General features: G+C 41.8%; 2 protein-coding genes across 3 annotated transcripts; one reads left to right on the forward strand and one right to left on the reverse strand.

Moving 5' to 3' along the window:
* Positions 1 to 26,311: 26,311 nt before the first annotated feature.
* Positions 26,312 to 99,878, reverse strand: PTPN11 (protein tyrosine phosphatase non-receptor type 11). 2 transcript variants are annotated; one of them, XM_036752763.1, is made up of 16 exons: positions 99,666 to 99,878; positions 75,165 to 75,287; positions 71,229 to 71,423; positions 69,154 to 69,346; positions 67,753 to 67,869; positions 66,970 to 67,083; positions 54,223 to 54,319; positions 53,043 to 53,122; positions 52,748 to 52,906; positions 45,370 to 45,501; positions 42,949 to 43,103; positions 41,993 to 42,060; positions 41,423 to 41,574; positions 36,914 to 37,026; positions 33,948 to 34,049; positions 26,312 to 31,740 (listed from the first exon to the last, which is right to left on the reverse strand). In XM_036752763.1, exons 1-15 carry the CDS (start codon positions 99,677 to 99,679, stop codon positions 33,980 to 33,982), a joined length of 1,782 nt encoding a protein of 593 aa, XP_036608658.1. In that variant the 5' UTR covers positions 99,680 to 99,878; the 3' UTR covers positions 26,312 to 31,740; positions 33,948 to 33,979. The 2 variants fall into 2 exon arrangements, with proteins under 2 accessions (XP_036608658.1, XP_036608652.1); XM_036752757.1 differs by lacking the exon at positions 33,948 to 34,049 and having other exon boundaries at positions 99,666 to 99,813.
* Positions 99,879 to 115,431: 15,553 nt separating this feature from the next.
* Positions 115,432 to 118,327, forward strand: RPL6 (ribosomal protein L6). Its single transcript, XM_036742207.1, has 5 exons — positions 115,432 to 115,767; positions 116,284 to 116,427; positions 116,557 to 116,605; positions 117,636 to 117,820; positions 118,133 to 118,327. Exons 1-5 carry the CDS (start codon positions 115,447 to 115,449, stop codon positions 118,283 to 118,285), a joined length of 852 nt encoding a protein of 283 aa, XP_036598102.1. The 5' UTR covers positions 115,432 to 115,446; the 3' UTR covers positions 118,286 to 118,327.
* Positions 118,328 to 144,179: the final 25,852 nt, after the last annotated feature.

Raw genomic sequence — 144,179 nt, forward strand, 5'->3', positions numbered from 1 at the left:
GGAAAGAGCCCAGAGGAGGGAGAATTTATACTTGAACAATTTAAATCTCTGTATATCTTCCTCACTTAAAATATGCAAACACCTGAGCTTTGCACCCTGACAAAAAATATTGAAATGAAGCCCTTGGATGATGCAACTGCATCTCAAGGACATTTGGGAAGCTGGTAAGGATGGCATTTCTACTGCGCATGTTGGGGGTTGTCTTGCCCAATTATGAATCTGTCTAATTAACTGAGAATTATGGTCCACATTAGGAGATTCTAATGCATGGAGGAGTATTTTGTTTAGAGGGTTTTTTGTGAACAAATGAAAGGGGGAAAGGAAGTGGTGAAAAAGAGGGAGAGACAGTATGGGAGGGTGGAAAGAGACCTGAAGGTGGAGGTTTAGGATGTGAGTCCAAATCCCAACCCCGCTATTTACCACCTGTGTAACACTGGACAAATGGCTTCTCTGGCCTCAGTTTCTTCATTTGTAAAATAAAAGGATTGGACTAGATGTTCTTTAAGGTACCCTTCCAGGTCTAGTCTCTTATGATGTTGGCTATTATCATGACTCAGTCAACAAGCACCTATGTGCCAGGCCCAGGGCTACAAAGACAAGAAGTGAGACTGTCCCTGCCCTCAAGGATCTTACATTCTAAAGAAAGAAGAAAGGCAGATAATAATTAATAATAATAACAATAATACAGCTGCATCTCTATAGTGCTTACTATGTGTCAGGCACATAAAGTGCTAAGTACTTTATAATCATCTTATTTCAGGTGCAGTGAGTAGAGCACCAGCCCTGAAGTCAGGAGGATCTGAGTTCAAATCCAACCTCAGACACCTGACACACTTACTTGCTGTGTGACCTTGGGCAAGTCACTTAACCCCAATTGCCCTGCCTTCCCCCTCCAAAAAAAAAATACAAAATAAAAAAATAAAATAATCACCTCATTTCATCCTCCCACATCAACCCTGGGAGGTGGGTGCTGTTATAACTCCCATTTTACAGATGGGGATATTGAGGCACAGAAAGACACGAAGGATTCGGGGTACAAAGTAAGACATAGATAAATAGCTAGGTATGCATCCTGTGTGTTTATATATGTCTATGAGTATATATGTATGTATATATATAAAATACACACATGCATGTATGTATGTGTGTCTATATATGTCTATGAGGATATATATGTACACCCATGGATATATAGATATGTATGGCTATATATGTGCTTATGAATGTATATAATATATACATAAATGTGTATGTTTGTGGATATATAACAATATTATTTGCATACATGTGTGTGCGTATGTGGGGGGGGGCCGTGTATAACTATCATTGAGACAGACATAATTTGGAAATATTTGGGTGTGGTCAAAGTGAGAATTTGTTTCACTTGACTATGCATATTTGTTACAAGGTTTTGTTTTCTTTTATTTTTCAGTAGAAGGACAGTGGAAGGTAATAAATAGATTTTTTGTTAACTGGAAAAATATCGAATTTTTTAAAATGCTAAGCACGCCTGTAAATGCTTTCATTCACTTGGCCTCTCTTGTGACCAAGGACAGGAATTTGGGGGTCAGCTTTCTGGGGCTTTTAGTCTATGCACTTAAAAAAGAGCAAAGCTAACAAGTGACACACACACACACACACACACACACACACACACACATACACTCTTTGGGTTCCTGATCTTAGACTAATTAGCATAATGTTCTGAGTGCCCACTATCAAGTGAGCCAGTCACAGATGTGGTATGTATATTGGGAGGTCGTGACACATAATGGGTTAATGAACCTAGCTCCTGGAGATCTGAGGCTCAAATGCTCAGGCTGCTACTTACAAGCTGATGTAGGTAAATCACAAACTGTCAGCTAAAATGGTCTTATTCCTTCTATGAAATTAAGTAAGGCCATTTCTTTGGGCCTCCTTCTCTTCATAGGTGTTTGGAACTCCTAATGGAGGGACTCACTACCAATATTAATCAGCACCTGCCAATTGACTTCGAGTCTTAGAGAAGTTGCTTTGGGTGACTGAGAGATTTGCTCAGAAAGACAAAGCCAGTATAAGTCCCAGGTGGAACTCGAACCCGGATCCTGCTGACTCAGAAGCCAGTTCGCTATCCACTATCCCACACTGCCTCTTCATTTCTTAACTGTCCAAACAAACAAAATAAAAGCATTGAACTAAATTATCTCTAAAGTCCCTTCAAACTTTACAAATAATTATGTTAATAATAGCTAGCATTTATATAGAACTTTGAGGTTTTCAAAGCACTTTACATATATGATCTCATTTGATTCTCACAATAACCCTGGGAGGTAGGTGCTATTATGATGCCCACTTTATAGGTGAGGAAACTGAGGCAAACCAAGGTTAAGAGACTTGTCCAAGGTCACGCAGCTGATAAGTGTCTCAGGTTGGATTCAAACTCAGGTCTTCCTGAATACTCTACCTACCGCACCTCCTAGCTGCCCTGGTTCATCTTGCTGGTTCAGATTTGGTTCTTATCTTCCTTCAAACTTCTCTGTTTCTGTTGAATCTTTCTAGTCCCACTGGTTCACAACTTGCAGTCATCCCTGCCTCTTCCACTACCCCCATACCCAAGTGGTTGTCAAGTTGTGTAGGTTCTATTCCCACACATCTCTTGAACCTATTTCCTTCTCTCCACTCACAGAATCTACTCTAGCTCAGGTCCTGTTATATCTCACATGGACTACTGCAGTGTCCTCCTAATACATCTCCTAGCTCCAATGCGTCTTCCACACAGGTGTCTAACATATATTCCTAAAACACAAATCTGATGGAACCTCCCCTCACTCAAAAATCTTCACTGGCTCTCTATTGCCTCTAAGATAAAATGCAAAACCATCATCCTGGCATTTAAGCCCCTGCACGGGCTGACTTTGACCTAACTTTCCATCTTACTTCATATGATATATTTCCCTTCACACACTCACTACTCCAGTCAGATGGGCCTGATTGCAGTTCCCTGAACTGAGATTGCAGCTCCCACCTCCCTGACTTCTACCCAGACCATCTCCATGCACGAGGTATGCATTCCTTCCTTACTTCTGCCTTCTAGTAATTTTAGCTTCCTTCAAAGCTTGGGTCAGGGGTCATCTCCTGCCTTCCCTAATCTCCTCTTATTAGTATGTTCTATCCCTCCTCTCTCTCCTCCTCCTCCTCCTCCTCCTCCTCCTCCTCCTCCACCTCCTCCTCCTCCTCCTCCTCCTCCTCCTCCTCCTCCTCCTCCTCCTCCTCCTCCTCCTCCTCCTCCTCCTCCTCCACCTCCTCCTCCTCCTCCTCCTCCTCCTCCTCCTCCTCCTCCTCCTCCTCCTCCTCCTCCTCCTCCTCTTCTTCTTCTTCTTCTTCTTCTTCTTCTTCTTCTTCTTCTTCTTCTTCTTCTTCTTCTTCTTCTTCTTCTTCTTGTCTCCCTCTCTCTTCCTCTTTCTCTTCCTTTCCTCTCCTCCTTTGTCCCTCTCCTTCTGTCCCTTTCTCTTTCTCTATCCTCTCTGTCTCTGCCCATTTCTCTCTTTTTCTTCTCTTTCTCTGTCTCTATCTCTTTTTCTCTCTGTCTCTCTGTCTCTGTTTCTGTTTGTCTCTGTCTGTCTGTAGCTCTGTGTCTCTCTCTCTGTCTCTTTCTGTCTCTCTGTCTCTCTGTCTCTCTCTCTGTCTCTCTCTCTCTCTCTCCCTCTCTCTCTCTCTCTCTCTCTCTCTCTCTCTCTCTCTCTCTCTCCCTCCCTCTCTCTCTCTCTCTCTCTCTCTCTCTCTCTCTCTCTCTCTCCTTCCCTCCCTCTCCCATCTTCCTTTCCACCCTCACACCAGAGGTACTAGTCTCCCTGAACACACCCTACACCCTGCCAGATATAATAGGTGCTTAATAAATGCTTATTCAATTGAATTGGAATCGAATCATGCAATTATACAACATAACTAATTCTTGAAAATACTCCTTCTGTGAAAGATGTCTTTCCTTCATCTTCTGGGTCACCATGCTCATGCTAATTATACCATCCTGAAAATCTTCACAGAAATTCATGTCCCCATTCTCCTTCCAGCTCCTGATTGAGGTCAAATATTTGGGAGGTGAAAGGCATGTCCCAAACCCATTATTTACCTCACTTCTTCATACCAAAGGTTGGCTTTCTAGGGAACATACTTTATTTAGTGCCCTGCCTCCCTCTTCCTTTTTGGAATCATCCTACAATTACCGTCTTTCCTGGGCTATTATTAATAACCTCTTAGCTTTCTATCTGTCCTCCTTCTAATCCCTTCTGTGCACAGCTATCACCATTTCATTCCCTTGCTCAAAAATCATCGACAATACCTACTATTTACAAGATAAAGTCATCCACAGTCTCTTGCCTACCATTCATGATCCTCTGAGTTCTGGCCCCAACCTACCTTTCATCTCCCAGCTTGAGACATAGAAGTCATTCGCTCCATTATTTACTAGCTAAGCGATCTTGGGCAAATTTGAGCCTCAGTTTCCTCATCTGTAAAATGGGGGTGCTAATTCTACTACCTACTTTGCAAAGATGGTGTGAGCTTTAAGTGTCATGTGAATGAAAGTTACCATTTCTCACTCTTCCCCTGAACGAACCCTCCCTCCACTCTAGCCAGGCTGGTCTCCTCCCTGGTCCTCAAACATGCCTTGTTTCCTTTCTACCACTACATCTTTGTGTGTTTTATCCCATTTTTCCCGTTCATTTTATCACAGTCTGCTCCTGATTCTCTGGACTTTTTCTACTATCCCACAGTAACCTCCTCACCTCTGTGGCCCCTTCCTCTGATGGGCTGGTTCCTAGCAGAACTGCCATTTTAAGGAAAGCACTCAGCCCAGGCGTGTCTTTATTCCCTTCCGTCTTCCCTAGTCATTCCCTGGACTTCCTCCTCCAAGCTCGTACCTGGGTGCCTCTGTCCCCTCACCTGATGGTGCTATCTTCTTCCCCCATTAGAATGTAAACTCAGAGAGGGCAGGGACTTTCTTTCCATGTTGTATGTGTTTCCCCAGCATTTAGTACAGCACCTGGAACACATTAGGCACTTAATAAATGCTTGTTGACTTGTAGATTTGACACTGTTCCTCTCTAACCCACCCCAACCTCATCTACCCTCTCTCTTCTTTGGTCTGCTTAACAATTCCACTGATACTTCAAGGTCTGGCTCAAATCCAATTCAAGGGAAGATCTGATATCTCTCTTTAAGCATCTAATGGACTGTCTTCTGGAAGAGGGATTAACCTTGTTCTGCCCAGGCCAGGAAGACAGAACCTGGAGCAATGGGTAGAAGTCGTAGAAAGGCAATTGCATCTTGATATAAGAGGAAATTTCCCAAGAGTTGTTGGTGTTGTTCAGTGGTGCCCAATTCTTTGTGACCCTGTGCACCACAGCGTCCATGGGGTTTTCTTGGCAGAGACACTGGAGTGGTTTGCCATTTCCTTCTCTGGCTCACTTTACAGATGAGGAAACTGAGGCAAACAAAAGTTAAGTGACTTGCCCAGGGTCACACAGCTAGTATCTGAGGCCCAGCACTCTGTGCACTATGGTGCCACCTAACTGCTTCCTTCCTAACACTAGAGCTGTTTAAAAGTAGAATGGGCCTTTACAGGAGATGTCACTAAGAAGAGGTTGTTTGACTGCTTGTCAAGCATGTGACAGTGGGGTTGGACTAGATGGTTCTTAAGCTCCCTTCTGGATCTGAAATGCTGGTTCTTTGCGGGGGGGGGAGGGGGGAGGGAAGGTAGGGCAACTGGGGTTAAGTGACTTGCCCAAGGTCATACAGATAGCAAGTATGTCAAGTGTCTGAGGCTAGATTTGAACTCAGGTCCTCCTGACGCCAGGGCCGGTGTTCTACTCACTACACCACCTAGCAGCCCCTGAAGTGCTGGTTCTGATTGACCCCTTCTGCAATACCTTCCTCTGATCACTGCAGGAAAGGCTTTTCCCTTTCTTAGACTCCTAGAGTATTCACCATATTTAGGGGTAACATTTCTATCCTACAGCAACAACAGTAACCAGCACTGATACAGAACTCTGGGTTTTTGAAACAGTTTACATGTTATCTCGTTGGAGCTTCACAATAACCCTGTGAATCATTATCTCCATTTTGCAAATAGGGAAACTGAGGCAGGAAAAGCTCAAGTGACTTATCCAAGGCTACACTACTAACGAGCATCTGAGGCAGGATTCAAGCTCTTCCTGACTCCAGACCCAGCATTCTATCTACTAAGTCATGCTGCTGCATCTAAATAGCACTGGATTCCATTCATTTGCTCAATAACCATTTATTAGCCCCTACTCTTCTGTGCTTTGGGCACCGAGGTGGCCCACTGGATAGAGCAGTGAGCTGGGAATCAGAAAGACTCATCCTCATGAGTTCAAATCCAGCCTCAAACACTTCCTAACTGTGTGACCCTGGGCAAGTCCCTTCACCCTGTTGGCCTCAGTTTCCTCATCTGTAAAATGAGCCGGAGAAGGAAATGGCAAATCACGCCATCATCTTTGCCAAGAAAACCCCAAATGGGGTCATGAAGAATCAGAAAAGACTGCAAAAATGACTTAACTTGTTTGGTATTGATAATGCAAAGGGTTTGGGGGTTTGTTTGTTTGATAACTCTATCTCTGCCCTTAAGGAGCTTACATTCTACCTTGGACCTTTGGGAACAGGGAAAGAAATATAACATGGGCATAGATAGATGGCTAGGTGGCTCAGTGGATAGAGCTCTGGGCCTGGAGTCAGGAAGAAGTGAGTTCAAATCCGGCCTCGGACACTTACTATGTGACCCTGGGCACATCACTTGATCTCTGTTTGCATCAGTTTCCTTAACTGTAAAATGGGGATAATAACAGCGCCTGTACTTGTAAAGTGCCGAGCATACAGTAGGTGCTATATAAGTGCTTATTCCTTCCCTGAAGATGAGGCATGATGGGGCAAAAGAGTGATTCAGGCAAAGTGATTATGCAGATCCATTATCTTTTTCATTTATATAAATGCCGCATCTCCCCAACTAGACTTCAAGCCCCCCAAACCCAGTCCCCCAAGCTAGAATCAAGGGGCAGCAACTGTGCATTATAAAGATTCTTACATGGGCTTTGCACATAATCAACAAGCATCTATTAAGTACCTACTATTGCTCCAGGCACATCGAAGCTAGGGCTTGGGAATACTCTTTGAACTCAGAAACTCAGGTTTCTAAAACGTATAGGTAAGGAATGACAGGTATTTAATAGCAGGTTTTTAATCACTATTTCCTGATGGATTGTTGAAGGCAGAGGCTCACTAACAGCCGGCCATACCCTCCAGGACTTAACCCTTCAAGCTCTGGAAAGCCCTCCCTCAGTCCTCAGTGTCCTGATTAATGGAAGTGACCACTGTAGCTAGATGACCCGTCACTTCACTCCCCGGCCCCTGAGGAGCACAGCCTTTTTTTTCTTTTTTTCTGTTTTTCATGTTTATTTGTTTTTCCATTTTAATTTCTGTAGCTTCAACACCTAACCCAGTGTTTTTGCCCATAAATTCTGTCTGAATTGGATTGAATCTGGTCTAAGGGAAAACGATTTTAAATGCCAGGTTTTCCAGACTTTTCCCAGTTGGTAAAAAGCCAAAGAACACAGATTTTCATAGATGGCCCCCTGCAATATTCCATTAACAGCTGCCCAGAAAGAAACACATTCAAGAAGATTAAATAACTCTCTGCTCTCTTCTGAACAGCAGGAGGAAGAGGGGCCAGTCCCCAAAGGATCTCAACATCTAAAAATATTATCACAAAAGGTACCCGTTCTCTCTTTGAGAGTTTACTCCCTAGAAAATGGTGACAGTGACCTTAAATCAATCCATCAGCAGGCATGCCCCTTTGCTCTCCCACCATCTCCTTCATCTTCCTCCCACCGGGTCTTTGGACCCCTCTCCTGGACCAATGTGATAGCTTTTCTGGTGGGACCTGAGCCACCATAACACTGCCTTCAATATGCCACAGGGAGAAGTCCTCCATGACACTTCCTCACTGTTTTCCTCCATTAGAATGTAAACCTCTTGAGGACAAAGATTGTCTTGTTTGTTTGTATTTGTACGCCAAGGGCCTACCTAGCACAAAGTCTGGCCCATTGTGAGTGCTTAGGGCACCTGGTGTCAAAGTAGATAGAGTACTGGGTCTGAAATCAGGAAGACCTCAGTTCAAATCAGGCCTCAGATACTTACTAGCTAGGTGACCCTAGGCAAGTCACTTAACCCTGTTTACCTCAGTTTCTTCATCTCTAAAATGAGCTGGAGAAGAAAATGGTAAAACCACCAGGGTAACTTTGCCAAGAAAACCCCAAATGGGGATGTGAAAAGTCAAATGAAGACTGATTTAGTGTCCTTCCTCCCAAAACTATCTTGTATACACTTAACAGCTATATAGAGATAGAAATGCTTGTGTATACGTTGTCTCTCTCGTTAGAATGTGAGCTCCTACAAGGTAGAGATGGCTTTACTTTTGTCTTTGTATCACCAAATCTTAGCGCAGTACCTGGCACATAGTAGGTGTTTAATAAACACTTGTTTACTGATTATTTGACTTCATCTTGTTAAATTTAGCCCATTTTCCTAGCCTGTCAAGATCTTTTTGAATCTCTGCTCTGCCCTCCGGTGTGTTAATTAATCACAGGGGCCTACTGTGGCCTTAGCCAAAGGAATTAATGGGTTTTCTGCACATCACAGTCACTGCACGTCCACCCAGAGACGATTCTAGGGTATTTACAATGCATCAAAGTCAGCCCATAAGCAGACACATCTGCCTTCCTTCCTTCCTTCGTCATCCCAGTCCTTTAGTCTTGCAAAGTAGGACGTGTGTGTCTGTGTGTATTCTCAGCGGTCTGGGGTACCAAAGGAATCATAATAACCCCAGCACCTGGCACCTGATTGATTGATAGGATCATGAAGTTAGTGCCAGAAAGAACCTTAGAGGTCATCTAGTGACTTACCCAGGTTCACACAGCTGGTCTATATCACAACTGGCACTGGAGCCCATGTCTCTAGACTCTGAGACCAGGATACAGTCTTTTTTTTTTTTTCCGGAGGGGGAAAGGCAGGGCAATTAGGGTTAAGTGACTTGCCCAAGGTCACACAGCTAATAAGTGTGTCGAGTGTCTGAGGCCACATTTGAACCCAGGTCCTCCTGACTCTACTCACTGTACCACCTAGACGCCCCAGGATACTTTCACCTGCATGCCCTATTATACCATACAGCCTCTAGGCAAAGGGAGACCGTGATTCATAGAATCACGGCAGTCACATTCTCTAGAGCTTGTGGCAAAGGAAGGTTGAAGGTTACAAGAAGGGCATTGTGGTCTACCGTTTGGAGTAGGGTAGTCAGTCTGTGGTATGGGTATTACTGAGGGTTTCCTGAAATAGACATTCTCCAGTTCCCTACCACAGGTATTTCCTCCTTTTCTTTATATCTTTTCCTTCCCATTTTCTTTTCCTCTCTCCTGTTATAAGATCATTGATCTAGAGTAAGACTTCTTAACCCAAGGTCTATGAATTATTTAATATTTTGATAGCTGTATTTTTATTATCATTATTTTATAATATAATATTTTATAACTATAATATTATAATACCCCATAAATATATTTTATTATATTCTTAATCATAATATATTATAATTGTGTTGTTACATATGCTAGAATTATGACATGTTATATTATTTTGTAATATATGAACTTAATGTTTATTTGCTAATAATTATATTTATTTTTCATTATTTATTATAATTGGTTTTCCTCATAATCCTATATATTGCTTTGCTTTACAATCTCATATATTTTATATAATGCATTTTAAAACATTCTGAAAAGAGATCCCCAGGGCTCTGCCAGACTCTGCGAAAGGCAACAATGACGCAAGAGAAGGTTCGCAAACTTTAGTCCAGAGCTAGAAGGATGTAAGAGGATGATCTGGTTCAACTTTCTCATTTGACAGATAAAGAAACTGGATAATGATCAAACCTGTCCAAGGTCATATAGGCAGAAAGGCTGGGGGGCAGCAGGGGGCGGGGGAGAGGCGTGGAGCCAAGATGGCGGCATGAAAGTGTTCGAAGAAGGATTTGAACACAAGCGCTCTAGCTACAGAGCCAGGGCTTTCTCCACCAAGATGCCTCCCAGTCTTTTCTTAGCAGGATTTTCCAGAAGCACCAATGTCAGCCCAACCAGTGAAATTCAGAGCTAAAAAAGATGCTGATCCTTGGACTCAATCATAATTTTCTATGTTCTGTTTCCTCATCTGTAAAATAAGGACGTTGAACTAGATCAGGGGCGGGGAACCTGCAGCCTGGAGGCCACATGTGGCCACAGGTTCCCCACCCCTGACAATGGTCTCTGAGGTCCCCGTCACCTCTAGATCTATGACCCTATTGCCCTATATAGCAAGCAAATAGGAATGAACTTTTTATTATTGAGCCCAGCAGGAGAGCTGGGTTCAAATCTCGCCTCTGTCACTTACTAGAGTGACTTTGGGCAAATTACTTAACCTCTGTGAATCTCAGCTACCTTACCTGTAAAATTAAAGGGTTGGACTAGATGGCCATGAGCTTAAGAGCCCATAAGCTCATTTAGCCCTGATCTAACCAGATGGGCTAAAATGGGTTGACTCTGTTCCAGTTCTCAGGATTTTGAGCGCCAGAGTGGTAGGTTGGAAAGAGAACTGATCTCGGAGTCAGGAGCTCTGGGTTTCAGCCCAAGACCTGCCCTTTGCTCATTGTGTGACTATTAGGAAGTCTTCCATGTCTCTGAGTCTCTTTTGCCTTATACGTAAAGCAGGGAGAAAAATATCTCTATTAGTTTCCTCCCATTTTATTATTAGGAAAGTGTATTTAAATGTGAACAATAGTGAGCCAAAATCTATCAAATGGGATCGATTTTTAATGCCTCGGTGCCTTACTTTAATATTTCAAGACTATGATTTTATTGGTGGGGGCTAATCCCTCCATCCACACAAGTCCCAACCTCTCTGCAATTTGTTGACAGTTTTTCAAGAGTTTCTGTGACCCAAAATATTCAAAGCAGAATTTTCTTTGGTGGGGAGGGAGAGAGAGAGAGAGAGAGAGACAGAGAGACAGAGAGAGAGAGAGAGAGTAGATGCTCATTGATTATAAAATGGCTAGGTAAATCATGGTACATGAATGTAACAGAACACAAAGAAATTATGAATAGGAAAAATCCAAAGAATCATGGGAAGACTTCTATGAACTAATGCAGATCAAAGTAAACAGAACCACACACTGGGATTGCTACATTAGAAACAGAAATAACTCAAAGCTAAAACTGAATACTCTGTAATTATGAGCAAATCTGTGCCTGAAGAAGAGTTGAGGAAATATACCTCCCTCTCTTTATTGCAGAGGTGGGGACCAATGGGTGTGGAATATTGCATAGACTGTCAGATAAGACTGATGAGTTGGTAAGGTTAATTGAATTTCTGCTGTTTTTCTTTTTTCAATCTTTGTTACTAAAGCGTTAGGGGAAGATTTGTTCTCCTACCCCAGGTTAATTGATGTCATTATAAATTACACACTGTTGTACATTGATGAATTATGAAAACTTCCTCTCTTATTGAGACAGAAATGGCAGTGGGGTTAACGTGCTGAAAACTCACCACACCTCTGGAGGCCTTTTAAACAACTAAGCCCTAAAGACAACTAGCAGTTCCAGGGTCCAAGAGTTGGATAAATGGAGGCAGGAGCAAGTGGTCAGGGAAAAATCTAGCTCTTCACCTTTTTTTAAGGGAGGAAGTAAAGTCCCCTCTACACTCCCCCCAAGTGGTATTAAGCTGGTTTTTCCCCAATGCTGGCTGTTGTCTTCAATATCTCTAATTCTTGAACTTTTGAATTGGTGCCCATGTCCCTGACTTAACTATTTAAAGCCCCAGGGGCATGGCCAAATTTAAGCCCACCCAATCACTTTGCCCCTTCTAACTCAGAGAGACCTCTGAGGTCCCTTCCAGCTCCAGAGCTAAGAAGCCATGAGCCCATTGCATCCTTATACAGCAATTTGCCCCTTCTGACTCAGAGAGACCTCTGAGGTCCCTTCCAGCTCCAGAGCTAAGAAGCCATGAGCCCATTGCATCCTTATACAGCAATCTTGTGAGGCAGAAACGAGAACACAGCTCCATAACCTAACAGACAAGTGGTTGTCCCTGCAATAGGTATGATTACTGCTAGTGGCTTCTCCCCAGGAAGTAACTATATGTAGATTTTTTTATTTAATTTTCTGTGTCACACACACACACACACACACACACACACACATACGTTTTGTAATCTAAGTCTCTCTTCTACTTGGCTGTCAAATTGATTTTCCTAAAGTACAGGTCTTTCCTGGAGAGGAAGACATTTCATTTTTATCTTCGTATTTCTAGTGCCTGGCGCAGAGCAGCTGTTTAATCAATTGACAAACATTTATTAAGCACCTACTATGTGCCAGGTGCTATGCCAGGCATGGAAGATACAAGTAACCAAGAAAATGGGGTGAAGTGGAGGGAAGGGAAAGGGGGTAGACTTGATGCTCTCTAAGATTCCAGTTCTAAATTCTCTGAGCCCTTGGAAGTTTGGAGCCAGAGTGAATTCAGCTGGCAGCCTGAAGCAGCCATGTCCGAGACAATTCGCACGATCAATAAATCAAAAACAACTCTGCCTGGTGTGCGCCTGTGCATACTTATGACCAGAAACAAGGAAGCTACAGCTATTCTACTGTTTCAGTTGGTTTCAACCCTTAAGCCTCCTATAACTCCAAAGGAGAAGAAGACACATCCCTGCCCCCTGAAGGCAGTGGAAAGAAGGCTGGCTTTGGGTCAGGTCTGTGACTTGCTAGCTGTGTGACCTTCAGTGAATCATTGAAATCTTTCTGGGTTTCAGTTTTATTATATGTAAATTGCAAGGAGGGACTGGTTTGTTTTTTGGATTTTTTGTTGTTTTGGGTTTTTGCCTTTCTTTGTATCCACAGTGTTTAGCCCAGTGCCTGGCAATAGTAGGTGCCTAATAAATGTTTGTTAACCGACTGATTAACCTAAGATTGTTACTTCAGTGAAAGGAATAACCCAGTATACCTAATCATTCCAGTAGAACATATCTTACAGATTTGTGATGTTCAAAGGGAAGTAAGGGAGGGATGGAGGAGGGAGGGAAGGAAGGAAGGAAGGAATGAAGGAAAGAAGAAAGGAAGGGAGGAAGGAAGGAAGGGAGGGAGGAAGGAGGGAAGGAAGGAAGGAAGGAAGGAGAGGAAGGAAGGAAGGAAGGAAGGAAGGAAGGAAGGAAGGAAGGAAGGAAGGAAGGAAGGAAGGAGGAAGGAAGGAAGGAAGGAAGATCAAGTGTTCTGTAAACCTGAAAGCACTCTTTATAAGTCAGGCAATAGTAGTAGTAGTAGTGATGCGGGGAGTCTGGACCCTTAAAGGAAAAGCCCTTGAACTTTCCCACAAATTTCAGGAACCTAGTCCCTGGCAACCCCATCTGGACCACCCCAGCCCACCTGGATTATTTAATTAGCTTACTTGACACTCTTTAGTCCTATCCAGGCCCCTTCTTCTGTAACCTCCAGACCACCCCAGGCTACTTGCCACTTCTTGATCCCATCCAGATTTTCTCACAGTCTTTCTATATAAAAGTACCGATTGTATCCTCATCAAATGCACAGATTCTTAAACTTTGGTCCACTTGTGGCATCACAAAGAGCACAGATTCACTAGGAATCTGGCCCGCTTCTATTGGTATTAAAATAAACTTGCTACTTGGACTGAAAGAAGGCTTGAGTGATTGAATTCTTTTGAGGCAGACCCACACCCTGTACTTTTGTATTTCAGGGTTCCTTGCACCCCTAGACCACAATAGTAGTAGTAGTAGTAGTAGTAGTAGTAGTAGTAGTAGTAGTAGTAGTAGTAGTAGTAGTAGTGGTATGTACTGCCTAGAGTAGGATGGTAGGTGGCTAAGAGGCTCTTCCTTCTCAGTGAATACCCTCAGGGAAGAAAAGCAAGAGAGATATCCAACCCCTCTCTCCCTCAAAAGGATCATAAATTATTTTCTTCTGAAGCTAATGAAGACAATTATTTTAAAGTTCTTTACTCCCTTGAAATATAAGCAAATAAGCTGGATTGTGCCAAAATGTTGTTTGATTTTTAAAAAATGCGTTATTATTCATTCAAACATTTATTAAACATTATGTGCAATGCACCCTGCTATCCCTTTAATTTCTCAATTTAAATGTGTTATGAATGCAGCCTAAGTACAAATCCAATCCATTGTATGCATTGCTTTTTTCCTCAGGATCTAAAAATGAAAATCATATGGTCAGGAAGGATGTTAGCCAAATTTCAAACGTGGAAAAGGTATGAAAAATGCTAAACCAATGCACTGAAGGATACAGCTTCATTTTTATTAGGATGAAGCTCAAAGGTTCGAAGGGTTTTTTCCCCCTCAAGCCTTTTGTTTGAGAAATTCAAACTTACTATTTAGTCATTTAAAGAAGCCATGCATCCAGCCACTCTTTTGAATGTGGAAATTGATTTAAATCTGGGAGACAAATAATGATGGCAATACAAAAACTCAACTCATGCATTCATGAAGGAGAAGCAATGTAACTGTAAAAGCCATTTTATCATCTTTGGTTTTTCCTTTCGTGTGTGTGTGTGTGTGTGTGTGTGTGTGTGTGTGTGTGTGTGTGTGTCTCCTTCTCCTACCTAGCTATCTATCCTTAGAATATAAAATAAAAATAATAGTGAGCATTTATAGAGGACTTTAAGGTTAGAAAAGCGCTGTACACGTGTCATCTCGTCTGATCCTCACAGCAATGCTGGGAGGTAACTGCTATTGCTATGTTTATTTGTTTTACAGTTGAAGAAACTTGAGCCCAAGGGATGTTAAGTGACTTACTGAGGGTCACATTTCTAGTAAATATCTAAGGGGAGATTTGAACTCAGGTCTTCCTGACTCCAAATCCTGCCCTCTTACTCATCGTGCCACCTAATTTCAAAAGGAAGGAAGGAAGGAAGGAAGGAAGGAAGGAAGGAAGGAAGGAAGGAAGGAAGGAAGGAAGGAAGGAAGGAAAGGAAGGAAGGAGAGAGGGAAGGAGAGAGGGAAGGAAGGAAGGAGAGCCTATCTTATGTCAAAGGCAAACCTGTTCTTTAAAGTTTGTTAATATTTCTGCCCATTCATATTGATAGCATAAAAAAAATCCAATTATGGTCAACAAATAGAATATCTGACTCTAGCTTGTATGTGTTTCATTTCTGGCAACAGTATGAGCGAAAATGGGCCATGGCTGGCAATTCATACAAAAAAAAAATAAGATTATTGCAAATGGTCAGGACCTTCTTGGCTGGGGACTCTGGAGCTAAATGAAAGAAAATCATTGATTTATATTTTATAAATTCTGAAAGTAAGATAAAAGCCTGAATCCTGTTTTTCTTCTAAGCAAAAGGTAAGCTTAGAAATTTCTGGCAGGCTAAGGGAAAGTCAGGCTACCATAGAGGCCTCTACAACCTCCCTGTTGTCTTACTCCATCCATACTTAAGTAGATTCCTCTATAGGGTGAAGCTAATGGCAGCAACTAGAGGAAAAAGTCATACCAAGGGAAGGAGAAAGGGTGTGGTTAGAAAAGAGAGACTCTAATCACACAAGGGTGGGGGCCATTAGAGAGGGAGTAGCTAGTGTTCCTCTTTGACCAAATACCCCCACACTGCAGACACCTCTACATGTGAACATAATAACGTAAGAAACAACCAATGTGTACGATTCAGAAAAGCATTTGAAGGCTTCCCTGTACCAGCGCAAAGTGGAACACAGCTAGGCCTTGATTAGTGTGATTAAAGTGATTAGAGCCTAGGCTCTAATTGGAATGAAGTGACTACATGTATTCAAATTAGCACTATTCAAAGTTATAATTATGTAAAACATGGTAATTGGTTCCAGTCTAATGTAAATATGCAGTACAAATTTGAATAAATCTACCACTCCTGGGATTCATTATTTGCATTAATTGAGGACCTAGTTGTAAGTGAAGCAAGAAAGCAAAATAGACGGTGACTACAACAAAGTAAATGGAAAGGACAAGAAAACAAAACTAGACAATGTGTAATTATAATGGCCAAGCAAGGTGAGAAAATGCAATTCCCTCCTTTCACAGAAGGGGCTAGGTAGGCTGCTTAGTGGTGCAGTGGATAGAGTGCTGGACTGGGAATCAGGAAGACTTCATCTTCCTGAGTTTGAATCTGGCCTCAAATACTTCCTAGCTATGTGACCCCTGGGCAAGTCACTTAACCCTGTTTGCCTCAGTTTCCTCATCTGTAAAATGAACTGGAGAAGGAAATGGCAAGCCACTTCAGTGTCTCTGCCAAGAAAACCCCCAAATGGGCTCAAAGAGAGTTGGACAGGACTAAACAGCAACACCCTTTCATAGAAGAGGGCGGAGATTTATGGGTATGGAATATTGCATATGCAAATATCAACTGTTTTGTTTTTTAAACATCTTTGTTACAAAGCAAGTCTTGCTGGAAAGAAGAGGGAAAGGGAGAGATAAACTCTAAAATGAATACAATGTAAAAGCAAAGACATCAAAAAACATTTTTAAAATTTCATTAAAAGCTGCAAAGCCAGGAAAGGTCTAGCATACGTATTGAGAGATATAATGGAAGCTGTACTTTAATTTAAAATACCCTGTCTTAAAAAAGTTCTAGATTGGAGAACCCATCTAACACAGTCCCCCAGAAGCTAATTCTCCTTTATTGTAAAGGGCAACATATTTGCAGAGAGGAGGGATTTGATTGGTGAAAAAAAAAAAGATGTAGATTTATTCAGTTTGTTCTTAGAGGGCAACAAGAAAAGCAACGTGTGAAAGTTACAAAAAAGCCAACTCTCAGCTTGATACCAAGAAAATCTTTCTAACACTGAGGGCAATCCTAAAGCAAAATGGGCTACCTTGAGAGATGAAGCACTCTCCCTCATCAGAAGGCTTCAAGAAGATACTGGATAATCATGAATTATCAAGAACGTTGGGGGCCATCTCCAGTCATCCTGATCTATATCAGGCCACTGGACCCAGATGGCTCTGGAGGAGAAAGCGAGGCTGGTGACTTTGCACAGCCTTGCCTCACTTCAATCTAATTCACTTGCATTTAGGCTTCGGTTTTGTCATGGCATCACCTCCCTGATGTCATGGTCCTCTTTGAGAATGAAGGACAAACAACAATAATCAAGAACGTTATAGTGGGGCTTCTTTTCATGTACAGTTTCGCCTACATGGCCACTAAAGTCTCTTTTATTTTTCAAATCCTGTGATTCTGTGCCTGGGAAGTCAGTATTTACCAAACAGCTGCTTGCATTTAGATATGATTTCTAGAAAACTACAGCTAAGAAAATATCTTTAGCCCTGTCTTGACTCAATTCTCCCATAATGAAATTAAGACACAGCACTCCTTTCTCCTTCCTCTATGATTTTGCCCAAGTTGTCTCCCATATCTCAAAAATAATCTTTCCTTACCACTCCCCTCTTGGGATCCATGGTTTTCTTCAAGAATCAGCTGAACCACCAACTTCTATTTGAGGCCTTTTGTAGAACCTCTTCCCCTCCTCCCACCCCAACTCTGGCTCCCAAGGCTACCTTGGATCTGTTCCATATATATCCATATGTGTACCTGTCATCTCCTCAGTTAGAATGTAAGTTCTTTGGGGGTAAGGACTATTCTGTCTTTTATCTTTTGTATCCCAGTAGTTAGCGCAGTACCTAACACATAGCAAGCGTCTGGAGATCAAATGAGATAACCTACGTATAACGCTTTGCAAACCTTAAAGTGTTACATAAATTCTGGCTATTATTGTTGTTGATGATAATTAAAATGATTAATTGATTTAATAAATTCAACCAATTGCTTAAGGTAGCTTCCTACAGGGGAAAGAACACGGCATCTAGAATCAGAGGACCTGGATTTGAATCCAGGCTCTGGAATTGACTGTGTGACCTTGGTCAAGTCATCATTCATCTCCCTGGGTCTCAGTTACCGCATCTGTAAAATGAGGGGGTGTGTTGGTAAGCAAAATGGGCTCCTTAGCACTTAGTTCAACAAGTGCCCTTGAAGAGTTTGGCTTTCGTTTGCTTTGAGTAATTCAGTGTATTTCATTGAGTCTTACTAAGTGCTAAGCTCCAGGCCCAAACTCCTATTAGGTGTAAAACCTATGTAGGTGTGATTGGCAACTAAAGTGGGGCCCAAGGTGGGGCTAACTCCAGGGAGGGCCTAGTTTACATGTCTGGGACAGCAGAGGCTTTTAGACCACGTGGGTTTAAGTCACCTCTTTGTGACGATTCTAGGTCATGTGGGTGAGTCGCATGTGTGACTCACCCCTGACCCTGAAAAAGATATAAAACCAGGGGTTGGCTTTCTCTTCTTTGGAGCTCTTACCCACAGCAGTGGTGGCACGCATGACTGTGGGCCAGCCCTTGTTCTGAGCTCCCGGGCTGAACCTAGATGTTGGTAACTATGAATTGTATTGGGTCTGTCTGTTGATGTTTATAATTTGTTTGTATTTTGCTCTGAAGTTCAGTGTGCTGGCTTTTTCCCCTGAACTAAGTGAATGATATTTGTGTGCTGAATTAAAGTAAGCTTGCCAACCCCTTCACCTTGCTTTCCTTAGTTAAGCAGATCAAAAGAACCTGTGCTGTTGGCAGCTTTCTGGGTGCTGGCTGTGGGTGGATCTTCCACCCCCACAGAAGCTGCTAGCCGGATTATTGAAACAGGGGGTTGGACTTGATGGTCTATGAGATCTCTAATTCTCTAATTGAAAAAAAAATACTGCATTAAAACTAACCCTTCTTGAATAGGGACTCCATCAGGCTTAATTGGCAGAATTATTTTAAATAAGCTATAGAAATTCTGATTGTTTCAAAATCATCCCTGGGTCTTGCCTTATTTACAGATACCTTTTACCTTGTTAGCCTTCAGGTGTCTAAATAGTCTTACTTCAAGTGCTGGTTTGTTTTTTGAATCTCTCAGAACAACTTCTGATTGGTAAACCATGTCAATGTCTGACTTCCTATTCATTTCGGTTAAATATGGGCAAATAAAGAGTCCCCTGCAAAGAGCAGAACCGGGGAAAGAATTTATTAACGTCCTAGCTCCCTTTTATTAGTCTTGGTTTTTTTCCTAATAAGAAAAATGAACTGATGTGACAATGGACATGTAATAGAATCTAATGACAGTTAAATGGGAGAACTCAAATTTTTTCTATTTTCAAGTTTATTAGGTTTTAATTCTTTTCTAAGCACTCAGCCAGTGATGATTTATTAAGTGATTAACATGTGAAAAAATCTGTGTTAAGAGCAGGGGATCCAAATAAAAGCAAAAATCATTCCTGCCCTCCAGGAGCTTGAGGAGCTATCATTAGCATTTCTAGAACTATACCAAACAATGGTGGGGAGAGTGACCATCCTTGCTTTCCTCCTGTATTTACTGGGAAAACTTCTCATGTATCTTCATTGCATATAACCTTGCTTTTGGTTTTGTTTATGACATTAAAAAAAAGGTCTCTATATATTTGATAAGGCTTCTAGTATAAGTGGATGCTGCATTTTGTCGAAGGCTTTTTCTGCGTCTATTGAGATAATCATGTGGTTTGAGATGTTTTTGTTTTTTATTATGTTGTTTTCCTAATGTTGAGTCATCATTATATCACTTATTCCACTATTTAACCCTTTCTGTGTTACGAACCCCTTTGGCAGATTGGGGAAGCCTTTAGACCACTTCTCAGAAAAATGTTTTTAAATAATTGAAGGAAATGGTAAATTTCAGTTAAAGGTTAGAGAAAATAAAGATGTAATCTGAAATCGATCCATAGACCTTTCAGGTCAAGAACCTCTGCTCTATATCTCTCAGTCACTGATCTTATTCAGCTCCCATGGCCACAATTAACTTTATGCTGATGATTCCTAGTTCCATGTCAGACAGTTAGGTGACACAGTGGATAGACTACTGAATTTAAATCATAAAGTCCTAAGTTTAAATCTAGTCTGAGTTTTACTAGGGGTATGATCCTGGGCAAGTCACTTACCCCAACTGCCTCAGTTTCCTTATCTGTAAAATGAGCTGGTGAAGAAAATGGCAAACCACTCCAGTATCTCTACCAAAACCTCAAATGGGGTCACAAAGAATCAGACACGACTGAAAAGTGACTGAACAAAAAGAACTAAAGCAGGATGATATAAATGACAGATCATAGATATAGGCGTAGAAATACTTGCATTATAGTGTTGTTTCCAGGCCGGAGAGATTTCCAATCTCTCCAGTGAGAATGTGAATTTCTCAAGAGCCAGGACCTTTCTTTGTATGTTCAGCATTTACCTGGCACATAGTGTTCAATGCTCGGTGACCAAGTGAGCGCTTGAGCTGAACTTCAAAGGAGTCCACGGATCTCAGATGCGCAGATGGTGAGGGCAAGCATTCAAGGTATGAGAAAACGCTAATGTAAAGTCACAAAAATGGAAGGAGTCTTATGGGTGAAGAACAGCAAGCAGGATGGTATAGCAGAATGCACGCATGGAGTATAGTAACTTATAAGAATTCTGGGAAGATAAGAAGGGGACGAGGCCAAAGAGAGTATTTCTTTTTGGAGGCAATTGGGGTTAAGTGACTTGCCCAGGGTCACACAGCTAGTAAACGTCTGAGGCCAAATTTGAACTCAGGTCCTCCTGACTCTAGGGCCAATTCCCTGTGCATTGTGGTACCACCTAGCTGCTCCATAAGAAAGTATTTTATCTTTGATCCTGAAGGTAAATAGGGAGTCATAATTATCTGAGTACAAGGGTGACCCGGTCAGACCTATGCTTTAGGAAAATCACTCTGGCAGCTGAGTGAAGGATAGATGGAGTGGGGAGAGACTTGAAACAGGGAGACCAACCAGCAGATTACTGTAATCGTCCAAGAGTGAGGTGATGAGAGCATGCATCAGCATTGTGGCTGTCTAAATGCAGACAATCGAGTCTGCATGAAAGATGTAAAGAATGAAATTACAAGATTTGGCAACTGAGCGGATATGTGGGGTGAGCAAGAGTGAGGAGTTGAGCATGACACTAGCGTTGCAAATCTGAGTACCTGAGGGGATAGGGCTGTCCTCAACAGTAACAGAGAAGTTCAGAAGTGGCAGGGGGTTTGGGAAGAAAGATAGTTATACTATGGACATACTGAGTTTGCAGTGCCTATGGGACATTTAGTTGCAAATGTCCAATAGGCATTTGGTAATGCAAGGCTGGAGTTCAGCAGGGCTAGATATATAGATCTGGCAGTCATCTGCCCAGAGATGATTAGACGCAATGAAGGCTAATAAGATAACCGAGTATAGATAGAAGAGAAGACTCAAAGCAGAGCCATTTAGAGTTAGTGGGTGTGACGTGCATAAAGATCCAGCAAAGGTGACTGAGGAGTGGTCAAAGAGGTAAGAGGAGAATTAAAAAGATATAAAAGCCCAGAGAAGAGAAAGTATTTGGAAGTGTATTTAGGAAAATCAGTCTCAAATACAGCAGAGTGGTCAGAGGATGGATGAGGACTGAGAAAAGAACCATAAATTTAGCAATTAGGAGATCATGGATAATCAGATTTCAATTTTCATATAGGTAGGAATTTATCTAAACTTCGCTTTTTTTTTAACTAACAAAATTTCAGTTTTCATGTGGGTAGTGAAGATTTATCTAAACTTTGGGTTGGTTTTTTTTTTTATTCTCCTACTTGCATGCACAGTTTTCTGTATACAGTAAGTACTTAATAAGAAGCCTGATAGAGTGGAAGGAGAACTAAATCTAAAGTCAGAGAATCTGGGTTTAAATTTTAGCTCAGTCACTTACCTATGTAACCTTGGACAAGTCACTTGATCTCTCTAGGGGCCTGTTTCCTGCTCTAAAGTGAAGGGCATGATGCCTAAAGACTCTTCCTGCTCATCATTCCACAAATGATCTTAACTGTTTGTTGAATTGGAGAAACATGAGGTGTGAGATTCCTGGAACAATTTTGATTTGTTTTCATGTATTTCCTTGTGGACATAAAAGTATGGTATTATTACAGAAATTTCTCTTCCACAATTTAAAGAACAGTACATTGTTTTACCTATGATACAGACAGACTGGCACAAAGAATGACAGGGAAAATTCCCAAATCTCCAATACAGATGACGCCTCCTCTGAAAACCATGTAGCAACAGCATGGTTTAATATGGGGATCGTGAGTTTCACAGGTTTCCAGAAAACCCAAGAAAAAGAATCAGTGGCAGTTGAAGCAAAGAAAGGAGAGAAGAAAAGCCCCCAAACACAGAACAGCAACACCTCCAAATGAAACAGCCAAGTTTATGTCCTCGAAAGTCTTCCATGGGCACCTTGCCTGTTCTCCTTTGCAGAGCTTAAAATCTCAAAGCTGTAACCCCAGAGGGCAAATCCAAAGGCAAAATAAAGGAGCAATCCTGCCCATGACAAAAATTCATGGAAACTCAGAATTGGAAGAGACAGAGCATTTCCCTTGCCCTAAATTATATCCCCAAGCCAGATTTCTTCCTCCACCAAGCCTCAGTGCAGATAACTCCCCCCCTAACTTTTTACCTTTGTTTCATATATGGTCTTCCCCCATTAGAATGTATGCTCCTTGAAGGCAAGTAATGATTATCTTTTTATTTGTGTTCATATTCCCAGCCCCTAGCATGGTGGCTGGCACAAAGCGAGCGCTTAATAAATGTTTGTTGACCAACTGACTTAATCATATCCATTCAGTGGAACCAAAAACGTACCTAGTAGAATAAGCTCCCTGAAGGCAGGGACTATTCATTTTGGCTTTGTATTTTGTGTTCCAAGGGGCAGTAAAGTCAACAAGCATTTATTAGGCACCTAGTATATGCCAGGAATTAGTACAGTGCTGGTGATACAAGAAAGGTCTTCAACAATCAAAATTCACCTGGAAGAACAAAAGGTCCAGAGCATTAAGGGAATTAATGAAAAGAAATGCTAGGGAAGGTAGCCTAGCCATACCAGATATTAAACTGTACTATAAAGCAGCAGTCATCAAAACTACTTGGTACTGGCTAAGAAAGAGAGTGGTGGATCAGTGGAATAGATTAGGTACACAAGACGTAGTAGTCAACAACTATAGCAATCTACTCTTTGATAAACCCAGAGTCCAGCTTCTGGGTTAAGAATTCACTATTTCACAAAAACTTCTGGGAAAACTGGAAAATAGTATGGCAGAAACTAGGTATAAACCAGTATCTTACACCATATACGAAAATAAAGTCAAAATGGGTTCATGATTTAGGAATAAAGGCTGATACTATAAGCAATTCGGGAGAGCAAGGAATAGTTTACCTGTCAGATTTATGGGAAAGGGAAGAATTCATGACCCAGCAAGAGATAGAGAGCATTCCAAAATGCAAAATCATAATTTTGATTGTTAAACTGAAAAGTTCTTGTACAAACAAAGCCAATGCAACAAAGATTTGGAGGGAAGCAGAAAATTGGGAGTCTTTACAACCAGTGTCTGTCAGTGTCAGGCCTCATATCTAAAATACACAGGGAACTGAGTCAAATTATAGGAATACAAGTCATTCTCCAATTGAGAAATGGTCAAAGGATATGAACAGGCAGTTTTCAGAGGAAGAAATTAAAGATATCTCTAGTCATATGAAATTACTAGGTACCACATCTCTCCTGTCAGATTAGCTAATATGAAAAAACAGGAAAATCATAAATGCTGGAGAGGATGTGGGAGAATTGGAACACTACCGTATTGTTGGTGGAGCTGTGAACTGAACCAACCATTGTGGAGAGCAATTTGGAACTATGCCCAAAGGGCTATAAAACTGTGCATACCCTTTGACCCAGCAATACTACTTCTAGGGTTGTATCCCAAAGAGATCATACAAGGGGTAAAAGGACTTGTATGTACAAAAATATTTATCGCAGCTTTTTGTGGTGGCAAAGAATTGGAAATTAAGGGAATGCCCATCAATTGGGGAACGGCTAAACAAATTGTGGTATATTAATGTAATAGAATACTATTGTGCTATAAGAAATGAGGAGCAGATGGACTTCATAAGAACCTGGAGTAACTTATATGATCTGATGGTGAGTGAAGGGAGCAGAACCAGGACAACATTGTACACAACTACAGATATATTGCTTCTGTGATGACTAACTTTGATAGACTTGGCTCTTCTCAATAATGCAAGGTTCTAAGACAACTCCAAAAGACTCATGATGGAAAAGGCTATTCACATTCAGAGAAAGAGTTACAGAGTCTGAATGCAGACTGAAGCAAACTATTTGCTCTCTCTTTTTTTAAATTTGATTTGATTTGATTTTTGATTTTGTTTCATCTTTCTCATGGTTCATCTCATTGGTTACAATTCTTCTTTACAACTTGATTATTCGGAAAATAAGTTTAATGTGAAAGTATATGTAGAACCTATCAGATCACACGCTGTCTTGGGGGAGAAAATTTGGAACTCAAAAAAAATTGACTTAAAAAAAGAAAGAAAAAAGTGAATAGAGCATTGCAAAGGATTTTGTGTAGCCAGATAAATTTGCGTTGATATTCCTGGCATGTCACAGGAGGCTATAAGAGTAAATGATGCTAGGTTCCAGAAAAAAAAAAGGTCTTCCTCCCCCAGAGGAGGAACTTGTAGTTTTGGGAGGAAACAAAATGCAGACAACAATGTACAAACAAGAGACATACTGGGCAGGATAAACTGAAGATAATCAGCAGGGGGAAGGGGTTAGCGTTAAGGAAAACCTGGCATGGATTCTTATAGAAGGTGCGATTTTAGCTGAGACTTGAAGCCAGGAAGGCTTGGAATAGAACGAGGACAGAGAGCATTCCAGGCATGGTAGACAGCCGGTGAAAATGCCCATCAGAGGGAGGTGCAGCGTCCTGTGTGAGACACAGCAAAGAGGTGAATGTCGCTGGATCGTAAGGACGTGGTGGGGTGGAGGTTGGGGTGGAGGTGTAAGAAAACAGAAAAGGTAGGAAGAGGACAGGTTATGAAGGGAGGACAGATGGCTTTAAGAAAGCTGGGTGAGAGTTACGAAGCATTAAGCTACTGGTAAGCAGTGGGCACCCATTGGCTGAGACCACGGCAAAGAGAAAAAGACAAAGAATTGGCAAATAAGCGGTGTAAAGGAGATCTAGCTCATCCTTTGTATTTGGATGGTGGGTTTTTTTCTCCCCTTCGCTCTTTTTGGTAATACATGTCTTATTTATATTTCAAATAATTGATTTTTACATTATATTATCGTTCTTGTAGAGCTGTAGTCCCTTTCCCCACCCACAGCAGAAACACAAGGTACATAAGAGCAGGTGCCATTTTCTCATTTTCCTTCTATCTCCACCAAGTTTTGCGCACTGGGGAGTTGGGTGGAGGGGCGAGTGGAGGAGGGAGTGTGTGGATTTCAAGGGATGGAGATCTGTGACTTCATTTGTGTAGGAAGTTCCCTGTGAGGAAATTTCCTTCACCAATACCTGCCCTGCAAATTATATCAGAGTTGCCTTGAACATGTTATTTAATAAGTGCATGTTAGATTGAATTTATATCAAAACCATTCAATGTGCGCTCTCCCCCCCCTCCCCCTCCCTTTTGCTCCCTCCACCCCTCTCTCTCTGAGGTCCTTAGTTTTCCATAGCCAAACAACGGTGCTTACCTAGCTCCCTCTAAAACAGGCATCCCTAAGTACTGAACGGTACCCACTGGAGGTAAAAGTGAAATCCAGAAGAACAGAATAACATCTGTGGAAGATGCCCTAAGGCCACAGCTTATAAACTGATGCCTCCTCTAAGTCTTAACACGAAATTTACTGAAAGCAAGAAAGCATTCCTCATGGAGTCACCACGTTCTTATAAACCCTTAATGCCCACTCTCCCTCACCCCAATATATTTACTGGGCCCACCTATTCACTCATTTTGCTCTCTTGTAGAAGCCACCAAACCAGAAGTCTTCCAAACCTAGATGTTACTCCTTGTGGACTCCCAAAAGTTGGGCATACAGCAGCTACCAAACAACTTATTTATTGTTCATTTCAATGGACCTTCTGATTCACAGCATCCACAGGTCAGCCCTTTTTGAAGCTGACCTGAGAAAATAATTAATATTTTGTTTATACATGTGTACATGTCTCCACCAATAAGCTCTTGGAGGGCAGGAACTGTTTCATATCTGCCTTGATATCACCAGCTCTTAGCACACTACCCAGGCCACAGCATTCACTTTATAAATGCTTGTTGATGGGTCTTCCCATAGGGCCTTCAGAATTTTTAATGAAATAAACAAAAACACCAGAATATAAGAAAATGATTTTATTCCTAATTTTCAGTTCTGATACAGTTTACAAATACGCTTTTACTCTGATAATTCAGCCTTGCTGCTAGCAAAGCCTCTGAACTAACACCCATAAATACAGGTCAGGAGGCGAATAACATCCACTATTGTTTCTATACATAAACTATTCTTTTAATGTCGTTTTTTTTGACAATTGCAAATCGACTACATAATATAGGTGGGCAAAAAGGCAATAAATGAGTCTTTTGAAACACTAAATGTATAATAAACACAGCGCATATTATCAACATTTACATGATTCACATCAAATTGATGACATCCTAAAACGTATTCCTTTTAAAGGATAGATTTTCAATAAAATATTACATTTCATTTAATACTCTGGTACAATACTTCATACACTGCAGGAAAATTAAAAGTAGGCCTAGTCATCAGCTTAATAAAGGATCCCTTCTCATTAGCCTTTAGTAATAAAAAGAATCACAATTATGTCATAAATAAACAGGCAAAATTAATAATTACAAGTTTTGAGGTTGAGCGTGGAAACATTTTTCAAATTAGTTTTGAGTAATAAAAAGTTATGAAAAACACTGAAACGAGCTCCTAGATAGATTTGCAATCTGCCCCAAACAAAAAAAAAAGGAGCAACATTTTAGTGAAGATACAATAACAATAAACTATATTTCTAAACTAATATTCAAGAGGGAAAATTAAAAGTTCTGTCCAAATTAATGGCTAGCAGTCCTAATAAGATAACCATAAATCAGCGTGACCATTTGCTATAAAACATTTTTTTTAATTTTTCTATTTTTTTTCTTACAATGCACAGTCAACGAAAACTGTACCAGGTTTGTACTGGTAAAAAATATATACTATATATAGATATATGTGTGTTGTGCCTCAGGAGTTACACTCTTCAGTTTTCTCGTGGTGTAAATCATCTATAACCAAATGCATCTAACTCAATTCCTTTCCCCATTCCACTGAACTGGAAATAATCCATGATGTCAAATCATTTTTAAAAACACCTACTAGAATAGTATCTCAAGATACAATGGGAGTCGATAAATAAGGTGAACTTAAATGGAGCCTCTGAACAATTCATTCCAGAAACATGAATTTACCCTTCATCAGTGGAATCCCCTCCTCCCTGGACACACTGTTTCTAGCAATTGACTGGCTATTTTTATTCCATCAGAGAATGGTGGAATGGATGTGGGGAAAAGGTGAGCCCATTAAGCACCACCATCTTAAACATCTGCATTAGCTCTGGACATGCACCCTCTCCCCCCTGGTGCTGCCCAAATTTGAGAAAGTCAGAAAGGACTCAGTGTGGACTTCCTGTACACAGAGGATGAAGGGGATGCGGCAGGGTCTCCTAGTGCCTGCTTTGTTAACAGAGGAGCAAATATTGCCCCATTACAGAAGAGCACCCATTGGGGAACCACACTTTTAAAAAATAACTAGATTACTGACTTCACAGTGCCTCAGAAAAGTTCACAGTACAATACTCTTGTCACCGTACATCTGTCTTTGTGCAAATGCACCACCAGACCTGACATGTGCCACCACCTCCCCAGCAAAGAGTTTGGCTTTTTTTTTTGTAGTGGGGAAGGCTGGTGGAGAATGCATGTGCTTGACTGGATACTCTGCCCTTTGTTTTCAGTATACAAGGGTCTCCCCAAACAATTCACACCTCTCTGTATACAGATTTTTGTTTTGTTTTTTCAAATGATTGGTTTAACTCCTCCAATAGCAAAAACTGAATGGCACTTTGCTATTTAACTACCACAAAATCTGAAAAAAGGGTCCCCAAAGTGGAAAACTGGCTGTTAGTGACAATGTTGTCAATTTTATGCATGGACTACGCATGAGTACTCTGAGCTCAGATGTGCAGATAATGAAGATATGTAGTAATGAGCACACGCTGGTATATTTGCAAGAAATGGAAATTCACCTTAATTATGGACTCTCACAACGAATTTGACAACCTCCTCTACTTGTACCAAAGCACATCTCCAGCCTGTACTAGGACCTGGCATGGAGACAGTAAAGATAATCCCTCCCTCTCTCTCTCTCTACTCCCTCTCCTAATCAACCACATGAAAGAGTCCATTCCTTTCAACTTGAGCAATCACCATGGTTTTCAGCAGGGCCACACACTAGATAGAAGCTTCTAATTTTCCCCTAAAAGAGCTATTAACTCTAAAATCTTGAATTCATTTGTTTCTTTTGTTTTTAATTTCAATATCACATTTCAGACAAATTCTCTAGCTCAAAACACAGAATCCTAGTTTCACAACTTAAAAAGGGCCAGTTCACTTTTGCATGATATGTAAATGACATGATACTCAGAATTAGGACTACAGGTGGGGTGAGGCAGGCAGTTGGCCAGGGTGCAATAAGCAAACATGGATACCTCAACTAAAAACAGGTTTTAATAAATGTGCACACACACATTTTTGTGCCAAAAAATTCTACTGTTTACAGCATGGAGCTCCTTGCAGGCAGATGCTATCTCTCTCTCTCCCTCTCTTTTTTTTCTTGGCACCCCCCAGGAGCCTAGCAAAGTGCCTTGGTGCTCACTAACAAACTAAATGTTAGTTCAATTGAACAACTCATACCATATGTGACTTGAACAATGTGAAGTCTTGAAGCCTTCAATGGACTCACAGAGAACAATTTCCAAATGCAGAAGGTTACAATTTCCAAACCTTGCTGAAGGCATTCCAATATTTTGTCAACTCTGGTAACAAAATTCATTTGTTGGATACAGAATGAATGTGACTTCAAACATGATTCAAGGTCATCTGATCCATCAATCAATGACTGCTTTTGCCCCCAGGTTCTGTTGCTTCCTCATAACCCACCTTTTCTAAGGTACTAATTCTGCGAGCTCCACTTGCCAATCAGTCATTGTTCAAGCCCTACACTGTACCCTATTCAATGTCACACAAGCTCATGTGAAATTTGGTAATGTGTGAGCAAGTTCTGGTGATGCTTCATAGCTACAAACTGTGGACTACCAATCTTTGAAGGGTTAAAGCTATAGGTCACCAGGGGCATGAGCATGACCAGGCTACAGCACTTTAGCAACAAAGAACCAGAGCATCAGAGAGACCAAAGATCAGAAAAGGGAGGGGCACAGTCATGGAGCAAGAGTGAAAGATGACTGAGTGTGAGATCGCCATGCCCCATTGGCACCCACACAGTGTCCAGGGATCTAGAGGCAGACCCTGAGGGCACTGGGTAGACCCTTTGGGGAAGAGTCACAGGACAGCACGGACAAGGACTGAACAAAATAAGAAGGTGTGAATGGGCTGCCACTGGCATCACTGCCAAGAGTGTCCGCCCACCTTGAGGAGATCCCAGTTCCATTGAGTTATCCAGTGCTCAATAATCATTCAGTGATCTGGCAGAACTAAGACACAGTTTGACAATCCCATGATACTATACTGACTCAGGAAAATAAGAAAAGGTTTCATTAAACCAATGTCCCACAAAGGACTTCACAAAGCCAAGTGAAAGAAGTTACCTCACCATCAAGTTACAGGACAAGTTGGGTTCAGAGAGTGCAAATACTACTGATTCTACCCTACAGGCATTGACATTAATGCAACAAATACATTTGTACAATCAAACCATTGTACAAATATAAGGATATATGCTGGTGAAAGTCTGTCCCAAAGTCAAGAGTCCAAAGTACTACAATAAAGTAGAGGCAAACAAAAGCGTTTTCAAAGTGATCGTGCAATAAAAAGATGCACTTATTTCAATTCACACAAATGCAGGCTTTATGCAGCCCCCTTGGACAAAGAGCCTGAATTCTCTCTCATCTCAGGCCCAGCTGCACTTATCCTATGTGCATCCTACAGACAGCCCAAAGTCTCATTTGCCTACCAAAGGTCAGGGCATTCTCTCTTCTGCATGTGAAAATGACCAAACAGGTCTTCCCAAATGACTTCAGGGAAAACCAACACTCTACCCCAGCTCTACTGGAAAGAAGCTTCCCACTATTGGTGATTTGGGCCTGATCTAGTCACTGAATCGGCTCCACTCTGCCTCTGAGCCCCGGAAGGCTCAAAGCACAGAAACAAAAGACAGCCATAGGGCAAGGAACCTGAGTAGTTACAGGGGATCAAAAGGGAAGTCACTAGAGGAGCTTATTTGCTTTACAAATATGACCAAAAATATTTCAGCTGAAATAAACAATGAAGAATGGTGGAACACACATAGCAAAGAGGGATGTGGCTCTGGAAGGCACTTAAGGTAAAAGAAGGTTGGTGAAAATCCATTCAATGAAACAGAAAGGAGCTATTGCTGGCAATCCTGTCCCCCCGTCCTGGCACTGACCCCTTCTTGCCTTGCTTCAGCCAACCCTCGGTGTTCACAAAGATGGACTTGAGGGGCCTGGCTCAGATCATGTATCCTTCCACTGGATTCTGAAGTACAGATCACCTAGAGAAGTGTAAGGCCTTACTGAAAACCACAGGAGCTCTGAGCATGGGGAAAGGGTCACACATATCAGCTCACAGATGGTGCAGCAGGGTGGTTGGGGTTGAGCAATCACAAAGAATCACCAGAAGCTCACTAAAAGGTCTTCTGCCTCCAACTGTCAAGTCGCTAGATGACCGTGAAGGCCACAGGAATCACCTCAGGCTGCCGCCACCTCCTGCCCCTGCTACGAGCTGCTGCTTTTCTGAATGACTACAAATGTTCCCTCCAACACTGGTCATCAGTGTTCTCTCGAGCATAAAGACAGTGACTGGTTCAAAGAAAACCTTGTGCATGTTCTCCCAACAAAAACTCAACAATTAGGCTGAGGAGTAAGTCAACCATCTGCTAACAAAAGAAGATATCTCCTCTCCAAAAACCATTGTCACCTTCCACTTTGAAGTAGCCAATTGGAAAGGAAATACTTGACTCTGTAAGCTTCAGGCATTAGGACATGATTCTATCCCCTATCAGTTATAATAGATAATAATAAAAAATTGTTCCCATTTACACTGGATGTTGTTTTGACAGATTTTCCCAAATCATTGCTCCTTCAAAAAGTGCCCTTTCATGCCTCACAAAGAGAAAGAGAATAAATCTGCTCCAATTTTAAAAAGAAAAACGCTGATAACTTGAATTTTAATCACCATCATCTGCAAAATGTGGAAATGAAAATTTAATAGCTTCCTCAATTTAAAACAAAATTCTATAAAATATAACATTGTCTACATTGTAGAGATGATTTCTTCTTATTTAAAAAACAAGCAATTGTAAATCAGGCATTGTTGAGAGAGAAAATCATGATCTTTATATGGTTTTGCACTTTGCTTATTAGCGGAAGTTAAACAGTCAGAATGCAAACCTTCCAAATTCATTCTTCACATGAAAGTCATTGCATCTTTCTTGACCTTTTGGGGGTGGAGAGGAATAGTCATATCTGGAAAGAGAAAAAAGAAAGCAAGAAATTATTTAGGAATACATATCTAAAAGGTTAATAAAAATGAAAACATTTTAAAATCAGTGTGAAACTAATAATGTAGAATTCTATATTGAAAAAACAAGCTCATGGCAGACCATAACCTTCTATTTGATACTGAGAAATACTTTTGTCTCTAATCTGAAGAGTTAAACTTTCTGAAAAGGTGTTAGAGCCAATAGCAGGGTAGAATACTTTAAAATTATGTAGGATCACTGACTTAGAACTGAAAGGGAACTTAGACAATGATCATTTGATCTAATTCCTTTGTTTTACAGAGGTGATAGTGATCTCTAAAAAAGTACAGGGGTGATCTGATCCAAGCCTTGTTGTATTCAGTGGCCCTACTACTGGCACAAAAGTGGGAGCCAACACTAACGGGTTCCAAAAATATCTTAACACATCAGAATGTTGGCTGAAATCTTTCTTATTTAGCAAGATGGCGAACTTCTCTAACACAATAGATTCTGATAGGGATAAATGTATAGTCCTACTATACTCAGTGACACAGGTACCACTGAGGGAGATAGCACTTTGGTTAAATGCCAGTTCAGTAACAGTGTGATGTAGCAGTGAAAGAATCGACTACAATTTCAGGCTACATCAACAGTGACCACCTCAAGAAAGAGGAGGTGACCATCACCTGGGCCCCATGCCCCCTCACTCCTGGGAATCACACAGTGGAAGATCACTGACAGACTGGGACACACCCACAGGATGGTGAGCAGAAGAATGAAAAGACAAGAAACCATACCACATCAGTCAGCTGAAGAAATTGCCTAGAAATTAGAAGATTTGGGAGCACAAGGGGCTCAAGACATGTTCAAGGATTTGAAATGCTTTCATTTGGAAGGGCTCGTGAGGAGACATACGTCACTTAAAAGAGTTGGGGATGGGAATAGGGGTCAGATAGAATAAGAGAATCTTAGGAAGCTAAGGGGAATTAGGGCCGTGCTGAGAGAGGCACAGGATCCAGGAATAAGGAAGAGCTGATCCTGCTGTCCTATCAGACCTCATCTGGACAACTAAGGTTATTTCTGGCAGCATAGGTCAAGAAGGGAACCGATGAGATGGAGATTGTGCAGAGGAGGCCAACCTCAAGGGGAAGGGCTTTGAGTCCCTGCCAAATGAGGATCAGCTGAAGGGAATGATCAGAGTTGGGAGAAGAGGACACATAATTGATGTCTCCCACGGGGCGGGGGGGGGCCCGCAGTTATCCAGATTGTCACTTGTTTTACTCATTCTCAGAGAGAAAAACAAGAAACAAAAGCTGGAAGTTTTAACAAGCCAATTTAGGCTCAATATCTAGAAAGAACTCCCTACTAACTCTAGCCATCCACAAGTACAATGGGATGCCTTGCAAGGCGGTGGGCTCTTGAGGACATTTGAGAAGAGGCTGGATGACAATGTCAAACACACTCTGCAGGGGACGTTTTTCACAGCTACGGGTTGCATGAAGAAGCCACGGAAAGCAGAGCCATCACTGAGATTTGGTGATTCTCTTTGTTCTGCTTGGTCCCAGAGGACAGAACTACAAGCAGCAGGTGAAAGTCACAGAAAGACAAATTTCAGCTCAACATAAGAACAAGCTTCTTACGTCAGAGAGCTGTCTAGTGGAGGAATGAGCTGCTTCAAGAGACAGTGAGGTCCCCAACATTTGAGGTGCTCAAGTGGAGTATGGATAAACATTTGTTGGAGATGCTGTCAAGATGATTCTCACTAATAAATACCCCGGAATGAGGTCAAGTCTGAGCTTCTGCAGATTTTCCCAGGGTCACCCAACTGCTACGGGGCAGAGCAAGGAAGAAGATCAAGAGTTCTTAACACCTAGGGGGATGTTTCTCTTTACACAAGCTTCATGCAATCAGTACAGGTAGTTTTCTAGGTATCACGGCAACCCCTACTAAGCAATTTAGAAAAGGGCCTGTTTACTCTAAGTATCCCAAAGGAATTAATTCCCAAGAGAGACACTGAGTTGCCTTTAAAGAATGAACTCTGACTTTTGTGAATTGTGAAATGCTTGTCAAACTTAAAACTGGCAGAATGTTACCTTGGGAAGGGATTAGCTTATAAAAGTTTTTAACATAATTTAACATTGGTACATCACAAAACACACACATATTGAACAGTAATCGATTACAGCTATCAAACATTCTGAAGTTAATTACCCAGCTCTGAGCTGAAACCTTGGCAGGTCTTCTCATCTAAAACTCTTCTGCTGCTGCACCAATCCCACATTTTCATATACTCTAGCGCTATCTTCTCTCATTCTGAAAAAGATATTTACAAAAATGCAAACCAGGCAGAAGAAAGGTATCTTGTTAGATTGTCACTAACTGGAATAACAAAAAGTTAGGCTATTTGAAAATGTTACGCTACAACTTTCAGATCTGAAATTGCAAAGTCAGTGCAAGGGAAAGAAGTCACTTGGAATATACTGCCAAAGAGACCTGCATTCTTCCCCCACTGCTCATCAATAAAGAAATCCATTTAACAAACCAGCTCTCTCATTGTGGTAAAAAGAGGCCAAAAGATGATATTTGTGACTCATAAGACCTTTCACATTACTAGGGCACGTATAGACAGAGGGTGGGTATGAGTTGAATATGAAAGGATGATATCAAAAATAAAATTAAGGGGTGAGAGAGGAATGTACTGGGAGAAAGACAAAGGGAAAAGTAGAATGGGGTAAATTATCTCATAAAAGAGGCAAGAAATAGCTTTTAGAGTGGAGAGGTGAGGGGGAGTGAGTGAACCTTACTCTCATCCGAACTGGCTCAAAAAGGGAATAACATACAAATGCGGCTGGGTATAGAAATATATCTTACCCTACAGGAAAGTAGGAGGGCAAGGGGATAAAAAAAAAAGGAGCTTGGGGGTGATAGAAGGGAAGGCAGATTGGGGGAGTGGGTACATCAGAAGCCAAACATTTTTGAGAAGGGACAGAGTGAAAGGAGAAAGACAAGAGAATAAAGGGGTAGGGAGGAATAAGATGGAGAGAAATACAGTTAGCAATAGTAACTGAAAAAAATTCTGAAGCAAGTTTCTCTGACAAAGGCCTCATTTCTCAAACATACAGAGAACTAAGTCAAATTTATAAACTTAAAAAAATAAGAGCCATTGATAAATTACCAAAAGACATGAAGTTTTCAGATGAAATAGTCATATGGTATACACTAACTCACTATTGAGTGGAGAAATGCAAATTAAAACAGTTCTGAGGTACCACCTCCTACCTATTAGATTGGCTAATAGGACAGAAAAAGTAAATGACAAATATTGGAGGAGATGTGGGAAAAATGAGACATTAACGCACTGTTGATGGAATTGTGAACTGATTCAACCAGTCTGTAGAACAATTTGGAACTATGCCCAAAGGGCTATAGAACCATGCACGCCCTTTGACTTAGCAATGCCACTACTGGGTCTGTATCCCAAAAGAGATTAAAAAAAAAAACAAAAAGGAAAAAGACCTATATGTACAAGAATATTTATAGCAGCTCTTTTCTGGGAGAAAAGAATTGGAAATTGGGGAGATGCCCATCAGTTGGGGAATGGCTAAGCAAGCTGCAGCATGTGATTGTGATGGAATACTGTTGTACTAGAAGAAATGATGAGCAGGATGCTCTCAGAAAAACCTGGAAAGACTTGCATGGGCTGATGCAAAGTGCAATGTACATGTATAAGGTAACAGCAGTACTGTAAGATGATCAGCTGTGAAGGACTTAGCTACTCTCAGCAACACAACGATCCAAGACAACTCTGAAGGACTTAGAATGAAAAATGCTGTCCATCCCCAGAGAAAGAATGGATGGTGCCTGAATACAGATTGAAGCAGATTTTTTTTACTACATTTTTCTTGAGGTTTTTTTTTTGTCTATGTTTTCTTTTACAACTGTATATGACTACAGAAAAATGTCATTGGGAAATATCGAACAAAGTAAGTAAAAATACAATAGAACGTTTAAAAAAAAAGAGGCCAAAAAGGAGGAATAGGAAGAGAAGGAAGCAGCAACTGTCTGCTACAGGAAACGCATCTGGTACATGATGTATCACATAATGATTAAATTAGAAGCACACATATGATTACTCACCGTACATGCAGTCTAAACCACTTGTATGGAAAATTAATGACAATTTACACACAGACTACAACAATATAAAACTTAACCACAGCAACAAAATCCAGAAAAAATACAGAAATAAAAGATCAAAGAGGTATACAAAGGCAAACAAGATTTGCTGTTATTTTTGTTAAAGTTAATACATACCCTTAAAAACAAATTATAACTAATGGAGTTTGTGATTTTATAGAGATCAATTTTGTTCTGTGAGTATTTCAATGTTTGTTTTTGTTGAGTTGTCAAGTTTAAAATAAATAAATGAATGAATGAGTGAACAAATAGACAAAAAATGGACAAACACATAGATAAACATATGAATGAATGACTAAACAAACAAATAAACAAATGAATGCATGAGAAGCCAAAAGCAGAAAGGATTTGAAAATGTGAACCAGCAGGAAAGAGCCAAGAGGAGTCTTGTGAAAATTAACCTAGAGAGGCAAATGTTAACCAAAGGGATCAGTAATGTAAGCTTCTTGTAGCTGTTCACAGAACTGATGTGACAAGTGTCTTTAAATTACATTTTGTGGACAAAGTCCCAAAACTCCTATCTATCAGCTAGTAGCAAATATGGAGCATAACTCTATGGTGACAAGCTAAGGGCTCACTTTATTTAACTGGTTCCCCAAAATTTTCTCCTCTCCCCACCAAAAAAGTAAAGGTGAGATGGGGAGTGGGAGGGAAGGATAACCAGCAACCATTAGGCTTGGAACAAAAAGATATAAACCTAATTTGGTACTTTACTAGGCTCAACAAACACGGCTTTGATATATTAATAACCCCCAGGGAAGGCAACAGCCAGCCAGCCAGCCAGCCATCGGTTAAATAAACCAGCTAAGGCTTTGAGAAGTATTAACAAGGCACAAGCTACTAATTTGCTAATTGCTAATGGACATTATTAGCCGGCTGATTAGCCACAGCATATGTCCACGGAAGTCTTGGGCTGCAAAGAGAGCAATTTTGCAGAAGGATTTTCAGAGAAAAACCCCAATTCCCTCCCTTCTACTTACTCTGGACAGGATGGAGTTGGGGTGCAGGGTGGAAGAGGACTCTGATCTCCACTTGTCTGGTCCGCTAGGGAATATTTAATGTTTGTATATTCATGCCCTTTTCTCTTGCTTTTCTGAAAACCAAAGAGCAAAGATAAAACATTTTAAGCTTCAGGAAGGCCTGAAAAAAGACATTTTAATGAAGGAGCCTAAAATCTTGTTCTTTAGGTGGTCAAACAACTGGTGAACATTCAAAAAACACTAAAACGCTGTCAGAACGCAAATGGCCAAGTATTCATCTTTCCAACTACAACATATAACCTGAACAAAGCTTCTTAGGATCAACAGTGCCCTTTCAAGCCCACAGAATTTTAAAGCAAGATGAAATCATGTACAACAACTTCAGCCAGGCTTGAACCAAACCACTTAGCTAAAGGAGGGAAGCATTCCCATAGTCATCATCTCATGGCTCCTCTGCAGTACAGTTTTGTGACCTCCAGGCACACAATCAGAAGAGATTCCATAAAGACTGAACCCCAGCAGAAATGGCTCCACAGTCCCAGTAGACCCAACCTGAGCAGTGCAGAAGGAAGGAAGCCTGGGAAATGGCTCTCTAAAGAAGAAGAGGCAGCAGAGCCACACAGATACCTGACACTGTCCCCTCTACACTGCTCCTTACTCGGTGAGGGGCCCTTTGGACCCCTCAATGCTGCAAAGCTGGTTCTGAAAAATTTCCCAGTAAGCATGCCACTTCAGCTCATACACAAGCTGAGCCACGATGGTAGCAAACTCTAAATGAAATACATTGTACCTCACTCGCCCGAAAATGAAACGCACCTCTAAGAGAGAGATCAGTTAAGAATCCCTCCCCATTTATGCTAATACCATTGAATCAGCACCTCTGACCTCATCAAATATCTAGGTCATCATGCAATGCACCTTTCAAGTTGGAGGCAGTCTCAAAAAAAACATTCACTATCTAGGATTTGAAGAATTTTTGCCCTAATATAAGGTAACCTTTGGCCCAAATAGCACTGACCATCATTTTCATTTTACTGGCAGTAGGTATATAGGTGCCTAAGGGGCATACTATGGACCAGTGTTAGTAAGGAGAGAATCCAAAGGAAGCAAAAGTCACAGGTTAAAACCTTTTGTGGGCCAGGGTTGGGGCTAGACTTCAGTCCTTTCAATGGCCACAGACCAAGCCTGATTAGTTCTAGCTATCTATCTTGCAAATATGTCAGTCACTGGTTATGAGGCACACTCAAGGGAGATATTTTAATGGATTAATATCCAGCACAACCACTCAATTAATAAATGGCTGAAAGACTACACTCTGCGGGTGCCGAATAGTGCCATCTTTGTATACAAAATTTTTCATATTTTTTTGCATATTTTGCATATTTCAACATACGTTCACAACAAACAAAAATATTAAGCTCCTTGCTTATATTTGCTCAAGTCTATTTTGGAGTAACTTGCATGCAAATAATCCAAGAACTTCAGAGTCCATAAATTTTAGCACTGAAATCTCAGCCTGCCTTATATGAAATCTTCTAGAAAAGGTAGAATACATAAAAAACCTACAAAATGAACTCTTCTCATTAATTCTTTCTTAAAGACCAAGAGAATTTTTTTTGCACTACAGTAATTGTAAAAAGAGGGCAATTTTTCGAATTAAGAGGAATATAAGTGGGATAGGAATGACTAAAGTGACTCAAGGAATCCAGAGTTCCAACTGTACGTACAGCTCCCTAGGGCTTTTGTAGCAACCTGACTGAGTACAATCCTGGATGGACCTGATTGATGGGGAGCTGGCTCAGCTCCCCGGGGATTCGGATAGCTAAATGGAGCCCTTCTGCTGCACTGGCTGCCTGAAACACTAAGAAAAATTCCAGATGAAATTTTAAATTTTTCCATAAGAGCTTCAGCAAGGAAGACTGGGAAACAACCTGAAACTGATTCTTCCCTCCACCAGATTTCATTGACAGCAGGATTTCCAAGACTTTTAAAAATCTGTATGAATCCAATTGACTCACCAACTGTTTTGTAGTCAAGACTTCCAGCTGGTTAGGAAAGGGGACAATTGCAAGGCTCTGAAATCATCTGGTAATATAAATGCAGAGATAAAGCGCGCTCTCTCTCCCTCCATATATACATATATGTAATATGTCTGAACATGTGCGTATACACACACACACCCATATATAGATATATAGAGAGACACAGATATAGATAGATATCTTTCCATGTGAGGTAAATCTAGTTCTTTCATCTTTAAATCTTCAAAAGAGAATCACAGTCTAGGTTTTCTCCTGCTTTTCCCCACTCCCTGCCCCCAAGGAAACCACCAACCTGGGTCTCTACATAGTGAGAAAAAAGAAAACGAAAACCACATGTTGAGAAAGTTGTCCAAAATGCTATGTGTCCAAATGTCAAGAAACAAAGAAAAATGATAACTAAGTTATAAGGTGGCTAAAGCAGAGGCTTTGCAATAAGTTCAATTTAACAGAGGATGAAATAACATAGTCCCTGACCTCAAGGAGTTTACACTTTAAAAAAATGTAACTAAATTGATTTTTTTTCTGTGTGGGGAAAAAAAAACATTATCCAATCCAACTTAGCACGTTAAACAGTTAGAAATGTGTCGACCAATTAAAATAAAACTGAGGTCCTAGGAAAGAAGAGCCTCCATATTCATCAGAACAAGAATCTGCACCACTCTGCAGGAGTCTTGGAGTATTTGATGAACAACACCAATTAACAGAAGAGATCTCTAGTCTTATCAACTATACATACCCACCCCTAAACTCAGACTTCCAAGAAAACCCCCGATCTTCCTGGTCGGATTCTCCTCTCCCGCCCCACTCCTCCTCTAACTCCCCTTTATGTGTCCCTTGTCTTTCTCCATTAGAATGTAAATTACATGAGGTCAGGGCAGGTCTTTCTTGAATTTATTTATACCCTCACTGCTTAGCGCAATGTCTAGCACATAATGTCATCATCAAAATCATCATCATTATCAACGAGCATTTATTAAGTACTTACTACATGCCAGCATTTATTAAGTACTTAGTACATGCCGGGCGCGGTGCTAAACACAAGGGATACAAAGGCAAATACGGTCCCTGCCTAGAGGGGGCTCACAGTTTAATGTGGGAGACAATTGCAAACAACTGTGGACAATCAAGACATATACAGAGTAAACAGGAGATACTGAGCATTTTGAAAGTGCCCTCTCTTAAGAGAGACAAAAATATGATCATGAATTCAGAGCTAGACTGGACCTCAGAGGCCACCTAGTCTGACCACATCATTTAGATAAGGAAACTGGCACCCCAGAAAAGTTGGAGGATTTGGCCAGAGGCCCAACAGTTCCTGAATTAAATTTAGCTCCTCTGATCCCAAACCCGGCACAGGGCCCTGCCCATTAGGGCACACTGCCCTCCCAACAACATAAGCACCTCAACTCTCCCAACTTGTGCTGATCTATTCACATAGTTTTAAATACAGATTTAAGGAACCGAGAACTTAAAAAACATAAACCTTAAAAAATCCCTGAGCCAGTCTTTGTTGGCATGTTAACCACACAGTATTTCGTAGTTGCCACATAAGATCTTGGCAAGCACCAGTGAAGACTAAGATCTGTTCCTGACAAACAGGCCCTGCGTTCTGACTAACTGAGCCCTGGCAATGTGGCTGTGACTTTGTTGAACTAGAATTTGTCTCATGCAGTGTGCCCATTACCATTCTAAGGAAAGATTCAGGCTGTGGCCTAGATCTTTGGAAGGCAATCACAGTAATACCGACAAACCACTTTGATGTTTAAACAAGACTTCAGCAGCAGCAAGAGCTATGCTACTAAGGAAAAAAAGGCCATTCTACTTATTTTCCTCATCTCAGCATATTCCTAATTAACTCAGCTTTGTGTTTGATATGAATAGCTTTTAAATGGAGAGACTCCAATTTCAAATTCTTCTTCATTACCCAGATCTTATTAAAACTGAAATTTCACTACTTCCAACTACCCGACAGCACTAAAAATTGGCCACCCCAAAGCCTGGGTATTATCAGAGTGACCAAATTCAGACTAAGAAATAGGAATCAGAGAATGAGACCCAGATGGAAGCTCTGGGGTTACGGTAATGGTCCAAAAGCTTAGGGGTCCTACATTGTAAGCTCACTGCACAATACAAGGAAAACCAGAGCCTTCCTGTCCAGTTATTTCCTTATCATTCCTCCTTCTAGGAGATCAAACGACAAGTTAATTAAAGCTCCTAATGTGTGTGAGGGTCACCCTTGCGCTCCATGAATCTTTCACACCTGCTCCATCGGAGGATCCTCCTATTGGGCACTGGCTCCTTACTCAAAAGGAGGTTAATGTATATAGCCACTGATATGCATGAGGCCTGAAGAAGGGCCTGCAAAGGGCAGAAGGCACCCCAGGCTGGAGCTATCCTCCACTTAAATCACTTCAGATCAGATGAGAAAATGCAGCATGAAGGCTACTTCAAATTTATACAATTGTACCTGCTCCTCCTCGATTCTACGCTGTAGCGTCTCGATATAATGCTGCACGGCCATGTAGATAAATCTGTACTGGGCTTCTGTCTGGACCATCCCTGATCTCTGGGATCTCACCATCTGAATGGTCTTGGGGACATCAATGTCACAATCCACACCTAGAAGAAAACAAACAGAAGCGCTGACCCTGCGTGGTCTTACATACTATACAAGGCCTCTGCACACACACAACTGACACTCAGCTTTGACCTATGTGCAGGAAAGGCTTTCCACTGATATCATTGGTCCCCAGTGATTCGCACAGCCAAGAAACATTCATTTCCATATCCCACAAAACGGCGTGTGCTCGGCCCTTAAAGGTCCCAGTCCAAAAGGACAGCTCTTTGGTTCGATTTCCAGTTGCCAACTCTGCCAACTACATCTGGTACTCTGGCACCAGCTAGAATTGCTCTGGAAAAATACAAGTTTGGTGGTCCCATTTAAATCCATTTCTCCTACTGATGGGGATCACTTGCTCTCTCCTCCCGAAGAATATGAAAACAGCAATTTGAGTTTCTGACCCTGCAGCCAACTTACCTTTTTCTCTGATAATGTCAATAAGGATGTCAATCACAATGAAAGTTCCTGTCCTGCCGATCCCAGCACTATGGGTGAAGAAAACAAAAAGCTGTTCGTTTTTCTTCCAGTCACAACAAAGCCCTTCAAGGGATGAATACAGTTTCCTCTATGTGGATGTGTGTGTGTTGTGTGCACACACACACATGCACACATCGTGTTGGGGAGGTGTTCAAAATAAGAATACTGATAATAGAACAAATGTCGGGGGAGGGGGATCATTTTTGACAAGGCATATTTTAATTAAGTTGTACAAATAACTAAAGTTAAGTGGCCTCCCACATATCTACTTGCCCACTATGCAAATATAATTTACAAAAATAAAGTCTCCTCCTGACACACACAGCTTACCCCAAATGTAGGGCATGATACATTTGTGGGCACCAGTGTGAAGGCATGAGGCATGAGATCACAGCTCCCACCAAAGCCCTGCATGGGAAGTGGTCCATGTCTATTTAAAGCAATCAACAGTAGCGTGGGGGGAAAAAATCTCTTCTTCCCATGTTAAAAGAGATCAGAACCACAACCAAATTAGAGCCTAAAATCCTACACACAAAAAAAAGAAAATCGAACAAGATCATAAACTCCTTCAAGCCAGAGATTGTGTCTTATCGCTTTTTTTATCATTGTGATACCACACCCAGCCCTAGCTCCAGCCCTCTGCTTACAACAGCCATTCAATAAATATTTGCTGATTGAAATTAGTCTTGAGGACTCAGTAAGGAACATATTCACAGGTGACAAACATCCTTTTCTTATACTGTTTATCCAGAATTCCTACAAATGCTCATATTCTCCTCTAAGAGCTGGGAGGTGGGAAATGGGGGAGCAGATAGCATGCATTCCCTTGCTTTGGGAAATTAAGACTCTCTCTACCCAGAACCACACCAAAGCTCTGCCATGATCTGGACGATTACCTGCAATGCACCACCACAGGGCCTGCATCAGGAATGCTCTCCTGCTTGTGATGGACCTCTTCTAAAAAGTCCAGAACACCCCCGGGGTCAGTGGGCACGCCGTGATCGGGCCAGGTTCTAAAATGATACTGCCACACTGTTCTCTCCGTGTTCCCCTGAAGTAGAGCCAAGAAGCAGCAGGAAAGAATTAAATACTCCAAGGGGGAGAACTTCCCTATATCAGGAACAATCAGGGTACTAAATGATCCAAAGAAACTGGCATTTAAAAACAAAGAAATGTCCACAAAAGAGGTGAAGTTACCATTTCAGGGACCTTTTAAGATGTTTTTTTCTGTAGCTGGACTTGGGCCCAGTCCTTTTAAAGTCAATTTCATACAACAGTCATATTTTTTATGGATAAGCTTTGAGCTTACTTGAGTAATTAGTCTTTTAGAATAAGGGAGGGTCCCCCTCCCCCACCCCCTCCCAGGATGTCTTTAAGTAAAAGCCAAATGGGCTCTTGACATAAGACATCGGACTAGGAAATAATGGGTTTGCAAACATTTTGCATACATTCCCTCATTTGATCAGCTCCGGATAGGATCCTCCGACATACCTACAGAAATAACTGATGGAAAACACTCTGCCAGTCTCAAAGCATTATATAAATGTAAGTGCTGAATAAGCTACAGACTCAGTTCCAGCATTCAAAGTCTAGTACAGCCTGGCTCCAAACATCCTGTTCACCCTTACCTCATATCAGCCATTAACACATTCTAAATTACAGCCAAACTGGACCTAAACTAAGGTTTCTTTAGCCCCTCCAGAACGGGAAGCAGTCTCCCCTCCATCTCTGTCTGGTAATCTCTTTCTCTTCCTTCAAGGTCCAAAACATCCACCACCTCCTCCACAAAGTCCACACTACAAATTTTCTCTCTCTTCATATTTCTTATTCAATTCACAAGCATTTATTAAACATCTGTTATGTGTGAGGAACTGTGTTAGGCACTAGAGATACAAAGACAAAACCAAAACAGACCAGGCCCTCAAAGAGCTTGCTTTCTCCTGGGTGGATACAACACATGTGCCCAGCATAAGGAAAGCAAGAAGGAGGAGAAGCACTCTAGTAAAGAGCACTTAGACTGCTTCTTTGGCCTCATTTTACTCTCTATCATGTCACAGGGCATAAATTTAGAGCTGAAAAAGACCTGAGAGGTCATCCAGTCCAGCCCCACATTAAGGAACTGAGGCCTAATGATTTGTGCATTTGTCCTTCCTCCCACCAGACTATCAATTCTTTGACACATCCTCATCTTTGAAGCCCAGGCCTCAAGCACTGTGCCTTGCATATTCTATAGATAAAAAAGAAGGATCTGGAATTTCTGTCAAGGTGGAAAAAACCCATTGTGGACATCCCGTCCACCAGTGAAAAATACAACCCATCGCTGACCTAGAGAGAATCTAGTGAGCTTCTTCCCCAGAGCCACACAAGCATCCAAGGCAGGATGTAGTCCCAGGTCTTCCTTATCTCTAGGCCAGCATTCTACCAGCAACTTCCCAGTGCCTCTGCCTTACACCCAGCAGGTATTTAATAAACGTTGGTTGAGTTCAATTGCGTGTGGTCCAATTTAGGCCAATCAATAGTTCTCATAAAATTCTCTCATCCATGGATAATTCATAGGAACCAGAGGGTCTAGAGCTGGAAGGGACCTTGGAGATGATTTTGTCTAAACTCCTCCTTTTAAGGACTAAAAATTTTAGACTAAGTGACTCTGGCAAGGTCACTGGTTACAAATAACAAAGCTGAGATGTGACTTCAGCTCCTCTGCCTCTGAGTCTAATTCAAATGACTGAGATAAGCCAGGCCTTTGATCTCTTCCCTACATCTTCATGAGGCAGTAATAAGACAGATACCACAAACCACAATGGGGGGCCTCTGAACTTATTTCCTCATTCGCCTGAGTAACTTCACCTCCTATAGAAATGCAATGTGATAACATATATGAAAGCACCAGGTGAGATAAGAACACTGCTAATGCTAATGGAGCAAAAACTACATCTGTCTGTGGTAAATACAATGAGAGACATAAGATAACATCAAGACTGGCAGACTGGGTGCTAACAAAAAACTGAACCTGCATTCTCCAGCTAGCCCATACTGAATTTCCTTCTCACTTCTACCAAAAACAAAGTAAACCGCCTCCCCCAAATGCATTTGTTTCTTCAGTAAGTCAAATCAACATATCTAAATCGCTTCATGGCAGTTTGGTTGTACAGGTCACATAAGGTTTAAATGTAAACCAGAATCATTCCATTTGGATCTGATCCTCCAACAGAAGTAAAGTGTATCAGAAAACCCTTCACTTTACTCCCTGAGTGTCCCATCCACAAATCCACCCATGAACAGCCCCCAAAGACAGTAAAGTATATCCATGTACTTACTTGTCCAACCTTAGAGAGCTTAAGCTCTCTTAGTGTATAGTCATGGGCAGCACTTTCTTTGACGTTCCTAACACGCATAGCCCCATACTCCTTTAGAGCATATTCATCTGGCCAGTATTTGACACATTTACTCTGGAAAGAATCAAAAATGAATTAGTCCCTATAAATTATTAAGTAAAAATCTAAATATTCAGAAAATATATCTTAAAGTCTCACTTAAGGGTTATCTGGCCAAAGCTACTAAGACAAATCAAGACTCAACTTTGGCATCTCAACACTATTAAAAAAAAAACCAGCTTTTCAAAGGGAAGGAAACTCAATTCAATTTAAAAAATGATTAAGAACCTATCATATCTGTGGCATTGAGCTAAACTTTGAAAATACAGATACACCACACTCCCTGCTCTGGGCTTATTTGTTAAAGTGAGAAAATTCATAAACACACAAAGGCCTATAACACAAAGAAGGCCGTGATGGGTATAAGGGAGGGTTCCAGGCAAAGTTAAAAAGAACTATGGGGAAAGAGATAATTTTCAGGTGGGAGTGAGAATTGAAGAAGAAAGGGTCTAGGAAGATTTGAGCCTTGAAGGAAAAGAAGAATTTGAACGGTAACAGATAGAGGTGGGTTTGGGTTTTTGTCGGATTTTTTTTGGGGGGGCGGTTTGTCGGGAGAGGCAGTCCATTCTAGATTAGGGTATATGTTGCTGGAACATTGCATAGGTAGGGAGAGTAACCCTTGAAAATTCATATTTTGGGGGCAAACGTATGCTTCATTTTTCTATGACGGTAGTTGCTCATCCGCATATAACAAGAACATGTTTTCTGTTTATATACAGAAAAGGAAAGAAGTAATACCAGAAGGAAAGACAGACAAGCAGGACAGCAGTTGAAGTTACATGTTGAATTTATTATACACCTTAAAGAAAAAGCAAGCTATAATGAACAGATTCCAGGAGCTAGGTGGCTCAGCAGATAGCACCAGGCCTGGAGTCAGCAAGACTCATCTTCCTGAGTTCAAATCTGGCCTCAGACACTTACTAGCTGCATGACCTTGGTCAAGTCACTTCACCCTGTTTGCCTCAGTTTCTTCATCTGTAAAATGAGCTGGAGAAGGAAATGGCAAACCATACCAGTATCTCTGATAAGAAAATTCCAAATGAGGTCACAAAGAGTTGGACACAACTGAAAATAACTGAACAATACTAAAATAATAGATTTACAGTCCCTGTACAAACTTCTTTTCTTGTGCTACCTTGGAAATGGAAATTGTCATTTTATTGATATCTTAAGTTCAGAATTTTTAAAATATAACTTTTATTTAAAAAATAAAAACAAAAATAGTGCTTCAAAGGTTAAAATGAAAAGAAAAACTTGAGAACATTGAAGGTAATAGCTAAAAAATATGAACACCAGATCTGTTTTATGATTATGGAAACAAATGTATTTTACCTTACAGTGTAGTAACAGAAGATGAGCATGTGGTTACTAAGAAAAAGTGAGCTCTCTCACAGAGTGGAACCAGCTGATGAACCAGGAAAACAGAATGGTAAAGCATAGACTTCAGAGACATGTTAAAGACAGGCTATAACTTGGCCAAAGAGAAGCTGGGGTTTTTTCTCTCTTCTGCTTCCTGCTGCTGAGGAATGAAGAGGATATATTTTGTTCTCTACTGCTACCTGTTGCTGAGAACAGAAAGAGAAGACAGAAGATACTTTCTGCCTCACCACCTGTTACTGTTGAGAGGTAGAGAAGAAATCTTGGAAACAAGCAAAATAGAGAGGCTTTTGCCAATATTAGGACAAAGGTCACTGCCCTCTCCTAAAAGTATCTAACACTGCTTCAGAAGAAGGAATCAACTAAGATGCTGCCGAAGAGCAAGCCCAGATGAGCAGAGGAACAGCCTAGAAGAAGAAAATCAAAGAGATTATATCAGTAAGTCAATATGGCTAGTTGAGATGCCATGACTAGTGAAGAATTAATCCAGCAGAGTTTGCAACAGCTCCGCTTATCAAGAAGCATCTACACAATGTTCATCAGGAATATTTTTTATGGAAAGTTCCTGAGACAGAGAGAAGATAATGAAGTCTACAGAGCTACAAGCTGACTTGGCCACATATTTTCTCTATCCATGTGCTCTATCACCATTAGACTGTAAGCATATACCTACTATCCCCACAGACACAAAGTACGTTGATGAGAGACTGTGACTGATATTTATGGGTGAAATGATATGTAAATGTTATATATTTGCTTTATATTTTCAGTAAATGTCAGTTAAGACTGAAAATTAGTAATTGATTTATTAACAGAAAATACACCGATAGGGGCTCAGGACCTACAGTTTCAGTAGAAATAGTCACCCACCAGGTTTACCCCCAGAGAACTTTAGAATGTTGAATCACAGCAGCAACTTCTTTCTAGAGAATCACCCATCTACCAGCATGGCAGCAGATAAAGAGGAAACAAGCTGCTGAGAGCATAAATGAGGAGGGAAAAGAAGGTACACTGAACAAGTCACATTCATGAAAAGAAGCCGTAGATTAGAACTGGATGTGACAAGATCTACATGCCAAGATCAAGAATTTTAGTTTATTCAGCAGGCAAGAGGAGACACTAAAGCTTTGGGAACAGTGGACTGATGATCAGAGTAATGCATTAGGAAAATTATTGTGTCAGAGGTGTGAAGGATGGTTTGGAGAAAGGACAGAGTGAGACTGGGAAACCAATTAGGAAGTGTAGTCTAGGTGAAAAAAGAAGTGCAAGTCTGAACTGGGGTGCCTGTAGTAATCTAGAAAGAAGATGGATAGAAGAAATACTTTGAACAACGATCTCTGATACAGGTCTCATTTCCAAGATACGTAAGGAACTAATTCAAATTTATAAAAAGATAAACGCCGTTCCCCAATTGATAAGTGGTCAAGGGATATAAATAAGAGGTTCTCAAAAAAGATAGCCAAGCTATCAACAGTCACATTAAAAAATGCTCCGAATAACTAGTAATTTTAAAAATGTGAATTAAAGCAACTCTGAAGTTCTACCTCACACACATCAGACTGACAAAGGTGAACAGAAAGGAAAATGATCACTGCTGGAGAGGCTGTAGGAAGACAGGCACACTAATATACTGTTGGTAGAGCTATATGCAGGTCCAGCCATTCAGGAAAGCAATTTGTAACTATGCCTCAAAAGTCAATAAACTGTGTACAGTCAATCCTCAACATTTCCACGTTTAACTTTCACAACTTCAAGCATTCCCATGATTTTATCAGTAATCTCGTTTTCACTTTTGCATTGGCAATCGTGCGTGTCAGTGGCTATGTGCAAGAGAGGAAAAAAAAGAGGAACAATATAGGCAAATTTATATCCACAAAAAGGAGGAAAGTATTCATAAAAGTGCTCAGGAATCTGCTCCAGAAAGCGATGAAGTAACCTCTCAAGGGCCCGATGAGGGAATTGAAAAAATGAAAAAGCGGCTAAGTTGATGAGTAAATGAAATGATCGTCATCCCCTCCCTCCATCATTCTTCCCACCCCACTCCCACCCTCTTGGCACAATGGAGCAAGCGGTCTGGCCTCCCGGGCTGCCCGTACAGCTGGGCCCCTGCGTCAGAACCAGCTCAGTGATGAGTGGCTGCCCTCGCTAGGCCCAGGGCAGCTAATGCTAGCCAGCTCTGAGCTCAGACTAGGGCACTCACCCCAAGGCATGTCCTTTGCACAGTGAACAGTTGAACCACAGAGCCAAAAGGGAGATTAGAGATGGCAGGGCAGGTTGCCCTTTTTCCTTTTTTACCTCAGAGTTCTTCTTCAGACATCACAGCCCTTGCCTGTCCCTGTCCACTGCCTCTTCTCTCCCCTACATTTTATGACAAAAATATTTATAGCAACTCTTTTTGCAGTAGCAAAGAACTGGAAACAAAGAGGGTGCTCATTAATTTGAGAATGACTGAACAAATTACTGCACATTAATGTAATGGAAGGGAAAAGGCATTTATTAAGCACTTACTATGTGCCAGGCACTGCGCTAAGTACTTTACCAACATTATCTCATTTGATCCTGATGATAACCCTGGGAGGCAGGTGACATTATTATCCCCATTTTTTTTTACAACTGAGGAAACTGAGGCAAAAGTTAAGCACCTTCCTCAGGGTCACACAAATAGTAAGTGTCTAGAGGCTAGATTTGAACTTAGGCCTTCCTGATCCCAGGCCCAGTGCACTGAGCCCCCTAGTTACCCCTAGGGTAATACTATACCTTAAGAATGATGGGGACAGTTTCAGAGAAATCTGGGAAGACCCATAAGAACTCATATAAAGAGAAGTAAGCGGAACCAAGAGAACAATTTATACAATAACAACAATGCTAAGGGGATTGGTTCTGTTACATTTGGATTCAGTCAAAGGGCTGCACTTGAGGACCTACAGGGCCACATGTGGCCTTGAGGCTGCAGGTTCCCCACCCCTGAGCTGGGGAGTCATCAGTATGGATCATAACTGAGGCCTCAGAATTGGACAAAAAGACAGAGAGAGAGAGAGACAGACAGACAGAGAGAGAGAGTGTGTGTGTGTGTGTGTGTGTGTGTGTGTGTGTGTGTCTGTGTGTGTCTGTCTGTGTGTGTGTGTGTGTGTGTGTGTGTGTGTGTCTGTGTCTGTGTGTGTGTGTGTGTGTGTGAGAAAAGATGGTGAATGACGGAATCTTGTAGGATCAACCACAATTGGGGAAAGAATGAGAGAGAGAAAAGGAAAAAAAAAACCTAACAGAAATGATGAGGAAAAGTTGAACTGGGCTGAGAGGAATGGAGGAAGCAGCTTTTTAGCACAGTTTTCCTACACTGAATACCTCCCCGAAGAAGAGAGACAAAAGAATGAGAATAACAATTACCCGGCATTCAAACAAGAGGCCAATGCTCATTTAGGTTTTTAATATGCCAAGAAAACAAAATGGGAGAATCACCCAGCAACAGTGGAGTTTCCTTTCAAACATAACCTGCCTATCGCTTCGTTGGGAAAGAATATAAAATATGGAAGTAGATGGGCTCTCGAATTGTCTAGTGCATTTTCATAGCAGCATACAATTTTGCTCCAGATGCTTCCCATGCCTTGCCTAACCCTAGTGTGAATGTAACTCCTACACTCTATATTTCAAAAAACTAAACAAAACAGGAAGGAACTGCTCCATATCCAAACTTCCCAGCAAATTTAGGGATCCAGCAGCTACTACATATGTCACTACCGAGGAGACCCTTCCCTCAGCTACAGCTGGGAGTCTGAGGTGGCCAAGTTTCCCACAGCTGCTGGCTTCAGGAACAGGCAGATTGAAAAAGATGGCACCAAAAAGATGTTTCTTGCCGGCAACGAGGGGAGTTTTTATGCTAAATAAGGGATGTGCTCCTGATCATTGGCAATCCATTCTGGAAATGGGCTTCCTTTTTGCACTGTTTCTTTTTCCTATAGCACCCCCACTCTGAATCCCAATCCACTTCCCATAACTCTCAGAGCCCAAACTACAGGAGAGGAAATCTGTCTTCTGCATTTATGAGCCACAGAAATTTCCAGTTAAACAACTATCACTGAGAGAACAACAGCTAGTATAGACACCCAAGGAGCTCCATGATTCATGGTTTTTTTTTAATGGCCACAGGGAGATGGAATATGAGCTGAGGGGCTAATGGAAGTCCTGGAAATTGGTGACTTGCTATGGTCTGTTTCTTATGGCTTTTCAGTTCAAACCTCTGCCTTCCCCTTGAGCACAATTCTGATCTGAGCATATTTTTGAAAGACTCGGTACAGTTTTGATGTTCCCAAGTAAACCATTCTCCCACTCCTGATTATATCCAGTGCAGTCACTGGCCAATTAATTCTGGTAGAAGCTTCTGGTCACTCCTGAGAGCAGAGAGCTTTACAGAAGGTGAGAAGACAAAAGCATGACCCTGGAGAGCAGGCTCTGGCAGATTCCCAGATACCACCGGGACCTTTGGTAAGTGAATGCTGAAATTCAGGGTTATGTTTGTTTGCATGCTTTTAAATGAATACAGAAAGGTTCTATTTTCTTTCATTGCAGCACAAAGTTATTTCGAAATAAAACACACACAGCTTGACTTCTCCCCACACACGCTAGGCCAACAAGTGAGTTGGGGAGGATATGGAAAAGAGCTTCCGAAGTGTACAGGTAGCCTAATCCTAAGGCTAAAGAGAAAGAAGGGGAGAGAGAATATGTCTGGGAGCACATCAGCACTGGATGAGGAAGAGCCCCTTGCAGTCCAGCTGCAGCAATATGATACATTTCAGCCGTCTCATCTGCATGGGACAGTTCCTCAGACAGGAGACCAAACTAATTACTCTGAAGCCATCGTAGCTATTTTCCCTTCACAGCAGCACGTCCTTCAAGGACAGGCAGGAACCTGCATTTACACTCAGGCATGAGCCTCGAAAAAGGGCAGAACCCAAGGGAGGGAGCCTCAGGCCTCAGGCTCACCTCTTCAGACCCAGGAAACCCAGAAGAGAGCACGCTCTCAGCTTTATGAAAGCACTTCAAGGTTGGCAATAATCAAATCTGTGTTCCACATAATAAATCCAAGGATAATTAATGACACCGCAGTTCCCTTTGGGAGAAAAATGTTAAATTTTCATTGTACATAAGCCTCATCACAAAGGTCTTTAATGCCAGGCTGTAAGTAGCAAACTTATGTAATGGGCTTTAGAGAAGAAAAAAAAGCAAAGAGAAGAAACCTTTCAGCTCTCTTCTCTCCTAATATAAAAATGATCTGAAGAATGCCAATGACAATCCATGGGCTCCAATGCCCCTGCTGCAAAGATGCAAGCACCATGTGGCTTTTTACCCAGAAACCTCTATCCAAGCAGTGGTTTAATATAGTTTGTATAGACATGACTGCTACAAAACTGCAAATTCAGGTATAAACCAGTGAATTTTTTTTTTGAAAATGAAAAAAAAATTCACCTCAAACACAGTAATGAAGACACAGAAACCTTGATGAATGAAAAGCTTCCAGTTTTTTGTTTGTGTGATCAGTGACTACTAAATGGGACTTGAGTCACCTGACAGAATCAGGTAATCCTCCAAAAATGTCATCCCTCTCCTCAAGAGATCGGTTCCACAAAAGTTCAGGTTTGTTAAAGAAGAGGACTCACTGTTACCATGGTCAATTTAAACCTTCCAAAAGTCTCTAAATATTTCATCACAAAAACAAACAAACAAAAAACCCTGATGCATTGCAAAAACCAATGGAGTAGGAAGCCATAGGCCACAGCCACATGACCAAGTGCACCCTGGGCAATCTCTTGACATCACAGAGGTTGTTGCCCCTGGGCTCCAAGGTCCCAGCTCTCCCATAATCCCATAACCAGCCCATTTCATACTCTACCTTGCCTCTCTCCACTTCTTTCGTGGTCATGACAATAACTCGTGAATTCTCCTGGAATACCATTCTCCAGAAGTCATTCACTGTGTTCTGCAGACAGCCTTGAGTTGCAATATAACTCTTTTTGGGCTTTGAATTGTTGCACTTGGTCTCAAATTCAGGCTAGAAAACAAAAGAAATGTGCCTTAAACAATGATGAGAATTCTACCTGGAGGTCATTTTTCTAGCTGAAAGGAGGAAAAAATACAAACACTGGCAGCCCATAGGCAGGACTGTAGAGTGCAAATGCAGAGCTTACCATGATAATGTTCGCATTAATATAATCCGACACTGGTTCATTTGGATCCCCATCATGTAGGACAACCCTGGTGTGATCAACTAAAGAAAGATACCACAAAGTCGTTAACGCCAACATTAACATTTTTTCAATAACTTACACAAAGAATTCCTGGTTTATCTAGCAGTTAATCCAAAACTCAGCAACATTCTATTTCCCCTAGATAAAAAATTATGCCAAGAGCCCACCCCCAATAAGGGCAATGAAAGTGCACCTGAATCACCCATCAAGCTGCCAAAGGTGCTTTCTTTTAAAAAAATGGGAGCAGTAAATAAAACAGTATCAACCTAGGAGAGAGAAAGCCTGAGAGACTTGAATTGGGTTTTGTAAATCCCAACCAAAAAAATGTTTTAAACCTGACTCTTAGTAAAAATCCAAACTACTAAAGCTTGCCAGGTTTTACTACAGCATCCTACTAGTCTAACTGCCCTTGTCAATAGCAAGAGTGGCCAAACTGAACTAGACTAGTCCTTGGGCTAACAGGCACATAGTCCATCGCTGGGCCTTTCCATCTTGGGAGGACCAGCCAAAGCTTGTGCTCCACTGGCATGGCCCTGAAAAACATCATTTCTATGCCAGGAGGAGGTCCCAGAAGATGGCATCAAAGCATCAGCATCTATCTCTAGACCCCCCAAGGCATCCTCAACAGAGGTGGAAGAAGGCTGGGTAGGCCCTTCTCTGGATTTCAGAAGTACTCTTCTTTCCCCCACAAGGCAATCCTATCCCTACCAGAATTTGTTGTTTTAAAGGGGAAGTTACCCTGGGAATATTCCCAATATCCTCTTCTAAGCAGAGTTCAAAAACTAAAATTTCCTATCTAGCATCAACACAAATGATCTGACATTTGAATCTCAAGCTTCAGCTTTGCTTTTACAGGGTCGAAACTAAACAACTGGTAAGATCCCTCCGACTCTAACATTCTCCAACTCTCTGATCAATGACAGTGTTAGTGACATGAGAGTTCAACAAACAAATGTCTGGTTTCCCACTAGAACTGGCCGTTACAGATGCTGCTGACAATAAAAGAGATTAGGGATTCTACGTTAGTGAGATAAGGACAAAGCCACTATCTCTCCAGCAAAAAAATAAACAAAATTATTGGAAGTGACTACTAAGGGAAATACAGCCTATTGATACTCACAGGGCAAGATGTTCTTATATCTGTTTTTGTTTTTATTTTCTGGCCGCTGACCCTCTTTACGGCTATATAGGAGTTTGCATTCCTGCTGTTGTAAGGTCTGGATAAAAATGAGAGTAACTGGTGTCAGCAATTCAAGAAATATTTCTGAACCACCTGTGCTAGGAAATCTAGGCAATAAAAACAAGCTGAATACAAGTGAGATAAGCAATGGGCACTACTATAGGCTCTTGAGATTTCCTAATTTTTACCCCTCTCTTTTCCTACAGTTCCTAGCCATACAAACCTAACAGAAAACTCAAAGGATATTAGGGGCAGGCAGAGAAGGACAGAAGGTAGGAGATGAATTGCATCAAAAAAAAAATCAGGGAATGAGGATGATCAGGGAAGGATGAACGTGAAAAGAAAGAGAGAGTCAGAGACAAAAAGAGAGAGCACAAACATTTATTAAGCAGTAAATATGCACTGTGCACACAAATATTCCCTGGAGTTCAAAGAAAAGGTGTACACATATGGACAGGGACACACACACACACACACACACACACACATATATATACGGGCGCGCACACGCACGCACGCACCCACACCAAAAAATGCCCCCAGCTAACCCTCCAGCAGCATGACTAGACTATAAACTCTACACAGGCAGCACTTCATGACCTTTGTCATCCACATGATTCCAGATGGTTTCTGATGCTCTGAGTTAGGGAGAATTTATTTCTTGGTTCTTTTTGAGCCTGGTAAGTTCATTGTTAACCTTTTAATGTCTATCTTTAGCAGATGTACACCACCAAGAATAATCAATGAATGCCCACACAGACATTTCCCCATTCCCAGAAAAGAATAACAGCTAACACTTATATAGCACCTACTGCATACCAGGCACTGTGTTAAGCACTTCACAATAACTGTCTCATTATTGTGCTATTATTAGCTGCATTTTCCAGATTAGGAAACTGGGGCAAACAGTTTAAGTGACTTGCCCAGGGTCACCCAACTAGCACGGTGTCTAAGGCTGGATTTGAACTCAGGATGGATTTCCTAACTCCAGGCTGAGGCCTCTCTAGCTGTATACAGAAGACAGCCAGCCATTAGAGGCCAGGGAAACTGTAACACCATCAAAGCCCATATGATAGATGAAACACAGTTCTGAGAAAGGAAACCAGGGGAAGAAAGAAAGGGGACAAGAAAGTGGGTGTGAGGAAGTGGGGCAACTCTGCAACGGGAAAGAGCCTGGAAAGCAGAGAAGAAGACTAGTCAGGAAGGGGGCTAACTCAGAAGGGGGACAGTAAGGTGGGTTAAAGACAGGCCACCAGGCAGGTTTCCATAGATCCAGGACAAAATGTGTCTCCTTGGGTACCATTGGATCCAAGATACAGTAAATAGCAGCAAATTATGAATGGTCAAATCAGCAATGAAAAAGACACAAAAAGGGGGGAAAAAACCCAACAAATTCAGAATATCCAAGTGGTTCATCACCAAGAAATTTCCCCACAGAATTTCTTGAGAAGAGCAAGCTGTACTTCACATAATAATAATTAAATTCCCATTTTATTACTTTGAATTTCAGAGAGCTATAAACCCTCAGTTTGAATTGGTGTTTCAATCTTAGTTTCCAAATGTAATATTCAACCTTGAGAGATATAGCTCATGCCACAAGTCATTTGGCTGGTTAAAACTTGAAAAAGAAAGAGAGTATATCTAATGCATAAGTTTGACAACAAAAAGGTCATTCAAATCCCAAAATGACCCCAGATTAAGGACTGAAGGTCACTGAATGCCTCACAACTGCCCCTCCCGGAAGTCTTGGCTGATTTTCCCAATCAATACTGTCACATTATGGAAAAGATTCTTCCCGGACTGTTGGGGACTCAGAACTCAAAGATGAATTCAAAACTGGATTAGAACATTCATTTCAAATGCCACTAAACAAGCAAAAGTAAAAGCACAAAGGTTTGCCAAAAATAATCAGTTACTTGGCCCAGAACAAAACTTCAGCAGTTAAAAAGGCAAGTTTCACTTCAAGTATTCCCCATAGAATGATGTTAGCATCAGCCCACTGAAGGTACAGCCTAGTCCCAGAAACAGAGACAGTAGCAATACCTGGGCAAAGCTTCCAAGAGCTGGAAAAACAAAGACGAAGGGGAAAAGTAGGAAGAAAAGAAAAGCCTAGAAAAGCCTGGGGCAGCTAAGGGGTACAGCAGATCGAGCACTAGGCCTGGAGTCAGAAAGACCTGAGTTCAGATCTAGTCTCAGACGCTTACTAGCGGTAGGTCCCTGGGCAAGTCACTTAACCTCTGTTTTGCCTCTGTTTCCCATCTGCAAAATGGGGATAATAACAACAAGTACTTCCCATGGTGGTTACGAGGATCAAATGAATAACCATTGTAAAGTGCTTAGCACAGGGCCTGGCACCTAGTGAGCTCTACAGAAATATTAGCTAGCACCATCATCAACATGGTTGTCATGTTCCCTAGTAGACACACTGATAATGATCAAAGAGGTGCCAAGTAACACCTCCTGTTACCTCAGGATGTCAACCTGAAGGACAAAATAGCCTCATAACACCCGCAGAGAACACTAGAACAAAAGACAAGCCAAGTGAGGCCCAGCGCAGGGGCCACTCTATGGCCAGGCATTCAGGCTGCCCCACCACCCTCTTCTCGAATGCAGACTGTGTATTCTAATGAGCCACCATCTGAGACTGTCCTTTACCCCTGAGAGGACGATAGAAAGGACAGGCAGGGGACCCTTTATCATGAGCACAGCGAGGAGCTAATTACTGGATGGCTGGCAGCTGTCTGAGCCTAATAATGAATAATACCGTGGCTCTTTCTCGGCTCCCTTCATCTAAGATCTCAATATACTTGGCAAACATGAATCCATCCTCATCACACCCCGCAGACATGATCTAACATAACACATCTCAGTTTCCATACAGAAAAAGTGAAGCAGAGACAAGGCAGCTTGTCCAGAGTCAAACTGAAGATAAGTGACACTATAAAAATCGAGAATTCCTGACTTTCAAACCAGCCCCGCCCACCCCAACCCCCCAGCAGCAGTACATGCCTTCAGCTCTAGTGCCTCAGGCCACTGAGATGATCCACAGACACCTAAATGGCTCCTGGATTCCTGGCATTAAGAGCATACACACAGACACTGCCCCTCAAGGAGCATTTTAATACTAATTATTTAAACCCTCACTCGGACCAGCAATCTTATAGGACTTCATCCTTTTCCCATTTACAAAAGTTACTAATGACCTGCCAAGTTAAATGTTATTTGTTTCCAATGTCTTATCTGATTCTCTCCCACCTCTCCCTCACCCTCTTTCCAAAGAACCCTATAGCAGGGATGCTAATGATGAGGAATAGGAAGGAGACATTCAGCAAAAGGGGGAGACAAAGGCAAAAAGGAACTGGCAAATTGGATCTTTTGGCCTGGCTAACTGAGAGCTGAAAGCATACACGGGAATGTGACTTGGAAGCAAAGGGCTTACAAAATAATGACTCTCCCTTAAAGAGGTCCAGAAACAAGGTGAATAAGAGCCTCCTGCAAGAAGGGCATTTACAAGGGCCTGTGAAGGCATGTTCTTCTAGCGGGCTACGGAGCAACTAGGTGATCAGTCATATTACCAGGTGAGGAGAGCAGAGAAAGGAAGCAAGGCAAACAAATCGAGGGTACGGTATGCACTGTAACAGCCTCCCAAGGGCAACCTCTCTCTCCTGGACAGCCTGTCCTTCACTGGCCAAGACAAGGTACTAATGGCAATGATCTTTCAAAGCGGGCAGAATCATATCACTATTTCGTTGTCAAAGATAAAGCCACACTCTCCTTCCCCCCAGAAAAACCTGAGGGGCTCCTCCCCAACTCTTTGCTGCTGGTACTGCTGCCCAAGAGGAAGGGGCCCTGAGAAAGTGTGTCTGACAGGCACACTTGTGATAGGCACTCTGGTTTCAATACCTGGAATAAGTATGGCAAAAGGGGTAACCCATCTCCAAAGCCAAGTTTTCTATGTGACCCAAAGTAACTTCAGGTTTTTCCTGTGGCACTGTCCTCCACTCAAGAAACCAGTAAATTCTTTATCTGATTCTCCCTCCTGGAAACACTGCAGTACACAAGAGTATGGCAGGGAACAGTGACAGCACCAGCTTCTAGAAATTATACTGCATGGCTTCATCCCTTTGTTGTCACCATGGACTCCAGGGGACTCTTGTTAGACAAACTGTAAGAGTGTTAAGGGACAAAACAAGGCAACAAACAAGGCCCACATCATCCACCAAGCACTTCTGGGGCACCTCCCATGTGTTCAAGTATAGAAGGCTAAGAAACAGGCCTTCCCTCAGGAAGCTTACACTCACTCACATCCTCTAAGCAATCTAAGACAGTACACAAGTCAAACCTCGGTGCACAGTTGTTATAGACAGGCACAGAGGAGGGCATCAGCGAGAGCCAGAACCATCAGTCAGCAAGAGCTTCCAGAGCTAAATGTGAATGGGTCACTGAAAAATGGGTAAGAGACTCAGCTGGGCAGAGTGAGGAGAGAAGGTAAGGTGTCCCAAGGGAGGGACAAAAAAGAGGCAGGAATGACCATGGCAATGTTTACAAAGCAGCCAAGAAACTCTTCTGAGGAAAAGGTGCACTGCACATTGAGGAACCCTAGAATCAAGGCTGGACAGCTAAGGCAGAGTGTTTATGGAAAGCCTTGACTGCTAGGAAGAGTGGGGGGACACTGGGGCACTAACCTGGGACTCACAAAATACTTCTGGGCTCGGAAGAGTGACATGATGAGACAGCATTTAAGGAAGAGTAGTCCTGATGGACTGGGGAAGAGATCGAAGTGACTGAGGCCTGACAGACGACTGCCCACATCCACATATGAAGCAAGGAAGACTCCAACAAAGGTAGTGGCATTATGGGGTGGGGGTGGGGCAAATTTTGAAGAAATAAAAAGCAAGAGGGCTTTGAGAAATAGGTTACAAGGGATGTGGCAAAGTTGAGGTCGAAGGTTACCAGCTTGGGAGACTAAGAGAATGATGCTATCTTTTACAGAGATAAGGTAGCTGAAAAGGGAAATTAATGAGTTCAATCTTGAATATGCTGAGTTATGATCAAAGTAGAAATGTAAAAAGGACAAGAGAACTAGAGATTGAGTGATAGGACAGGGCTCCCAGGACTTGGGAGTCAATAAGTATTTACCAAGCACCTTATCAATCAATCAATCAACATTTATTAAGTACCTACTATGTACCAGGCACTGTGTTAAGTGCTAAGGATATGAAGGAGGCACAAGACAGTCCCTGCCTTCAAGGAGCTTCCAGATTAATTCGGGAGACAATATGCAAACAAACATATATATAAAGAAACCTATATACAAGACAAATAGGAAATAATTAACAGAAGGAAGGTACTAGAATTAAGAGGAGTTGGGAAAGGCTTCTTGTAAAAAAATGGGATTTATGTTGGGATTTAAAGGAAGCCAAGAAAGTCAACAGGCAGAGTTGAGGAGGGAAAGCATTCCAGGCATGGGAGACAGGCAGAGAAAATGCCCAGACTCAAGAGATGGAGCATCTTGTTCAGTGAACAGCCAGCAAGTCAATGTCACTGGATGGAAGAATGCATGGCATGGAGTAAGGTACAAGAAGCCTGGAAAGGTAAGAGGGGGCTAGGTTATGCAGGGCTTTGAATGCCAATCAGAGGATTCTGTATTTGATCCAGGATGAGATAAGGAATATGAGTAGGGGAGATGACTTGGTCAGGCCTTCACTTTAGGAAAAATCACTTTGGGAGCTGAATGGAGGATGATTGGCATGGAGACTTGAGGCCAGCAGACCTACCAGCAGTTACCACAATAGTCCAGAGGTGAGATGATAAGGGCCCACACAAGGATAGTAGCAGTGTTAGAGGAGTGAAGGGGGTAAATTTAAGAGATGCTGTGAAGACAAATCAACAGGACTTGACCACAGATTGGATATGGAGGGTGAGAAAATGAGGTGAGGATGATGCTTAGGCTGTGAATGTAGGGGACTGGGAGGACAGTGGTACACTCCACAGTAAGAGGGAAGTTAGGAAGAAGGGAGGATTGAGAGGGGGAAAGATAATTCAATTTCTGACATATTGAATTTAAGATATCTATTGCACATCCAATTTGAGATGTCCAGTAGGTAGTTGGAAATGTAAGGATGGAAGTCAGGCGAGAGGTGAGATAAGCAGATTTGAGAATCATCAGCATGATGAATCCATGGAAGCTGCTAAGATCAGCAAGTGAAATATCACAGAGGGAGAAGAGGGCCCAGGACAGGGCCCTGGGGGACAATCATAGTTAATGGATATGACCTGGATAAAGATCTAGGAAAGGAGACTGAAGAGAGGTCAGATAGGTAGGAGAAGAATCAGGAGAGAGGAGTGTCCCACACACCAAGATAAAAGAGTATCAAGAAGAGAGTGATCCACAGTGTCAAAGGCTACAGAGAGACCACGATGGATGAAGGTGGAGAAAAGACCATTAGATTTATCATTAAGAGTTTATTAGATAACTTTGGAGAAAGGAGTTTTGGTGGAGTGATAAGATCTAAAGCCATACCGTAGAAAGTTAGGAAGAGAGTGAGAGAAAAAGTGAAGGCATCAATCGTAGAAGGCCTCTTCAATGAGTTTAACCACACAAAGGAGAAAAGATATGGGATGGTAACTAGCCAGGATGGATGGATCAAGTGAGGATTTTTTTTAAGGTGTGGGAACATCAGCATGTTTGTAAGCAGTAGGGAAGTAAATAGTGGAGAGGGGGAGATTAAAGATAAGCATGTGAGTAGGAATGAAGGCTGTGAAAAATTGCAGTAAAACAATCAATTAGGGAGATTTAAAAGGATTGCCCTTCCACAGTGAGGACCTAAATGAGATTATGTAACATATATCTGTAAAGGATCCAGTTGCTACAATTTCATGATTTTCTCCAGCTTTGTTTAACAGCACATGAGTTAGGAGTAAAGGCTATGGATAGTTGGAGTAATCCAAAACTGAGGCTGGACATGGCAAAACTGGAGACAGGAAAAAGTGGCAATGGACCCAAAGGAAGAGGACAATGTGGAGATAAACTAGTTCAACAAAAGGTTAAGACAGAAAAGAGGAGAGGGCAGCCAACTCAAACATGATGGCTTGGGAAAGAACTTGAGGGGTCAAGGGATTGGAGGTCACAATGAGATTAAAGAATGGAGTTTAGGGTTTCAAAGCAGAGGGAGGGCTAGAATGACAATAAACTGTGATTAAATGAGGGAATTTCATTAATGTGAAAATGGTGAATTTGTAGGTGATGACAAGATCAGGGTTATAACCATCTCTGGTTACAGCAGGAGTAGGGTGGAGATGTAGGTTATGGGAAACGAGTAAGTTTAAGACAGAGAAGCCCAAGGAAAGATGTTCAATAACATGGTCAGTAATGTCAGACATACTGAGATCAAAGGGAATGAAGACAAAGAAAACACCACTGTACTTGGCAATAAGTATTCCTCAGTATTCAGTGGGAACGTTTACCAAGTGGATCAAGAAAAAAATTGAGGCAGCAAGTAAAGACCACTCATTTGAAAAAGCTTAGTTATGAAAGCCTGGCAAGAAAAAGACCAGTAGGTAGCATAGCAGGGGCGAGAGAATGCGGGTGTTTGTTGTTTTTTTAAAGATAAGGAGACCCATGTATATATGACAATGAAAGAGGAGTAGCAGTAGCGGGGGAAGGGACCAAAGAACTTAACAACATTTTAAGGATTTATATTCTTCGAAGCAATGACAAGCTGCTTTAGCTACTAAAAATAGCCCTGGAAGAGAAAGGACTGTCTGTTCTTTCAACAAAGTGACTGCCTCCTCCGTAGTGGCAGTGGACACACGAAAGGGAAAATGATTCAAAGTAAAATGATCAGCAGGAGACCAAAAGATCATTGCAGGCCCACAGGGGCTTACACAAAGTCTATACCTCTTCTCCTACCAGAGGCAATGGAAACTGTCTACCTGAAGAATCTTGGATCTAACCCTCAGTTTGCTCAGTAGTACTTATTTCCCTCCTGGAAAATGTTTAAGTACTAAACTGGACCTCTTTTGTTGGGGGATGAGGGAGAATGGAACTTCCAACAGGGGTGCTGCTGCTTTGTCACTAGGGCCAATTCGTACTAAAAACTACCACAGTAGTGGGAAAAACATCAGATATGCAGTCTGAAGACCTGGGTTTGAATCCTGACTCGGCTACTCTCTCTGGGGCTTAGTTTCTTAGTCTATAAAATGAAAGGGCTGGACTAGATCAGGTGGTCTTAACCAGAATTCATGAACTTTTTAAGAAGGAGTTGGATAAATGTATTTCAATATTGGTTTCTATTTCTTTTATTTTAAAATTTTTATTTATTTATTAGAGGTAATCAAGGTTAAGTGGCTTGCCCAGGGTTTCTGAAGCCAGATTTGAACTCAGGTCCTCTTGACTTCAGGGCCAGTGCTCTATCCACTGAGCCACTGAGCTGCCCCCAATTGGTTTCCTTTTTAATTCCTTTGTGTTGTATTTTCTGCATTTAAAAATCTAATTGTGAGAAGGGATCCCTAGGTTTCACCAGACTGCCAAAGAGGTCCTAAAGGGTGTTTAAAGATCTTTCCAGCTCTAAATACTAGTGTTTATTCAGGATCAAAGGACACTACCCACAGCTTTTACATGGAATTGAAATAAAACCATCATGACAAAAGGGAAACCCACAGATTGCCAAAGAAGGAGGCAGTACCTTTTAAGGGAAATTAACAGGGGCTGTGGCTTGAAGGCAGATACTAGTTTCTACTGGAGACATGTCAGTTACTAGACTTACCAGAAGACTCCATGACATCTGTTTAGCTGTCAGTGAAATGGTTGCAGTGCACCAGGCCTAGGCAAACTAAAAACAGCTCCAGATCTGACTTAGCAACATCCCCACTGCAGAAATAGAGGGACTTCAGTAACAAAATGAAACCGGGCTTTATGGAGACACAAATGAGAGCACTAGGAAATCCTAATCTCGATTAAGGAGACTTTCACCCGAAAGCCAATGCTCCACAATGGCACAGTGTGCAAACACAGCACTTCAGCTCAAACGTAGGCAGCTGGCTCCTCAGAAGCCTCTGCAATGGGAGGGTCTCCAAGGCTGATGCAGAAAGGCCCTGCTCGCTCCCCTCAACAAGCAGCCTAAATAGGAGAACAGGCACATCTACCCAAAAGATGAGCCTGGAATCAAGCTGAAGATTTAATTCTAAAATCCTGGCCCCTTCTCCCCTCATCGTAAACACTAGCATCCTTCAAATACGTTCAGTGATCTGAAGGCCCAGCAAGCTGTGTCTTTTATATAACTGGTTACCTACAAACAGCTTAGAGCTGCTTTTGCCAGTTATAATGAATATGTCTTTAGAGTCAGCCCAAAATGTATAAAATCCAAACCATAACAATCCATGGATTAGTCTAAGAATTGTTTGTACTAGTACATATTTTAATTAGGATCAAAGGCATCTCAAATAACTTTAATCAGTAAGGAATAAATAGCAAGTCAGGAAAAGTCAGGAAGGATGGGCAACAGCAGAAGAAATCCAAAACTGAAAAAGGGAGACTATCATCCCTTTTGGCGGCCTGTCATTCTGGCATAGACTGGACAATGAGACAATATATTCAAATGTCTGAAGAGAGACCACTGGATAAAGAGAAAGGAGGAGAAAAGAGGCTTGAACTGCTTGGGGACAATGGGGTGGGAGAAAGCTGCAGGATGGGTGGAGGAGGATGAGGGTGAAGGAAAGGAGGAGCCAGGCCCAGTGGGCAGCAGCAAGAATCTACATTGCCATTTAGGACACAGCACCCCCTGGCTGCCCAGGGTGAAAGAACTCAGCAGAGGATGAACTCGAAACAAATGCCCTTTGAATGCAGTTCTGGGCAGGTCTCTCCTGAAGACTGCACAAAGGCTCTGGTTGGGTTCTTTTCTGAGATAATCCGTAGCTCCCAGAACACCAAATGACAGTATTAAACCTGCCTCCAAATTCATCCATGCAGAGTATGGCTCAGCTCACTGTCCCTGCCTCCTTCAGCACAGGCACACTAAGGAGATGCTGCCAGCTCAACAGAAAAGCCAAGCTCACAATCCTCAGTACCTACTTTTCACATCCCAAATCCTTAAGAAAAATCAGCAACCTGCATTTGATTCTGACATTAGGGGAAGAAAAAAAGGCATTTCAGAAATCGAGCTCCTCTATTAGCGAAGTGTCTAAAGTAACTTCTAAAAGCCAGAATCTGGGCAAGCTGACGATCGATGACACCTGCAGAGCTTTCCAGAGATCCAAACAAGCCACGGCTGTCGAAGCGAAAATTAATGGCAGGATTAACATTTGATGAAGCTGGCTCCTTTCACAGACCATCACATCACCCTGGAAGGAGGGACAAATCTCTAATTTATCTATCACCTTCCCCAAAACAGCCAAGGTGAAGAGAAGGCAACATCATTAAGATGACAGCATCAGTTTTCTGGGACCAATTTTCCTATCTCAGCATACTCTAGCTAAGCATCTGCCTCCACGGAGCCCACTTTTCCTGGCAATGATGTGTTTTGTACCCTGCCTCCACCTTTACCCCAACCAGAGGCAGTCCTTAAAGCTGAAACAATGAAGACAAAAGCACACACCCAAAAGGGGGGAGGGAGCAAATGAACAGAGAAAGGCAAACAATTTAAAATCTGTGCTCAGTGCAGCTGCAGATCTGGCTACCTTGCCTGCCTGCCCGGCTGAGCCCCCACTTAGCAGACCTTGCAAAAGACAACGGGCCTTTGTCCCTTTCCTCCCTGAAGCCAGCTCAGACTTGTTTGTCCCTTGGTGTTCACGATGTTCCGCAGAGCCTTGGGTCTATGTGTTGTCCAGGAGGGTGAAAAGGCCAGCACTGCATTTAGGACAAGCCATTTTTTTTCAGGACGAGGAGGGCAAGACTAAACCATCGAGATGAACCAGAACGAAATTCTTATTACAACAAGCTCTCTGGAAAGATGTGACTCCTCTTTCTGATCACTGCCCCAGTAAAAAAGGTAGAAATGAGACAGTTACTCTATTCCTTACCTTCCCTCCCCAAGCTACTGCTCTCTGTCATCTTTATCTCACTTTTAAAAAGTTAATGGTTACTTGAGGGGAAAACTGATGGTCATAAAGAGTCATTTCAGGTACAACTTAAAAACAAAGGCCACTTTCCAGCAACTGAAAATATGTTCCTTGGAGTTCAACACAATGAAAAGGAGCCCTGAGGTGTGGAGTCAGAACTGAGGTTCAAGGCCCAGCCCGGCTACTTCCTTTGGGTGACCCTGAGCAAGGCCCTTCCCTTTGCTAAAGCTCAGGCCCATACAATGAGATGACCTCTAAGACGTTTCTAAGGCCACAATCCTCTGACTGAAACCAGTGGCAGGTGCCCACAATACTTTATGGTCTTTCACACATCTTTTTTATTGGAGGGGTGGGGGAGACTGGGCTGCACCCATGGGATGGAAAACCAGTGAAGAACCTTTCTCTAGCCATGCAGACTGGCATCCCCTGTGCAGCTTTTAGTCTCTGTGGATTGCCTGCAGCACAAAGAAGCTGAGGGACTAGCCCCAAGGGCACAGCTGGTACAGAGCAGAGGGGAGGCCTGAACTCAGGCCTTTCTAACTTTAAGGCTAACACTCTGTCCACCAGATGCTGCCTCTTGGATCTTTAAATATTGTTAAATCCTTCATTATTAGATGATAATGTCACAAAATCACACAAAACAGGTCGTTTAAATAATAGCTTAAACTTTCATGTAATGTTGAGACTTTCTGAAAAAGTCTTTCATGAGAACTTTCTCCTAATGAGCAAAGGAATGATACTATTAATATACAGCCAGCCAAAACCCCTGGGCCTGAAAATCAGGAAGACCCGAGTTCAAATCCACCCTTAATCACTTACTAGTGACCTGAGTAAGTTGCTTTACTTCTATTTGCTTCAGTTTCCCCAAATGGACAATGGGGATAATAACAACAGTTCCCTCCCAGGGTTGTTGTGAGGATCAAATGCAGACCTTTGGGCCACCAACAGGTTAGACTAGGGATAGACTTATGATGGTTGGTTGCTGCAGGTCACGTGACAAACAGGCGAGTACATTTTTTGCAGGCCACCCAAAATCCTTTGGCCGCTGTATGTTGTGCAGGCCTGATCTAATGGCATAACATTTGTAAAAAGTGTTCAGCACAGTGACTGGCATGCAATAGGCACTGGAGGAATGCTTATTCTCTTCCCCTCCCTGAAGAACACAAACCATCCTACAGTTCCATCTCTGACTTTTCTACATGCTCTTTTGTACATACACACACACAGAGCTGATTGATTCCTCTATCAAAAGTAATGACCTTGAACTTTTACAATACAATCAGCAGATTTTCCTTTCTTTTACTCTTTGCAATAAAACTGATTTCAGTGAATTTTTCTCAAGACCCTGGCTAACTGCTGGAAAACTGGAATGCAAAGGGGCAGACTCCCTCCCTCCTGCTTTCTAAGACAGCCAAGTGAAGCTGCTGGCTTACATCTTCGATATCAACAGCCATGTCCATCCTCCCAGAATAGAGCACCCTTTCAACTTGCAAGCAGCCCCCACTTCAGCAAACTGGGCGATATTGACAGTAGGACATTCAGAACCCCTGATTTCTGTGCTCAAATTTTAAACACTAGAACAATTTATGTCCCACCTAAATGAACATCTGTGAAAAAGTGTTAACTTACCTCAAATTCTTCCCAAAAACCTTGTTTAACTTTATCCGTGGTCTCAGCTAGTTTGCTTAATTCTCTCACACGGCTTTCGATCTCTGCAGCATTGATACGCGTCGTGTTCAAGGGCTGATCATGATGATCATTTGACATAAAATAAAGGAAATATTAAAGAAGCCTGCATTAATACCAAAATGTCTCCTACATTACATAACAAAGTTATTATGCAGAGAACCAAAGGGGCCTAGAATATGCAACAATTCACAATAAAAAAATTTCAAAATGCTAAACTTTGGTTTATCCCTCTTCTCATATACTTTGACATGCTGACCAACACACAGAGGTTGCCTAGGTTGCCTGCACAATTAAATGTATTCATTCTTTTTGGTGCAATGGAAAATACGGGACCGGAACTGGGATCTAGCCCTGGCTCTGCCCTTTTTGAAATGAAGTGATCCCAGGCCAGTCACTTCACTTTTCTTGGCCTCAGTTTCCCAGATGTGGACCAGGAGAGCTCTACTGTTCCTTCTCCAGTTCTAAGATTTTGTGACTCTTTGTAAGTGGGTTTCAGAGTTGGCTGGAAGTGTAACAATATTCACCACTGAGTCACACTGGGATTTTCAACAATGCTCCCTCCTAAGACTTAACAAGCAGTCTGCTTACTCTAAACAAACCAAATGGGTAAAGTCTTATTGAAGACCACATGAAAACTTGGTGTAAACTACTCGGGAGAGCAGGAGCTGTGCACCCTACTGTAAGTGATGATCTCTTCTCTTTCTAGAGGAGGAGGGAGCTCACCTGCTTGAGCTGGAGCACTGTACCCAGAGTTTCCACCATGGGGTTCTTCTTGTAATGCTCCACAAGATCTGTTAAAGAATCAAACTTCTCTCCTCCACCGACATCATATTTCAGATCCTTCGAAGACAAATAATAGTCTACAGTGACTTCTAGTCACCCAAAGGCCATAGCCAGGATAGATCAATCCTCCTCTTCCAAAGGAGGCCAGAAGACACACCTTGTTAGAAAGGTCAAGACTAATCAGAAGGCTACGGGAAAAGGAAGCAACAGTGACCAAACCTGCAACTGTCCCGAGAGGAGATAGCTGACAGGGTAATACAGATGGCAGCTTTGCAAAGAAATGCTAACAACATGGTAACCCACAAAACCCCTCTTCCCTTCAGGAGGTACAAACAATGCTGGAAGGACATATAAATAGAAACAAGGGGTTGAAATTAAGAAAGGGGTGGCTCCATTGGTAGCCTCTACTGGGCTTTCTGTCAATGGACACGAGCAGAGTACAAGGCTGAGAGGTGGGAGGCACCCCAGATTCCTGGCGCTGCTTCTCCTTCACTCTGCGGCCTTTCACATGTTAGTCCCCTCCTTGGCTTCAGTTTGACTATCTTGACTTTATGAAAGGCACCCAAAGTCCTGGCCTCCCTTCCCTCTTCAAACTGCTAGTCCTTCCCTAACCATTTCCCTTCTTCTCTCCAAATGTGTTTAAAAAAAGGATTGATTTTTCAACCAAAAAGAAAGGGGGGACTTTAAGCTTCATATCCAGGAACATTTTCTAACTAGGAGATCAGAAAAAGGCTATTTGGGGAAATGACAAAAAGATATCAAGATGATATTTAAAAATGTAAGTATTTGGGATTGCTGGTTTAGGGGGAAAAAACTACAAAAAGATTAGGACCATTTTTACATAGAATACAATTTTGCAAATAAAATAGCAAATAAACTGACCTCTCTGGTGGGGCCAGCTCACCAGCACAAAGCAAAACCCCCCAGAGATCCATTCCCAAAAGAGCCTTAATGCAGGGTATCTACTGTAGAATGGCAAATGTAGTCAAAGGCGCAGACTGCGACAATCCTAAGAAGGATCTGTGGCCATAAACTTTGGCAGATGAGCCTCAGAGACAGACTTCAGATGCAATCAAACATAAACATATTAGAGATGCTGCAGGGAAGAAGATTCACTGGTGCATGATTCAATCTGCCAGGGATGGACTGAAAATAAAAAATTTAATAGAGTCTTGAAACAATCAATCAATTTTAATAAACAACAGAGTGCAAACACAGAAGCCTTGGGCTCACCAAACAACAAGGATGCCCCACTGGTCTCCCCAGCTCGTCCTGATGCAGCAGGGGTATGCCACCCAAAGAAGCAGCTCTGGCAACCCACACATTCCCTCAGAGTTTTACCTGGCAGCGAATCATGACGTGTGTCACTTTTGATTTGCCATCGTTACTCTCGCCCTTGTCATCCCCCGTGCGCACAGAGAGAACAAAGTCCCCTGGGTGGCTCTGGCTTTCCCGCACCAAGAAGCTTCCATGTTTTCCTTTCTCAGTTAGTAATTTCTCTGCTTCTTTCCCAGAGAGGTGCCCATGAAACCACCTGAAATTTACATAACATAAACAAACTCTGGGGCTGTCACGGTTTTCGATCTTATTACACAAGGTGCTTCAAACTATTACAAAGCATCAGAATCCCTAAACACAATTAAAAAGATAGGGGCCTCCACTAGGCAGCTCCGAAGCGGGCAAGGGCTGCAAGGGTGGCACGGTGCTTATCAAACTGCTTCAATTCCATTTCAACTGACAAACAATGAAATGCTCGTGTCCAAGTCCTTGTGCTGGGCCTGGGGATATGAACGTGAAAAACCGTCCTAAAGAAGTTTAAAACTGAATGAAGGAGATTGAGGAGGAAGAAGAAGAGGAGGAGGAGGATACAAGCAAAACCACCATAAACACATCAGAAATCTTCTGGAAAGGAAAGCCCTCGCTGTACTCCCAGCCTCTGCGGACATCATGGGAGCGGAATACTGCCTATCATATCAGACTTGGTTAATGTGTAGGTTAGTTCTGATGAAGCACATTTTTCACCTCTTTCTTCTTCATTCTGTGTCTTATGGGATGGCTCTCTGGGTGACGGAGAGATGGGGAATATGTTGAGAAATGGAGCAGATAATAATAAAAACATTTTGAAAGGAAAGCACTCTCATCTTTTCCCATTTCCTCTGACCACTCTCATCTCTAAGAAGCAAAGATTAGCACTTTGTATTTGCTCCCCAACAGCTGCTAAAGCAAGAGAATACTTCAAGCCCGTTGCTCTCTCAAGGACTAGTAAATATAAGCAGTGATGAGGCAGTGGAGGCAGAGAAAGAGCCTCCCCCTGGCACGTGGCCTCCAGATAACGGATTTCCACTCCAAATGAAATCAAACATGCAAAATGATGCCACAATTCCAACCTGTATGGCAGCTGCCTCCAAATACGGAGTGAAAATCTGCCTGGCTGGAGAAACTAAGAAAAGCAATCCTGTGGCACCTCTGATTACCACCACGCCTTCCTTTCTCCTCAGGAGCTCCCCAGGGAAGCCAGGTGCCGGCCTTTCTACACAAAGGTAATAACAGATCCCCCAACAAGAGAAAAGACTCTGAATTGTTTTTCAGTAGGAAGCATAGATCTGATGGGCCAGCCATACTCTGAAGCAGAAAATAAAATTTAGAAACTACTTTAAATCCAGCTAGGTGGTGGTTAGCCACAGAAACAACTAGGCGGCCAATTACACAGCACAGAAATGAAGCTGTAAGACTCAAAAGAAGCATTTTAAAGCAGCAAATATGCAAATCTAGTTGGGAGACCTTAAATTTTTTGGAAGATCAGCGAATGTCTTGGGAAGACAAAAAAAAAAAAGCGACCAGTACAGGGACTTCCATGAGCTGTAGCTTCCATTTTGTCCCCCACACCACAGCCCCAAGGGGTGGTTGTCATACTATAGACCAACACCAGTTCAGGAGGATTCCTTCCAAATCAAGTCGTTTCTGTACACACATATGGAACCTAATTTAACAGAACAGATGAAAAATGCTTGTTCTCTGATTCTTGTACTTTTTCCACTTGTGAGGTTAAACTGACATCTGTCGGTGATGCTGCTGAATAACTGGCCAAGCATGCTCCTACAGGGAGCGGCTCTTTATTCCTATAAGACACATCGACTCTCATGTGCCACCCTCTAAACACTATTCTCTCTATGACAATCACTGAATTAGGGTACAAAGGCATATTCTAGAAACTCCTACCCCAGATGAAGGCTCCTTGGCTTGAAGCTGCTACAACCAACAAACCTCTGGAGATAGTTGCTGGCTTTTGTAAACCTGCAAAGCAGGAGAATCGACCACACAGGGTCTACACAAGACCTCTGCCCCCAGCCTCCCCTGCTAAAATGTGGAGCACAAGCCCATGGCACTATGATTCTCTGGGGCCTCGTTGCACTAACCTTTCCGAGGTAGGATCTGCACAGTTCAGCGGGTATTTGAGCTCGATAACATCACCGTTCTTTTCTTTCAACTGTCCATGATGCTCCATATAATACTGCACTAACTCAGCCAGTGTGGCAAACTTCTCCCCGCCATACAGGTCATAATAGTCACCAGTGTTCTGAATCTTGATGTGAGTGACAGCACCATTCCGCCTACAATTGGGAAACACAGATGAGGAAAGGGCAAGATGAGAGTTATTCTTTACAGTGAGTCATCTGCAGAACTTCTTATGTTATCTTTCCTTAAATCAGATAGCTGCAGAATTGGAAGAGACCTTAAAAGCCACCCAGTCCAGCCCCTATCGGAACTGTCTTTCACCAAAAGTGTCAGAAATAAAGCCCAGAGCCACAATTCACACATATTCAATTATATAATCTAGGTGGATCTTAACCTGATAATATTAGTACAACTTACAGTTTATATAATAGTAAGTCATTATGCTTTTAAAAATCCTCCACCAAAGTCCCGTTTTAATGCTCTCTCATGCTAGGGTCACGGCAACAAAGTACCAGGGGCAGTAGGTTCTACCAATGAGGAATAGATTTGAGTATGGACCACAGTGTTGTCACTTGGGCCATATGGCATAGCACTGGGATATGCAAGCTTTGTGGGCCAAAGCCAGACCACCTCCTATTTTTGTCCAGCCCCTGAGCTAAGAATGGTTGTAAGGCCAGATGTGGCCCTCAGGCTATGGCTAGGTGACCCCTGCTTGATACAGTGGCTAGGGCACTGGGCTTTGAGTCAGGGAGATTTCCACTCCATTCCCACCTTAGACACTTAGTACCCAGGGGGCCCTGCAGAAGTCACAACCTTCCTGGGCCTTCTAAGGACCCTTCCAGCTCTAAATCTGTGATCCTGTGATAAAAGGATCACCACCACACAAGTGGACTTTTTTCCCTTCAATTTTTTAAAATACAATTGTATTTTAATTGCAGGCCCACATTGTCTCCCCCCTCGGCCTTCCAGCCTTTTTTCAATCTCATCAGTGAAGGTCTTCCATCCACATGGAGCTGTGGACCACAACCCTTAGGTGCCTTTCCACCCTGGGAGATTCTTGTCTATGTTTCTCCACATATCCCAGAATCTCAAAGCTGAAAGTGATGAAAGTGATCCCCAAGACTGCCTGGTCCAGCTCAGGCCACAGCAGAATACACCCCCCTCTCAAGGACTCACTCAATCTGACAGAAACCCTTTTCTGGTTCCCGGGACCTAGCACCAAGCTGGACACTCAGAGTCCTCCCTCACTATACATGCAGACCCTGACAAGGCCTCTTCAGCCACTCTCCTACCTACAGTATTATTAGTCATACTTAGAGGACTATTGTTAGCCTGTTTAGTGACTAAGGCCTAGCCAAGGCATGATAATCTATCACGGCTCCACTCAAATCAGAATCCAATTTAATAACTTTAATATTAAATCCTAGACTTTCAGAATTTTACTTAAAGAACAAAGAAAGGTCTAAGTAAATTCTTCCTTGGCTGAATCAAAGTTCTGACCATTCTAATTTTTCAGGATGAATACCTTCAGAAAAGATTAGGTCAACAAAATTAGGCTAGAGTAAAAAATGAAATCCTTACCAAATTCTTCAGGCTTCTCCAAAAGAGTCATAAAGCCTTGTTAGAAGTCTTGAGGATAAGCCAATAATATTTGTGAAAGTTTCTATTATTCATAATAGCATAAAGGAGGTAAAGGCCAACTTTAATTCTCAAGAAATAATCTCTAAAAAAAAACCTCTTGGGCAAGAATACATCTTTCCACCAAATATCTTTCACTTACTTTTGACTCTTTTTAAAAATAAACATCAACAAATAAGCTAACAGTAGAATGAGCATTCAGTTCAGCCCTTGGGATCCTCCCAGGGAGGAGGCATCAACCACAACTAATTTTCCACTCAAAACTTCATCACTTCAAGGCTCTGAGATTTCATGGATGGAGACACTGACACACATCCCAACCCCTCTACAACTTGGAAGGTCAGATTACATGACATGACAGAAAAGGAAAATGACAATTGCTAAAAGGGGGTGTGAAAAACTGGGATACTCATGCACTCTTAGTGGAATTGTAAACCAGTCCAATCATTCTGGAGAAAAATTTGGAACTATTCCCTAAGGGTTATAAAACTGCATACCCTTTGACCCAACCACCCCACTACTAGGTCTGCACCTCAAAGAGATCAAAGAAAAAGGAAAAGGACCTCTCTGTACAAAAATATTTATAGCAGCTCTTTTTGTAGTGGCAAAGATTTGGAAATGGAGGGATGTCCATCAATTGAGGAATGGATAAACAAGTTGTGGTACACGATTGTGATGGAGTACTATTGTGTTATAAGAAATGACAAGCAGGATGGTTTTAGAAAAACCTGGGAAGACTTATATGAACTAATGCAAAGTGAAATGCGAAAAATTAGGGAAACACTGTACCATTAACAGCAACACTAGGTATTCTGATCAAGAAAATGATCCGAAACAATTCCAAAGGACCCATGATAAAAAATGCCATCCACCTTGAGAGGGAAAACTGATGAACCCTGAGCAAAGATTGAAGAAAACTTTTTGAACTCTATTTTTCTTGGGTTTGGAGGTGTTTTCTTTTATAACATGGCTAATATGGAAATATATTTTGTATGACTTCACATGTCTAACTGATATCATACTGCCTTCTCAGGAGGTGAGGGAGAGGCAAGAGAGAATTCGGAACTCAAAATTTTTAAAAATGAATGCTTTAAAAAAATTTTTTACATATAATTGGGAGATTTTTAATGAAAAAAATAAAAATTCATTTTAAAAAATAGTTGCTGTGATCAAAAAGATTCATCTCCCTGCAGCCAAACTGACAAAGAAGCTCTCCAAGCTTAACGGGGCTGGTCCTTAGATAAGAGACACACTGGACATCACCATGACCACAGTCAAAGCTTTTCTAGATTGCTAGGAGATCAGATGCCTCTGACCTAGGATCACCTTTCAGAACCCAAGGTCACCTCCACACTCTGATGAAACAGTGTAAGTTTCTATTTAAATAAAACATAATTAAGTTTCAGTGGAAATAGAAAAACTACAATAACAGATGCAGCTCGGTGGCTCAGTGGATAGAGTGCTGGCCCACAGGAAAACCTGAGTTCAAATCTGGCCTCAGACACTTACTAATTGTGTGACCTTGGGCAAGCTACTTAAACTCAGTTTGCCTCAGTTTCCTCATCTGTAAAATGGGTACACTAATAGCACCTACCTCTCGGAGTTGTTATTAGGATAAAATGTGCTATTATTTGTAAAGTGACAAGCACAGTGCCTGGCACACGTAAGTGCTACGTAAACGCTAGCTATTATTGTCCTCATCTTCATCCTCAGTAAGATTATTATTAAATAAACCAGGTTCCAACAAGGCTAGGACCAAGAACTCACTTACAGAACTTTAATTCATTATTGGTTTCCTTTGTGTCCCCAGAGCTTAGCAGTCACTTGCACAGAAGACATTTACTGACTTAAATTGCTTCTAGTTTTTGCCAAGAAGTGGCATCTCAGTGGGGGAGGGGGAGAAGAAGAATAACTGGAGAAGTACTCCGACCTTTCTGTCAAATGTGGGAGGACCTACCTAACAGAGACAGGCAGAGAAGCTTCCAAAATATTTTAGTTAATACTGAAGTCAGAAAATTGTTGAGGCCTGATCTCACTACTGCCCAAGACTCCATAACCATTTCCTAGCAAAGTTCTCTCTTCTGACGTGCATTATCATAAAGAGCTCTGGAGTGGAAGGATCTCGGTGAAATCCTGGCTCTGTTGCTTGTTACCTGTACAACCCTGGATGAACCTCTCCACTTCCATGGGTAAAAGGAGAGTGTCAGATTAGATGGCCCCTGAGGTCCTTCCCAGATACAGATCTCCATTCAACTTACCTAACAGAAAGTGTGAAGTCCCCTGGATTACTCTTACTGGGCCTGGCCAAGAAGCTGCCATCAACGCCTCGTGTCAGCAGTAAATTTTCTGCCTCCACTCCAGTGATATTTGGGTGAAACCATCTTAGGGAGGAAAAAGAAAGGGGATTTTAGACCATATTTCCCAGAGAGTATAAATGACTGGCAAATCACTGACCAAAACATAAACAAAGAAATCTACCATGAAAATGCATTACCTCTTGAATATAGATCCATTAGAGTCAGAAACTTTCAGCAAGAGAACTTCCTTCACAGATACCACAAAGGCGAATGGAAAGAGAAATCTATGGCATAGCAAGTAGGTCCGACTTATGCAGGCCTTAATTGACAGAAGCGGCAATAGTATAGAAGGATCTAATTTCAAATCCTCCCTCATACAGTTACTAGCTGGATGATCCTGGATCACTTGAGTCATGTAACCTTTCTCTGCCTCAGTTTCCTCTTCTGTAAAATGGGACTAACAGCAGCACATAGTTCAGAAGGTTGTTGTGAGGATCCAATGACAACATATAAAGTGCTTTGTGAACATTTAAACCGCTATGTATGTACTAGCTATTATTATGATTAATTCAATTCGATGCCTTGAATTACATTCAATGATAAACTGATAAGTGTCTGTCACAATATTCAACGTAAAAGAGATGTGTAATAAAGCTAACTCAAGAAGCTGTTTTGTTATGAACTGAGTGAACTCTTAAGGGATTTCTCAACCAACATTATCCCAATTCAAGTGTAATACAACAGCCGAGGTGCTCAGAGCCTTGATCACCTCTATATGATATCCATTAAGGACAGAGAAAGCATAATTCCTCAGACTGAAATATTTCTGAGCATCCATAAGGCCCCAAATGTGAGTAAAATCCCTTTTCCGATAAGGCCAACTACAACCCAACCGTACCAACTCCTCTTGTGACTTTCATCCATGACTTCCCATAAACCGTGCCCTGAGAAGCCACCCACACACGGAAAACTTCTCTAGGTCTGTTACCATTATATGGGTACCAGTATCACACCCAGGCTGTCCATAATCTTCCTATATGACTAATCCAACTCCTTTTACTAATTATATACTTTCTGTAGCTTGTCTTTAATGCCACTTCTTAAAGGAAAGCCATTTGGGAGAAATGAACTGAGACCAGCATCTTGGACCTTAAACAATGAGCTCAAAATGAACATGCAACCTGAATATTAAAGGGCGCATCATACCAATATTTAAAGACAGCAGGGATCCAGAACCTTTTACAACTATAGCTAGAGAGAGAACTCAACCCAGCAATGGCTAGGGGGATCACAAAAGATAAAATAGATAATTTCAATGACATGAAATGTATAGACTTTACATGAAAAAAATCAATGTAGCTGGCTTAATAAGGGAAACTGCTAACTGAGGAAAAAAATCCTTCCATCAAATATAAGTGGCTAACATCAAAGATGATGTAGGAAATTAACATAAAAATATAAGATAAAGAGCCATCCCCCAATGGATGAGTGGTCAAAGAATAAAAAATTCTTAGAAGAAGAATGGTAAACTACTACCCATCTGAAAGATTGTTCCAAATCACTACTAAGAAAAAAGCAAATCAAAACAATTCTAAGTTTTACTTCACACCCCACCAACTGGCAATGATGAAAAAAATGGAAGTAATCAACATCAGAGGAGCTGTAGGAAGCAAGGCACACTTACTCACACACTGTGTGACGAGTTATAAGTTGGTCAAAAGTAATGTGGAATTGTGTTCAAAAAGTGACTCAAATCTCCATCCTCTTTGATCCTTAGATCCCACTGCTAGGCATTTATTCTCAGGAGGTCAAAGATACAAAGAAAGATCTCATATACATCAAAATATTCCCAGCTCTACTTTTTACGGTCATGAAGAACTGTGAGGAAAGCAGATAGCCACTGACCCAGGAAGAGCTAAACAAACTAGGGAATAGTAAAAGAAAATTCAGAGAAGCCTCGGAAGACTTATATGAATTGATACAGAGTAAAATAAGAAGAACCAAGGAAACAATATACAAAATTGACTATAATATTGTAACCAGAAGGAACAATAAAACTGAACGTTACATAATCATAATGCCCAAGTTGGGCTCCAAAGAAGAGTTCAGGAAATACAACTGCTTCCCTTCATTGCAGGAGTAGAAAACTATGGGTTGGGGATACCATATATACTGTCAGAACTGGTCAGTATATTAGTTAATTTTGCTAAACTGTTTTTTTCTCCCTCTTTTTATTACTTTGTTACCAGGATTGGCTCAAGAGATTAGAGAGGGGAAAGAGAACCAGAATCGAATGTGATGTTTAAAAAAAAAGACACCCAGTAAAAAGAAAAGTAGGTTGAGGGCAGATTGTAAAATGAAAGATTTGAAAAACGGTCTCTCGGATCTTAAAAAAAAAAACCCTCGACTTGAGAAACAGGACAGGAAGAGGCTGACAGCCAGCACCAGAAACCCCCACGAGGAATCCTCAGGAGCACTCAGATGCCAAGGCCCGTGTTCCCTATCCCTACCTTAGCAGCAGGTGGTTTTCATCTGGGTACCCTCAGGCCAGGATCAGTACTACCAGAAGAGCTGACCCAGGCCCCCAAACACCTGCTACTACTGGACCCAAGAGCTATTACTAGACCTCTCCAAATTGTCCTGGCCCCTCTAGCACAAAATCCTCAGCAAGCAGCCCAATGATTATTTTGCAAAGAAAAGATTTGACAAAAACTGCTAACAAAACAGGCCTCGATGGAAAAGTCTGAAAAGGCAAAGGAAGTACAGCAAGAAGATGCAAAATGTTTCCTCAGAAGAGGAACCAAGTAAAAGCTAAAATGATGGCCAACTAACTGAATGTCATCAAGAATTCCCAAAAGGGCTTCTCAGACACACTGGGCTTCCCGGAGGCAGAAGAAAAGGTCACTCTCACAGGACATGCAGGAACTAAAGCACAGAAGATGAAGGGCCTAATGGCAAACAGAATTATAAAAACTAGAAATTAAGTTTTGGGGGGGACGAAGAAACAGTTCAAATGGAACACTCTCAAGACCTACAAATGATGCAGTCAGAACAATTCACAGCAGGGGCCCCGAAAAGAGGGGGGAGTGAAAAATGTTTATTAAGAGCCCTGGAAAACAAGTAATTGAGAAATGAAGAAAAAGGCCTGCTAAGGCCACTCTGATACAAAGGACCAGGAATACATAGAGGAAACAGAAGGAAAAAAAACCTTTCACTTGTCCTCTTCACCTTAAGCCTCACCCTGTATCTCTCTTCCCTTTCTTCCACAGTAAAAAAAAGTAGTCTACGCTCTTCTACAAACACAGTCTACACATACTTCCTCTCTTGTCTCTCACTTCCCAACCCCTTCCAATCTGGGTGTTCCAACAGCACTCAACAGAAACTCCGCTCCAAGGTTACTAGTAATTTCTTAATTACTAACTCCTGAGAATTTTCCTGGGTCCTCATCCTTGGCCTCTCGGAAGTAACTGACACCACTGGCCAAACCATCTTCCTGGATACTGTCCCCTCTTTAGATGTTCAGGACACAGCTCTCTTGAAACCCTGGTTCCTCTCCTGCTCCTTGCTGGGTTATCATCCATACTGTGCCCTCTAGTCATGAGGGTCCACAAGCCTTTGTCCTAGGACCTCTTTCCTCTCTCTCTATGCTCTGTCAGTCATTTTGCCACAGGTGCCATAGTTCAATTACGATGTCTATGCAGATTACTTCCAAATCTGCACATCCAAACTTAATGTCTCTCTGAGCCTCAATCCCCAACTGCCAACTGCCTAGCAGACAGCTCCAACTACATAGCCCATAGGTATTTCAAACTGCAGTTCTATTCAAAACAAAACTTATTATCTTTCTCCTACATCCCACCCTTCTCCATTTCTGTAGATGACACTTCTGTAGATCCTTCTAATGACCCAAGTTCAAAAGCAGTCACCCCCTATACTATACTATCCTTCAACCTCCAAGTCCTAGGAGTTGTCAAGTCTTATCAATTCAATCTCTACAATATTTCTTGCATCCATCCTCTTCTCTCCCCTCCTAAGGCCTCGTTCAGGCCCAGATATTACAAGTGCCTCCTAATTATCTCCTGCTTCTTCATCTCTCCCCTACCCAATCCATCCTCCAAACAGCTGCCAAACTGATATGCCTTGAGTACAGATCCAACCATGGCAGTCCCCTGCTCAGGAAGCTGGCAAAATGCTAATTCCTCTGCCGGTCACTTACCAGTCCTTCACCATCTGGCTTTATGCTCTCTTTTCAGACTGATCCTATACTACTCCCCCTTCTACATTCTAGATTCCAGCCACACAGGCCAATACCCTGTTTCCCCTGCCACAGCATTCCACTTCCCACACCAAGACCTTTACCTAGGCCGTGCCCCAGGACTCTTCATACATATCTCTCAGAATCCTGAGCTCCCTTCAAAGATCATCTGAAGGGCCATCTCCTCCTATAAGAGGCATTTCCTGATTCCCCTTATTGTTAATGCCTCCCCCGCCCCAAAATTATATCTATTTTGTACTTATTTTGTATTGCCTTACCTATTTACATGCTGTTCCCCTCTGGCACTAGGTATTTTATATTTATTTTATATTGTCTTAACTATTTACATGTTGTTCCCCTCTGGTACAAGGTAAGCTCCTTAAGAACACGGATTACACATTACTAACAAAGCCCAACAGCAAGAGATAGAAAGAGAAATTCCATTTAAAGTTACTGTAGACACTATAAAATATTTGGGAGTCTGCCTGCCAAGACAAACCCAGGGCCTATGTGAACATAATTATGAAACACTTCTCACACAAATACAATCAGATCTAAATAAATGGAAAAACATCAGTTGCTCATGGTTAGGCCAAGCTAATATGAGAAAAATGACAATTTTACCTAAATTAATTTACTCATTCAGTGCCATACCAACTGAACTACCAAAAAATTATTTTACAGAGGTGGATAAAATAATAACAAAATTCATCTGGAAGAACAAGAGGTCCAGAATATCTAGGGAATTAATGAAAAGAAATGCTAGGGAAGGTGGCCTAGCCATACCAGATATTAAACTGTACTATAAAGCAGCAGTCATCAAAACTTCTTGGTACTGGCTAAGAAGCAGAGTCTTGGATCAGTGGAATAGGTTAGGCACACAAGATGCAGTAGTCAACGACTACAGCAATCTACTCTTTGATAAACCCAAAGAATCCAGCTTCTGGGCTAAGAATTCACTATTTCACAAAAACTGCTGGGAAAATTGGGAAATGGTAGGGCAGAAACTGGGCATAGACCAATATCTTACACCATATACCAAAATAAAGTCAAAATGGGTTCATGATTTAGAAATAAAGGCTGATACTATAAGCAATTTGGCAGAGCAAGGAATAGTTTACCTGTCAGATTTATGGGAAAGGGAAGAATTCATGACCCAACAAGAGACAGAGGGCATTACAAAATGCAAAATGGATAATTTTGATTATGTTAAATTGAAAAGTTCTTGTATAAACAAAGCCAATGCGACAAAGATTAGGAGGGAAGTAGAAAATTGGGAGAAAATCTTTATAACTAGTGTCTTTGATAAAGGCCTCATCTCTAAAATATACAGGGAACTGAGCCAAATTTATAGGAATACAAGTCATTTCCCAATCGAGAAATGGTCAAAGGATAAACAGGCAGTTTTCAGAGGAAAAAATTAAAGATATCTATAGGCATATGAAAATATGCTCTAAATCACTATTGATTAGAGAAATGCAAATCAAAACAACTCTTAGGTACCACATCTCTCCTGTCAGATTGGCTAACATGATAAAACAGGAAAATGATAAATGCTGGAATGGACGTGGGAAAATTGGAACACTGTTACACTGTTGGTGGCATTGTGAACTGATTCAGCCATTCTGGAGAGCAATTTGCAACTATGCCCAAAGGGCTATAAAAACATTCATAATGTTTGACCCAGCAATACCACTTCTAGGGCTGTACCCCAAAGAGATCACACAAACGGGAAAGAGACCCGTATGTACAAAAATATTTATAGTGGCTCTTTTTGTGATAGCAAAGAATTGGAAATCAAGGGAATGCCCATCAATTGGGGAATGGCTAAACAAGTCGTGGTATATGACTGTAATGGAATACTATTGTGCTATAAGAAATGGGGATGATATGGACTTCATAACAACCTGGAAAAACCTACGTAATATAATGCTGAGTGAGCGGAGCAGAACCAGGAGAACATTATATACAACCACAGATATATTAATTCTATGATGACTAACCTTGATGGACTTCGCTCTTCTCAGCAATACAAGGTTTAAAGACACCTCCAAAGGACTCATGATGGAGAGAGCTATCTACATCCAGGGAAAGAACTATGGAGTCTGAATGCAGATTGAGGCAAACTATTTGCTCTCCCTTTTTTTTTCTTTTGTTTTTTTTTTCTCTGTTTTTTTGGGGGGGGGTTTGTTTCTTCTTTCTCATGATTCATTCCATTGGTCATAATTCTTCTTTACAACCTGACTATTGTGTAAATAAGTTTAATGCAAAGTTATATGTAGAAGATATATTGTTTTCCATGCCGTCTTGGGGGGGGGGACGACGGGAAATCTGGAAATCAAAATCATGCAGAACTGAGTATTATAAACTAAAAACATAAAGTCTTTAAAAAAAAAAAAGAGCAGGGACTGTTTGGGTTTTTACTTTGTTAAAAAAAATCCCCAGCCCTAGTGCCTGGCACACAAGCAGGTGCTTAATAAGTGCTCACTGACTGAACCACTACATTCCAAATCTGCCATTCTCCAAATGATTCCCACTTCTGTATGTTTGCTCACTATTCCCCTACCTCCCTGCTCCTCCCACATAACTCCATTCTTCCCTAAGCCTATTTCTTCATCTGTAAAATGTGGGCAAAAATACACTACATTCTTCAGAGGGTTATTGTGAGGAAAGTGTTTTGTAAACTATAAAGCTCTACCATTTTGTAAACCATAATTCATTGTTACGATTATCCCAAAAAATTCAAGTTAAAACAGATTTCTTAAGCACCTACTGTGGATAACTAACAAGGCTGTGCTAGTTATCAGAAATCAAGGTTGTGTGAGTAAAAGGAAAGAGACAGATAGAAAAGATACTATGGAGGTGAGTGGACTTCAACAAGGCTCAGGTCAAGTCTCACATGTTCTCCATGAAAACTTCCCTCACCTTCCCTCACCAGCCCAGCACATGATGATCTCCTTTCACCCCCAGCCCCTGTAAAGCATACTGGGTACAGAACCCAAATGGCCCCACAAACACACACACACACACACACACCCTATTCGTATCTTCTTAAATGTCTCCCCAACTAAACTGTAAACTCCATTAGGGCAAGGACCACACTTTATGTTTTATTATGTCCTGCACAGTATTTTACACAGGGTGGGCACTCAATAAATACTTAGTGGTTGACTACAGCACAGAGACAATATTAATAACCACTAGATATCCCCGAACCCAGGTCTGAGGGATTATGCTCCAAGTAAAACAGACACTCAGTTCAGGACTAGAATTCAACTTTTAATAACCATTAAAAATGGCACAACAATTCTCTAGAGTATTATTTCCAGGTGGCAGTCAGCTGAGTTCAAACCTTGTCACACCTCAGCTTTTCCAAGTCCCCCACAAGGCATCTGGGGCAGAAGAGAAACCAGTGCTTGTTGTCCCCAGTTAGAGCTCCTTCAATGAGGCCACTCACACTCAAAAGACCAAGAAAATAAAGCCCTTTTCTTTAGAGGCAGACAATTCACTTTTGCCCATAAGACCAACAAGGGGCCAGCACCACACTGCCAGTGGCATTGTGCCAGACCCTTCTACTCCATTACTGCCATTCAGTACCATCCACAGCCTGGACCCTGTTCAAGGAGAGAATGAGCTCCAAGGCCCAGGCAAACAGCCAGGGTTCAACCTGGAGGGAGGAGTTTGCTCTACCCAGCATTTATTCATTGCTTTACAGACCAGCAGGACAAGTCTCCCACAAAAATCAATGTAAGAAAAAAGAAAACATTACTGAAAGATAAATAAAAGTAATCTAATAGGAAATAACCTTCCATATGTCCCACTTGTCCTGTGCAGCTTTGTGAAGTAGAGGATAGGTCACAGAACTAGGAATGAAGGTACTTTTGGAGAAGCTGCCAATTACAATGGGAAGAAGACTCTGCTCAGAATCAGAAAATCTGGGGTCAAGTCCTGGCTAGCCACCTCCCCGTTTAGCCATGTGCTCATGCTATGGTGTACTGCCTGAAACATAATAGGTGCTTATTAAGTGTTTACTGATCGGTAGACTGATTGACTGGGGAGAATTTACCTCAATTCTACCATAGTTTCCATCCAAGTCTCTCATACCATTTTTGTCGACAGATTTGGAGGAGACAAGAATCCAGTCAGATGGATTCCAACATGACTGATGGCCAGACTCAAAGGGCAGTTTTTAATGGTTCAAAGTCAACATGCCAGGAGGTCTCTAGTGGAGTAGCCAAGTGATCTGTATGAATTTAGCTGGCCCTGGGCTGCTTACCACTTTTGCCAATGTCTCAGACAAAAACTTAGATGGCATGCTCATCAAATTTTCAGATGACACCAAGATGGGAGGGATAATTAACACAGTAAATTAAAAAGTCAAGATGCAAAAGGATCCTGGAAAGGCTGACAGCACTGGGCTAAATCTAGTAAGATGAAATTCAATAGAGATAAATGTAGTCTTATATGAGCACACACACACACACAAAAAAAACCTCAACTTCACCACGATAAGATTAGAGGGGAATGGACAGAGTCTGAACCAAGTGTAAGTTCACCGAGTCAGCTGTGTTAAGGTGCTAAAGCCATCTTGGGCTACTCTAAGAGGGGCAGAGCCTCCAGGAAGAAGGAAGCACTTGTCCCAGTATACACTGCCTTTAGCAGGCCTCATCTGGACCACTGTGTTTATCCTGGGTGCCATGGTTTAAAAGGGCTATTGGTAAGCTGGAGGGTGCCCAGAGCAGGGCAACCAGGATGGCCAAAGGTCAAGCTCTGTCATAAAGACTGGTTGAAAGAACTGGGTCTGCTTAGCCTGGAGAAAACACAGGCAGGACATAATAGCTGTCTTTGAATATCATCAGGGGTGTCAATGGGAAGAATGAACTAGACTTGTTCCATTTGGCCCCAAAACCAGAAGCAATGGATAGAAATTGAAAAGAAGCCAATTTCAGCTCAAGTGAAAACTTCCTAATAATGAGAACTGTCCCTACGTAGAAGGGGTTGTCTGGAAAAGTCATGGACTCCTCTTCCTTGGAGGTCTTCAAGCAGGGCTGGTCAAGCACTTTTTGGGGATGTTAGAGTGTAGATTCATCTGTGCCCTTCAACTCTCAAATTCTATGAAAGCAAAGATAATAATACTTGTACCATCTACCTTACGGGGTTATTAATAATAACTACTCATATAACTCATATAACAGTGTATGATTTACAAAGCACTTCTGGAGAAAGTGCTTTGCCAAATGTGTGATGTTCAAATCCCACCTCCAACACTTACTACCTTTGAGACCTCAGCGAAGTCACCTTACCTCGATGGGCCACAGCTTCCTTATATGTAGAATAAAAGGGTAACCCTAGATGGCTGCTGGGGGGCCTTCCACCTCTACGTCTATGAGCCAATGATCCTAAAGCACTTAAACTTTCTGAGGGGTTCAGCTACCTCATATTCACCAGACTGGTAAAGATGACAAAAAAGAAAAATGATAAATGTTGAAAGAGCTATAAAAAATCAGATATATTAACACCCTGTTGGTGGAGCTTTGAAATGGTTCAACCATTCTGGAAAGTAATTTGGAAATTATGCTCAACATTTTACTACACTATACATACCCTTTGACTCAGTGATACTACTACTAAGCCTATTACCCCAAAGAGATCAAAGAAAGAAGAAAAGTACTCATGTATACAACAACGTTTATAGCGGCCCTTTCTGTAGTGGTAAAAAACTAGAAATTAAGGGGATAATCATCAATTGGGTTTTGGCTGAACACATGATGCTATGTGAATGTAGTAGAATGCTACTATGCTATAAGAAATAATGAAGGGGACAATGTCAAGGAAACCTAGGGAAAAAACTTGCATGAACTCAGGAAGAGTGAAGTGAGCTACACCAGGAGGACAATATAGAAAAGACAAAACCTTGAAAGACTTAAGAGCGCTGATCAACATAATGACCAATCAGGATTCCAGAAGACCCATGATGAAATGTATTACCCACCACCTTCCAGAGAGGTGAAAGATTCAGGGTGCAAAATGGACATTACCAATGCCAGAATTTCTTTTACTTGACAGTAACATTTGCCACAAGAGTTTGGGGTTGGTTTTTTTTTCATGGTGTGGGGACAGAGAGGAGGAAGAGAAAATAAATTTTTGTCACTCTAAAAAAAAATAAAATTTAACTTTTAAAAAAAGAAAAAAATCAAGAGATCTGACAAGATAACCTCTGAGGTCTATATCCAGTTACTATAATCAATTTGAGTTGCTGTCATTACCCTGGGGCAAGTGAAGTACCCAGTGATTCTCTAATTTTCCTGACAGCTTTTCTGTATCTAACATGGTATAACAACCCACAAGGACAGAAAAATGCCATTCATTTCTATAAGGCAAAAAACAATTCTGTTGTCTCACCCAAGCTCAGAACACAAAGGAAAAAGTCTTCAGCGGCTTCTCTCATTTCCTATTACACAAGTAAAACACTTAGCGTACTTTACACCATTTTCCTCTTTATCCCCAAACATAAACTCTCATTTAGTGGTTAACCAGAACAAATTTGGAAGGAGGGTTGCTCCTCAGCTTGTTTTTGGTTGGCACAGCAATTCTTCCCCCCTCCCCTTGAAAACTGGCTGAAATAGACCACACAGAGTAGCCTCATTTAAAGCAATGAAGCTCCCCCCTCCCTTGCCTAGCAATGGGGTGCCCTGATAAAGTAGGGGAAAGAACAAAGAACCAAAATTCCCCAAAAGAAGTTTTGTTTCCAGCCCCATAATGGCCCTTTTTTTTAACTTCAATTTTCCATGGAAAGCCCCAGATCAGAGAAGGCCAATAGTGTTCTTCATATAAGCAGGTCCAAAAGAAAAAAGAAGAAAAAAACAGAGAGGAGCCCCTTGCCACAGCCGGATTCCATTTTTAGCCAACTATCAACAAGACAAAGCTACATAAGAATGCCACAGTTAACTGTGTTGCCACTGGTATGCACAAGGCTTCATAAATGAGGAGACCAGAATAACAAGGACAGCCATTGGCCACAAAGGTAAAAGTGGAATGCTGCGTAGAAAGATGAAATAGAAAAGCACCTGCCACAACCAAGTCCACAAGAGCGCCGTGTGACAGGCATGCCAATAAAAGATTGGCCAAAAGGAGTGGGGGAAGGCAGAAGCTTTCATTTATCTGGGAGAAATATCCGTAAAGCTGTAAAGCAGGTGCTAAGATTCAGGTTAGAGGCCTCTTTCTGCCACTGACTCAGGAAATCTTTAAGGGCCTGGTTATTGATGGAGAAATTGATGTCCATATAAGTTTAATGGCGGTGGCAAGGCAGTCTATAGAAGCTAACTCACAGGGGCTGGGCTGGATTTATGTCCTATCGATTTAAATCTAGTTTAAGTCACTAGTCAGAAGACTTAATTATCATTTTTGTATAAAGTTAATTCTTGTTGTTCAATATAACTTTAATATCAAATGTATTCTTCACATTTCAGTTATAATCTTAAATGTACCACATACTTAAAAGCCATGATTCCTTTTGATAACTTTTCCAGACTATTTTTTTAATGGTGTCAGAAAATTCTGTGATTGATGATTTGACTTACAAAAAATAACTGAAGCAGATACTTTTGAACTCACTGGGAGATATTCATCTCTAACCCATGGATATTTAGAAAATGTTTTTGCCACACTATTTTGCCATCCAAAACAATATCTGCAACATTTTATTTATCTAAACAACAAGTCTACATGTTCTGGATTTTTTAAATAAAACAAGAATTTCCTGAATTAAAAATTATTAAATATAAATGCATTTCCCCTCAAATGAAAATTAAACACACCCATGCAGCTGGATCACCATGAGAGAAACTCGAAATGCAAACTCATACTTTCTTCACCTTGTTTCTTGTAACTCACAAACTGGAAAAGGAAGAGATGCTTTCCTGCTTTTTCAACTGTCAAATGATTCATCAATTTAGAATGAATTAGTTCGAAGAAGGGGGAAAATATTCTCATCAGATTTGCAGAAAGTTTTTGCTGTTATATGCCAGACCATAATTTCAAAAGTCCTCTAACAACTCCAGGTTCTTAAGTTACATCTAAGAGTTTACTGATACGACTTTCTTTAAAACCTTATCAATGCTGTTGGATGAGGCCAATTTTGTTGAACTTTTTTTTCTCCCTCTTTCTTATGGGGGGGGGAGGGGAACTGACTGTCTGAGGAAGGTGAAAGAGTCATATTTAAAAATCAATGGGATGTAATGAGTAAAACGCATCAAAAAAATTGAAAAAGAATTAAGTGTGTTTAACCAGTTCCCTATTTGCCTTAAAATGTATATGCTTTGGAATACGAAGACATTATTGCTGGATGGCTATATTACAGCCAACTTTTAGGATTATAGGGCTATAGATTTTAAAACTGGAAAAGATCTCAGAGGCCATCTAATCCAACCACCTAATTTACAGACGAGGAAAATGAGACCCAAAGAGGTTCAATGACTTGCCCAAGATCATACAGGGAGTAAATGGCAGAACTGAAATTCAAACCCAAGTCCTCAGTCTCTCAGTCCAGAGCTCTATCCTCTGTATCGCACAGTTCGGAATTGGCTCCCGGGCAGACATACTTTACAAAGTGACATAATCACAAGATCTGAAAGCTGCAACAGGACATCAGAGGCCATCTAACCCAACCCATAAACAACAGGATTTAAACTGCATTCACTCTCAAGGGTTCGTGCGTGCTCTCTCTCTCTCTCTCTCTCTCTCACACACACACACACACACATACACACACAAGAGATAGTCAGTGGCCTATGGTGACCTATTTAGAAAGCTTTTAAGAAAAGACTGCATAAACTGTCAGCGGCAATCACATGATTTAGCCTTTCTGCTTTTTTTAAGGACAGGACCCAGGTCTGTGGGTCAGGGGCCAGAAAGCAGGGGAAAGGGAAAGAACTGTTTGTTGGGAAAGGATTTCTGGGCTGCAATTAACATGGCTATATTCAAGTCAACAACCACATATTAAGCGCCTATGTGCCAAGTGCTGTGATGGGCAACAGGGACAAGGAAGACCTAGAGGACAGGGTCAAGATCCAAAAACATTCTGACAGTTTAAAGAAGAGGTTATTAACCATTTTGTGCCATGATCCCATTTGGCAGTCTGGGAAGCCTATGGACCCATTCTCAGAATGTTTTTAAATGAATAACATAAAATACACAGGATTACAAAACTTAAATACAAAATGTATATATGTAGTATAGATAGATAAGTTATGTGTGTAAATAGTGTATATATATATATGCACATATATAAATCACATATATAAATATTTGTGTGTTTATATACATATATGGTGGGTGGGTGTGGCTGTAGGTGTGTGCAGTACAAGATCAGGGACCCCAAGTTAAGAATCTCCAGGGCTAGAGCACTGAGCTGAATCTAAGATGAATTTCAATAAGGATGAATGTAAAGTCTTGCATTTGGACACACACACACAAGTCAATTTCACAAGGATAGGATGGACAGTAGTTGTTCTGAAAAAAATCTAGACCTCTAGTGGACTGCCAGCTCACTGAGTCAGCAGCATCAGGCATGTTGGGCTGCTTTAAGAGGGGCAGGGCTTCCCAGGAGGGAGAGGGAAGCGCTAGGCCTGCTGCACTCTGCCCTCAGCAAACCTCATCTGCAGCACTGTGTTCAGTCTAGGTGCCATGGCTTCCAAAGGACATTAGTAAGCTGGACAGTGCCCACAGCAGGGCAACCAAAATGGCCAAAGGTCTTGTGTCCCTGTCATGAAGACTGGTTGAAAGAACTGGGCATGGACTCAAAAGAACATAACTGTCTTCAAATATTTGAAGGGCTGTCTGTGGAGGATAGACTAGGCTTGTTCCATTTGGAACAAAGGACAAAACCAAGAACATTGGGCAGAAGCTGCAAAGGGGCCAATTCCAGTTTGATGTCTGGAAAAACTTCCTAACAGTGTCCCAAAGTGGAACAGCCTGGTAAAGGTGGTAGGCAATCAAGCAGAGATTGGACTACTCACTACTTGACAAACATATTATTGTGAGGATTGCTTTTGTAAAGGGGTTGGATTAAATGGCCAATGAGGTTCCTTCCAACTCTCAAATTCAGTAATTCTATGACTTGAAGATCACTGGAAGAACAGTGCTGCCCTCAACAGAAATAGGGAAATAAGAAAGAGTGGGCTTGAAGGAAAAGGTAATGAGTTACTCCGGGAAACTTAGGAACTTTAATCAATGCAACAACCAACCATAATTCCATAGTATAAGCTAGTCACCTCCTAACAGAGAGTTATGGACTCAAGGTACAGAATGAGACATAAATCTTTGGACATGGTCAACATGGGAATTTATTTTGCTTGGTTTACATATTTGCTATAGGGTTTTCTCTTTCTTCCCCCCCTCATTTGGGGGAGGAGGGTAGTAGAAGGAGCAAGAGGTTTTGGATAGAGTTGCTAAAAAGGAAAAAAAAGATCACTGAAGTAGTTTTAAAGGTAAAGAAGACAACTGAAAGAAGTTCAGGAGGACATACAAAACAAGTAGGGCAGCTTGGAAAGCTGTACATTGAATTATAAACTTTTTAAAAAGCAATTGTTATTAGAGCTCTACACAATGGAGAGACAAGTTTCAAAGACAATCCTCTTCTGCTCATCTACTATGCATATAGGAATGCTCATTTTATTTGGCATTTAAGAATTTTAAATTTAAATTTGAATTTTAAAAATTAAAATTTGGAACAATTCTAAGAGTTAATGAGTTCTGCTTTGGACACATTTAATATGAGAAACTGAGAGGACATCCAATGGAGATATGCATCAGGAATGCATGGTGACTCCAGTCCAGACAAAAAATTGGGGTTGGATATATATTATATGGAAGTCAGCTTCATAGAGATATCAACTGAACCCATGGGATCTAATGAGATCACCAAGACATAAAGAAAGGGAAGAAGAGGATCCAAGACAGAATCCTAGCATACAGTCACACATAGTGGGCAGAACAGAGAAGATGACTAAGCAGAGGAGACTAAAATAGACCAATTGGATAGGCAAGAGGAAATCCAGATGATGTAAGTGTCATAAAAACCCAGGAAAGACAGTATCCAAGAAGAGGGCTCAACAGTATCAAAAGTTGCAGAGAGATTAAGGAGGATGAGGATTGAAAAAGACCAATGGAATTCACAATTCAAAGACCATCACTACTTTGAGCCACAGATCTCACTGCTGGCCATATATGACAAGGAAATCAAAGACAGAAGAAAGGCCCTATATTCACCAATATATTCAGAGCAGCACTTTTTGTGGTAGCAAAAACTTGGAGACAAAGTGAGTGGTCATCAATTACAAAACGGCTGAACAAACTATGGTACACGAAAGCAATAGAAACGACTATAAAGAATTCAAGAGAAACATGGAAAGACTTTTATGAACTGACAGTGAGTGAAATCATCAGAACCAAAAGGACACTAAGCATAATGACTGCATAATAATAATCATGTGAATGAAAAGAACACTACAGCAAAGCCCAACACTGGGTAATGATAATGACCAATCTTGGCCCTGGAAAAAAAAAATGAGGAAGCATCTCTCTCCTTGGCACAGACAGGCGGATCAAGAAAATCAAATGTTGCAGACACCATCACTGTGTTGGCTGGCCTTGCTTAACTGCTTTTCTTCATTATGACCAAAGGCCAGGGAGGGTGCCGTATCCAGACATGACTGAGATTTAGAAACCAAAAAAAAAAAAAAATAACCAACAAAACTGTGTTACTGTTCTTTCAAAGATATCACTAGGACCTGGAGGAGCAATTGGGTAGTAGAGTTGAGAGCCTGATTGCAAAGGCCTGAGAAGCGAGTGGGAGATGAGGAAGTAGAGGTGACAACTGTAGATAGCTTTATCTAGGAGGATGTGGCAGCAAGAAGACAATCAGAAGTAGGGGACAGAAGCATGACAGTTTTTAAATAGCTCCTCGATGAGGTGACTGCTAAAGTTAATTATATTTCAGGTTTGTCATCTAAAGCTATGGGAGGAAACAGAAGAGCAGCATGAACCTAAAATGTTGATGTACCACGTTGGCCTTATAAGCAGAAGTAATAATTGTGCCTCAAGGTGTTATCTGAGGAGACCAAAGAGTTTCTCCCCCCATCCCACTCCCATAAAATTCAACAAAGCTGGACCCTGTTTCCAAAAGACAGTAATTAAAATGGATGTGTATTATCAGGGACCAAGGAAGAGGCAACTACCATCTATTTCTTTATCAGATTAGCTGGCTGACATCTTAGAAACAGGAGGGGGGTACACACGGCCTTTTGCTGCAGATGTTTTTATTAATTGGTCAACTGTACCTAGGGTGCCAGGTTCATAGGTCTAGACCTGGTGGGCACCTGAGGCCATCCAGACCAATCTCACCTGAAATATGAAGAAACTGAGACCCAGAGAAGGTAACAACATGTCCAAAGACACACAGGTTATTAAGCATCACAGGTGGGGTTTGAGCCTAGATTAAGCCATCCGCAGTTGTCATGACTCCAAAGCCAATTGTGTTTGCATGTATCCCCACCTCCCTAAATGCTTGTTGATCAATAAATTGAGGGTCAAAAGCCTGCACAAAGGCCCTGCCAGGGTGGATCTGGAGCCAGAGGGAGCTCAAGTACTGTCCAATCCAATCCCTCATTTTACAGAGGAGAAAACTGAGGCCCAGGAAGGTGAAATGATTTCTTCCAACTCGAGGCACAAGTGAAATTAAACCTATCCTCTTCTCCCATTCCTAGCCGCCAATGCCCGTCCATTCTCACGACCTTCCCCCATGCCACTTTTTCTATATAAACTTCTGATCGATTTTCTAGTATCACCTCCTAATTTCTAAACACTGAAGTGAATGTGGTGTTATATTAAGCACATTAATTGCAAAGAAACCCAAAAACACTCAAAGAAGAATAACAAAATCAGAAAGTGTTTACCACAAACCTATGTGTCCAGGACTATGTTTTTATCAACTAAGATTTAAGAAATTATTCTTGTCCAGTCAAGTTGAGAACTTCAAATCTCATTTTAGAAGCCTTGACTTTGAGAGGCTGTACCATGTAATGGTTAAAAGGCTGGTCCTGGAGTCCTAAAGACCTGGGTTCCAATCCTACCTGCCAGTAGCTTTGTGACCACAGGCAAATCACTTCCCCTTCCAGTCTCAGTTTCCTCCCCTATCAAATGAGAGGGCTGACGTAGATGCCCCCAGTTCTAGGATCCTATGACCCTGTATGAGTCACAGGTTAACATCAGACAAAGTGAGAAATACAGCAAAGCTGATTGTCCTCAACATCTTTATTTATCTCTGGGGCTGTGCCTCTATGAATGTCATCCTTCCACTCGAACTCTTAGTGGTCACCCACTGCCTAGTCACTAAAGGATGTGTTCCAGACCCTTGAATTTAAGGTTCATGTACTCTAGCTCCAAACCATCTGAGTAGCCTGATTCCCCTCCCAGCCAGTCTCCTAGGCTCTAGAAGAAGGGAAATTCACCCGATACCCATTCAGAGCCTGCCCTCTCTGGTCACTAGGAGGAGCATCTCCTACCACTCAGCAGACCACTTTTCCTTAAAGTAATTCCCTTCCTTCAGAGCACAACCAGACACCTGCAAGAAGCCTTCCCTCCCCCTCCTCAAACATCTCATAACTCTTTGTTCGCCTCTACTGCTCTCACGTTCGCAGCCCATTTCCAACTGGAAGTCCCCAAGTCAGGACCAGCTTGCCTCTTTGCCTGTGTATCATCAATACCGAGCAAAGGCGCGGGGTTCTGTTCATAGCCTTTTGGTAAATGCCAGTAGAGCATTTTGGAGGCTGCTGGTTGTACAAAAGGCTCCTCTGGAGAGCAGCACAAATCTCATTTCATTTCCTTCTTAACCACTCAAGAAAATACTAATGCTTGTCTTTGGAAGAAAGTAATCCATACTGTGTTTTCTAATTAAGGAATTTCTGATTGCTGGAAGAAGAGCCTGTATTTTGAAAGAAATGAATGTCTCTTTTTCTATGGGCTAAGTATAGCTCATGTGCAGTGGCAGGTAACTGGCACCAGGACAATAATAGCTCACATTTCTATAGTGCTTGAAGGCTTATGAAGTGCTTTTCTCCCAATCCCCCATAAGGTAGACAGCACATACATTACAAGCTCCATTTTAGAGGTTAGGTAACTGAAGTTCAGAAAGGTAATGAGAGTTGTTCGTGATGGTGCAGTGAGAAGAGCCCTGGGCCTCAAGTCAGAAAGACCTGAGTTCAAATCCTGCTTCAGACACTTACCAGCTGTGTGGCCCTGGCCAAGTCACTTCACCTCCATGTGCCTCAGCTTCCTCATCTGTAAAGTGGGGATAATAATAGCACCCACCTCCCAAGCTTGTAAGAATCAGATGAGACAATATTTGTAAAAAAACTGTTTAGCAAATTGCCTGGAAAAATAGTAGGTGCTTAATAAATACTTATTTCCTTCCTTCCACACAGTTAGTTAAGGGTCTTTCCAGACTCCAAGTCTAGCAACCTTTCCACTATTCTATGAAACTTCAGACAATACAAGGCACAAATGAAAAGAAATAGAAAAAGTTTTTTTTATTGGCAATGTAATATCAATCTTTATAAATCATTATCTTCTAATTAAGTTTCAATACTGAGTATCTCTGTGCTTTGATGTCATCCATACATACAACACTGGATTTGGAGTCAGCAAGAAGTGGATTCAAATCCCATCTCACACACTTGCTGTGTGACCCTGGGCAAATCACTTCATGGAGGCTCTCTGGGCCTTCATCTCCTCATCTGTAAAATAAGGGCACTAGACTAGTTGAGCTATGGGGTAGGTCTCCTCCAGCTCTAGATCTATGACCCCATCGGTGAGTATGTTGGAAAGACTTAAAGGAAATGATTCAGGCTGAAGAAAACAACATCAAAATAATACAGATGCCCTCAAGAATTAATTTTTTTAAATGATAGTAATAAAAGTCAGGTGAAAAAACACAGAAGAAAAAGAGATCTGAAGGGGACACAGAAGCAGAGTAGTTTTGGTTTTTTTAAGTTAAGATGCCCCTTTTTAAAAAAAAATTATAAATAATGTGGAAATTATGGTTTTATGAACACTCATTTTTACTGGAATGTTTATTTTAAGTATATAGTTACTAAGTTGAAAGTAACTTTTTTTAAATATATGAGAAGTATACACACAATATTATGAGATTGGGAGAGGTCAAGGAAGCTTCTAAGAGTAGATGGCATTTGAGTTGGGCTTTAAGGGATGGACAGAAATGGGGGGGAGGGAATGAAAGGAAACATTCCAGACATAGTATGAGCAAAAAAAGAAATCGAGGAGGCAGGAGGGAACAGGGTTGGTAGAGGGGACTGCTGTAAGGTGGCCCCTTTGGCTAAAAACAGGAGCCTAAAAAGGAATACTCTGAGATGCAGCTATCAGCAGGGAATCCAAAAAGCACTGAGGCCCAGACTAAGAATGACCCTGAATGCTGAGCCAAGGAGTCTCTGCCTCCTTCAGGAAGCACCATAGTTGGGAGCAGGGGAAGGACATGCCCATGGATGGCAAAGAGATTCCTGGAGGTGAGATCAGAAGGTCATTTCCCACCTCTAACACTGAACAGACTGTGACACTGGGCAAATCCCTGTAGGTTTCCTCATCTACAAAATATGAAAAATGGAGATAATAAAGCCCCTACTTCACAAGAGTTGTAAGGATCAGATAATATACACAAGGTGGCCCAAAAGTTTTAAGCTTTAGTAGCTTCTAACTGCAGTAAGACTTTTGGGACACCCTATATGAAGGCTATAGGAATGTGACCTCTATCATTATTCTTCTTCTTCTGCCCAAACCTATACATAATGAATAAGCCCAGCAACATGAACAAAGGGGGGCAGAATGGGTTGCTAAATAAAGCAGGGGTTCCCAATCTGTGATATAAATATCACAAGGGGGTTTGCAAAGCTTGTCTAGGAGGCATGGAGAATATTTGGTAAATAACTAAATTATTCTATTGAAATTAATCTATTTTTATTTCTTATGTCCATATACTTGGTAAGCACTAGAATATATTTCCTTATGTATTAAATTGGAGGTACAGAAAGGTTTAATAAAAGCCAAAGGCTATGGAGACCAAAAAAAGGTCAGGAACCCCTATGAAACTACACAATAATCATTACAACATATAGTTCCCTTTTTTCAGTAGCAAAGGGAGGGATGATGAGAGTAGAATGTTGAATAGCTATTAGGAAGGTCACTATCAGTGGGGTTTGTTTTTCTTTGTTTTACAGACATGGGGGAATATATCTGGAATGACTACGATATAAAAAGAAAAGATGTTAATAAAATATTTTAAAATTAACAAATCATCCCAATAGATGGGGAGACAGAGATAGAGAGACACTGAGAGAGGAGAGAGACAGAGAAAGAAAATAAGAGATGAAGAGAAAGAGGAGGGAAAGGGAAAGAGAAAGAATTGGCAAGAGTCCAAGTTGGTGCAAAAAAAGGCCCATACTACTAGCTTATAGAAGAGGGGAAAGGGGGAGAGTGGGAGATGGATACAAGAGTAACATTTTTCTTTCTTTTATTTTAAAGAACCATGTTAGACAGCAAGGTCTGCTCCTTCCCAACCGTAAAGGTTTTAGCAGATTTTCTGTATCTGCTCTCTTGGCCTCGACAAAAGATACTGTTGCTACAAACCATTGTGTTTATGTATCAACTTGCACCTTAGCAAGCAGTTTCCCAAGATTCTCTGTGACTTTATAGCAATTGGACCCATTGACAGAACCCTGCAGAAGTATGTGATCCAAGCAGAGGGGTCTACTTTTTCCCCAGCTCTGGGGGAAAATCTGACATTAAGTAGGAATATAATGTTAAGAATTTCAACGAGCAAGCATAGTACAGAGTATTTCAGTAAGGCAAGTTTATTTATTTCCCACTGTTGAGCTAAATATACAAGACCACCAGTGACAAACTAAATTAAACAACCAGAGATAAAAGAAAAGGTTAAGCTTCATTTCCTGGGGGGAAGGGGAATTAAAAAGAGAAGGGAGGTCTTGCACGAGGAATTCCTCAGAGTGCAGCAAAGCACTGGCTAGGAGTCACACCTCCAGACTGCTAATCTCGGCCCTGTCATCAAACCAGAGCAAAAACCAGGAGGCTAAGCGGCACTGCTCAGTCCCTCCAGGTCTCTTCGATGAGAAGGGAGTCCCACACTGAACAGCTGAGGGGAAGAGAAAAAGGGCTGGAGTTGGAGCATGTGGATGGACTCCAGTTGGACACTCACTAGCTATGTACAGAAGCAAATCACTTCACCTGAAAACCTCTATTTCCTCAAGATGGGGATTAGTAACATCTCCTGAAGTGATTGTGAGGATGTATATAGATAGTGTATGTAGAAGGACTTTGCAGACAGGGAGAAGGAGCTGGCTCAGCTCCAAAAAGGTCTTCCTGCCTCCAAGCCCAGCGTTCTAGGCTCTCTGCCTCTGACTACCATCACTGTCATTGTTCTTATGCTGTTAACTAGGCTCAGTTTTCTTGTCAATAGCAGGAGTGAACTAGAGGAAAAGCAGGCCATGAGTCATTTAAAGTTTATTTAGAGCCATTTGGGTGGCTTCACCTGGTCAAGACTTCGCAGTTTACATCAAAACTCTTACTAAGGAAACCCTTTCCTGTCCCCCTGACTTCTCATGTCCTAGAAGGGCAACTCCTCCCTGGTTCAGAATAGCAGACCTTGAACAAAGGCTCCATGATTACTTTGATAGATTAAGTAACAAACAGACAAAGGCTCCAAGAGAGGACACTTTAGGCCACAGCTACACAGCATGTGGCTGAAATGCAGTCACGTAGTACCCAGATCCTTCAGAGCTGGGGTCAGACCTGCCCAGGTCATTCCCTTTCTAAAGTTTTCAAGTGTGGTTTTTCCTACCCCAAAACAATCATGGAAACAAACAGATAGACAGAGACAAAGACCCAGTCAAACTGAAGGACACAAAGACTGAGAGAAAGAATATTAGGGAAATATTCCTAATTTCTTATGAAACCTCTCATTCGGAACATACCCTGCCCCAAAGCTATGATTTAAACGTCACAAAAAAGTGATGATGTTTTTGGACTGAACAAAACTGGGCAGTTATAAAGAAAAAAAAAAAAAAGATGGGTCTATAGCCAATATAGCCTGTAAAGGATTAGTAATATTTGCTAGTAATCATAGGTCAGACTGAGAGCAATAAAGTGACTATAATACTGAAACAGACCATCCAAGGTTAATAACAGTTAGAAAGTAATTATTTATTCTTCAGCCTACATATTTTCATCCAATGCACCCAATGTACCTTGACATCAATTCTCACTAATGCTACTGATCCTTTCCAGCAGAGGAAAGAGCTTGACAATTGCCAAGAATTGGGCACATGAGAAACCTAAGGAAAGGCCCTAAAACTCCATCAAGGCTTTCTTCAGGTCTGCCTAACAAACTACCATCCCAGAGAGGCACTACCTTAGAGTGGCTAACTAGAGGCATTACGTACACAAGCACCAAGAACCTCTCCCCTAAAGGAGGGCTGTGATTTCTGAATAATTATTAGGCAATTTTCATGAAGCAATGAGTAAGGAATGTAGTGCACAACCATGACCCACTTCAGTTTTGCATCTTCTGCTTACAAACAATCCCTGCCTTCCAGCTTGGAGGCCCTAGAAAAGTCATTACTTAGAGGAGAGTGAAATGAATGAAGAGATCACAAAAGGGAAGAGCAGCTGGGGGCAGAGGGGAAAGGGTCCCCTCCTTGGATGAAAACAGGATGGAAAGAAGGTAGAGCGGAAAAGGAGCACTGATCAGTCTTTCCATCAGTAGACCTGAGGTGAAGATCCAGTTCTGACACTTGTTAGCAATATGACCATCAGCAAGTTCCTTCTCCTCCCCATTAAATGGGAATAAGGCTTGCATCTCACAAGGTTATTATGAGAAAAGTGCTTTAAACCTCATGGAAATGTGATTACTATTCTTCCAACCCCAAAGACTAAACACACATAGGAAGGTGAAAGAAGCACAGCCAGGAAGGGGGAATGAGAGCTGGGACATTCCTGGGGAGACAGAAGGGAATCAAGAGATCTACACACCTGGCAAGGGCAGCAGATTCCTGAAGTAGCGTAAGAGCAGGGAAGAAGGAAAAGGAAATAGGAAAAAGAAGAGGAGAACAGAAAGAGTCAGACAACAAACTGTGCTAAACACTGGAGATACAAAGACAGACAAAAAGACAGTGTTTGCTCACCAGGAGGAAGAAGGAAAGAGAAAGAAAGGGAAGAAAGAGGAGGGACAAAGGAAAGAAGAAAGAGAGAAGGGAAAGAAAGAGGGGAAAGAGAGAAGAGAGGGAAGGAGGAGAAAAAAAGGAAAAGAGAGAAAAGTGAAAAGAAGAGGGGAAAGGAATAAGCATTTATTAAGAGCCTACCAAGTGTCTGGCCTGGTGAAAAGCGCTTTACAAATATTTCCTCATTTGATCATCACAATAAACCCCGAGGAGTGGAAAGAAAGTGAAGACAAGAAGAGGGGGAGGAGTGAAGGGAAAAGAAAGAGGAAGGGGGAATAATGCAGAGGGAGAAGGGGGAAGGGATAGAAAAGAGAGAACGAGGGAGAGGGAGAAAGAGATGAAAAAGGGAAAGGAAGTGAGAGGGGAAAAGGAGAGAAAGATGAAAAGAGAAGGGGAAGGGAGGAAGGGAGAAGGGATACAGGAGGGAGAAAAGAGAAGAAGGATGAAAAAGGAAGGGGGAAGGGAAGAGGAGAGGGAGGAAGAGGGGATGAAGAAAGGGATGAAAAGAGGAAGGGGAGTAAGAAAGGAAAAGGGGAGGAGGTGGAGAAGAGATGAAAAGAGAAGGGAAAGGGGGAGAGAGGGAGGGGAAAGGGGGAAGGGAGAAAGATGAAAAGACAGAGGAAAGGGGTGTGAGAAAGAAAGGGGCAAAAAGAGAAGGGGAGAAGAGATAAAAAGGGAAGGGGAAGGGGGAGAGAAAGAAGGGGGAGGTTAGAGGGAGGGGGGAGGGGCGGGGGAGGGGCAGAAGGGTAAGAGCTAGAGGAGGTGGCTGGGGGAGGGGAGAGAACAGACTCCTCCGCCCCTCCCCCCGCACTCCCGGTGGGGGAGGGAGGGTCTCGCGGCCGGGGAGGGGGAGGGGCGCGCGGTGCTTTGTGGGCGGGCGGGGGTCGCGGGGGTCGCGGCGCTCACCTCCGGGATGTCATGTTCCTCCCGCTCCCGGGCTCCTCCTCGGATCCGCTTCCTCAGGGGCCGGGCCGGGCCGGGCCGGGCCGAGGGTTAGCGCGGAGCCCGCGGCGCTCCGGCCGCCATCCAGGCCTCGGGATCCCGGAGACGAGAGTCGAGCCGCCCCCCCCGCCCCCCAAGAGCCTCCGCTCCGCTCCGCTCCCCCGCGCCTCCGCCCCCGCCCCTCGCCGCCCGGCACCGCGACAGTGACGCCATCGGCCTGCGACGCCAACCTCCCGCCAGGCCGCCGGTCGGCCCAAAAAGCCTCCCGCCTGCCGCGCGCGCCGCGCACTTCCGGCTTCCCCCTGAGCAGGCAACTGAGCCCCACACCAGGGGTTCCGCCCGCCAGCCCGGGTCCCCTCTGGCCGCCCCGAAGCGAACGGCAGCGAGGGGGCGCTAAAGCGCAAGGAGGAAGCGGCCGTCTGCGGTGGCTTCTAGGGATGCCAGATCCGCGAGCTCAGGTCCAGCACCTTCAGTGTGCCAGGCACTGGGCTGGGTGCAGCTTGCCGAGGGCAGAAATGAAGCCCTCCCGGCTTGCCCGCGGGGAGCTTACAGGCTGCACGCTGTACCGCCCCAGTAGCAGAGTGTAAGCTCCTCGAGAGCAGGGACTGCGTCACTTCTGTCTCCTCCTGCAGTCCTGGCACAGAGCGGGTGGCTACGAGATGCTGCTTCGCTTCTCAGCGCCTAGCGCCTGCCTTTCACACAATAGACAGCTGGACAGCAGATGTGGGCCTGGAAGCTGGAGGGTCAGAGTTCAGATCCAGCCTCAGATCCTGGGTAAGCAGGGCATTTAACCTCTGCCTCAGTTTCTTCATCTGTAAAATGGGAGAAATAAAGCACAAGTCTGATCATGTCACACCCCCCACCCCCACCTACTGAATAAATTCCCCTGGCTCATTATTACCTGCAGAAGCCGATTCGAAATCCTCCGTTTGGCAGTCAAAGACCTTCATAACCCAGCCCACTCCTATCTTTCCCAACCTGTCCTCTTTGGTCCAGCGACACAGTCCTCTTGACTGTTCCAAGCACCAGACCCTCCATCTCTCAGCTCAGGGCATTCTCTCCGGCTATCTCCCAGGTCTGGAATGCTCTCTTCCTCCTCTCCTTAAGGACCATCTAAAATCCCACCTCCTACAGGAAGCCTTCCCCAGCCCCTCTTAATTCTAGTGCCTTCCATCTGTTAATTATTTCCTTTTTATGTGGTATATAGCTTGCTTTGTATGTATTTGTATGTTGTCTCCCCCATTAGATTGTAAGTTCCTTTAGGTCAGACACTGTATTTGCCTCTTTTTGTATTCCTGGTGCTTATCACATAGAAGGTGCTTAATAAATGCTTACTGAATTCAATTGAACCTACCTCCCAAAAATATCTTGAGGATAAAATGAAGTAATATTTGTTAAGTTATTTGCAAACCTTAAAGAGTTGTATATATCCAGGTGATATTCTCTGTTCTAAGTCCCAATCCAGCTCTGACATCCTGGGTTCTAAGACATTCTGAGTTCTAAGGCTCCTCCCAGCTCTGACATCCCCTGTTCTAAGGCCCCTCCCAGCTCTGACATTCTGTGTTCTAAAGCCTCTCTCAGCTCTGACATTCTCTGTCCTTAAAGGCCCTCTCAGTTTTGACACCAGAACAAAGGATTTCGAAGATCAAAAAATACCAATCATGATGTTAGAACTCAAATGCCAAAAATGCCTGTTTGAAAAATGATCTTAGTCCTCCCACAAACACTTGCTGGGTTTTTATGTGGGGGCTATAGTAGCTTAACCTGTTAGTTATGTCAAGATATGGAATTTGTTAAATTTTCTATTTCTTAAAGCTCTTTGGCTCTAGCCCTGGGTCTAGAGTCAGCAAGTTGAGTTCAAATTCTGACTCAGATATTTACTAGCTGTGTGATCCTAGGCAAGTCACTCAAGTCTCAGCTTCTTCATTTATAAAAAGGGGATAATGATAGCACCTACCTCCTGGCCTCTATCTACCTTTGTCTGCCTCAGTTTCCTCAACTGTAAAATGAAGATAGTAATAGCACCTACCTCCTAGGGATCAAATGAGACAATATTTGTTAAAATAAATATGGGCTTAGCATAACATCTGGCACACGTTGTTGTTTAGTCAAGTCGTCATGTCCAACTCTGGGACCCCATTTGAGATTTTCTTGGCAGACATACTAGAGTGGTTTGCCATTTCCTTTTCCAGCTGATTTCACAGATGAAGAAACTGAGGCAAACAGTGTGAAATGACTTGCCCAGGGTCATGCAGCTAGTAAGTGTCTAAGGCTAGATTTGAACTCAGGGCTTCCTGACTCCTAGGCTGGTACTTTATCCACTGTGCCACCTTGCTGCCCACCTGACATAGAGTAGGCACTATAGAAGTGCTTATTTGCTTCCTTTCCTTTCAATACTCTTTAAGCACTGAATGATAGTAATAAGCTAAGATGTACATAGAAATTTAAAGCTTGTGATGCAGTTTGCGTATATTATTATATGACCTTCAGGACAACCCTGTGAGGAAAGACCTATTATTAGACCCATTTTATAGACTGGGAAAGCACAGCTGAGAGTGGTTAAGTGACTTGACCTCTACTTGACAGCTTCTTAATCTAACTTGGGATTCAAATTTAGGTCTCTCTGACTCCAAGCTTGGCTCTCTTTGCACCTCAGCCGTATCTACTGTCACATGAATTGGTAGATTCTTAGTTTTATTTTCAATCAGATGCCGCAGAACTTCCTTGGAGAATCAGTGGTTACAAAGTATTTCATCCTCTGATAATCTTTGGAACAAAAGATTTCTAAGACCGAAAAGTGGAGGCTCTAGGGGATAGAGGGGAAAAATTTCATCAAGTCTGGAGTCAGAGGACCTGATTTGGAATCTTAGCTGCTACTTAAAATCTGTGTGACATTAGAGCAGGCCTGTACAACATACTGCCCGCAGGCCACTTTCGTGAGCTGCAAGTAGCCTGAGGGCCATATGTTGTGCAGCCTGCTTTAAACAAATCATTTCTCCTTCTGTGAGACTCAGTTTCCTTACTTGTAAATGGGGTGGTGTGTGTTCTAGATCAGGGCTTCTTAAACTTTTTAGGATTGCGACCCCTTTTTGAGTTTCAGCATCCTTAGTTGGCATTGTGTGGCTTGAGGGCTTGCATGGTGCAAAGTACACATGCTTTCTGTTCAGAACCAAGACTCCAGTGAAGTTGCCGATGCCAGAAACACCTTGGATTCATTACATGTTTCATTTTGAATTAATTTTTGGTCATTGTGTGTCCAGAAACCTTTTACTGTTGCCAAATTTTTGAGACCCCATTTGGGGGTCTCCCCATATGACCCCACAGTTTAAGAAGTGCTGCTAGATGACCCTTTTAGATCTAAATCAAGGATCTTGTGTTGTAAGTCCCTCCCAGCCCAGAAATTCTCTGGTTCTGTAGAGGTAAATACCCCTGGACACTATGGAGTTACGGAAAGAGCCCTATATTGAAAATCTCAACATTGGGGAGGGGGAAGTCCTCTAGGGTCCCTGCAGAACAGGAGCAGAGTCTGAAATAAGTAACCTCCCTCACCTACAGATAAACTGACCATGAATCGGGGGATGGGGGGCAGGGTTGGTTAATAATCTGCCCCAAGTATGTGAAGACTCCCTGGAGGAATGGGCAGATGAAAACAATTTGTTCCAACAGCCATGAAGGCAACTGAAGCAATACTGTGGAGGGCTTCAAGCTTGGTCAGACATTGAAGAGGCCAAGATCATGCAATGCATCCTGGACCATCACCAGTCATCCAGACTTTTATCCTGCCACTTGACATCAATGACTCTAGAAGAGAGTGAGGCTGACGACTTTGTGCAACTCTGCCTCACTTAAATACAATTCACAAGCAAGTCAAGCCATCACCCATCATAGTTAATGATGTCATTGGTCCTTTTCAAAAAAAAAATGACCAGGGGTGGAGCCAAGATGGCAGCAGGAAAATAGGGACTCACTTAAGCTCTCCCCCAAATTCCTCCAAACACCTGTAAAAAAATGGCTCCAAACAAATTATAGAGCTACAGAACCCATGAGATAACAGAGGGAAGCAGGTCTCCAGTCCAAGACTGCCTGGTTGGTCACTGGGAAGTGTCCATCGCACCGTTCTGGGAATGGAGCGGAGCGCAGCCCAGTGTGGGCCGTACCAGGACAGACCAGGCCATAGGGCCCTGAATCAGTGACCTGTCGCAGCTACCAGACTTCTCAGCCCAGAAACGCCAAAGACAACTTAGCAGATCAGTGGGGAAACTGCTAGATTCAGGGCGAGAGGAGTGCGCAGTTGGCCCCAGCCCCAGGGGCAGTGGAGGTGGTGTGATGCAGCAGCAGCAGCAGCAAGAAGTTCCTGCAGCTGCTTCCAGAGCTCCAGCTGTGGTTGCTTCTGGTCCCAGGCCCATTCAGTGGGAGGAATTAAGTGGCAGATCAGAGTGTTGAGTGCAGGGAGCACTTTGCTGGCACAGAGGCAGGGTTCTCTTTCTTTGCCCTGCTTGGATCTGGGTCGCAGTCCTGGTTGGTGGTTTTTGGGGGAGAAGGAGTGCTGGTGTGGCAGAAGTGCTGGGTAGAAGTAGCTCTGAAAACAGCAATGCAAAGCCACTGAAGCTTGGGACAAAGCACTCATCATTCTGAAGACAGTCGTACCCTGACAAAAAACTCAAGGGTCAAGTAGTTGGCTGGGGACATGAGCAAGCAGGGAAAGACTCAGACTATTGAATCTTTTTTTTTGGTGACAAAGAAGATCAAAACATACAGCCAGAAGAAGTCAACAAAGTCAAAGAACCTACATCAAAAGCCTCCAAGAAAAATATGAATTGGTCTCAGGCCATGGAAGAGCTCAAAAAGGAGTTGGAAAGGCAAGTAAGAGAAGTAAAGGAAAAATTGGGAAGAGAAATGAGAGTGATGCAAGAAAATCATGAAAACTAAGTCAATGACTTGCTAAAGGAGACCCAAAAAATACTGAAGAAAATAACACCTTAAAAAATAGACTAACCCAAATGGCAAAAGAGCTCCAAAAAGCCAATGAGGAGAAGAATGCCTTAAAAGGCAGAATTAGCCAAATGGAAAAGGAGGTCCAAAAGACCACTGAAGAAAATAATACCTTAAAAATTAGAATAGAGGGAGTGAAAGCTAGTGACTTTATGAGAAATCAAGAACTTATAAAACAGAACCAAAAGAATGGAAAAATGGAACACAATGTGAAATATCTCATTGGAAAAAGCACTGACCTGGAGAATAGATCCAGGAGAGATAACTTAAAAATCACTGGACTACTTGAAAGCCATGATCAAAAAAAGAACCTAGACATCATCTTTTAAGAAATTATGAAGGAAAATTGCCCTGATATTCTAGAACCAGAGGGTAAAATAGAAATTGAAAGAATCCACTGACTGCCTTTTGTAAAAGATCCCAAAAAGAAAACTCCTAGAAATATTATAGCCAAATTCCAGAGTTCCCAGGTCAAGGAGAAAATATTGCAAGCAACCAGAAAGAAACAATTCGAGTATTGTGGAAACACAATCAAGATAATACAAGATCTAGCAGCTTCTACATTAAGGGATCAAAGGGCTTGGAATATGAAATTCTGGAGGTCAAAGAAGCTAGGCTTAAAACCAAAAATTACCTACCCAGCAGAAATGAGTATAACACTCCAGGACAAAATATGGATTTTTCAAAAAAAAAAAATTAGAGGACTTTCAAGCATTCTTGAAAAAGAAAAGACCAGAGCTGAAGATAAAATTTGACTTTCAAATACAAGAATCGAGAGAAGCATGAAAAAGTAAACAGGAAAGAGAAATCATAAGGGACTTACTAAAGTTGAACTGTTTTGGTGACATTCCTACATGAAAAGATGATATTTGTAACTCATGAAACCTAAGTATTAGGGAACATACATATACATGTATATACACATACATACACACACAAAGGGCACAGGGTGAGTTGACTATGAAGGGATGATATCTAAAAATAAATAAATAAATAAATTCAATTAAGGGGTGAGAGAAATATATTAGGAGAAGGAGAAAGGAAGAGATAGAACGGGTTAAATTATCTCACATAAAAGTGGTAAGAAAAAGCAGTTCTGTTGGAAGGGAAGAGGAGGCAGGTGAAAGGGAATGTATGAATCTTGCTCTCATCAGACTTGACTTAAGGAGGGAATAACATAGACACTCAATTGGGAATCTTACCCTACAGGAAAGTAGGGGGGAAGGGTATAAGAAGGAGGGGATGACAGAATGAAGGGCAGAGCAGGGGAGGAGGTAATCAAAAGCAAACACTTTTGAAAAGGGCCAGGGTGACAGGGTCAAGGGGATAAAATTGAATAAAGGGGAACAGAATAGGATAGAGGGAAACATAGTCTTTTAAAACATGACTGTTATGGAAGTATTTTGCATAATGATACATGTGTGGCCTATGTTGAATTGCTTGCCCTCTCAAGGCAAGTGGGTTCGGAGGGAAGAAGGGAGAAAATTTGGAACTCAAAGTTCTTTTAAAAATACTCAAAAAAAAGTTGTTTTTTACATGCAACTGGGAAATAAGATATACAAACAATGGGGTATAGAAATCTATCTTGCCCTACAAGAAAGTAAGGGGAAAGGGGATAAGATGAGGGAAGTGGGGTGACAGAAGGGAGGGCTGACTAGAGAAAGAGGCAATCAAAATATATGCCATCTTGTGGTGGAGGGAGCATAGAAATGGGGAGAAAATTTGTAACTCAAAATCTTGTGGAAATCAATGTTGAAAGCTAAAAAATATTAAATAAAGAGGAAAAAAATGACCAACAACATGATCTGCTCATGTATTCGAAGATAACCTGGTATGAGTACTAGACCTGGACCTACCGCCCAGGGTCATTGTGAGGATAAAATGAGATCATATTGGTACAGTGCTTTACAGGCCATGAAGCACTATATAAATGAGAGCTCTTTGGTTATTTTTATATAAATACTCAAGCCATCTACACAGTGACTATATGATCATATGTAAGTCACTCCCCTCTCATAGCCTCAGTTTCTTCATCAGTAAATTGAGGTTAAAAAAACTGTCCTCTTTGTTATGAGATGAGTGCTATGCAAGTACTATGTATGAGTATAAGGATTCCTTTTTTTTATTATTATTTTAGATGGGATCTGTGGTTTCATTGATACAAGGAACTCCCAGGAAATTCTGTCTCCCAATGCAGGTCTACGTGAAGTGACTTACCTAGAGTCTCCCAGCCAGTATGCGTCCAAAGCAGGACTCAAGCCCCAGTCTTCCTGGGCTCTCTATCCATCACACCATACTCTCTTATATTTATATGTTTTTATATTTAAGTTAATATTTAAATACATGTTAGATATTTATAGTCAAAAAACGAAGATGTTAGACTGGATTACCCCCAAAGGCCCTTCCAGTTAAAACATTGTTTCTCATTTGTTCTAATTTTCCTTCCAATTCTGACATTCTGTGATTGCAGATACTACATTGTTCTTACATTGTGTCCTACTCTTTGCTAGGCACCTCTCTAAAACTGAGTTTCAGAGAAAGTACTGATCTATATGGCCAAGGAGTTTCCCTATCCGGGAATTCCCTCTGTCAATGAAGTCACAGGTCCACTGGTGTCTATCCTATACTTCAGGCATCATACTAGGCACTTGGGACACAAAGACCCTGTATTTAAGGTCGTAGCATTTACAGCTTGAAAGGACTGTTATTCAAACCAAAACTATGACTCTAGTCATATCCCTTCACATTACAGGTGGGACACTGATGCCCAGAATGGACAGATGACCCCCAAAGATAGAAAGGCAGTCAGTATCAGAGTTTAAATTGAAACCAGTCCCTCCAGCTGCAAATCCAGAGCTGTTTGCACTAGACTGCAGCTGCCTAACATTTGGAGGCAATTTGGTGTTCTATTCCCTGGTTCCTCTAACGTGCTTGCTTCCTTACCATAAGTTCCCAAGGTAACGAAGAATCCATGTCTATATGGATAAAGAATGATTAGAAGACCTTATCCACCTCCTAAAGATCACCAGATTTAGAGCTGGAAAGGATTTTAGAGATGGTCTAATCCAGGGATGGGGAACCTGCTGTCACGCGTAGCCTCAAGGCCGCAGGTTCCCCGCCCCTGGAATCTAACTTTCCCATTTTATACGTGGTAAATGTTCTGGGCTGAGCCTGAACTGGACCACTTCTGTGGAGGTTTATGTTTGGTGTTAGAATGAAATGGGAAACCCTTTGGTCATTCAAGAGTTAAGAAAAGGAGATTTACTTAGCCATAGCAGGAGAAAAATATTTAACAAGGATGTGGATTGAGGATACACTGAGATGACCCTGTGTAAGCTGCCCATCATGCTCTGCCAGCCAAGCAACAGGGCTCCCTGGGTGCTCCTCTCAGCCGTTTTGGACTCAGGTGACCAGGAAATGATGTTAAAAACCTAACAAGCCTTTAGCTGTCTGAGCCAATCAAGTCTCAAGGATGATTTCGATATCTTTTAAGGGAAAACTATTCCCATAAGTTACTGCTCCCACCAAATGGAAACTGAGGCCCAGAAAGGGGAAATTATTTGCCCATTGTCACAAAGAGTGAGGACTTGAATCCAAGCCCTCTATCTTCTCTTGCAATGTTCTCTCTACCACAAAGAAGTAGCATCATCTACATACACAAAGTTGTTAAATATGAGAGCTAGAAGGGAGTACCATTGGACAGAAGAAGAAACTGAGGCCCAAAGAATTCCTCAAGGTCACACAGGTGAACTCAACAATAGCATTATTAGTATAATAGTATTATTTATTTATATTATATTTATGTATATATTTTAATAGTATTATTAGTTTATAATATAAGGTAAAACTTAAACGTGAAACTGCATCTCTTCCAGGAATTACATCTGGATTACATGGCCAGAAAGATTTGATTTCCTATTAGTTGGACTCCTCTTAAGAAATCTAACAATTCCACTGTAATAAAAAAAAGAAAGGTCATTCTTCTTTTGCTTGAACTGAATCTTCAGAGTGTTACAAAGTACGCTGTAAACCTTAAGGTGCTGTATGTTAATATTATGATTGTCTTTCTTGTTGTTGTGGGGGCCATGTTCTCCCTGGGAACACATCCCCCATGAGCCTGTGTGTGGAGCATTGTAGGTGATAACCCTATATCAGCACTGACTCTGATAAGAGGGAAGCATTTGCAGCGTTCCTAGAAGGTTAACTGGATGCTAAATCTTGTGAGGGAGTCAGGATGCAAGCAGATCCAACCAGAAGAGACAAGAGACAAAAATGGATTCAGATCCAAGAACTTGCCACCAACTGTGTATAACTCCTGCCATGACTAACAGAAGGCTTTCCTTCATCCACACTGGGAAGCAACAGCTGCAGACATCATCACGACCCCCAGCCACAGCTCCTATTCTGAGGCGCCATGGTGCAAGAGATTCATGTTTCAGGTATGCATTACTGAGATGCCATGTTTTTCAGCTTCCAAGGCTCCTAGGTTTGATCACCGGATAAGTCCCTAACATCCCTTTCCCTCCCTTATGTGGCTCTAGCATGCTGATAGAGAGCAATGTAGAGAGCATTGTAAAAATAGACTTCAAATCTGTGTTTCATGATCAACCAGCTTACATTTTCCACAAAGTCCTATCCTACAGCCTTGTAGTGGTACCTGGGACCTCAAAGGCTAGGCCAGCAGACCACAAACTGTCAAAGTCTGCCACACTGAGGCTTCTAGGAAAAATATATGGCTTGGGATGCTCTTTCCCCTTTAAGGGAGAGTGATCAGGAGTGCAGCTTGAACCTAGAAATGATTTCCCCTTGATTAGCAATATTTAAGAGGTAGCTGTGTGACCCTGGGCAAGTCACTTAATCCCAATTGCCTCAAAAAAAACCAAACCCACAACAATATTTGATAGAGCAGATAGCCATAATTCTAGCCTGTTGCAGGGTGGCCGGCCAGCCTCTGGTCCCAACTTCCTGCTTCCCTTCCTGGAAGGAATCAACATCTCACTTGGAGAAGGGTGGGGGAAAAGAGACCCTAGAGATATTAGACCTCACTTCCATGCAAGCTACATATAGATAGACCCATGTGGACACATATGACTTAACACGGGCAAAACAAAACAGTGACATACTACATACATATGTGTGTCTGATATTGCATCAACATGTATGTGTATGCATGTCATACCTATGTCAAGATGTATATATGTGTATGTGTATATTTATGTGTATATATGTATATGTGTATATATATATATACACACACGCACATACATACATATGTGTGTGTGTTGCCGTCTCCTCTTTTGGAATATATGTTCCTGAAGAGTAAAGACTGTTTCCTTCTTTTACGTTTGTATCCCCAGCACCTCTGGGCCATCTCCAGTCGTCCTTACCTGTATATTGCCACTGGACTCCAATGACTGGAGGAGAGACTGAGACTGATGACTACACAGCTCTGCCTCACTTAAATCCAATTAACCTGAAAGTCAAGACATCAATATCCACCCCCCCCCACCTCCCCACCCCCATCATTGGTCCTCTTGGAGAACAAAGGATGAACAACAGTCTTTGAGTAGTAGTAGTAGCTGCCCCACTGGGGGACCAGACAGGCGGGTTCCAGTTGGGCAATGGTGCTATCTCCTCCTCCTCCTCCTCTTCCTCCTCCTTCTCTTCTGCTGTCCACATGGGGATATTCATACCCTTACATATGGGTGTTCTGTCTAAAGGAATATACATTTTGATCTCTTATACTTCACAAGGTATCTTGAGGGTTTGGGGGTTAGATTTTTTTTCTTCCCTACTTATTCTATCATTGTTTGTTTCCAACTGGGACAATTAACTCTTTTGTCTCACGTAGTTTTCATTTATGATTTCTTGAAATACAGCTCTAGAAAATCTGGCTTTGTTAAAGCCCATTGGGGCTCAAATAGAGCTACTTGACTTTAAACCCAAATCACTCTGGCTCTCACTGATTGGCCAATAATAGGACCCAGCCCAATCCTCATTTGCTCATTGTTTGGGGTTTGATGTCTCAGAGCGAGTGTAAATACCAAATGTTACTGTTCTGGCCAGAAACTCTGAGAGTCTCCCCTTTCTGATTGATTCTTTCATGAAAGCAAAATAGGCCATCTTTTACCTCAATTCTTATCTAGCCTTTTAACTACCAAATGTGTATTGCCTCAGACAAATTGAGACCTGGAAAAGACCTTAGCTTAAAAAGGCCAAGGTCTTCCCACTGAATCACCAGTCAGTTGTCTTGCCATTGGACCCAGGTGACCTAGGAGGAGAGAGTGAAGCTTATGACTTTGCATGGCTCTACCTCACTTAAATCCAATTCACTTGAAAGTCAAAACATCACCCTGCTGATTTCATTGGTCTTCTCACAACAGGAAGCTGCCACAGATTTGGTGGCAGAGGTGTTCTTGGATGACCAGCTTGCTATACTAAAGAAATGTTAGCTGGGATCTATTGCACCCCAGAGAGGTGGGGTGGCCAGGGAACAGATGAAGCCCTCCAGTTCCACTCCAAAGGACCAACAACAACAATAATAATAACCCCACTTGCCTCAGTTTCCTCATCTGCAAAATGAGTTGGACAAAGAAATGGCAAACCACTCCCATACCTTTGCCAAGAAAACCCCAAATGGGGTCACAAAGAGTTGGACATGACTGAAAAACAACTGAACTGAATATTACATTGTATTTTTATTTTGTTAAATATTTCAAAATCATTTTAATCTGGTTCAGAGTCTTAGGGAATGTTGCAGATCTTTGGGCCACTGGTGTAGTGTGTAGTGCATCAGACTGAAGTCAGGAAGACCTGGGTTCAAGTCCACCTCAGATACTTAATAACTGTGTTACCCTGCGTGAGTCATTTAACCTCAGTTTCCTCGTCTGTAAGATGAGGGTGATGGACTAAATAGCCTCTGAGATCCCTTCCAACTTTAAACCCCATGAGACATTAATATCATAATGAAATTAGAAAATAACAAAGTAGAATATACTATTTTGAAATAGTAATTCAAATACTACTGAAAATTCAAATACTTCAAACCTTTGGAAAGACATAGACTCTGATTACAAAAGCGTATTACTACATGCAGAAGTAAGGTGGGTCTCAAGAGGGCAATTTAAACAGATTATTGAAATTGAAAGATGAAGTTGTTACATTTTTGGCTGAGCACAACATCCAATTAATTGTTTTCATAATGACTTGTAGCTTTCAAAACTGCCTTATTTGTCAGATATTTTCAAAAAGTTCAATGATTTAAACATGTTTCTTTAAGGAAAAAAATTGTAAAATATTTATGTTAAAAGCTAAAATTGAAAGTTTTACTAAAAATTTAACATATGGAAGAATAGGGTGGAAAATGGTTCTTTAGAAATGTTTATAGTTACAGATGATTTTATTATTGAAAATAACCTTCCCAAAGATTTAATTATAAGAGTTATGATTGATCATTTGAAGTGCCTGGAGACACAGTTTCAGAAATACTTCTCTTCAATTTTTTATTCTAAAAAGCTAAGTTGAATTCATAAACCATAATTCATAAAAATGTTAGTCATCTGCTATTAAAAGTTTAAGAAGAATTTGGCAAGTTATCATGTGACGCAACTTTAAAACTTGAGTTTCCTAAAAAATTGTTAAATGAATTTTGGCTTGAGATTAGGACAGAATTTCCAACAATTTCTGAAATGGCCCTAAAGAAACTTCTGCCATTTTGTACTACATATTTATGTGAAGAGGCTTTCTCAACATGGACAATTATAAAATCAAAATATTGACCAACTCTGAAAAACGTTGAAAATGTTCTAAGTCCAGCAGTGTCAAATATTGCGCCAAGATTTAATTCTTTATGTAAAAATAAACAAGCACATCCATCCCATTAGTATGCAAATTTGCTTTTATCATTAATAAATGGTAAAATTATATGTATACCAAAGAATTGTTTTAAAATAATTTTCTTTATGATTTATTGTCAGTAAATTTTAGGTTTGTATACCTGTTATAGACCTATATACTTGGGGTCACATAAAAATTTCTTGGGCAAAAAGTTTAAGAAGCCTTGATCTTCTCTGTCTCTGTCTCTGTCTCTGTCTCTCTCTGTCTCTCTGTCTCTCTCTCTCTCTCGCCTTGCTATTTTGTCGAGGCAGGCTTACTTGCCCTGTGTGCAGCAGTTGATTGACAGTTGTAGGAAAGAAATAGCTAACCCCTTCTCCACAAGAGTTGCTTCCCACAGGTACACAGTAGGTATTTAATATATGCATATTGACTAATAAAATGCTTGTTGCCTGAGACAGTCTGGTACAGTGGTAAGAATGCTGGATTTGGAGTCAGAGAACATAGATTCAAATGTCTACTCTGACTTATGACATGTATGACCTTGGGCAAGTCTCTTAACCTCCCTAGGCCTCAGTTTCCTGATCTGTAAAATGAAGATGTTAGACTAGAAGCCCCAGAGTTTATGGTCCTATGGTCACAGTTTCAATTGTTCTCCTGGTTTTCTTTACTTTGTTCTGCATCTGGTCATCCAAGTCGCCCCAAATTTCTTTGAACATTTTCTAGAATTCTAACTCTCGGAGTGGGGAGGTGGGGGTGGGTTTGGTTGTTTGACAGAAAAGGAAACTACATTTCCCATGATGCTCGCGAACAGGAAGGGAAGTGCTCTCTCCGCCTCCCTCCCCTGCTTATAGACCGGAAGTCCGGGCCGTAATTCTCTTTCGCTTCGCTCAAGGTAGGAATGGCTGGCGGGAGCTGGGCGCTGTTGCTTTTCACGTTTCGAATCCGCTGCCATCCGGGCTCTTAGGGTCGCGAACCGACTTCAGCTTCGCCCGCACGTTCTCGGGGCCTGTCCTGGGACTCCCCGGGCACCGACGCTTCTCCGGCATCGGGAGCCGCCGGCCGGCTCGGCGGCGTTGAGGCGCAGGGCCCTGAGAAGGCCGCGCCGCCGGGCCTGGAGCAGACACGTCGGCGCGGGGCGGGAGGGGGCCTCGCGGGCACCCGTAGCGCGTGGGGCCGGGAGCGACCTGCAGGGTCTGGGCTGCGGGGGCGACTCGTTGGGAGGTGTCGGCGAGGCTGGGCGCCGGGACCCTCCGAGGGTCGCCGTCCCCAGGAAGGGTCAGGACGGGTCAGGACACGCAGGGAGCCGATGTGCACCGGGGGCGGGAGCGGGCAGGGTGGTGGCTTCCCCCTAGGGAACTGCCCACGACCCCAAAACAACAGGCCCCTAGCCCTAAAACCCTCCTAAGCAGTGCGGGAATATCCGAGTTCTAATCCAGCCTCCAGAAACCCAACCGCCTGTGTGACCCTGGACAAGTCAGCGACACTTACCAGCGCCTCGGTTTTCTCCTCTGTAAAATACGAATAATAAAAGCAACGACATCCCCCCGGGATTGTTGCAAAGATAAAATGCGGTATCCGGAGAGCACTTTGCAAACCGCATCCAGCAGTACATCCCAGTTTATCGATTGATATGTAATTGTTATGTGTAAAAATCTCTGCCCAGAAGAATTTTAGGGCCTGCTCGGGGGGACAGCAGGGACCCAGGTAAGTAAATGCAGCGACTTAGGGAAAGGGCTAGATCGCTAATAACTGGGGAATCAAAGGGCCTCCTGGGAAAAATCAATGGAGATGAGTCTTGAAGGAAGCCAGGAATCCCTGGAAGTGGCTTTAAAAAATTTTCCTCCCCTTTAGGGGAGAGGGGAGTTTTTTAACCACCCCCTCCTCCCCCAAACATACTTACATGGGGCTTAGTAAATGACTGAATTGAAGTAATTTTGTCTGGGTTTAGCTTTAACATCAAATATCCCCACCCCCTCTGTCAATGATCTAGCTCAGTTTTAAAAATTCTTGGGTATTAGATTGTTAGTGGTAATAGCATTTATTTAGGACTTTAAGGTTTACTAAGTGCATTGTTGTCTGGAATTGTTAAATGCCTGCTCTGTTTAAGACTTAGGGTTCAAAATTGGGAATAGTCAATCATTTCTGACTCTTGGTTACCCATTTTGGGGTTTTCCTTGGCAAAAATGCTGGAGTGGTTTGCCATTTCTCCAGTTCATTTTTAAAGTTGAGGAACTGAAGCAAACAGTGTTAAGTGACTTGCCCAGGGTCACACAGCTAATAAGTGTCTGAGGCCAAATTTGAACTCAGGAAGATGAGTCTTCCTGATAATAAGCCCAGTTTTGCATCCATTGTCCCCAGACTGGAAATACAAACGTGAAAAGGACCTTTAAAATGCCTATGGAGCTGGGGGGTGGGGAGGGGGGGAGAGCAGGTCATATATATGACTCTGGTGGACACCAGTCTTGAGGTGGTGAAGGGGAAGCTTCCTGGAAGAGGAAACCTTCCCTGGGCTGAACCTTGAGAAAGTTCAGTAAAGTGGGGGAATATAGCTAGCTTGTGTTTTGGGTGGATCTCAAGGGAAGATAGTTGTGTGTATGAGAAACAAGGTTGGGAAAATTTATTGCAGTCATATTCTGGAGACTTGTTTATGTGGCTGAGGATTTGTATTTTCTTCTATAAGTATTTGGGAGCGGTGGGAAGTTTTCAAGCAGAAAATTTAAAGATACATGAGGATATTTTGAAAAAATATGCATATGAAGGACGTATGTATGGAAGGCAACAGACTGCAGCCTAAGAAACCTGTTAGGTGGCTATTGGACGTGGTGTTCAAGACAAAAGCTAATGAGAGTGCTTGTTGTTTGGTTGATTGAATTAGGGTGGTATTACAATTCATTTAACCATGTTTTTCTATTGACAGATGGCGGACAAAAAGCCTCCAAAGGAACCAAAGGAAAAGAAGGTCAAAAAGGAAAAAAAAGAGAACAAAAAGGAAGATGTGGCTGAAAAGGTGGTGAAAAAGCCTCGAAAGCATTGCAGTCGGAATCCAGTCCTGGCCCGAGGGATTGGTAGATACTCCAGGTCTGCAATGTATTCCCGGAGAGCCATGTACAAGCGGAAATATGCTGCACCAAAAACCCGGATTGAAAGGAAAAAGAAAGAGAAGGTGCCTGCTACTATCTCAAAGCCAGTTGGTGGTGATAAGAATGGAGGAACCCGTGTGGTAAAGATTCGCAAAATGGTAAGATTGGGATATGGAAAAAAGTCAATCAGGGTCTTGGGATATAATTCAGAAAGGGCGGTAGGATCCTTTAAAAAGAATTACATAGAAAGCATTCCATGGCCTAAATGGTGGGGGAGGGGGAGTAGGGTCCTGTTTGAATTTCAAGTAAGGCCAGTACCTTCTATCTTAACCATTTACATCAAAGTTTAAGACTACACCAAGCTCAGAATAATGTGGCCCACCTACTTTTTTGCCCCACCCATTTTTCCACTCATTTAGCATCTACTGTGGTACTTAATGCCTATAAAGATAGAAAAGTACACACCTTTAAGTAGCTTTTTGTATAGCTGAGAAACAAGACGTGCCAGAAGTTAAGTCACAGTTTGGAAGGTATAAAGCAGCATGCAGGGTCCAACAAATAAGTTTGTATAATTGCTGTATATGGGGTATCAGCAAAGTTCATTGGTTGTCTTTAGAGAGCTCTGGAGGGCCTTCTGCTTTTGTAACTTTCTGGTATGTGTGTGATTCTCCTAGCCTCGGTATTACCCTACTGAGGATGTGCCTAGAAAGCTGCTAAGTCATGGCAAAAAGCCCTTCAGCCAGCATGTGAGGAGACTTCGAGCTAGCATCAAGCCAGGCACTGTTCTGATCATGCTCACTGGCCGCCACAGGGGCAAGGTAAGCTTACCAATTTTGTGTGTGCGCCTTAGTAGATTGAAAGCTCAGCCTCTCTATTGGCTACTATAGTAAGCGGTGCTTGTAAGTTCTTTTAAACATTAAGATTTGACATTTCTACTTCCTTTGCAGCGAGTGGTTTTCCTGAAGCAGCTGGCTAGTGGCTTGCTACTGGTGACTGGTAAGGAAACTTTACCCCCCTTTGAAATGCCATTTCTTTGTCTAGTTTTCTCATTGAAATAAACCATATATTTAAGACTCAGCCCTTCTGGTTTGTGCACAGGGGCCAGTTGATAGACACCTGGTAGATAGGAGTAGTGCTGGCTCTCTTGATTAAAAGTTGGAAGCTCCGTTTCCACCTTTGCCAAGCTTTTACCAGCATAGCTTCTGGGCGTTGTAAAAAGTAATGGGGAAAGGGACGCTCCCAGCTCTTTTTCTCATACTTTAGACTGAAAATCCTGACTAGGCAAGTTTCCACTACTCTTAGGGAATCTGTGACTTTAAGTGTAGAGAAGTCAAATAAAGTTACAGATCTTTCTCAAGTCACTTAACCAGCTTAAGTCTTCATATGGGACTCAGTGTTACTTCTTACTGAAAAGTCTCTATCTCTGGTGCTTTTATACTAGTCTAGTAGTGAAGCTTGGATTTTCTAGAAGGCTGTGTCATTGGACCTGGACTACTGAAATAGCCTGATGTGGCGTCTTGCTTTCTCTCTAATCCGTTCTGCACATTGGCTGCAAATTGATACTCCCAAAGCATGAAGCTGACCATGCAAGCCTGCTCCTCAGGAAGCTTCAGTGGCCTCTAGGATAAAATGCAAAGTCCTCTGTTAGGCATTTAAAGCCTTTCGAAGTTGATTTCACATTGCTCTGCCTCACCTGCTCTTCACCATAGACTCCGTTTCATCTACTGATAATGGCTGGAGTGAACCCACTCCTTCCCCATTATTGTATCCCCAGCAGCTAGCTCAGGACATTTTAGGGTCTTAATAAATCCCCATGACATTAAATGGAGCACATCAAAGCTCAAAAGACTTCGAGGGAGCACAATCCTGGCAGTATTTTCTGAGGACCAACCTAGCTAAGTGTAAGGAAAAATATCACCAGAAGTTCGATTGATCCCTACCCTAAATGAAATTTTCTGGACAATACAACTTAAATGACATTTTTTATTTGAAACCCTCATAAACTGTTGCTCACTTTTTTAACTAGGACCTCTGACCATCAACCGTGTTCCTCTGAGAAGGACCCATCAGAAATTTGTCATTGCCACCTCTACCAGGGTTAACCTTTCAGGTGTAAAAATTCCAAATCATCTTACTGATGCTTACTTCAAGAAGAAGAGGCTCCGTAAACCTAGGCACCAAGAAGGAGAGATTTTTGACACAGAAAAAGAGGTAAGATTTTTATTTTTTGTATTCCAAGATATTTATTTAACCCTTAAATGATCTTTAGAGTTAAGGGGAGGAGTGCTTTGTTAAGGGGACATGTCAGCATTCACTAGTTAAATTGGAGTGCTGTTTTGACCTATAGTTCAACCTACTCTCGAAGTAACTGGCTGTATTCTGTTGCACCATAATTTTATTATATTTAATATTGATTTTCAGGGCCTTTAATAGCCAAGGCTTCTCACAGAGATAACTATTTGCTGAGCTGATTTGATGGTAGCTGTTCACTGGTTGAATTTGTATACGTTCTCTTCTCTTTAGAAATATGAGATTACAGAGCAGCGCAAGGCTGATCAGAAAACAGTGGACTCTCAGATCCTGCCCCAAATCAAGAAAATTCCTCAGCTCCGTGGCTACCTGCGTTCTGTATTCTCTCTCTCCAATGGAGTTTATCCACACAAACTGGTGTTTTAAATGCCTTCCAGAGAACTCTTATTAAAATATTTGGAATAGTTATTTCTTGTCCCTTTTGTGTGTGTTCTAAAGGTCGTTAACCGGGCCACCATGGTTGTTTCCCAGGTCCTAACTCCCAATCCTAATAATGCCAACCTGAAGCATTGGATCTCTTCAAATGCTCTATTCTGGTGTGGTGATGAACTCAGGGGCCTGGACTGTTGGTAAAATTGGAGTCTTCTCATTTCTTCCCAGTGTTACTACTTGTAAATACTCCCCTGTATGCCTCAAGTCTCTCAGGGCCATACCACATCACTGCTCACACACTGAAAGAGGGTCCCTTTTCTACCCTTTCCCAGCAAAGCATCATCCAGCCTCTGGAGGCAGTCCTTTCCTTTTGAATACAGCTCTAATGGTAAAATTTCCAAACAGTCAAGCTTAAACTTCTGGCCGTTGCTCCCTGTTCTGTCTCCTGGGGCCAAGCAGAGCCATCTGATTTCTTCTATGTGACAACCTACAAATCGTCTCTAACTTAACACTCCCATTTATTCTAACAGTCCTTACAGGGTGAGATCCTGAAGCCCTAAATTCTTGGTTCTTCTCATGTATAACTTAATATCCTTCCTAAAATGTACTCTAAAGTGAATACCATTCTGAATATCTAAGGTGGGGTCAGTAATGTCCCCTCCCTAGATAGTATGCTTTACAAGCCAGGAAGAAGAACTGCTTGGAATGGGCAGGTGTAGTCAATAAAGTGCCAGATCTGGAGTCAGGAAGACCTGAGTTCAAATTTGACCTTATACACTAGATGTATGATTGTGGGCCAGTCACTTTATTCTGCCTCAGTTTCCTCACCTGTAAAATAAGCTAGAGAAGGAAATGGCAAACCACTCTAGTATCTTTGCCAAGAAAACTCCAAACACAGCCATAGAGTTGAAAACAATTGAAACAGCTAAACAAAAGTGCCAGCAACCAATGTAGAAAAAGCACTTCTGTCTGCTTTATCCACGTGGGTGGTATTCAATATTAGTTAAGTGCTTGAGGCTCCACCCATAGGGCCTGTCAGGATTAAATCTACATTTAGGACACAACTCCTAAGAAGTGGCAACCTTACCAAGCACCATCAGGTCTAGGTGTCTCAATTTTGATTGGTATATTGAGTATTGGCATTAATGTAACGGCACAAGATGCTGTACCACTACTTGGGCAAGAAAATGAACTAAAAGGCCCACTCATTCCTTCAATAGGAGTCAGTTTAGAGACATCCATAGGGAGCACTAAAAATCAGTAAGATTGTAGATACGTGTGTGTGTGTCAACGAGTAGGGTTTAGAGATCTGGATTCCAAGCTAAGGAGTTGGTTTCAAGTCCCACCTGTGACATACTGGTCACATGTGACCTTGTACAAGTGATAACTTCTCATGACTTTCAGAAAAAGTGGGTGGTAATCTGCCTTGGTTGAGGGAGTTCCTCATCTGGAAGTTGCCAATATCAGTAAAATAACACGGCCAGTCCCTATCCTTTTTTGTTTTTGCCAAATAGGAAGTTTATCCCTTCCATCTTTTATGCATCATAGTGCATTGGAGAGAGATATAAATTGAGCTTCACAAGACAACATGGATTTTACTTCAAAAACTGCCCCCGAATCTAGCTATGATTGTGGCAAATCATTTGACCCTCTCTGGGCCTCATTAACTAGACAGTCTCCAACCTCCGTTTTATTTTGAAGAGTCCTGAAGACCCCAGATGAGAGGATCAGAAATTTAGAGCAGGGAGGGACTTTAGTGGCCAGCTCCTCATTGGATATGATGAAACTGAAGCTCAGAAAGGTATCTAGGGCAGAATTCAAACCCTCGTCTTCTAACTCCAAGTCCAGTATTACAACATATAGCCTCGATTATAAATCATAGTTACCAAAAGCCTGCCTAACTCCTAATAGTTTGACTGGAATACTATAGACGGTGTTTCTAGAACAGAGAAAACTTGGCGTATCAAAATTCTTTGATGTTTTGAGGGGTCCGGTCCTATGATTTTTATCCCTGTGTGAGACAGGGAACTTACATGAGTGTGTGTGTGTGTGTGTGTGTGTGTGTGTGTGTACGTATGTGTATGTACGTATATATCTGCATATATGTGTATATATATGTGTGTGTGTATAGGGAACATATACATACATACATATACAAAATCATCTTTGCAACTTATAATGTTAGAGAATTTCCTGGGGCACTGGAACAGAATCGATTAAGTGATTTACATCCTCCCATAGCTAACAAGTGCTAGTGGGGAGGACATGAACCTAAGTTTTTTCTTGCCTATAAGACCTTCTCTACACTAGTCTACACTTACCTCTCAAGATAATGTGTAAGGTAATTTTCTTTTGAAGCATTTGATACTTTTTCAAAAATTTTTGGAAAAAAAAGTTTAAAGGTCTGTTATTAGTGCAAGCCTATTTGGAAAGAGAGACAACAAATCCTAAAATCCCTTTTTCCCCCCATATTTCTGTAGCTTCAGAACCTAAATCAGATGAGAGTTTGAGTGTAAAGGGGCTGAATCAGATTTTCCATCCTTTTCCAGAAGGAAGAGAAAACTCTCATTGGAAGTGTTAAAGAAACAAAACAAAAAACCCAAATCATTGGACTCATTAATGTCAAATATGCTCTCAGGCTCCATCTTCCTAAGCTGATCAGGGCAGTGTCCAGAGAGCAGGGTCCAAAGCCAACCCCATCATTCGACAGATAAGAATGTTGACTCAAGATTCCAGAATCCCATTTCTATTATTGGTTTAGTGCAGAAGATCAAATAAATGGTACCCCACATTTGCCTCATACTTTATCCTTTCCTTTTAACGGTGAACATAAACATCTCTAACAAAATGGCCATCTTTTGTTTAGTTTTGTTTTTCTGTTTTCAGAACTTGGCTAATGTGGAAATTTGTTTTGCATGACTTATTTGTAATGGGTTTTGTATTTCTTGCCTTCTCAGTGGGTGAGGGAGAGAGAGTTTGGACCTGAAAATAAAATTGAATTTTAAAAAATATGCTATTGCTACAAAGATGATTAAAAGAGATGATTATATATGAAATTGAACTGTTAATGTACAATTTGTTTTTTATTGGATTACTTACCATCTCAGAGAGGGGGGAGGGGAGGGAGGGATAGAATTTGGAACTCAAAACTTAAAAAAATTTTTTTTAATTTTTGCCATGTAATTGGGGAAAAATATAAAATTTTTAAAAAGAAGAAAAATAGGATAAGGAAGTAACTAGCATTTTAAAAAAATATCTTTTATTCCCCTCCCCCTCCCAATTACATGTAAAGCATTTTTTAAGTTTTGAGTTCCAAATTCTATCCCTCAAGCTCTCCCTTCCTTTGCCTCTCCCTAAGATGGTAAGCAATCAGATATAGGTTATGCATGTGCAATCATGTAAAACATTTCCATATTAATAATTGCATACAGGAAGACTCAAAAAGAATGAAAGAAAAAAATGGAAAATAGCAAGCTTCAGTATGTATGCAAACAATGTCAGCTCTTCCTCTGGAGGCAGATAGTATGCTTTGTCATTAGTCCTTTGGGATTGTCTTGGATCATTGTATTGCTGAGAATAGCTAAGTCATTCACAGATCTTCATCGTACAATATTGCTGTTACTGTGTACAATGTTTTCCTGGTTCTGTTCACTTCACTTTGCATCAGTTCATGTAAGTCTTTCCAGGTTTTTCTGAAAGTGTCCTGCTTGTCATTACTTACAGCACAATAATATTCCATCACAATCATTCCACAGTTTGTTTAGCCATCCCCCAATTGATGGGCATCCCTTCAATTTCCAATTCTTAGCCACCACCAAAGGTAGATATTATAAATATTTTTGTACAAATAGGTCCTTTCCCCTTTTTTGGATGTCTTTGGGATATAGACCCAGCCATGATATTGCTGGTCAAAGCATTTCTTAAGTGCCTACTCTATGCCAGGTACCATGCTAAGCACTATACAAATATTATCTCAGATCAAATGACAACCTTGTGAAATAAGGTGCTATTATTAATCTCCTTTATTTTTTAACAGTTGAGGAAATAAAGGCAGACAAAGGTTAAGTGATTTGCCCAGTTATATATTTAGTAAGTGACTGAGGTAGGATTTGAACCCAGGTCTTTCTAACTCCAGGCTCCACATAGCTGCCTCTGATATAGGATAAGGACTTAACCTGTGATTTTGTTGGAATAGAATTAGAGTTAGACTTGGAATTAGGATACTCCCTGGATGGGAAACTCCCTCTACCAAAGCAAGATGGTGCCATCTTTCCAATTTATACTATCAGAGAGTTCATGCAACCTCTATGTCAGAGATAGGTCTTAAATCCAGGTCTTCCTGGTTCCAAGACCTCTTCTTCATCCACTTCATGACTCTCTCTTGTTTTTAAGAAACACTTTTCATTTTCCAATGCATTTTCACATTAAGTGACATGACTCAAGAACAACCCTATTTATTTAAGTCCTTCTCATCCTTCCAGGCTCTCCTTTAGGTCCCACCTTTTGTATGTCCCACCTTATATATCTCTCAGATTTGGAAGGAACCTCAGAGACTAGCCAGTCCAACCAAAACCCAAACCAGTTTCCTTTCCATTCTCCCTCTTCTCTGGACACCTCTTCTATAATCTTTTTACCAACAACCTCTGGGCTTACCCCAGACACCATGTCATTCAAGAGACTGGAAAAACTACTTCTCTGAGTCTTTTATCTCCTAATTGGTGACTACATCTCTGGGAACACTTGTAAGGCCAATGAGTAAGTGAAAGATCTTTCCTGCCCATTGAATAGGCCTCCAGTGGGGCCAACAAAGGGAGGCCTGATTAGAGACAGGCCCACACCCTTTCACTAACTAGATGTGAGGCCACAGGCCCACACCCTTTTTCTAGTTAAGCTGATGTGGGCCTGAAGCCCTTGGGGCCCTAAGGGGAGTTGCTAAGACCAGAGTCAATGGTATGTGCATTGAGTTCTAGTCAATCAGATGCCAGCTAGGACTGTATATAAAGAGAGCCCAGAACTGAGAGCAGCAGAACTGAGAACTCAAAACAGCGGAACTGAGAGCAGCAGAATACAGGAGCAGACATCAAGAAGACATTGAGGCAACAGACATTGAGGGAGAACCAGCATCGGGAAGACTGCAGGGTAGAGAGTGCAGAACAAGAGAGAGTTGTGGAGATCAAATAGCAGAATCTGCAGAGAGCTATAGGAATTGGAATTCAGCCCAAGGAGAAGGTGCAGGAACTTGGAGTCTATAGAGCTGCAGAGAGAGTGCTGAGCTGAGAGTTAGGATTCATGAGTGATTGTTTACAGGAAGGCCCTAGCACCAGGGAAGGTTATAGGATGACTTGGCTCCTTGCTATAATATTGTGTTACAATTTCCTTGTTGCTACATTGAGGTGGGCTTACTGGCTTTGGAATATTATTGCTACTATATGGAATTGGAATTACTGGTCCTAGGACTGGATTCTCTCATGTCTAAATAAATGTTATACTTCCTCTGTCTTCTACTTAGAGAATTTCTTATACTTTGTGATTCTGAACCATTCAGGCATGTTCATGGTCATCCTCAAGGTCATGAATCTTGCCTTACTTCTATAACACTCTTTCAGGAAAGCCCTATCAAGGCTGCACTCCTCTTTTCCATACCACCCCTTCCACAGCCTTTTCACTAACCACCTTCCCCTCCTCCCAAGTTCTGGACTTGAGAACTAGGATCCAATCAACTGTGCCTGGAGCCAGGAAACATTGTTGAATCAACTGATTCCATGGAGTATATTGACCTCCTTCCAATGGCCCCACTCATCACCCCAGTAAAGAAGGCCTTCCCTAGCCACCACTTCCCTATGTGTATTATCTCCCCCATTAAAATGTAAGCTACTTGAGGACCAGACTGTCTTTTCTTGGTTTCTACTCCTTTGAGCAAGATGCCGCTCTTGGGATAAGCTCATTACTTCTACACTCACCACCAAACCACTAACTCAAGCTATGATTGATGCCACTTCCCTCAGCCCCCTTTGGTTAGAGGGCTGCCGGGTGAAGTACTAAGCTCCTTCCAATGCCTTCCTTTATAGAGTGTTGACACTGTATCCAGATATTTGTTATCTGCTGCCCTGCTTGGTTTTAACTCCACAGAACAGGTTGCCCCCACTCCAGATCCTCCTTGGTTCGCCTTTCCTGTTTCCTTTTGTTGTCTCCTCTTTTAGATTATAAGCTCCCTGAGGGTAGGGGCTATTTCTTTTTATGGATTGTATCCCCAGCACTTAGCATAGTCCCTAGCACATAGTAGGTGCTTAATAAATGTTTATTAGATATTGGATTGGATCCCTGGTTCTTAGGACAGTGCTTAATGAATGCCTCTTCATTCATTCATTCAATATCCCTTTTAAGTGGTCATTTAGCCTCGGTTGAAAGACCTACAGTGAGTGGAAACTCACCCTTCTAGAACCCATCTATTTCACTTTTGAATAGTTCCCTTATAGCAAACCTAAACCTGTCTCTGGGCAACTTCAAAATACTCCACAGGTTTGATGTTTGTTCAGTTTTCTGAGTTCCTTCTGGTATGATGCATCAACATCTAGCATTTGTTAGCTTTGTTCATATTTATCCTTTGGGAGTATGACCAGACTACCCAACTAGATTACAAGCCCCCAGAGACAAAGACTGAATTGTGTACCAGTAGCGCAACACCTTATACATAATCTAGTAAACGATTTAAGTCAACAAACATTAAGTGCCACCTGTTTTCATACCAGGAGTTGGTATATATGCTAGAAATACCTAGATGTATGGAGACAAAAATGGAGACTCTGACCTCAAGAAATTTACTTTCTAATAGTGAAATTATATACTCATATAAGGAGAATACAAGGGAGAGACTTAGAGACAGGCCCTCTAGTTCAACTCTTGGCCAGCAATGGGTGCTGGGAATTAGGAAGACTCATTTTCATGAGTTCAAATCCAGCCTCAGATACTTTCCAGCTGTATGACCCTGGGCAAGGCACTTAATCCTCTTCACCTCCGTTTCCTTATCTGGAGAGGGAAGTGGCAAACCACTCCAGTATCTTTGCCAAGAAAACCCCATGGAGCCACACTCAACTGAAATGATCCAACAACAGAAGTCCACATTTCTCATTTTACAGGGACTTACCCAAGGTAGAACAGAGCTGAGATTCAAACCCAGGTCTTGTGAACCCCCAATCTATCATTCCTTCTAATGTGTCTTATACTCAGCTATACCCTAACTCAGACCCAGGTCATGCACATTCTTTTGGGATTTTGTTGGGAGAGAGGAGCATGGGAAGAACAGACAGACACGGATGGGTTGGAATCTATATTGCAGATGCCACTACATTATATTTTTCCCCAAACCCCACCCCTTTTCTCATTCTTTCTCTTTCTTTCTGGGGCGCCACTAGCTTTCAAATTCCCCTAAAGTCTCACCTTCCTCTTTCATTATCATTGACTCTTCACTGAACTGAAACTGCTCTGTGCAGTTGCCAGTGATCTCAACTGCCAGTCTGAGCATGGTCTGTTCCCCATCTTCCCCCTCCTTGACCTTCCTGTAGACTCGGACTCTGTTGACCACTCTCCACCCCTAGATCCTTACTTCCTCCTTTTGGGGTTGCTGAAAATGAAATATTAAAAATTCTCCTATTAGCACACTTTGGAAACTTAAAAAGAGAATTTTCTACTCTGTTCTAAAAACCTTCTCAAGGAAGAATCTGCATGGGTTAGAGCCCCCTTGTTAAAAATATAAAAACACAACATCTTCTGATTACTCTGTAAGTACAGCTGTTTAACATCAGGGAACATGGACATTTTTAGGTGAATTTCAACAAAAACCTTTGCTTAACTGATGAATGGGATTGAAGAAATGAGAGCTGACATCTATACTGCTCTTCAAGATTAGCAAAGTACTTTGTATATGTTAACTTGTCTGAAAAATGAATATTCTGTTTTAGTGAGTGAAGCCAACAATGTACTTCTTCCATTTGGATCCATATACCTTCGTCAAATATCTTTGACAGCTCTGACAGCTAAATATGGAAACCCCATATTGAAATAAACTGAAGTTAGAACCAGATCTTTGGCTTGCTGTATCACAAAGTGTTAAAATAAGATTTTTTAAAGTGACATTCAATCACAATGCTCTCACTAAAAATATCGTGGTTGATATTTTCAGTGAGAGCAAAAAGGTTGTTTGTCCTGTCGTATAAAATATTATTTTCAAGTTATTTCATCTTGATCAGTCATTTTAAATGTCTACTTTCATGTGTTTCAAAATGTACAATTTTGAACATTAGAACAATAGTTTATATTTATGTTATAATTTATATTTAAGTAAATATACATATATTGGAGGTATGTACTCAAAAACATGGGAAGTTGGGTGGTGAAGTGGGTAGAGTGCTGGGCCTGGAGTCAGAAAGACTCATCTTCCTGGGTTCAAATATGGCCTCAGAAACTAGCTGTGTGACCTTGAGCAAGTCATTTAACCCTGTTTACCTCAGTTTCCTCATCTGTAAAATGATCTGGAGAAGGAAATGGTAAACCACTCCAGTATCTCTGCCAACAAAACTTCGGTTGGGGTCATGGAGAGTCAGACATCACTGAAAAGTGACTGAACAACACTACAAAAGATTTTTTAAAATAGGAATGTGTTTTTTAAATGGTTTAGAGCAGGGGTGGGGAGTCTGTGACCTCGAGGCCACATGTGGCCCTCTAGGCCCTCAGGTGCAGCGCTTTGAATCCAAACTTCACAGAACTTCACGGTCCCCCAGGGAGGCACTTAATAAAAAATTTTTAAAGGGGTAGTAGGCCAAATAAGTTTGGGAACTTGGGGCAGCTAGATGGCGCTGGCTCTCTCTCTCTCTCTCTCTCTCTCTCTCTCTCTCTCTCTCTCTCTCTCTCTCTCTCTGTGTGTCTCTGTCGCTCTCTCTCTGTCTCTGTCTCTGTCGCTCTCTCTCTGTCTCTGTCTCTGTCTCTCTCTCTCTGTCTCTCTCTCTCTCTCTGTCTCTCTCTCTCTCTCTGTCTCTCTCTCTGTCTCTCTCTCTCTCTCCCTCTTTCTCTCAGTCTCTCTTTCTGTCTCTCTCTCGCTCTCTCTCCTTTCTCCCTTTCCTTCCCTCTTTCTCCTCCTCCACACACACACACACACACCCCGACCTAGGCACACTATCTCAAATTCCTCCCTGCCTGACACTGGATAGATTAAGGTTCTAGAACTGGAAGTGACCGGAGGGTTACTTCCCTTTTAAAGGGAAGCCTGGCTGGGGCCACCTAGATATATCTGGACGGAGCCCTAAGGACAGAAGTTCTGGAACTGAAAGGGTTAAGCCCTCCGGGGCAGGGTCTCCAGTTTGAGGGTGTCACTTTGCTGCGGGATTGATTGATATTTACTCTGCAGTTTACTGATGTCGCGTTCTCTTTCTCTAGTAAACAAAAAATGCGGGACAGTTTCCTTTTTGTCTAGCCGTACCCGGATACTATCCCCCGCCCCTGCCCGTAGCCGGATACCCGATACCCAAGGAGTGTTTGCTGAGCAGGGCTTGCGATGCGATCGGGGCGAGCAGGAACCTCAGACGGGCAACAGCGCGCTCTAAGTCTGCCTCTCTGTGCCCGGGAGAGCGGCCAGCCTCGTTCTTATTCTGACCAGAAGACTCAACTCTTCGGGCTCTCTGCACTGCCTCTGCCAGCCTGGAGATGGAGTTGGCATCCTGAGCTAAGAACGCAATCTAGGCTCCACCAGCGTCCACTAGCCCCGGGCTGTCTGAAACAGCTACCAAGTGTATACAAATTAAAGGGGATTTTGTGAAGTCAGCCTATGGAGGTGCCAACCAAAGAAGCACAGGACCTGAGTTCAAATGTCACCTCTCCCACTGCATGACCTTGGGCAAGTGATTGAACTAACTCCCCAGACCTCAGTTCCCTCATTTATAAAATCAGAGAGTTCAACTACATCTTTAAGACTCCTTCTAAGTTCCAAATCTGTGATCACATGATTTTAAGTGATGTCAGTACCAAAATTTCAGGGCTCTGTTTATCCTACTCTCCTTTCAGTTCTGTTCTTGCCGTTTTGAAGTTCTTGTCATGCACCTGAATTTGTCTGTCTCTGTCTCTCAGTCTCTTTCTATCTACCTCTCTATCCATCTATCTATTATTCATCCATCTATTTTTCTTTCTTAAGTGATACAATAACACTCTCAAAGACCCTCTCAAGAACTTTGGAATTGATTGTGTGACATGGGAGACACTGGCACAGGACCACCCAGCATGGTGTGCCCACATCAGAGAAGAAGCTGTGCTCTATGAGCAAAGCAGAATTGAAACAGCTCAAAGGAAACACAGGATGCGTAAATTTAGAGTATCCACACCAAATGTTCACATGGACTATTTGTGCCCAACCTGTGGTAGAACATTCCAAGCTCCTATTGGTCTGATCAGCCACAGTCGGACACGCTGAAACTTGATTCTAGCATAGTGATGTCATTCTGGTCCTCTTCGAGAACAAAGGACAACAACCAACCAACCAACCAACCTAATTACCTCTCTATCCATCTTTCTCTCTGCTTGTCTATCCACCATCCATCCATCCATCCATCCATCCATCCATCCATCCATCCTTCCATCCATCCATCCATCCATCTATCCATCCATCCATCTATCCATCCATCTATGTATCTCTCTCTCTCTCTCTCTCTCTCTCTCCATCCATCCATCCATCTATCCATCCATCCATCCATCCATTCATCTATGTATCTCTCTCTGTCTCTCCATCCATGTATCTCTCTCTCTCTATCCATCCATCCATCCATCCATCCATCCATCCATCCATCCATCTATCCATCCATCTATGTATATCTCTCTCTCTCTATCCATCCATCCATCCATCCATCCATTCATCTATGTATCTCTCTCTCTCTCTCCATCCATATATCTCTATCTATCTATCCATCCATCCATCCATCCATCCATCCATCTATCCATCTGTCCATCAATCTATCTATCTATCTATCTGTCTGTCTATCTGTCTGTCTAGTTTGATCCTCCCAACCACACTGGCGCATTATATGACCACCCTCTCTGCCTGCTGCGGCATCCTCCTAACCACTGTCACTGGGCCCTTCCTGGGAGACTTAACCCCCCTTAGCTCTGGAACTCCCACCCTTGGTCTGACTTCTCCTGACTAGTGAGGGTATCACATGGTCTGCTCTATTTACTCCCAGATGTGGTTCATCTTTCATCCCAGCTGTTTTCTTGCCACTCACCCAAGCACTTGTTAGTGCTTATTTTGCTCATTAGATTGTGAGCTCCTGGAGATCAAGGATGGCTTTAAGCCTTTTCTTTGTATCCCCAGTGTTTAGGATAGCACCCGACCCATAGTAGGAGCATAATAAACATTTATTGACTCTGTCTCTAATAAATGCTTTTTCATTCATTTGTTCATTCATTCATTCATTCATTCATTCATCCATTCGAGACAGTGTTATTATTTTACCTTAAAAGTAAGGGGCTTAGGTTTAGCAGGATCAAGGGACTTGATCAAAGTCACTTCGCAACTAAGTGATTAATAAAGCAAACAAGCAATAATATATATGTATATATGCTCACCCTTTCTCTTTCACATATACGCGTGTATACATGCATACATACATGATAGGTTATATACACACATTATGTGTGTAGATATATAACATATGTATATGGCTGTGTACATATATACATACATTTGTCATTGTTGTTCAGTCATTTGAGTTGTATCTGACCCTTCGTGATCTCCTTTGGGGTTTTCTTGGTAAAGATAGGGGAGTGGTTTGCCATTTCCTTATCCAGTTCATTTGCATTTGAACTCAGGTCCTCCTGACTCCAGGCCCAGCCACTCTTTGTACCACCTTGCTGCCACCCCACACACACACACACACAGATGCATGTGGAGCAACCTATCTAAATGCATGTCTGTATATGTATATATAAATGTATGTGCGTACATGTGTGTATATATACATACATATAAAATACATATTAAAATGTGTGTGTATGTGTGTATCATCCACTATGTGCCAGGTACTATGTTATGAGCTATATACTGATAACAGTTAACTTTATATAACAGGTTTATGAAACACTCTACATACATTATCTCATTAAATCCTTTGAGGTAGGTAGTGCTGGTATTGTAATCTCCATTTTAGAGATGGGGAGCTGAAGGCCTAGAGATGGTAAGTGACTTATCCAAGGTCACTCTGGAAGTGAAAGGCAGAAGCAGGATTCCAACTCAGATGCTCTTACTCCAAATCTGTTGCTCTTTCTACCAACCCACAATGCCTCTCTCTATGGATAAGTGGTAGAGTGTCCAAAGGATGGTGGTCCAGAAAGTCAAGGATCTATGACTGTGCCATTTGAAGTAGTTGGACATTTTTAGTCTGGAGAAGATAAGACTCAAGAGGGCCTGAGAACTGGGTTTAAGTATCTGCAGGGCTGTCCTATGGAAGAAGAACTAGACTTTTCATGTCTTGGTCCCCAAAGGCAGAACCAGGAGCAATGGGAGAGAGGATACAAGGAAGCAAAATTCATCTAGATGCCAGGAAATCATTACAGAGAACGAGACCATCTCAGCATGGAAGGGGCTGCCCTGAGAGCTCCTGGGACCATAGTATGGTCTATCTGGGGCCAGAAGGGACTTTTGGGGTCATCGAGTCACCACACTAGGATTGGATGTTGTCCTTCATTCTCGAAGAGGACCAAAATGACAAAATGATTCACTGTGTCTGGCTGTGGTTGATCAGACCAATAAGAGCTCGGAATGCTCTACTACAGGTCGGGCACAAATAGTCTGTATGAACATTTGGGGTGGATACTCCAAACTTGTACATCCTGTGTTTCCTTTGAGCTGTTTCAGTTCTGCTGTATCCCATAGAGCACAGCCCCTTCTCTGATGTGGGCACACCATGCTGAGCAGTCCTGTGCCAGTGTCTCCCATGTCACAGGTCAATTCCAAAGTTCTTGAGAGAGACCTTAAGAATGTCCTTGTATCCCTTCTAACCACCAGACTAGGATACTAGCCCTATGACTGCACCCTGCCAACTACTTTGCAGGCAGCACTCTTAAGATATGTTTTGTCCTTCTAGAAGAATAACTCTGGCAATCTCTTCTTAATAGAATCTGCTCTTTGAATTCGTTTCCTCATCTTGGTAATGGGTTTGCTATGATTCCTTCATTTCTTTCTTGGCTCCCAGGAGACCAAAGATTCACATCTCTGACATGGGTGGGGGTGGTGAGAATGAGCAGGAACGAAGTCTGTGTCCATGATGCTACCACATTCTGGAGAGCAGAGACATAAAAAAGGTTTCCCTTATTGTGAGCATTGGTGAACACCAGAGGTATCAAACTCAGCTGCTGAGTAGGGTCAAATAAGATTAAAAAATTGAGAAATGTTTAACAAAATAAATAAGGATATAATACAATATATACACTGTTAATTTGTGGTTTTCTGAGTCAATGTACTGCTGAAGGGAGGTTTCTATTTGAATTTGACACCACTGATGTATACTACATTGATGACACAATGTTGACAGGGCCAGTTGAGGCCATGGTGGCAGAGACTCTAGATCAGGTTGGTGGGCCTATGAGGGCTAAGGCCTGGGAAATCAACTCAAAGATAATCCAGGTTTCAGCCCACTCAGTTCAAGTTTTGTTGAATACAGTATGTGGGGAAACCCCAGAGAATGTTAAGCACAGTCTAGAATAAGCTGCTGTTTTTCCCATCATGCAGGATGGAAGCCCAAGGACTCATGGGACTCTTCAGATTTTGGAGAAACCACATCCCTTACCTGGCTATTCTGACGGCCACCATTTGCAAAGCCACCCACAAGTCTTCCTCTTTCAAGTGGGACTCAGAACAGTCTCACAACCCCAGATGATCTAAAACAGCTGTCCAGCAGTCTCTCCCCTTGGTCCCTTGTGACCCTGCAAAGCCCATGTTTCTGGACATCTCTGTCCATAATGACCAGGCTGAGTGGAGCCTTTGGTAGGCACCAAGGAATGGCTAATATAAGTAAGTGTTGAGTTTCAAGAGCTACAAAGTCCCCAAAGTGGCCATTCACTCTACCACTTCAGAAAAGCAATTGCTTTCTGGTTATTGGGCCCTAGTTGCTATTGAATAGATGAAACAGGGTCATAATATCATCCTTTGTCCCGAGTTGCTTATTATGGTGGTACAAGATGGGGAGAATACAGGAGGCTTCTTTTGCTAGATGGAAATGATATGTTCAAAAATCACATTTGCCTAGGTCCTTCTGGTAGTCTTTACAAATGTTTATTGTAGAGTATTGAAGGGGAAAGGGTATAAACATATATGTTGTACCTACTATGTGTCAGGCAATTGACAAATATTATATCATTTGATCCTCATACCAACCCTGAGAGGAAGTTACTGTATTATCTCCACTTTACAATTAAAGAAACTGAGGCGATTGGCTTAAAGCCCCACAGCTAGTAAATGTCTAGGTCAGATTTGTACTCAGGTCTTCCTGACTCCAGGCTTGGAACTCTCTCCACTGCAGCGGCTAGCTGCCTCTGATTTGGACTACATTCTGCAAGGTCATTTAAAGCAAGAAAAGACCTCCAGGTACAAAAGTATTCAGAGCAGCATTATTTGTGATGACAAAAAGCTGGAATCAAAATAAATGCCTAACAGTATGGGAATGGCCAAATGAACTGGGATGTGTGGATGTAAGAAAATTACTGCTTCCGAAGGAAGGATGATTATGAAGAATTCAGAGGAATAAGGGAACATACATTGTAGGAAGGACTGCAGAGTCAAATGATCAATATACATGTAACAGGGCATATCTAGTGCTTCCCTGCCTGCTTCATGATGACCACATAAGTTAGCTCAACACTTGGGCACTCTGGGAATGATGAAGCTCCTAACTTCTCCTAGCTGACCACAATGAAGGTGCTTTGGGGATTTCAAAGCAGTCCCCTTATTGGCTCGTGAGAAGGAAGAGATCATGATTTGTTAGGTATTTAAAAGAGAGTAAAAATTCGGTGGTTTCAGTCATGTCTGACTCTTCATGACCCCATCTGGGGTTTCCTTGGCAAAGATACTGGAGTGGTTTGCTATTTCCTTCTCTAGCTCATTTTACAGATGAGAAAACTGAGGCAAACAGAGTTAAGTGATTTGCCCAGGGTCACACAGCTAGGAAGTGTCTGAGGCCAGATTTGAACTCAAGGCTTCCTGACTCTAGGTCCAGTACTCTATTCACTGCACCACCTGGCTGCCTAGGTGATTCTTCCCACAATACAATGCAATGCAGTACAATACAATACATATTTTTTTAATTTAAAAAAAATTTTCAGGGGGAAGGCAGGGCAATTGGGGTTAAGTGACTTGCCCAAGGTCACACAGCTAGTAAGTATGTCAAGTGTCTGAGGCTGGATTTGAACTCAGGTCCTTCTGACTTCAGGGCCGGTGCTCTACACACTGCACCACCTAGTTGCCCCAGAATATTTATTTATTAAATGCCTACTATGTGCCAGGCACTGTGCTAGGGTTACAAATAAGAAAAAAGACAGTTCCTGCCCTCAAGGAGCTTACAATCTAATGGGGAAAGACAATACATAGAAGGAAGTGATGCAGCTAATGAGAAATGAAGAGAAGACTGAGTTCCAGATTCTTTGAAGGGAAGCTTTGAGACAGCTCCAAAAGACTCATGATAGAATGAGCTATACACATCCAGAGAAAGAATTACGGAGTCTGAATGCAGATTGAGGCAAACTATTGGCTCTCTTTTTTTCCTTCTTTTTTGGTTTCCTTTCTCCTTTCTCCTTTCTCCTTATTCATTCCATTGGTTATAATTATTCTTTTCAACTGGGTTATTATGTAAATAAGTTTAATGTGAAGGTATATGTAGAACCTACATTGGATTATATGCCATCTTGGGGGGAGGGGAGAGGAGAGGGAGGGAGAGAAAATTTAGAACCCCAAAACTTGTGGAATTGAATGTTGTAAACTAAAAGAAAATAAATTTATAAAATAAGAAAAAAAATTAAAAATAAAGGGAAACTTTGGGAGCAGTCTTACGTTCTGCTTTCCAGTCCTCCAATTAGAGGGACAGAGGTAACTGAGGGTTTAATTTACTTGTCATTTTTCTTGTCTTCATGGCTGCAGAACTCATCATGTCCATCTGATTCTGTCTCTGGAGGGGTGGGGAAGTGGGTTGGGGAAGAAAGAGGTCATCCTTCCCTGAGCCTTGCAGGAATAGTGACTTCTCCCACAGAACAGCCACAGCAAATACTTAGCTAGGTGAGCTGAGACTGACCTGGTGACTTGAGCTGCCTCTTCTGCTTTGTGTTTCCTTTCCTTCATATGAGTGATTGAATAGTGATCATGGGATGGAAGAATCTAGTCTTAAAGACAAGCTTGTGAGTTCAAGACTGGACATCCTGGAAGCAGAGGGAGTTTTTGCATTGGGGAATACACCACGGACAAAGGTAGTCTAACTCCTGACCTGGCTGGATATGGACTTTGAGAGAGCAATGCGGAGCCAATATGAAATTTATAAGTTACTGACTGTGTAATCCTAGTCAGTGCTCACTATGAGACCCTTTTATAGTAAACATTTCTTTTGTGTATGTGAAATACATACTTGGTTAACATTGTGCTTTGAGTATTTTTTTTACTCTCCTTTTGGGGGACCCCAAACATGAGCCAGTCTGAGCTTTAAGAAAATTTCCCTCAGTGAACTGAATGGGGGGCATGAAGAGTCAGAGTTTGGGAAAGTCTTGAGTCTTACCTTTCCTTTATTTTAAAAAATATACAATATTTTACTTTTTCCCGATTACATGTTAAAACAATTGTTTAACATTTGTTCTTTTTAAAGTTGGAGTCCCAAATTCTATCCCTCCCTGAGACAGTAAGGTTATAGGTTATACATGTGCGATCATGTAAAACATTTCCATATTAGTCATTTTGTACAAGACTCAAATAAAAGAAAGAATAAAATAAAGAAAAAAATGAAAAAAACAGCAAGCTTTAGTCTGTGTTCAGACAATCAGTTCTTTCTCTGGAGGCAGATAGTATGCTTCCTCATTAGTCCTTTGGGATTGTCTTGGATCATTGTATTGCTGAGACTAGCTATGTCATTCACAATTCATTGTACAATATTGTTGTTACTGTGTACAATGTTCTCCTGGTTCTGCTCATTTCACTTTGCATCAGTTCATGTAAGTCCTTCCAGGTTTTTCCAAAATCATCCTGCTTGTCATTTCTTAGAGCACAATAATATTCCACCACAATCATATACCACAGCTTGTTTAGCCATTCCCCAATTGATAGGCATTCCTTCAATATTCAATTCTTAGCCACCACAAAAAAGAGCTGCTATAAATATTTTTGTACAAATAGGTCCTTTCCCCCACTTTTTGATGTCTTTGGGATATAGACCTAGCAATGGTATTGCTAGATCAAAGGGTATGCACAGTTTTATAGCCCTTTGGGCATAGTTCCGAATTGCTCTCTAGAATGGTTAGATCAGTTCACAACTCCACCAATAAGTATTAGTGTCCCAGTTTTCTCAATCCCTTCCAACATTCATCGTTTTCCTTTTCTGTCATATTAGCCAATCTAATAGATTTGAAGTGGTACCTCAGAGTTGTTTTAATTTGAATTTCTCTAATCAATAGTGATTTAGAGCATTTTTTCATATGATGATAGATAGCTTTGATTGCTTTTGTTTGAAAACTGCCCGTTCATATCCTTTGACCATTTATCGATTGGGCAATAACTCGTATTTCTTATAGATTTGACTCAGTTCTCTGCATATTTGAGAAATGAAACCTTTATCAGAGATACTTGTTGCAAAACTTTTTCCCCAGTTTTCTCCTTTCCTTTTCCTTTTGATTGCATTGCTTTTGTTTGTGTAAAAACTGACCTTTCCTTTAGATGGAATCATAAAAGAGTTGATTGACTTGCCTTTTCTTTAGCAATGAAAATCGTACTTTGATTATGATTCTAGAGTTGGAAAGTGGGGCGGGGGGAGGCGGTGAGGGCAGGAAGAAGAAGGTGCGAACACAGGTGGCAAGAAGGATAGAATGTGGAAACATGGTTGGGGCCAATTAAATATAGTGAGCCGTGTGATACAATCATCAATCAGAGAGGCCACAGTGTCAGAATTCCAGGACTGCGAAGGTAAAATTATCCAGAGTCAGGTTTCTGGACAGGTCATCTTGCAGGTGTAATTGCAAAGCAGATGATAAGGTCCAGTAGTTTGGGGAAAGTCACAGCAAGAAGATGGATGGCAGAAAGACTCCCTGTATTGATATCTAAAGCCATTTGACTCTAAAAGAATATTAGGGCAGGAGAAGAAAAACTCATATATATTGTGTCTCTTTTTTTAAATGAACTTAGCAATAACTTCAAACATTTCAATATTTAAAAAGATTCAAAGAGTGTTATAAATAAACCCATAAACTTCTGTTATATATAGTTGTGTTTTGCTTTTTTTTTTAAATGTCAAATTGCCTTTCTTGAAAACTGTTCACACACCCCACTCTATAGTTATTAGGTGAAAAGAGGGCGTTGCTATCCCTCTATTTCCATGTACCTGGGATCTCATCAATGTGAACATCCCCTCCAAATGTTCTAAGTCACATTTCCTTTATGTGTCTTGTCCTGTGAGACTCCTGTCTCCTTATAAACTCTTCCAGCCTCTAAATGTCTCAGTATTATTACCTAGACACACATGGAGCATGTGAATCTGTTCTCAGCTAACCCTCATTCTCTCTACTTGGCCACCCCACCTTTTTTTCAGACCTATATTTCTCCATACCATTCTGCATGCCTCTTTTCCTGTGCAATTATTCAATGTATAGTTTGACAGAATTTTATTGATTTGAAGACTCAGAATGGACTAAGAGGAAATTAGTTCTTAGTGAAAAGCTGACCCCTGATTCTGGGTTTCCCTTGCAACAGCTAACAGCATTAGCATCTCTAATAAGAAAGGAACCATCTGCTCTCATTTGACTAATTTAAAGTCTGAGTTGTCTATTCAGGAACACTGAGGGATAATCAGTGTCTAGCCTCAGGTTGTGGCAAGAAAGAAAAGGAACAGGATATGCCCATCTTCGATTTCACAACCAAAATCGATCCATAGTCTTCTATGTGTGAAAAAAAAATCTGTCTTAATAGCTGCTTTTTTTAAAAAAAAAAATAATCCAACTAGTATGTTGTCAGAAATGGTGAAGGTTAAGAAAAACCTGGGAAAACTATATGAACTGATATAAAATGAAGTGAGTAGAACCAGGAAAACAATTTACATAGTAACACCAATATTTTAAAGATAATCAACTTTGAAAGACTTAGTAAGTCTGATCAACACAATGACCAACCACCAATGACCAACAGTTCCAAAGGACTCTTGATCACACATGCTATTCACTTCCGGATAGCAAGCTGTTGGACTCAGTGCAGACTGAAGCATATTCTCTTCCTCTTTCTTGCTTTCTCTTGTTTTTGGGGGGGTCTGGGGCGGGGGGAGGGAGAAACACAAATGCAGAATAATCATTGAACAACAGTGCAGAAATTTACTTTGCATGACTATACATATATTTATAGATTTTGTTTTTCTTGCCTTCTCATTAGGTGGGGAAAGAGTTAGGAGAGGAAGAGAATTTGTAACTGAAAAAAAAATTCTGCTTAAAAAAAAAACTCTATCCAAATAAGGGAAAAGCCAGCTTTGGAATCAGGAAGACCTGCTTGGATTCAAGTCCAATCTCCTAATATATACTAGCTGCATGACCATGGGAAAATCACTTAACCACTCCATGTTCCGAAAGCAAGTTTCTAAGGGTATAAATTAAGGCAGCTTCTGATTTGCCCGGTGGAGGGAGTTCACACAGTAAAAGTTCCCTATAAGATGAAATGAAAAATCCCATTTAAAAAATTTCAATTCAACAAACTTTTATTAGACACTTAATGTGCATAAGACACTAAACTGAAGTTTGGGAATTTGAAGGAAAAAAAGAAGCCCAAATCATCTTAGTTCTCAAAGATTCTACCAGGAAATATACTATGTACATAGGTAATGTGAGAAATGGAGGGAGGAGTTTTGTTTCCACAGAGTTGAAAGTATCCCCCCGCACCAGCTTTAGCAGAATGTAAGTCAGGTGACTGATTAGAACCAGTTCTAATCAGAGCTGTGATCCATGATCTAGCAGAGACCAGGCTTCTGGTCCAGTGAAAGATTAGAGGCTTGTATGCATGCTTAAACAAACCGTTTGAGGAGGGCATGATGAAAGCAGTCAGTGGGTTGCATCTGGCCAATGAAGGGCCAGGTGGGAGATTTGAATTGGGAGTCAATAAAAGGACTGGCCTTTGTCTGAGTCATTGTACTCCCTCGTACTCTGTTCAGGGGATGTACCCATTTATTCAGAATGAATAAATGTAAAATATAATTAAAACCTTCCTGGCTTCCCAACGAGTATTGTTTATTCCTAGACAACGTGAGTATATTTATAAGAGGTAAGTAAGCTGTTCTTGTCCTTCATTCTCAAAAAAGACCAAAATGATACCACTGCGTTAGAGTCAAGTTACAGTGGGTCTGACTGTGGCTGATCAGACCACTATGAGCTCCAAATGTTCTACCACAGGTATGGTACAAATAGGTCACGTGAACATTTGGGGTAGATTCTCTAAATTTGCACATCTTGTGTTTCTTTTGTGTTTCAATTCTGCCTCACTCATAGAGCACAGCACTTTGGCCTGGTCCTGTGGCAGTATCTCCCATGTCACACAATCAATTTCAAAGTTCCTGAGAGAGACCTTGAGAGTGTCCTTGCATCATTTTTTCTGACCACCATGTGAGTGCTTGCCCTGGGTGAATTCTCTATAAAATAGTCTTTTAAAAATAGTTTTTTACCAGGAAATATATTATATACATAGATAATTAAGTACAAGATAATTTGAGGAGTGAGAGAACACTTCAAATTGGGGGAATCAAGAAAGGCTTCTCTAAGGAAGTGGCACCTAAGCTGAGCCTTGAAGGAAAGCAAGGATGCTAGATGAAGAGAAAAGGCATCACAGAGAAGGAGAATAGCCTATGCAAAGGCATAGAGGGGGGAGTTTGCATGACAAGTTCAGAAGACAGCAAGCAGAACAGTTTGGGAGCAACAAACTGTGAATGAAGACAAATAATGGGAAATCAATCTGGAAAGGTAGGCTAGAGCCAGATAATGGAGGTCTTTGAATGCCATGGTAACAAATTTGAGTTTTATCTTAGAGACAATAGGGAATCACTGGAGATTTTTGAATAGGGAGTTGTATTGGTAAGACCTATGGTTTAGGAAGTTATATGGAGGACTGATTGGAGAGAGAAGGGGCTAGAGGCAAGGAGGACAGTTAGGAGACTATTGCAATAGTCTAGATGATGAGATAAATTATTATTTCTCTATTGTACTAATAAGTAATTATTGTATTGAGACCAAAGTTTTTCCCCTTTTCTGCTCCCTTATCCAGAAATCAACCAGTATGGGAAATCTTTCTAAAAGACTTACCCAGCCAGAATGGTTGAGATCTAATCAAAGACAGTAAAAGAAATTCTAAGTTTAGGCTAACGGGTGCATTCCTACTCATTGTGTTTACTGGGACAGATCTGGGAAATGTGGATCCTCCCTTTTGTCAGACAGGTGATATGGAAATCGATAAATCTCTTTGACCAAGATTTGGGTGATCCGAGTCACATACCCTAAGACCTTCATTGTAGTGTAGCCCAGCCTCTCGTCATAGTCATTCTCTCATTAATTGTTAACCAATCAGAATTGATTGCCACCCTCAGGAGCACCTACTCTTCCAAGAGCATATAAACTGTGAATACACCACCATGAGGGGTCTTTGGTCTGAGAGAGAGAGAGAGAGAGAGAGAGAGAGAGAGAGGGCATTAACACAATGATTAAATTACCCAGAAATTATCTCTTGAACCTTCTAAAATGCCACATTGAGAAGTGATGAATGAATGAAAAACTATTTATAAAATACTTACTTTTTTTATGAACATCATGCTTCCTCTAGGTAGTATAAGCTTATCACTCAAAATTTCCATCATCATGGAGATGGATTGAGCTTTGATATTCAACTGCAACTCTTCCCTCTCCCTACCCCAAGATGGCACATAATTTGATATAGGCTCTACATATATACTCATATTGAATCTATCTTCACATTAGTCATGTTGTAAAGAAGAATTAGAACCAATGAGAGAAACCACAAGATGGAAGAAACAAACAAAAAAAGAAAAAAGAGAGAGAAAAAATAATATGCTCTGATCAGCATTCAGACTCCAAAGTTCTTTTTCTCGATGTGGACAACATTTTTCATCATGAATCCTTTGGAGTTGTCCTGGATCTTTGCATTGCCAAGAAGAGATAAGTCTATAAAAGTTAGTCATTATACATTGCGACTGTTACTGTGTACAATGTTTTCCTGGTTCTGCTCACTTCACTCAGCATCAGGTCATTCAAGTCTTTTCAGGATTTTCTGAAGTCTGCCTACTCGTCATTTCTTATAGCACAGTAGTATTCCATTACATTCATATACCACAACTTGTTCAGCCATTCCCCAACTGATAGGCATCCCCTCAATTTCCAATTCTTTGTTACCACAAAAAGAGCTGCTATAAATATTTTTGTGCATATGGGTCCTTTTCCCAACAAATGCTAGTTATTAAGGGAACAAGTGTACAATTGGAACAGAGATTGAGACAATTGATCAAGAAGGTCTCAAGAACCTTTTTGTGATACAAATTTATCATAATGTACATCTTAATGTACATCTTAAATGCCTCTCCCTCTTATTGGAGAGCTGGAAGATGGGACAATAGGTTTCTTCCAAAATCTTCCTTTACAGGAAGCTCAGAATTTCCCAACTAACTTCATTTCCCATCAGCCACTATATTTGGTTTTGACTCCATGAACATTATGCCCCATGTAAGGTACCCTTTGGTAGCCCCCCTCCCCTTTCAGCTGTCTTTTGTGTTCTTGTCTTCCCCTATCAGATTGTAAGCTCCTTGAGGACAGAGACTGTCTTTCCTTTCCCTATTTGTTTGTATCTCCAACACTTGGTACAGTGCCTGGCAAATAGGTTCTTAATAAATGTTTATTGATTGAGTATTGACTTACTATGTGCCCAGCACTGCCCTAAGCACTAGAGAAATAAATTTTAAAAGCTAAGATAGTCCCTGCTCTCCAGAAACTCATATTTTAACATGAAGATAGTACAGATAAGAGGTTTCAGATGCAATTCTTATGGAAAGGTCTCATGATACTTAGGGTGCAGTGGCAAATCAGATGGTAATGCATCTCCTTCAATGCCATTTACAGTGACAACCATATCCATTTCTGATATTAAACTATTTGACAATGCCAAGAACCTGGGGGGTAAGAACTTTCTTTTCTGGGTCTTTAGTAGCTGCAGCTGATGAGGAGGCAGGGTTGTGGCATCTGCCCATGAGTGGGCAGTTGGTCAGTAGTTGGACGGAAATGGTGGTCAAAGAGATGGTGATGATTTGACCTGATTGGTGCATGATGCATCTTGTGATACAGGTTTTAAGGGGGTGGTAGCTGTATGTGTGTAGAGAATGAAATGGATGCAAGAAATATTGTGGGGGTTAAATTCAACATCTACCAGAAATGGATTGGATATGAGAAATGAGTGAGAGAATTACTCTGAGACTGTGAATCTGGGTAACTGGATCATTTGTCTTCCCAGGCTACCAATCAAGATATTACATTGATATTCTCTGTATTTTAAAAAGGTTAGCAACACAGACATCCCCAACTCCATGTAATGACTCTACAGCAAATGTAAAGGACATCTCTCACATCTTCTAATTCTTTTCAGTTTCTCTTCCTGGATCCATAAGAAGGGAAACCCATGTGACTAGGGCAGCAACTCATGACTACAAGCCTGAATTCTATAGTCTTTTTAGGGAATGGTTTGGACCACATGTCACTTGTTCCTCTTCTGAGCCTCTCTACTCTCCTGCTAGAAGAAGTTGCTTTTCTGCTATTCTCAGGCTATTAAAATTGTGTTAGCTCTTTTATCTTAGCTCTTTAAGCAAAAAGCAGCCTTGTGTCCAGTGTCTATAGAGCTTCTCAAGTCTTCTCCTTTTGGCTTAGCTTGAGAAAGGATACACTTTTCCAGTAAAAAGCAGTTCCCTTTAATACTGGGATGATCAAAGTTATTTGCATTTTGCTCTCTAAAGTGTTTGAGGGGTTTCCCCCTCTTGAGCCAAAGAAATATAGACAAGTTTTTGAGGGAGTTTCTCTCTCTCAAGCTTTATTTAGTTCTACAAAGAAAGGCAGCCTTTCCCTCAGCCAGTCTTTCCCCCCACAGCAAAGGAGTCTCCTTTCCTCCCATCAGCTCCTTCAAACAGCAAAGCTTTCCTCCAATCAGATCAGCTCCCTGCATCAACAGCAGAGTCTCTAGTCAGCTGGTTTCAGCTTCTCTCAGCCTCTCAGTTTAGTAGGAGTCTGTACTTTCTGGATTCTGATGTCTAGCTTCTAATGCTTCAGTAAAGGATACTCTCATTTCTGACTTGGGTTGAGATACCTCAAATCTACATTTCTTCATATATGTCTCAAATAGTTATACATTAGATCCAAAACAGTTCTTTGATGCTGTTTCTAAGCAACAAACTCCCAAATCCCCAAAACAGTCATATTCAAGTTACTGGCTAGAAAGAAAATCCCCTACAGCTATCTCCATAATTGATCAGTACATTTACCTTTGAGGGGCATGTTTTCTCTCTGGTCCTCTCAAAACTCTCTAGCTCTTCTCATGTACTTTTCTCCAAAGGGCTGTTCTTTGTGTTTCGTCAAATGGCGTTTCTCTATATTCCACAAAAATTGTCCTTTTTCTCTCCTTTCAGCAAATGAAAAGTCCACCTAAGAAAGAGGCAGAATCTTATAAATGAATGAGTGAATGAATGAATTTTAAAAAGCACATACTAAGCACTTATTACGTGCCAAGCACTGGAAATTCAAATATAAAAGCAAGAAGGTAACAGCTCTCAATGAACTCACATTCTAACTGAGGAAAACAACACAGAGAGGAGGGTTCAGTGGCAGTGCCACTGGAAAGTCCTCATTGAGGGATTTCAGGGAAGGAAAGAGAGTAAGTCTCAGTGGGCCAGAGGGCATATAGCCCAAGGCAGAGGACATTGGCACTAGGTAGCTTCATTTAATTTCCCAGCAATACTCCAATGTGGGGAGAATTGTACTGACTCCCCCTCTGTCTTCCATCCAGAATTAACCATGGGAGCAGAACAAAGATGATTCAGCCTCTTCTGAGTCCCAGGATCCAGCCTGTGCGACTGCTGCTTTCCTAGGTCTCTGTGGACCTAGTGATTTACAGCTTACTCATCTTACTGACTTTGTTCTTTATTTGTTCTTGGAGATGTTGGGCTTCCCCATGCTCTCCTGAGTTCCCTGGCTCCTCTAGACATGAGGATGCCAGTTGTCTTCCTTCAGGCCTTTCTCCCTTTGTCTGTGCTCTCTGTCCTGTAATGAAGCTGGTGATTAGGAGCAGATGCTCAGGCTACTGAAGCTGCTCTCAAATCACTGGGCTCTCAGGCATGGACATTTCAAGGAGTTACTTCTTCCTTTCTAAGACTGCTTCATTGACCTTGGAAAGAAAAAGCCTGTAGTCTGCTAGGGGGAGAGCTGGGAGCAATTATAATTTCTATGGGCCTATTAGGAATAAGGGTGAGCTTTGCTTGTCAAAGGTGGCATTGCTTATCAAAGAGAAAGGTAAAGGGTAAAGGGAAATGTATCCACAAAACACTACCGAAAGAAGCTTCCCCCTTCTAGTACTATGCCAGCAGAGCGCTCTCTCTCTCTC

The sequence above is a fragment of the Trichosurus vulpecula genome, chromosome 1, assembly GCF_011100635.1.
Source record: "Trichosurus vulpecula isolate mTriVul1 chromosome 1, mTriVul1.pri, whole genome shotgun sequence".
NCBI classification, from domain to species: Eukaryota; Metazoa; Chordata; class Mammalia; order Diprotodontia; family Phalangeridae; genus Trichosurus; species Trichosurus vulpecula.

What these genes read in the sequence shown, in the direction of transcription:
- RPL6 (XM_036742207.1), top strand. Translation starts at nt 115,447, where the DNA reads ATGGCGGACAAAAAGCCTCCAAAGGAACCAAAGGAAAAGAAGGTCAAA. An exon ending in TGGTAAAGATTCGCAAAATG is followed by an intron (nt 115,768 to 116,283) that starts GTAAGATTGGGA and finishes TGATTCTCCTAG; the next exon opens with CCTCGGTATTACCCTACTGA. An exon ending in TGGCTTGCTACTGGTGACTG is followed by an intron (nt 116,606 to 117,635) that starts GTAAGGAAACTT and finishes TTTTTTAACTAG; the next exon opens with GACCTCTGACCATCAACCGT.
- PTPN11 (XM_036752757.1), bottom strand. An exon ending in CAGTGCTCCAGCTCAAGCAG is followed by an intron (nt 67,084 to 67,752) that starts GTGAGCTCCCTC and finishes CATCATGATCAG; the next exon opens with CCCTTGAACACGACGCGTAT. An exon ending in AGCTCTCTAAGGTTGGACAA is followed by an intron (nt 43,104 to 45,369) that starts GTAAGTACATGG and finishes GCTCTACTTCAG; the next exon opens with GGGAACACGGAGAGAACAGT.